General features: G+C 38.5%; 3 protein-coding genes and 1 pseudogene across 5 annotated transcripts; 1 reads left to right on the top strand and 3 right to left on the bottom strand.

Moving 5' to 3' along the window:
* The first annotated feature begins 33,233 nt into the window (after positions 1 to 33,233).
* Positions 33,234 to 73,296, top strand: LOC149832075 (protein PTST, chloroplastic-like). 3 transcript variants are annotated; one of them, XM_090014311.1, is made up of 9 exons: positions 33,234 to 33,345; positions 34,980 to 35,022; positions 35,152 to 35,497; positions 36,966 to 37,055; positions 58,540 to 58,608; positions 72,072 to 72,177; positions 72,301 to 72,389; positions 72,802 to 72,914; positions 72,985 to 73,296. In XM_090014311.1, exons 2-9 carry the CDS (start codon positions 35,006 to 35,008, stop codon positions 73,085 to 73,087), a joined length of 933 nt encoding a protein of 310 aa, XP_089870437.1. In that variant the 5' UTR covers positions 33,234 to 33,345; positions 34,980 to 35,005; the 3' UTR covers positions 73,088 to 73,296. The 3 variants fall into 3 exon arrangements, with proteins under 3 accessions (XP_089870437.1, XP_089870438.1, XP_089870436.1); XM_090014312.1 differs by having other exon boundaries at positions 33,242 to 33,350; XM_090014310.1 differs by having other exon boundaries at positions 33,243 to 33,345; positions 34,977 to 35,022.
* Positions 73,297 to 78,530: 5,234 nt separating this feature from the next.
* Positions 78,531 to 79,293, bottom strand: LOC149832074 (uncharacterized; annotated as a pseudogene).
* A 13,137-nt stretch (positions 79,294 to 92,430) lies between these two features.
* LOC149832073 (protein SHOU4-like) lies at positions 92,431 to 99,396 on the bottom strand. Its single transcript, XM_090014309.1, has 5 exons — positions 99,201 to 99,396; positions 97,775 to 98,734; positions 97,209 to 97,364; positions 94,561 to 94,772; positions 92,431 to 92,889 (listed from the first exon to the last, which is right to left on the bottom strand). The coding sequence occupies exons 2-5, from the start codon at positions 98,609 to 98,611 to the stop codon at positions 92,697 to 92,699; spliced, it is 1,398 nt and encodes a 465-aa protein (XP_089870435.1). The 5' UTR covers positions 98,612 to 98,734; positions 99,201 to 99,396; the 3' UTR covers positions 92,431 to 92,696.
* A 23,216-nt stretch (positions 99,397 to 122,612) lies between these two features.
* On the bottom strand, positions 122,613 to 129,767 carry LOC149832072 (phosphoethanolamine N-methyltransferase 1-like). The gene is made up of 12 exons (XM_090014308.1): positions 129,480 to 129,767; positions 129,174 to 129,286; positions 128,084 to 128,221; positions 127,855 to 127,992; positions 126,777 to 126,920; positions 126,279 to 126,389; positions 126,037 to 126,178; positions 124,055 to 124,335; positions 123,288 to 123,449; positions 123,142 to 123,195; positions 122,965 to 123,039; positions 122,613 to 122,880 (listed from the first exon to the last, which is right to left on the bottom strand). The coding sequence occupies exons 1-12, from the start codon at positions 129,493 to 129,495 to the stop codon at positions 122,785 to 122,787; spliced, it is 1,470 nt and encodes a 489-aa protein (XP_089870434.1). The 5' UTR covers positions 129,496 to 129,767; the 3' UTR covers positions 122,613 to 122,784.
* Positions 129,768 to 144,179: the final 14,412 nt, after the last annotated feature.

The raw sequence follows: 144,179 nt of genomic DNA, 5'->3' as shown, positions 1-144,179 counted from the left end.
TTTCTTAAAAAAATGATAGAAAATTTATAGAAAAAATCTTTGGAGAAGGAAATTCAAAACTTAGGAAATTGAATTCCTGAGAATCTTATCTTTTGAAATGTCTGAAAGTCAACTTGGATTCTTGAGAAAGATGAAAAATTCCTTTTGAAAGTGTCTTAAGAAAATAATATTTTCAGGGAAAATCACGGGAAAACTTTATCTTGAGAAATCCAACTTCGAAAATCTTCATAGTTTCTTGAGAAATCGATTCCATGAAGTGAAAATCTCTTAAGAAAATCATGAGAAAAACAGATGATGCAGATGATTTGAATGAATGAATGCACTTTGAAAAGATTTCTGAAAATTTTGTTGGAAAAATGTGGATTAAGCCAAAGTAAATCCTTCACATATTCTGACTGTGGCCATGAATATGTTCAGAATTTACTTGAGTTAATTCACAATATTTTGAAAATTTAGAAATATGATGTGCATTTTTAAGATAGCCTAAGAGTGTAGGCTCAAGGTGACTGGTAGAAAGATGATGGGTCTGGGCCTCGTCCATATTCCGACTAGGGCCGTAAATATGGATTCCACCGAGTTCATCAACTCTCTAAGAGTTGGTGCACATGCCATTCGTGTTCATCCACGGTGAATTTTTAAAATTGAGATATATGTATTATAGAATCAGGATATTACTGAAATCAAACTATATGAGATGCAACCTAATCTAAACAGTAAAAGTAAATATTATTCCAAACTTGAATTGTTACATCTCTGACATAAAGTAAAAAAAAATGAAACTGAGCCAAGGAATCATCATCTTCTAGATTTTCTTTTTAATATCAAGTTCATCATTAAATAATAAGATAATGTCCACTCCTGTGCGATCCTGCATAAATCAAAAAGAACACGAGATAGGAATAGAACTCATATTAAACTAGCTAAATGCTAAAAGCACTAAAAGATATCATCAAAAGAATCTAATGACAATTAAAATTATACTAACTAACGACTAATGATAATACTAATCTTTAACAAATTGATAACTAGCAACTAAGTAACTTCACTTAACCACTAACATCTGGTTAACACAGGAAATGACTTGCTTAAAAGAAACAGGAATAGAAATGAATGAGTGTACAGGAAATCAACAACTAAAAAGAAAACAAGAAACCAACTAAATGAAGAAACATGAAGAGTAACTGAATGACGAAAACAGGAAATTAAATCAGAAACAGTAATTCAAAAAATGAACTAAAACAACAAAGAAAAAATGTAAGAAAATCAAGAAAACTGAATGTAAAAGAAAAAAAACAGGAAATTGAATGTATTGAAAAACAGAGTCAGCATGTAAAAGAATATGGATAGTAAACAAAGGAAATTAACAAACTCAGATCTAATGAAAAACAGTTTCAGTATGTAAAAAAAAAAAGTTAGGAAATTAAGGATTTGAAAAACAGAGAAATAGGAAATGACTGACTGAGAACACTAGAAAATAGAGAAGTGATTTGAAAGGAAACAAGAAATTATTTGCACATTACTGGAATTACAAAAACATGCAAGAAATCAAGAATCAGGAAACAAGCATTTAATGTGATGAATGGAAACGTGATGCAAAAGAACTACTGAATGAATGTAAATGAAATGAGGTGCAGGAACAAAAAGGTGTGCTGTGTTAAAATTTTGAACATGGTGAGAAATATAACATCCTGATGGGTAGAAAATTAATAAGATACAGGATCAATCAAGAAGAAATGAGGTTCGAACATTTTGAAAACAGAGATATTATCTCATTATCATGGATACCTTTACCTAAAGAGATGAGATTTCTGCAATGAATAAGATATATCAGAGTATCGAGTAGCAAAAAAATGAAAAAAAAAAACAGAAAGTAGGGATATTGTAATCTTCAAAATATACCTTATAAATCTCTGGCTCCAAACGACCTGTAAGCTGCAGGAGAAGGGCGATTGCTGGGCTGAAGGAAAGGCGAGTAGCAGTAAGATGGGTAGTATCCTGCTGGATTCCCTCACGTTGTGGAGCTCTTCAATCTGGATGCTCACGACGGAATTTCCTAATGGGGTCCCCTCCACGGCAGAGAAGCACTTGGTGGTTGGCAGGAAGAAATCGTTTTTCTTCCTTTTTTTTTTGTTGGGGTTGAAGAAGGATGGGCAGCGGCAGGCCTTCTGCTGGATCTGCTATATCCTCTGCGGCTGGGCTTAGCTGGGTAGAAGGTGAATAGGCAATGCTCGTGAATAGGGGAGAGCTGGAATCGCCCTTGGGGTCAGCCCACTGCTAATCGAGAGGGAAAGAGATGAAGAAAAGGAGTGAAGAGATAGCTTTCTCAAAAAAAAATGAAGACCCCCTTTCTTTGTTGGCCCTTCCCCCTTCTTAATAGCCAGCTCCCTCTCTTTCCTCCAAATCCGCCCCTTTTCCATCGGCTTTTGAAAACTAATTTTTGAAATCTGTTTTTTTTTTTTGAAAATTTTTAAAAGAACTCGCCGTTTTGAGGGGGGGACGGCTCCCTTTTTCTCCAGCAAATTTTTTTTTGAAAAGTTAGGTAAAGATAAAAAAAAAATTTGGGTTTGAAAAGTAATAGTAATAAATGAAAAACAAAACAAAATGATAAAACGAATGTTGTTGTTTTAAGGTGGTGCCACCTAAGCTAGATTTGAAAACTTTTTGAAAAATTGTTTTTCTTGGCAAAGAGATTTAGTGGGGTGCTACCTACGTGGGCCCACTAACTATTTTATTAAAATTGAGGTAAAAAAAAAGGTTTTATAAATCGGTGCCACTTCCGCATGGGCACTATTTTGAAAATAAGGGAAATTTTTTAGAATTTGAGTGTGACACCACTTCGAGGTGGGTCCCACGTCACTTATTTGAGATACGAGCCAAATGAGATATTTTGGAATTTTCACAATAATAGGCTAGTTTAGAAAACACGAAGTGAATTTTTGGTTTGATTTCAAAACTTGGAAAAAATGGTTTTTCAGGGCAAAATTTAGAAAGATGCGGAGAAATTCGGAGCCTTTTTGTAAAAGTTTGAAATAAGGTCTTATGAATTTTGAAATTGTGTCCCCCTCTTTTCAACTGACGAAATTTTAAAAATCAATGTCAAAGACTATTCGTTTTCTTGAGAAAACTTTTGTAACTCGGGGTCCTGGGGGTAAAATGGGAAGAATTGGTAATTTTGAAGGCCCAGGGTTTTGAAAATCAATTTTGAAAAGTTTAAAAATCAAATCTGGATTGACAATTTTGAAAATCAGGAGTTCTGGATCTCAAAATGACATGTTGTGCAGTGAAATGATGCAATGTTATGCAAAGACATGTTCTATGAAATATCACTCTGAGCTCGGACTTGGAAATTCTAGCTTTTTGTCGAGAAAAGGATTTTGAAGATTTGCAGTTTGAAGATGTCTCTGAACCTAAATATAAAAATTTTGAGGCTAAGTCTGAACCTGCCTGACCCAGTTGACTTAGACCAAACCTAATTTGGTTCAAACCCTTTGGGTTTAGCAGCTTGACCTACTCTACCTCTTTCTCAACTTGGTCGACCTCATCTGATTTACTTCAGCATTAGGTTCGAATCGAGTTCAAAGTAGTCGAAGCGTTCTGTAGCCGTTCTTCACCAATTGGAGGGTAAGTTTGCTTCAGTGATCCATTTTTCTCAAGTATTTGCTTATTTTATGTTGTAATATATATCGTATACTTTCTAAAGTAGTATCTGACCCTAGTCTTTGGTTTATGCCCTCTAAAATACTTCAGTGTTCACATGCATACCTTGTGACTATCATCAAATATATATGTTGAATACACAGTATATGTGTTCTTAAAAATAGTATCTAGCCCTAGTCTTTGGTTTATGCCCCCTAGGATACTTCGATGTTCACGTGCATGCCTTGCGACTATCGTTAAATATTGGTTATCATATATATATGTATTTGAGATTATCATAGTGTAAAACGATGCCAAGGCTCCTACTTTCTGTAATTTAAATTATGCATTTAAGATTATCGTCGCATCGAACGAAACCAAGGCTCCTGCTTTCTCTAATTTAAATTATGTATTTAATATTGTTGTCACGTCGAACGATGCCAAGACTCTTGCTTTCTATATATATATATATATTTAGTTCGGTTTCTTCTACCAAATAATAAATATGCACTCATTTATGTCGCTGCATTATAAAGCACAAACTTATTCTTATATTATATATAATGCACATAAATGAGTATTCAAATGAAGATCAAACTACAAATCACCAATGCAATTCCATTGTCACTCCTTGATCAAGATTCTGCTTGATAAATGAAGCCCTTATTGGAAAGGCTTCTCCTTTGCGCAAAACTATTTTTTTCGTAAAAACCTAAGTCACTTGCGCATGGTTTGGATATGACCCAATGTTTTAATAAACCTCGATGGATGCAAAGTACACATAACAGTGTGCATCCATTCCCAAATTAAGCGTAATAATTTCTCCATCAAAAAAAGGGAAATGCTACCGAATTTATGAAAAGATGCTCACCGAGCTTAAATGAAATGCACGCTTTCTTTATTAAAGAGAGAAAGTGTTGTAAAAATTTCTGAAGAAGCTCAACAAAGCTGAGAAAGAACATAGCATGTTACTCCGTCATACAGAGGATGTGCTACCCAAGTTCTGTCAAGTACTTTCTACAATGTAGAAATGGTTGTCACACTTCTGTCGTCAAAGCAGGGGAAGTGCCATCAAAATGGTTGGAAAAAGAATTATCTGAACCGGTTGAATGACACAACGATGCCCTGTTGTCGGAACGCTGTCAGAATGACTCATTCCCATGTTCGCTTGTAAGGGCACTTTACTCATAAGGTTCAAAGAGCCAGAGTAGTTGTTACGCCTTGACTAGGCCAGGTGCTCGTTGCGATGATATATGTCGAGCAGTCGATCCATGAGATCGTGTTATATGCATGCTCATTGAGAAACTATTATACAACTAGACTCTTAAGGGCTGAATAGTTGAAGTACGTTGTCAACTCAAAAGAGGTGAGGTGCTCATGATGGCCGTAGTTGCCAAGAGCAAAGTCAAGCATGCATATGAACAAGACTTAAGGTCTCAAAACCCCATGGTTGATGACCATGTTAGGGGAATACTGAATGGGGTTGGGTGCATATGTCCTTAGTGCGGGATGTCGTTGCATGCTCGAGTGACATACGAATATCTGACAAGTAATCGTAAGACTGACAGATCCCTTCAGAACTATTTGCTTATCATGAAAGATGATGATGATACAACCGCAAGTGACATATATTTAATTATGAACCTGATAGAGTTTAAGGAACCTCTCGTTACTCAGAAGGTATAGTGATTGTGGTTATCCTTAAATATCTAAGGATTGAACCTGACTACTACAGTAGATGATGCATCCAAACTGACCTGTTAGGGTTATCTTGGTATGAGTTCTACCACCCTAACATGGATGAGGTCAACAACCCTCTGAGGTATCTAAAATACATGAAATAATCAACCCCCAGAACGTCGTGTTGATGCCCAAACAAAACTTCTTTTGTGTACCAATGGGTAAATCGCTAATATCAAAACAATGCATTAGCTCTAGGTTCAGTGATGTATGAATGTATGAGTGAATGGACATTGTTATGTCAAGTCCTGCATAACCTTGAGAAAAGTGTCATAATCGGTATACTACTAGACCGATAGGGCAAAGACCCATATTGTATTCGAACGACAAGCTAAGCTCGAGGAGCTCATGCTTGGATTCGTGGGATACGGATGTGCCAAGTCATGTCGACTTAAGTTTGACATCCCAAATGAGGCCTTGAAGAGGTCTAAGCTAAGTCGTGGAGACTTGAGTGAGATATTCAAATATCAGGCCTGAAGAGGCTCATGCTAAGTCATGAAGACCTGAGCGAAGTGTTTAACTTGTAGCCCTTTAGAGGCTCTCGCGATATACACTAAGTCATGGAGACTTGAGTGTCGTTATTGCGAACTGTGACCCTGAGTGGTATTTGCATGAGTTGATGCTTGACTGAATATAGGGATGAATGCTTGCTTACTAGACCGGTAGTGGTTTTGACCCCGTTTAATGGGATTTCAGGTGTTGAACCTATGTTGCGATATGCGGAGCAAAGCGACATCAAGTTTCAGGGTTTCTCTAGACATTATTGTACTGCTTCCTTTATTAAAATTAAATATTGCTTTTTTGAGTAGTGATGTTTGTAATAAACAAGTTGTTTTGATAAATGAAGCACTTTGGTGGTCAATGAGAGCTTGGCCACGTACCTGTGACTTGCTCGAAGTTTTCTAAAACCGATGACTCGTTATTATTATTTTCTACTGCTAAAACTTTTTCTAAGTTTCGTTGAAAAGAAAAAAAAAGAAATTCATGCAATTTTTAACTTAACTTTATTTTGAAAATCAATGGCGTTACACAAACATTAAGCACTAACTACTCAGTGTTTATTTGTAATGTAAGATCACATGTTTTCGGATTTTAGTCAATTCATGAAAATTTCGAAATTTGGCTTAAGTTTGGTAAGAAAATCGTTTGAGACTCGAGTCTTACACCGATGTCTTAGAGCTTGGGTTTGACCCAGGTTTCATCGACAAGGTCGAGGCGAGCCAATCAGAACGTGGTAAAGAGTTATAATTTTGACTTTTAAATTCAAGCAAAATTCAGGTTATTTTCAGGAAAAAATCAGAATTTGATATTCATCTAATATATCATTGGATGCGCCTCGAAATTTTGAGCGCAATGGTATTTTACTTTTCTAAATTCGAGTTTCGGTTGGCCTGAAAATCACGTTTTTCTAAAATTTTAGCAGTTTGTTGAAACAGATCCGAAATTGGATCGGATTGCATCCAAGGCCTAGGATCCACATTTTTATGGATTTGGGTCCTAGCTAGGTCCTATAAAATCTGGACTTGATCCAAGTCTTAATCCAATTTTTTGTATGAGTATGGGTTTGGATCTTGGATCTGAATCTGGATCCAAATCCAAATCCAAGCCCAACATTTTTTTGACTTTCAATTCAGCTAGCAGCTTTAAATTGAGATTAACATCATATAAAAAGTCTCTATGGTCAACATGACCAATTTTGGAAGCCTTTGAATGTTTAAGAATAAGTAAATTCAAAAAAATAAATTTATTAGTTTATTAATTTCGGGATTGGGTTAAGAGGGTTTAGGGTTAACCCTCTTCCCTAATTAATAGGGGTCTAGAGAGTTTTCAGCTATTAAAAAGAGAAGGGAGGGGGGGGGGAGGGGGGCAGCCCTTCTCCCTCATTTTTACCTTAGAGAAAAAAAAAAGAAACAGGAAAGGAGAGAAAAAGAAAGGAAGAGAGAAAGGGGAGAAAGAAAGGGAGTGTGATGGAGGTAGAAGAAGAAGAGTGGAGGCATCGTTGCTCAGCCCAAGCGCCTTCCACAACCTCTATTCATATTTTCCTCTAAAGGTACGGGTACCCCTTCTTAAAACGAATGAGAAATCGGGTGGAGATTGGATTTCCATGCATCTTTTGAAGGAAATCCATGGAGGAGCAGTGGATCAACGATTTCTACTGATACCCATTTGTATATTTTGTATTTTCCTTGTTTTTCAACAAAAAAAAAAGGTATATACTAATATGTATCACAAAGAGATTGCGTTGACACTATTGTTGTCGTTTCTGACAGCATACACAGGCCCAAACTGGGCCTGTGTATATGCTGTTGGACCCAGCCGAGAGGGTGTTTTCCTTTCAAAATAAAAATAAAAATGGGTATATCGCATAATGAGTAAATAGTTTTTTTTTCCTTATTGTTGTTGTTCCCTGACAGCATACACAGGCCCAAGCTGGGTCTGTGTATATGCTGTTGGACCCAACCGACAGGGTCGGCTGGGCTGGGCTTGTTCTTTTCAATATATATATATATATATATATATATTAACAAACAGTTTTTTTTTCTTCTGGGTTACTGTTGGCTGGCTGGCACCCAGTCGAGTAGCACTCGACTGACTGCCAGCATGCTGGCAGGGTGCGCCAGGCCCAACACCCAGTTGGCTGGGTGCTAGGCGAGCCTATGACAGGGTCTAGGCTGGCCCAACTGATCCAATCGGCTGGGTACTGACATGTGTTGTAGGTGATGCATTACAAAAAAAAAAGAGTGAGAAGAAGACACAATACTAAAGCCACTATGGTTCCTCTTTATGCTGTAGGCTTCCGGACAGCATACACAATCCAAGATTGGGCCTGTGTATATACTGTCAGACCCAGCCGACAGGGTCGGCTGGGCTGGGCTGTAAAATAGAAAAAAAAAGAGGGGGGGGTTATTTCTAGGTTCAATACCCTGATTTCTTATTTAGTATTGATAAACACAGTGATAGCACACCCACCCTTGTATTAGTCTAATTAAAAGAATTTTCTCATATTGGGATCGTATCATGTTAGTAACATAATGTTGTTAGCATATGAAAACAGGGTCAGGTTGTGTGATTAGTGAAGTCTGGAATTTTAATCTCTCGATGCATTATAAATTTAGAGAATGAGTTATGTACCTGCATTTTGATTTCTCTATATGTTAGGATTTAAAGTTGTTTATATGTTTGTTGGAACATGCTTAAACATTATTCCATGATAAAGTTTGTTTCGAGTGCTTACACATTGATGGACTTGACGTGTGTTGTTGCATACACATAAATACATGAATGCTCTTCTGTCCAGCCCAATACGATTCATGGTTAGGAGCATGTTTGGCAATGGTTGCATAAAGATGCATGCATGTGCATACCAAGCATATGCACAATAAAAGAGGTATAACATGGGCAATTCAATTTGCATATGGGAATGTCATATTTTATGTTCATTGTTAATGAATTAATTTGGTACATATATGACTGTACTTTGGAGGCATATTGATACCACTGCATACATTACATGTGGTTATGATTCTTGCATTTAGTGCTTCGGTGATCAAAAATGAATCATTGAGGGTTTGGTAAGCCCGAGCTGTGGGATTGTTTTTCCTTATTCATTTCAATGCATCGCAAAAATCATGTTTTATTAATATTTCATTTTATTGCACTGTTCTATATGTTTCCACGGGCTGGAGTCCTGTGATGGCTCTCGCGAGATAGATGCGAGCTTTTATCTTTATTTTTGCATATGGTGTTGCAAAACTTAAGAAATTGATTTTTAATAAAAGGTAATAATAAAGCACAGTGTAATATACCTTCTGGGATCACCCATCTGGAGAATGGGGATCTTAGAGATTCGGTCTTGGGGAGACTGTGAGGATACAAAAACTCTGTGGGCTTTATCTTTGTCTTCTAAACTCAATATTGAGGTTCCTTCTCCTGGCCACGGTTTTAGGGAGAGTCTGCCACTTTACTTGGGGGTGGTGTGTTTTGACACAACTGTTGTTTTGGTACCAAGGAAGTGACACTTATGGGCGTGGGGTGTCCCTTGTATCCCTGACATTAGATATGGAGGTCTAATGTTTCGAAGGTGATTCGGTCGAGGGCTAAGTTTGGAACCTAGTAATAAAATATAAATTATGTGCTAAGCTACCCTGGGAACCAAACTTGACCTCGGAGATTATACCTGTTTGGTGTGTCCGCGGGCAACGATAATTAAAAAAGAGAAACTTAAAGTTGTGTGCATTTAATAAGGCATGCATATGAAAACAAAAGACTTCAATGAAAGGCAATAAAAGGATTCATGCATTGCACAAAAATCATGCATTTTCTTGTTATGCATTAGATCATGCATATTTTAATGGTTCCCTCAACCAATACATGATGGTGAGTGTGGAATGTTTATTTCTTATTGTATGCTGAAGTTTTATTACCTGCTACTGCTTTACTGTTTGCGCATGCTTAGCATTTATAGCTGTTACATGAGAAATTTTCTAAATGCTATTAATGGTCTTGTATGTATTTCCCTCAAATGTTCCATGATATCTTATCTTAATCTTTTTGTCTCACCTGTTTCATTTAGAAGTAGTCGTGCTCAGGATTTCGATTCTAACACCCTACTTTATTGGTTTTTCGCAGGAACAGGTGATCAGTGAAATCGACAGCTACTCGAAGGGCGCGAGAGTCATACTGAGTTTTTGACAGCTTCATTGGTGGATAGAGTGGCTCTTTCTTTTTGGTCTTTCAGTCTAGGGTTCTTTTCATTTACTTATTTTCGTCAGTGGTTACGTTATTTTCTGTTGAGTAGAACATTGTCTTTGAGATTAATTCTTAACTCTTGAATAAAGAAATTTGGTTTGGTTTTTATGAATGATGATTACAAGTTCGTTTGTGGTGTTTGGCTATCCAGCTGGAGTTGGAACTGTGAGGACCCCGGGTCTCTGGGAAGTTTTTTGCACTGTTTTAAAAAAAAATCGCTTTTTCAAAAGAGGATGAGTTTGGATCGTTGCTAGTTTGGTATCAGAGCCACCACAAAGACTTGCAATTTTTTCATCTTTGAGTGTTTAAATTTTTTTTATTGGTATGTGAGCCCTGTCCTAAAGCGTTAACAAGTTGTGACTCGTCCTCCAGAGCAGTCTTTTTCACTGGTAAGGCTATTTAATATTGTTGTTTTAAGCATATGAACTCTACATGATTGATTACATGCATAGTTCAATTTTTATTAGTGTGAAAATAAAAGTCTTAGTAGGATTGTATGAACGATTAGTGGTTGTGACCAACCCCAAAGGGATAAGATTGGTAAGGGTCTAATTTGTGAAAAATATGTGTGTTGTAGATGTCGTACTCACACAGAGGTGCTTCATCTTCCACTGTTGCTCCCACGAACTGGCAGGAGCAAAGAGATTTTATGATAGAAGCCATCCACACACTGACCGAGACCCTGACAGCGCAAGCAACACAAACGGCTCAGGCTCTGCAAGCGGCACAGACCATGCAAGCGGCACAGGCTGCTCAAGCAGCGCAGGCAGCGTAGGTGGCTCAGGCAGCCGCGCGTGACCCTCTGGTCGACGTTGGTCCAAATGTGGGTTGTGTTTCCTTCGAAAGGTTTATGAAGTTGGACCCACCTTCCTTTTCAGGAAAGGCAAACCCAGAGGCTGTCGAGAGCTGGGTCGAGGAGATTGAGCAAACGTTCGACGTCTTACCTATCCCTGAGAAGAGAAAGACACCTTTTGGCACGTACCGTTTGAAGGGCGATGCCAAGAAGTGGTGGGACACCCTGCGAAGGGTGAAGTTCACCGATTGGGATGAGATTCTTTGGAAGACGTTCAGAGAGGAGTTTCTAGACGATATTTTCCCTCTTACGCTAAGGAGCAGATGCAACAAAAGTTCCTCGATTTGACTCAGAGGACCATGAGTCTGGTGGACTATACTACCAAGTTCTGGAGTCTTGAGAAGTACTGCCTGAACCTCTTCAAGAATGAGAAGGCAAGGGCGGCCAAATTCGTGCGTGGACTGAAGGATGGGTTACGGACTCGTGTGCTCGGGGGTCGTCCTTCTACCTTGGTTGTGGCGATAGAGTCAGCCACAGTTCTGACCGAGGACTGGGAGCGATCCAAAGGTGGCTCTCAGAAGGGAGGCGGTTCTTCGTTCGGGACCAGGAAGAACCCACCAGCAAGAGGGGGGGTGCAGAACGGGAAGAAGAAGCGGACCCGTGACGGGCAACAACAGGGCGTGCAACAGGGTCGATCTCAGTCGCAGAAACAACAAGGGAAGGCCCAGCCGGCATGTCGTAGGTGCGACAAGAATCATCCACTAGGTTTTTGTCCATCTTTCAAGGGGGGTTGTTACCAGTGCCAGCAGTCAGGGCACAATTGCCCCCTTTTGCCTGAACAAGCCTGCGGTTCCGGGTGGACAACAGCAACAGAGGCCTCAACAGCAGCAGGGTCAGCGCAAGACCAATGGGCGGGTCTACGCAGCGACAACAGCCTCCTAGGACGATCATGCTGATTTGATCGAAGGTATCTTCTTAGTTGTTGAACACTTTGCACGTGTGATGTTTGATTCAGGTGCAACACAGCTTTATTTCTTCTTCGTTCATAAAGTTACTTGATTTGGTTCCATCTAGCCTCGAGAAGGCTCTTAATGTGATGTCACCTATGGCCGCATCCTCTTCCTGCAGAAAATATTTTCCAGCAGTATGCGTGGTGATAGAAGGCCATGAGTTGTCCGCCGATTTGGTCATTTTGGATATGACATTTTATGATGTCATTTTGGGTATGGACTGGTTGTCCAAGCATAATGTGACCCTCCAGTGTCGGGGCAAGAATGTAATCTTGGAGCATCTCAAATTGTTTGCATTGTTATGTCATTCGAGGAGACCGACCGATGGAGTGAGGATCGTGTCAGCTTTAAAGGTCTCCAAATACCATAAGAAGGGTTGCATGGTATTCTTAGCCAGTGTTTCTGCTCAAGACAGTTAGGCGGCACCCTTGGACCAGTTAGATGTTGTCCGCAAATTCCTGGATGTTTTTCCTAAGGATTTGTCGGGTTTGTCGCCGCATCGCGAAATTGAGTTCTCGATCGAGCTAGTGCCTGGTACGACACCAGTCTCTCGCGCTCCGTATCTCATGGCACCTGCAGAGTTAGGGGAATTGATGAAGCAGTTGCAGGAGCTTTTTGACAAAGGATTTATTAGACCTGCAGAGTTAGGCGAAATTGAGTTCTCGATCGAGGTGTTCTCGAAAATCGATCTTCCATCAATATATCATCAGTTGAGGATTAAAACTGAGGATATTCCTAAGACAACGTTCAGGTCCAGATATGGGCATTATGAATTTCTAGTGATGTCATTTGGACTTACAAATGCCTCTGCGGCATTTATGGATCTGATGAATCGGGTTTTCAAGTTGTGGCTGGATTCTTTTGTCATCGTGTTCATAGATGACAGCTTGATATACTCAGAGAGTGTGGAAGATCACCAAGAGCATCTACGAGTTGTGCTGCCGACACTGAGAGAACATCAACTTTACGCTAAGTTCTTAAAGTGCGAGTTTTGGATTGATAGAGTGATGTTTCTCGATCACGTAATATCCGAGAGAGGAGTTGAGGTTGATCCTACCAAGGTGGAGGCTGTTTTGTCATGGGAGCAACCAAAGACGGTGACAGACATTAGAAGTTTCTTGGGATTGGCAGGTTACTACCGTTGATTCATTCAAGATTTCTCACGTATAGCTGCCCCGATGACTCGGTTGTTGCAGAAAGGAATGAAGTTCGAGTGGTCCTCTCACTGCAAAAATAGTTTTCAAGAGTTAAAGAAGAGGTTGACCATGGCGCCGGTTTTGACATTGCCTTTCGGTACGGGTGATTTTGTGGTATACAGTGATGCGTCCGGGACTAGACTGGGTTGTGTTCTTATGCAGCATGGAAAGGTCATAGCATACGCTTCTCGACAGCTAAAGGTGCATGAGAAGAATTACCCCACATATGACTTGGAGTTGGCGGCAGTGGTTTTCGCGTTGAAGATTTGGCGCCACTACCTTTATGGGGAAACGTTTGAGGTCATGTCCGACCACAAGAGCCTCAAATATATCTTCACCCAGAGGGACTTGAATTTGAGGCAACGTAGGTGGTTGGAGTTCCTGAAGGATTACGACTTCTCCATCGCTTACCATTCGGGTAAGGTGAATGTGGTGGCGGATACACTTAGTAGAAAGGCGTCAGTCACAGCAGCTAGCTTGATTGGACGCAGTTGGAATCTGGTCGAGGAGTTCGTACGATGGCAGCCTTTTGCTGATGACTCCGAACGCATCCTTTGTGCTGGGATGCAGACACGACCAGAGATCATAGATCGAATTGAGGAAATCCAATCAGAAGATCCGAACTTTGAAAAGTTGTGTGAAAGTGCTCAGAAGCCAGAAGCGCAGTTTCGTCAAGAGAAGGACGAAACCATCATGTTCGGAGACTGTAAACACCTTAAATTTTCACTCACCTCCCCGACATTTCCACCAAACATCACAACTCCTCCCCGGAGATCGCCAGAAGGCAAAATGGTCATTTTTTGAGCCTCGAACCCGCAAAAGTCCAAATTTCATCTGCAACTCTCAAAATTTATCTATTTTAGCTCAGATGTTCAAAATTCTACTCCTAACAGGAGACGGGAATCTCCAAATCCTGGTTCATGATTGCATTTCATAAAATATGTCATTGCATAACATCACATGAACATTTCATATCACTGCACTGCACAGCATGTCATTTCGAGGTCCAGAACTCTTGATTTCAAAATTTTCAATCCAGATTTGAATTTCAACTCTTTTCAAAATTGATTTCAAAACCCCGGGTCTTCAAAAGTGTCAACTCTTCCCATTTTACCCCCAGGACTCTGAATTTCAAAATATTTTCTCAAGAAAACAATCTAGATAGCTTTCAATATGGATTTCAGCCACTTTATCTCAGATCTTCCCCCTTTATCAGCAATTTTCAATATCATTCTTTTGCAAAATCACCCCACAGGGGCCAAATCTTTTCAAAATTTCTGTTTTACCAATTAGTCCAGGTTTTTATGAAAATTCCAAAAAAAGAGGTTTTGTTGTCTTGTCTTTATTTCAATAAAGAAGCAATGTGGGACCCACACTAAGGTGGTGTCACATAGGCTTTTCTTTTGAAAATCCTGAGTTTTGAAAAACCCAAAAATATAGGAGCCTTGTCCCTGAATTGGCGCCACTGGACCATTTTCTCTCTCTTCCCATTTTACTGCCATGTGTCAGCGTGGGGTTCACCTAGAGGTGGCGCCACATGTCATTTTCTCTCTCCTTTCATCCTCCAACACGTGTCAGTGTGGGGGCACCTTAAGATGCCGCCATATGTCATTAGACACTCTCTTCATTTTATGCCATGTGTCAATGTCCACCATCTTCAACCTGTGCCATGTGTCACTCCCATGCCACCCTGAGACGCCAAGTGTCATGTGTTGTCATGTTCAGAAAAAGTAAAGTTTGTCTCCCCTGAGGTGGCGCCATCTGAAGTATGTCTTCTGCAAGAGACACATGTCAATCTCTCCCTTCTTCAGAAAAAAGCAGACTGACACATGTCTCTCCCTACTTTTCTCAGAAAAGTAGGTGACACATGTCACTCTTAGCCTCTTCTCAGAAAAAGCAAATGGCACATGTCATTCTCTGCTTTTCTTAGAAAAAGCAAATGACACATGTCATTCTCTGCTCTTCTCAGAAAAAGCAAATGACACATGTCATTCTCTGTTCTTCTTAGAAAAAACAAATGCCACATGTCATTTCCTGCTCTTTTCAGAAAAATCTAGAATTCAAACATTTAAATCCTTCCAGAGGTGGCGCAAATCCTGAGCTTTACCTTTTCTAGCTGGTCTGAGATGGCGCCACGTGTACTTGTCCCTCCTTCTCTTCCCTCTGCCATGTGTCAGCCTCTGCTCCCTCTAGAAAAAGCAGAAATTTGAATATTTGAACTCCTCAGAGGTGGCGCCACATGGCCTGCTCCTACTGCTTCTAGATTCAAACCTCAGACTCCCTTTTGAGGTGGCGCCATTCCAGAGCTCCCACTTGGCTTCATTTTTTGTTTTATTTTATTCAAAATAAAAGTATCCCACCATGAGGTGGCGCTACATGAGGGCTCTCTGCAAAAAGCAAACTTTGAATTTCAAATCCTAGGTAGCACCCTTTGAGGTGGCGCCATTTGGGAGACTCCTGCAGAGAAAATCAAGCTACATTTTGAAAATTTCCAAAAATCCTCTGCTGAGGTGTCTTACTCACAAAATTCTCATTTTTTATTCTCAAAAAATCCAAGTGGCAAGCCCTGAGATGGCACCATATGGAGGGCTCAGATTAAGCCTGTTTGAAATTCAAAAATCTCTAGAATTGCTACAAATACAAGGGGCCACGCCCAGCTGAAGGGAGCTCCTTTTGGATTTGGCATTTCAACTTAGACTTCCTCTACTACACGATTTTGAGGTTCTGAATTCACGCCCCCCTTGGGCTCAGTGGAGAGGGTGCATTGAAGCACCAACCTTGCTCGCCTCAATCCCCATTCGATCTAGGCGTGGATCGATTTTCGTGAACCCTCGGAAGCTCGGATCGAAGGACGAAAGAAGACGTTTGTAGCCGCTCATTTCGGGAGTTCCAAAGCTGCAAGAAAACACAAGGTACACTTCCATCTCTATTGATTTAATTATAGTAAAGCCCTTACTCGATTCGTATTGTCGTTTTGAAGAAAGAGCTTATCCAAGGGATGGATCAAGCTATTCTCATAAAATGACACATATCAAAAGATGTTTTTCGTGCTTTATTGATTAGATTTTTGCATTCCATCATGTTTATGCATTAAAATAGGTTAGATTTACGTTTTGTTTCATTTAAATAGCATGTTCCATGAATTTATTTAATATTTCATGCATTCAGCTTCATTTAGGTAAAACTCTGTTTTTGTCAGTCAGTCCACACGTTATTTCATGCATTTATTTTTTGTTAAAAATTATGATAAAATCATAGTATGCGCTTTTAGGTGTCCCTAACAAGCTGCCAAAAATTTGGAATAATTTGAATTTGTTTACTTTGGTAAAAGTTCAAAATGGTAGGTCGGGTTTTGTTACCCAGGATACGTTTTGAAAATTTACTTCCGACTTGTAAAATCGAGATCTCTTTCATATAAGATTCAATTTTCAATCAAAAAAATGTCCTAAACTCGCCATGATGTCTAGTATTTAATCTTAGTTTCTCAGATTTTTATGAATTCTTTTGATGTCTGACAAAAATCTGAGAGTTTGGGACATGTGTCAGAGTCTAATTTGGGTCTTTGAGATTTTGGATCGACTTAAGTCGATGGGTTCTCTTTGGGTATTGCTCCAAATCCGAATTTGTAAAAAGTGAATGTCATGTTAGGGATGTTCTCTATTTGCATCCGAAATTTTATGATTTTTAAAACAGTCTTACTATCAGTTTCGGATTTTTTTGTCAGTCTCATGTTTTGTAATATTTGTCTGCTCTGTTGATTTAGGCATGAAAAGTAGTATTTTTATCTCTGTTCCTGTTGACCAAATGCCAAAATCATAAAAATGAAAGTTGTTTCCGTGTGCGTCATTAGTTTCACAGTTAAATATCAGAAATTTCTATGGTAGTATGCTAGTTTTTATAAAATTTTACATCGGATCAGGTTAATTTTGCCTCCGTCAGAACCAAATTCTTGTTACCGAACTCACCGTAGTTCAAATCCCGAGGTTGTAAAAGACAAAATTGCTTATTTTCAAGTCCTTTAGCAGTCTGCAAAATTTCAGATATTTATATGGTGTAATCTTGGTATTATTGCATTAAGTGTTGCATTTGGTTCGGGTCCGTAGGTGAAATTCGCCCTTTTTAGGATTTTCTTTACATTTTAGTATCTAAACCATGTCATTTCGTGAGTTTTAGCATTCTGGGATATTTATCAGAATAGGTAGATGCTTTATACCGAATTTGATAGCATTTGGAATTCGTTTGATGCTCGGTTTAGCCGTATCATCAAAACAGGGCCCCGCGGGACCCGGATCTAAGCGAAAAACAAGCGAAATTCGTTATTTTTGATGAATGATAGCATGTCAAAATTCGAAATTTATAGTTTTAATGTGTTTAGCAGCATGTCATCATGCCTCATACTGCATTTCATCATCATTTGATTCAATTCGAATTTCAAAATCTCAATTTTACCAAAATTTCCTTCAAAAACCCCTGATTTTAAAGGTGTAACTTCAATATTAGGGGTATTTTGGTCATTTTGACCATAATTTCGAATTTCAAACTATTTTTTACTGAATTTTTTGCATTTACATCATTTCAAATATCAAGAAAGCATGGAAATAGGGTTTATATCCAATTAAGTCCAATAATTTCAGAATATTATTGGAAAATGTTGGAAAAACCCACATATTTGAACTAACTCCATTTCAAGCTTGGCAGAGACATTCAAAGGAAGGAGTTAAAGTCTGCAATTTCCTTTTATTTCATTTAATTAGTGATGTAATAATATAAATTTTGGAGTAAAAATTTTTATTTTCTGCTTAGATTAGGATGCATATCATATAATTTGAATTCATGCAATATCATGTTTAAGTGATTCATGCATTTTATTCCAAAAAGCACTATGGATGTACACAAATGACACGTGCACCAACTCTTACGGAGTTGATGAACTCGGTGGAGTCCATATTTACGGTCCTAGTAGAAATATGGACGAGACCCAGATCCATCATCTTTCTACCAGTCACACTGAGCCTACACTCTTAGGCTACCTTCCAAATTGCACATCATATTTCCAATTTTGCAAAACATTGTGAATTAAATCAAATAAACGCTGAACATATTCATGGCCACAGTCAGAAAATGTGAAGGATTTATTTTGACCTAATACACATTTTTCCAACCAATTCCTCAGAAAATCTTTTCAAAGTGCATTCATTCATTCAAATCATCTACATCATGGCACCATCTACGTTTCTCAGGATTTTCTCAAGAAAACTTCATTCTCGAGAAAATTGATTTCTCAAGAAACTCTGAGGATTTTTCAAAATTGGTCTTCCCAAGTCAAGTTTTTCCACAGTTTTCCATGGAAAAGGTTATTTTCTCAAGATTTTCAAAAGGAGTCTCTCATTTTTCTCAAAGATCAAAATCAATTTCCAAGTGTTTCAAGGCTAGGATTCTCAGAATTTCAGTTTCCCGAGTTTTATTTTTCCTTCCCCACACGGGTTTTTCAATGAATTTCAATCATTTTCCAAAGAAAGCTTTCAAAACTTGAAGCTTTTCCTGATAAGCACTTTCGGTTCAAATGTTTACCCTTTTCTCAAGAATTCTCTCCATTTTCCCAGGATTTCCTCCATCCACGATTTTCCTACACCTTTATGAACTTTCTTGTGATTTCAAAATCCTTTCATCTGAGTTTCCTGAGAGATGGACTTTCATCCTTGAGAAATATTTTCCAACTCCAAAGCATTTTATGAGCATACATCATGTTTTCCAACCTACATTTTACAAAAAGATTTCATAGCACATGCTTGAATTCTCTGTGCATTTTGGATAGAACACGATTTTGATGATTTAACTAAGTCAAACACAATTTTGGTGCTTGGTTCGATTACCTCTGTTAAAGGCGGCAGGAACAGTCGAACCTCGTACCGACAGGTCGAGCCCCATCCCATGGATTTTCCCGCAATTTTCAAAATGGAGGCGAGTATTTCAAAACAATTTCCAAAATTTGGTCAAGTTTGAATTGCGGAAGCATTTTCCTCTCTCTTCCGCAAGGAAGGGAAGACGAGAAAAATTTTGGGACGATAACAGAGACCGATGGTGGGTTCCAAAAGCGTTACGGGAAGAGTTGATGAGTGAAGCTCACAGGTTGAGATATTTCATTCACTCTGGTTCCACCAAGATGTTCAAAGATCTTCAGAGGACTTACTGGTGGAATGGGATAAAGCGGGACATCGCGGAGTTCGTGTCTCAGTATCTTATCTGCCAACAAGTGAAGATTGAACACTAGAGACCTGGTGGACTTTTGCAGCCTCTTGAGATTCCAGAATGGAAGTGGGATGATATCTCAATGGACTTCATCGTAGGGTTGCCTAAGACCCGACGACAGCGAGATGCCATATGGGTGATTGTGGATCGTTTGACAAAGAGTGCTCATTTTCTTCTGATCAGGATTAGTCAAAGTTTGGAAAGCTTGGCAGATCTCTACGCAGAGGAGATTGTTAGGCTTCACGGAGTGCCTCGTTCGATAGTGTCAGATCGGGATCTGAGGTTCACATCTCGATTTTGGCGCCGGCTTCAAAAAGCCCTTGGCACTACCTTGAAGTTTAGTACTGCTTTCCATCCATAGACAGATGGGCAGTCAGAATGAACGATTCAAACGCTCGAGGATATGTTGAGAGCGTGCGCTTTGGATCACTACAAGAAAACATGTTGTTAGCGACAGACGGTAGCGACAGAATATTTCCGTCGCTAGTTAGCGACAGATTAACGAGCGAAAAACATCAGTCGCTATAATCCATGAAGCATACGAAACCAACGCCGGAATATAGTCTGTCGCCCAGTCCGTCGCTATTTTGCGACATACTATTTTGTTATTACGTCCGCACGATTTACCGACGACTCTTGCGACAAACTTTAGTCCGTCGCTAAGTAGCGACAGACTTGGCGATGGCGTATCGTCCGTCGCTGGTTTCGTAAATTTGATTTACTTGGGCTTAGCGACGAATTAAATCCGTCGTTAAGTTTCGAATAACCCTAATCCCATACAGCTTTTCCTTTTCTTCTTTTGCTGCTCCCGCCGTTCGCCGGTCCCACTCCCGCCGTTCGTCGGCCCCGCCACCCGGAGAAAGGTAAAGGACCCCCCCCCCCCCCCCCCCCGTGTTTTCCGGCCGGTGGTCAACCCCCTGCCGGAAACGCAGAGGGTTAACCCTCTGCCCGAAAACGCGGGGGTTAACCCCCTGCTAGAAACGACAGGGGGGTGACCCTCTGCGTTTTCCGGCAGGGGGTTGACCCAGGCAGGGGGTCGACCCCAGCAGGGGGTTAACCCCCTGCCTTTCCGACAGGGGGTTTAACCACATGCCGTAACAGGCAGGGGGTCAAGCCTTTCCTGCTCAGGCAGGGGGGCGACCCCTTGCTATTCCGGCAGGGGGTCGACTCACTGGCGGAAAGGCTGGGGGTCGACCCCCTGCCCGAACAGGGGGTCAGTTAACTCCCTACGTTTCGTAAGGGGGTTAACCCCCTATGTTCCGTAAGGGGGTCGACCCCCTGCCGGAACAGCAGGGGAGTCGACCCCTTGCCAGAACAGTTTTTTTTTTTTGTGTGGTGACTTCATTTTAAAACAGTGTTTTTTTGTGCAGATTTTTCAACGAAACCAGCTCGTGCTTAGCCATCTGTAGTAAGTAAGTGTCAAAAATAATGCAAATCGGCTAAATACCCGTGGTGAGTAAGTGTCACATGTTATTTAATTTATTAGATGTAACACTTTATTGTTCACACACTCACTTAGTTGTTGATATTTAAGGTTGCTTCGTTGGAGTTCGGAGATCATACTGAGCATGATTTTAATGTATGAATATTGAAGTGTTCTTATTTTTGGAGTACGGAGTCCATGCTAGGCATGGTAGTAGTTAGTGAGATATTGAAGTGTGTTTGTTGCAGATACATGTTTGCCATTTGTTTGATATGAATGATTACAATGTATTGCAATGTATGATGTAATTGTATCCATGCTTGCATGTAACTTTCAATTTGATTATGACTTCTATGTGAAATTGTATAATGAAAGCATATTTCAAATGATTGTATCGTGTCATTAATAGTTTGCACGTGAAAATATTAAGTTATCAATGCATGCATCAAAATTCTTGTTATTGTATGACATCATATATTGCATGATAAATTTGATATGTTCTTTATCGTAGCATTCTGATTGTTCTCTTTTAATTCGTTAGGCTATTATTCGTAACATCATAAAAAAAATAACTGCAAACCGTGAATGGATGTACCGTAGGATAGTGGACAATGAGTTATCGCATGAATATATGGATGGTGTTGACAGTTTTATTGAATTTGCAATGGCAAGTGTCAGTACAGTGGATCCCACAGGTCAGATCAGGTGTCTCTGCAAGATTTGTAAGAATAATCAATTTGTAGAACCTCATAGCGTTAGACATCACCTATACAGGAAGGGTTTTGTGAGTGATTATCAGAACTGGACGTTTCATGGAGAAGAATTTAGAAACGATTTTGATGCACGGGTGAATGTGGTGCACGATAATCCATATACGGATTTGATATTTGATGCCGCAGGAACAGAACTGGGTTCTGCTATGAGTTCTAGTGATGTAAGAACTGCCGTAGATGAAGAATCACCAAACGATGCAGCTAGTAGATTTTATGATTTACTTAAAGATGTTGATGAGCCACTTTGGAACGGTTGTGAGAGTCACACTATCTTGTCTCCAGTTCTTCAACTAATATATTTAAAGTCCGAGTATAATTTGAGTCAATCATGTTTTGATCGTTTGTGCATGATTGTGAAGAGTATGTTGCCCAAAGATGAGAAATTGCCACAAAATTTGTATCGTGCGAAAGTTATGGTCAACGCTTTAGGTATAGGTTACAAAAAGATTGATGCTTGTCCAAATCACTGCATGTTGTATTTCAAGGAGCAGGAAAACAACATATCATGCCCGTCATGTGGGCATCCTCGGTTCAAGCCAAAGACAAGAGGCAATGGTAGCACGAGATCAAAGGAAGTTTCATAGAAGTCGATCTGCTACTTTCCTATCACTCCTAGATTGCAGCGATTGTATATGTTTTCAAGGACAACTAAACACATGAGATGGCATGCAAATAAAGTTCGACACGATGAAAACAAGATCACGCATCTTGTTGACACTGAAGCTTGGAAGCACTTTGATCGTACTCATCAGAATTTCGCAATGGAAGTGCGAAATGTTAGACTCAGTCTATGTACAGATGGATTTAATCCATTTGGGGGTAGATCAACTCCATACTCATGCTGGCCAGTATTTGTAACTCCATACAACCTTCCCCCAAGCTTGTGTATGAAACGTCCAAATCTTTTCTTGTCTCTGTTGATCCCTTGTCTAACCTCACCTGGCCAAAATCTTGATGTATATCTAAGGCCATTGATTGATGAACTAAAAGTACTGTGGGATGACGGTGTTACCACGTATGATGCCCACAAAAAACAAAATTTCAACATGAAGGACGTTGTTTTATGGACAATCAGTGACTTCCCTGCATATGGTATGCTATCTGGTTGGAGCACACATGGGAGGTTGGTTTGTCCGTACTGCATGGAGGATTCCAAAGCTTTTAGATTGAGGCATGGAAGAAAGGCTTGCTGGTTTGAGTGCCATCGTCAATTTCTACCCAGCGACCATCCATTCCGACGACAAAAGAATGTGTTTAAAGCGAGTACAACTGAAACGGAAGGTCCATCCTCAAGATTGTCTGGCATAGAGATTCTAAGAAGATTGCAATATTTTCCAGATGTATTAACAGATGCCCGATGTCGTACACCCTTCCGTGGATTTGGGAAGGATCACAATTGGATGAATAAATCTATTTTTTGGGAACTACTGCATTGGTCGACCCTATTGATACGACATAATTTGGATGTGATGCATGTGGAGAAAAATGTGTTTGATAATGTGTTCAATACAGTAATGAATGTTAAAGGAAAAACGAAGGATAATCCGAAGGCACATATTTATTTAAAATTAATATATAAAAGATCAGAATTGGAACTCAAAGAGTATAATGGCAAAGTACTGAAACCAAAGGCAAAGTACGTGCTCGGACCTGATGAAATAAAACATGTATGTCAATGGTTGAGACAACTGAGATTTTCAGATGGATATGTCTCTAACATTGCTCGGGCTGTGAAGATTGACAATGGATAGTTATATGGGTTGAAGAGCCATGATTGTCATATCTTTATGCAACGATTAATACCCCTAGCATTTCATGATATGTTAGACAAACCTATATGGGGGGTATTGTCTGAGTTGAGCGGATTTTTCAGAACATTGTGCGCATCGGAGGTCGTAGTATCAGATGTAAAGAATCTCGAGGACTCTGTCATCACCATTGTCTGTCTGCTAGAAAAGTTATTTCCGCCAGCATTTTTCGATGTTATAGAACATTTGATCATACATCTGCCATATGAAATAAGGGTTGGTGGCCCTATGAAATATCAATGGATGTACCCATTTGAAAGGTATATGTTTTTTTATATTTGTCTCTTTAATGACAAATATTTAAAATTTGAAATATATATTCTTGTCAGATGCATGTTCGACCTAAAAAAAAGGTTCGTAATAAAGCAGGAGTAGAAGGCTCTATTTGTGAGGCGTACACTTTAGAAGAGATTTCAAATTTCTCATCTATGTACTTCGAACCTTATATTCCAACACGTTACACATGTCCGCCCCGTAACGATGATGGAGAACAAGTAACTGTAGCTGACAAGCTGTCGATATTTCAACCACTTGGGCATGCATTTGGTAGTTGTCGATCAAGGCTATTGACAGATCGAGAGCAAGACGCAACACACATCTATATTCTTTTTAATTGCTCAGTGATCGACCCATACATCGAGTAAGTATATGTAGATGCAACACAATTATAAATCCTTTTATGTTCTATATGTGGATACATGGCTCGGTAATATAAGTATTTGTGGTTTGCAGACGATTTCATCTGGAGTTGCAAAGAGAAGTTTCACATCTCACTGATGCAGAAGTACAAAAAGCACGTGAAACTAAGTTTGTGGAGTGGTTGAAACAGTTGGTAAAGAAGCTAACATAAATTTTGTACTTATAAACAACACTAAGTTACTTAATTGATCGTGATCACAATCATTGTTTATGTCTGTGCGTAGGTCCGCCATGGTGATGTTAAAGATAAAGGAATATGTGATTTAGAAAATGGTCCGACCAAAGTTGTGCAATGCTACAACGGGTACATCGTAAATGGTTATCGATTCCATACAAAAGATTACGGTATAAACAAATCAACGATAAATAGTGGCGTGTGTGTCAAGGGTAGCAGCTACGGTGAAAATGAACATGATTACTACGGTGTTATAGATGAAATAATGGAGTTGACTTACTTAGGCATAAATAACAGGGTAACTTTATTCAAGTGTCATTGGTTTGATCCAACTGCAACAAGACTCGACAAAGCTTCAGGCATTGTGGAGGTGAATCATAAATTCAGGTTTGGAACATATGAACCATTCATATTAGCCTCGCAAGCTCAACAAGTTTATTATACTTCATATCCAAGTATAAAAAAGTCAGATAGAAATTAATGGTGGGCAGTTTGCAAGGTGGTCAAGCATATGAGCAACAAATGGTAGAGCGATATGGCGATAACGCTACTTAGCATCCATCATTTGATCCTGCAGCATGGGTGACTGCAGCAGGTGAACCCAAAAAAGATCGCGTGTTCGGTTTTGGGAGTAATCTGAACACTTCATCAGTTATTGCTTCTTCCAGTTACGACTCACAGGCTACTTTCGCCGACATAAGTTCCAAACAGCAGCCTATTCTTTCTGGTGATGATGTACGCCAGATCATTAAGAACACAATGAATGACTACTTCCATGACACCGTCGCCACCTTTCTCCGAGATGAAATCACCAGTATTGTGCTGAATAGAGGATCTTCGATTGCAGGTCCCTCTTAGGTATAATCACATATTCAGTTTTTTGACTGCCTTAGCACACATATGAGCATGATAGAATCACATATATAACTTTTTGCCTGCCTTAGAGCACATATGAGCATGATAAAATCACATATAGAGTTTTTTTATTGCCTTAGAGCACATATGAGCATGCTATAATCACATATAGAGTTTTTTATTGCCTTAGAGCACATATGAGCATGCTATAATCACATATAAAGTTTTTTTCCTACCTTAGAGCACATATGAGCATGCTATAATCACATATTCATTTTTTTGACTGCCTAAGAACACATATGAGCATGATAGAATCACATATAAAGTTTTTTTGACTGCCTTAGAACACATATGAGCATGCTATAATCACATATTCAGTTTTTTGACTGCCTAAGAACACATATGAACATGTTATAATCACATATTCAATTTTTTGACTACCTTAAAACACATATGAGCATGCCAAAATCACATATAGAGTTTTTTTACTGCCTTAGAACATATATCATTTATGATAGAATCACATATAATTTTTTTGCTTTGCCTGCCTTAGAGCACATATGAGCATGCTATAATCACATATTCAATTTTTTGACTGCCTTAGCACACATACGAGCATGATCGAATCACATATATAGCTTTTTGCCTGCCTTAAAGAACATCTGAGCATGGTAGAATCACATATAGAGTTTTTCTAGTTGCCTTAGAACACATATGAACATGCTATAATCACATATTTAATTTTTTTACTGCCTTAGCACACATATGAGCATGATAGAATCACATATAGAGTTTTTTATTGCCTTATAACACACATGAGCACATGATAGAATCACATATATTATGTAATTTATTTCATTATATTTTGTTTATCAATACTGACTGTTCTTTTCTTGTGTAGGCTGCTAGCGATAATCAGCGTAGCGGAGCTGAAGGGACATATAAAGGCAATGAACAAGAAGACACACAAAATCTTGGGGATGATTAGAGAACTATGTTGAAGAAGTTCTATTTTTTTATGTTTCCTAATTGTAATTGTTGAATTGTAAATAATTAAACTTGTTAATTTTAAGGTTGAACGATTAATTGTTGTAGATTCCTTTTATATGGAATTTTTTAGTGTAGTTTGCTTTTTATTTACAGGAAATATAAATTGTACAGAAAATATAAATTGTACCGTTCTCGGTATTTAATTTTTAAATATTTTTTTTTTTGCGACGGAAACATTCGTCGGTATGTATATAAATATAGCGACGGACATAAATCCGTCGCCAAGCCGAGGTCGCCGTTTAGTACCGGCGGATTGGCGACGGAATAAAGCGCTCGTTAGTCCGTCGCAATTAGCGACGGATCTGGCGACGGATTTATTCTGTCGCCAGTTAGTGTCAAAAAATTCGCAACGTAAGCATATTGTCGCCTTGTCGACGCTAATCCGTCGCTACGCCTGTTAGCGACGGAATATGGTCGTCGCTAATCTACTGCTTTGTTGTGGTGGATTGGGCAGGTGATTGGGACAAACATGTGAAGCTTGCAGAGTTTTCTTATAACAATAGCTTTCATGCTAGTATTGGTATGACTCCGTATGAAGCACTGTATGGTCGACCATGTAGGTCTCCGGTTTGTTGGGATGAGGTTGTAGTAAGAGCAGTGGAGTCTCCAGAAATCATCCAGCACTATGCAGATCAGGTGCGTTTAATCCGGCAAAGGTTGATTGCGGCCCAAAGTAGGCAGAAGAGTTATGTCGATCAGCGACATAGAGAGCTCAATTTTGAGGTAGGCGATCACGTGTTTGTTTGGATCTCGCCTACGAAAATATCTTCCGATTTGGAAAAAAAGGAAAGCTGAGTCCTATGTATATTGAACCCTTTGAAGTCCTTGGACGTGTCAGAGAGACTGCATATCGGGTAGCACTTCCTCCTTAGTTTTCGCAGATTCACGATGTTTTTCATGTCTCGATGTTGAGAAAGTACGTACCTGACCCTTCACACGTGATTCACTATGAGGCGATCGAGGTACAACCTGACTTAACTATGAACGAGAAGCCGATAGAGATTGTGGAACACTAGGAAAGGTGCTACGCAGTAGGATGATTCCGTTCGTGAAGGTGCGTTGGCAGCATCATGGGCTAGATGAATGCACTTGGGAGTCTGAGGCAGATATGCGTCAACACTACCCTCTTTTATTTGGTACGTTCTAATTTCGAGGACGAAATTCTTTTAGGGGGGTAGGGATATAAGATCACATGTTTTCGGATCTTAGTCAATTCATGAAAATTTCGAAATTTGGCTAAGTCTGGTAAGAAAATCGTTTGAGGCTCGAGTCTTAGACCGATGTTTTAGAGTTTGGGTTTGACCCAGGTTTCATCGACAAGGTCGAGGTGAGCCAATCAGAACGTGGTAAAGAGTTTTAATTTTGACTTTTAAATTAAAGCGAAATTCAAGTGAAATTCAGGTTATTTTCGGGCGAAATTCAGAATTTTATATTCATGTAATATATCATTGGATGCGCCTCAAAATTCTGAGCGCAATGGTATTTTACTTTTTTAAATTCGAGTTCCGGTTGGCCCAAAAATCATGTTTTTCTAAAATTTTAGCAGTTTGTTGAAACAAATCCGAAATTGGATCGGATTGCATCCAAGGCCTAGGATCCAAATTTTTATGGATTTGGGTCCTAGTTAGGTCCTATAAAATTTGGACTTGATCCAAGTCTTAATCCAAATTTTTGTATGAGTATGGGTTTGGATCTTGGATCTTGGATCCAAATCCGAATCCAAGCCCAACATTTTTATGACTTTAAATTCAGCTAGGAGCTTTAAATTGAGATTAACATCATATAAAAAGTCTCCATGATCAACATGACCAATTTTGGAAGACTTTGAATGTTTAAGAATAAGTAAATTCAAAAAAATAAATTTATTAGTTTATTAATTTTTATTAATTTCGGGATTGGGTTAAGAGGGTTTAGGGTTAACCCTCTTCCCTAATTAATAGGGGTCTAGAGAGTTTCCAGCTATTAAAAAGAGAAGGGAGGGGGGGGGGGGGGGCAACCCTTCTCTCAAATTTTTACCTTAGAGAAAAAAAAAGAAACAGGAAAGGAGAGAAGTAGAAAGGAAGAGAGAAAGGGGAGAAAGAAAGGGAGAGTGAACGAGGTAAAAGAAGAAGAGTGGAGGCATTGTAGCTCAGCCCAAGCGCCTTCTATAACCTCTATTCATATTTTCCTCTAAAGGTACGGGTACCCCTTCTTGAAACGAATGAGAAATCGGGTGGAGATTGGATTTCCATGCATCTTTTGATGGAAATCCATAGAGGAGCAGTGGATCCACGATTTCCACCAATACCCATTTGTATATTTTGTATTTTCCTTGTTTTTCAACAAAAAAAAGGTATATACTAATATGTATCACAAAGTGATTGCGTTGACACTGGTGTTGTCATTTCTGACAGCATACACAGGCCCAAACTGGGCCTGTGTATATGCTGTTGGACCCAGCCGACAGGGTCGGCTGGGCTCGGTGTTTTCCTTTCAAAAAAAATAAAAAATGGGTATATCGCGTAATGAGTAAATAGTTTTTTTTTCCTTATTGTTGTTGTTCCCTGACACCATACACAGACTCAAACTGGGTTTGTGTATATGCTGTTGGACCCAGCCGACAGGGTCGGCTGGGCTGGGCTTGTTCTTTTCAATATATATATATATATATATATATATATATATATATATATATATTAACAAACAAATTTTTTTCTTCTGGGTTACTGTTGGCTGGCTCGCACCCAGTCGAGTAGCACTCGGCTGACTGCCAGCATGCTGGCAGGGTGTGCCAGGCCCAGTACCCAGTTGGCTGGGTGCTAGGCGAGCCTATGACAGGGTCGAGGCAGGCCCAACTGATCCAATCGACTGGGTACTGGCATGTGTTGTAGGTGATGCATTACAAAAAAAAAAGAGTGAGAGGAACACACAATACTAAAGTCACTATGGTTCCTCTTTATGCTGTAGGCTTCCAGACAACATACATAGTCCCAGATTGGGCCTGTGTATATACTGTCAGACCCAGTCGACAGGGTCGGCTGGGCTGGGCTGTTAAATAGAAAAAAAAAGAGGGGGGGGGGGGGTTATTTCTAGGTTCAATACCATGATCTCTTATTTAGTATTGATAAACACAGTGATAGCACACCCACCCTTGTATTAGTTCAATTAAAAGAATTTTCTCATATTGGGATCGTATCATGTTAGTAACATAATGTTGTTAGCTTATGAAAACAGGGTCTGGTTGTGTGATTAGTGAATCTGGAATTCTAATCTCTCGATGCATGATAAATTTCGATAATGAGTTATGTACCTGCATTTTGATTTCCCTATATGTTAGGATTTGAAGTTGTTTATATGTTTGTTGGAACATGCTTAAACATTATTCCATGATAAAGTTTGTTTCGAGTGCTTACACATTGATGGACTTGACGTGTGTTGTTGCATACACATAAATACATGAATGCTCTTCTGTCCAGCCCAATATGATTCATGGTTAGGAGCATGTTTGGCAATGGTTGCATAAAGATGCATAAATATGCATACCAAGCATATGCACAGGAAAAGGGGTATAACATGGGCAGTTCAATTTGCATATGGGAATGTCATATTTTATGTTCATTGTTAATGGATTAATTTGGTACATATATGACTGTACTTTGGAGGCATGTTGATACCACTGATACATTACATGTGGTTATGATTCTTGCATTTAGATGCGAGCTTTTATCTTTATTTTTGCATATGGTATTACAAAACTTAAGAAATTGATTTTTAATAAAAGGTAATAATAAAACACAATGTAATATGCCTTTTGGGATCACCCATCTGGAGAATGGGGATCTTAGAGATCCGGTCTTGGGGAAACTGTGAGGATACAAAAACTTCGTGGGCTTTACCTTTGTCTCCTGAACCCGATATTGAGGTTTCTTCTCCTGGTCATGGTTTTAGGAAGAGTCTGCCACTTTACCTGGGGGTGGTGTGTTTTGATACAACTGTTGTTTTGGTACCAAGGAAGTGACACTTGTGGGTGTGGGGTGTCCCTTGTGTCCCTGACATTAGATGTGGAGGTCTAATGTTTTGAAGGTGATTCGGTCGATGGCTAAGTTTGGAACCCAGTAATAAAATATAAATTGTGTGCTAAGCTACCCTAAGAACCTAACTTGACCTCGGAGATTATACCCGTTTGGTGTATCCACATGCAACGACAATTAAAAAAGAGAAACTTAAAGTTATGTGCATTTAATAGGGCATTCATATGGAAACAAAAGACTTAAATGAAAGATAATAAAAGGATTCATGCATTGCACAAAAATCATGCATTTTCCTGTTATGCATTAGATCATGCATATTTTAATGGTTCCCTCAACCAATACATGATGGTGAGTGTGAAATATTTATTTTTTATTATATGCTGAAGTTTTATTACCTGCTACTGCTTTACAGTTTACGCATGCTTAGCATTTATAACTGTTACATGGGAAATTTTCTAAATGCTATTAATGGTCCTGTATGTATTTTCCTTAAATGTTGCATGATATCTTATTTTAACATTTTTGTCTCACCTGTTTCATTTAGAAGTAGCCGTGCTCAGGATTTCGATTCTAACACCCTACTTTATTGGTTTTTCTTAGGAACAGATGATCCGTGAAGTCGACAGCTACTGGAAGGGCGCGAGAGTCACATTAAGTTTTTGACAGCTTCATTGGTGGATAAAGTGACTCTTTCTTTTTGGTCTTTCAGTTTAGAGTTTTTTTCATTTATTTATTTCCGTCAGTGGTTACATTACTTTCTGTTGAGTAGAACACTGTTTTTGAGATTAATTCTTAACTCTTGAATAAAGAAATTTGGTTTGGTTTTTATGGATGATGATTGCAAGTTCGTTTGTGGTGTTTGGTTATCCAGCTGAAGTTGGAACTGTTAGGACCCCGGGTCTCCGGAAAGTTTTCTGCACTGTTTAAAAAAAAAAGATCACATTTTCAAAAGGGGATGAGTTGAGGTCGTTACATGTAATTCGTAGATACTTCCAAATAAGAAAAAAATTGCCTTAATTCTTATTATTTTTTTTATAGGTGGCAAACCCCCCTAGTTATACAAAGTGCCATTGGGATTTGAAATTGCAACATTCGAACACAAGGTAGCTCCTACCAAACAATCGAGCCCCCATTGGTTAGTGATGCTTAATTATACTAAGCCAGCACATGGTTCACTTGTGAGTATAAAGCAAAGTTATAATTTATGTTTCAGCAATCGTTAGGCCCACCAATGTGTGTAGGGGGGGGGGGGCTCCACTTGTCTGGTAGGAGCAGCTAATGCACGTCACCTTCTCTTGGGAAGTTGCAAGTTCAAATCCCAATGGTATCGTTGTATAATTGGTAAGGGTTTGCTTAACCCCAGCTTGCCTTTAAAAAAATAAAAAAATTGGTAGTCCTGAGTCTGATTTGAAAGTTTAGAAATTAAAGGTACGTTTGCTTTGTCGCCACAATAAGAAGGTAAGGGAAGGGGGGCCTTGTGATTTGGACACTAGCATTAAATAAGAACATGTACCATTTAAGTTTGTTTATGTATGAGAAGAGAAAGTGTCAAACAAATGTGCCCCTGAGTATAAATTTTTAAGGGTAATATTTGCTACCCTCATGGGTAAGGAACAATTTAGTGACAAAATGTAATATTTTTATTTTTTTTCAACATCTAATCCTTCATATGTGATTTACATATTTAGTAGAAACTGACAGTGTTTTTCTGATGTGTATGTCAGATTTTACATGGGTTGAAAAATCAATGCCCGATAATGTACCGAATTGTTAAACCTAAAAAAAAAAATCTATATATATTTACATAAAAAAACTATGATATTATTATTTTGATTATAAAAAACCAGGATGAAAGTTTGATTGGATGATTGCCTCATATACACGGCAGACAACATACGCTAAAGGAATGCAGTGAGATTTTGAAGAAAGCAAACAAAAAGTTATCTATAAGCAAGGGTAAACCGGCCATCATATTTGGTCAAAACAACCTACCTTTTCCAATTAGGGGGTTTGTTAATGTGTTTGGATCTTTTATGGGTCAGCTATACATCGCACGAGGTTCGTGTCCTACTCAGATAGGACCGGTTTGCATCCTACCATGGACTCATCTGCTAGATCGTTGCCGTCAATGCTGTTATTATGGGTGTAAGCTGGATCAGGTTCTTTTTGCATCTTGTTCCAATCTAATGTGGACTTGACCGAATTTCGGATCCTATCAGGGAAGGCCTGCTCCGGGGCTATCAGTGATATGAATCCTATACCAGACCCGAAACCCAATAATAACTGGACCTGATTCTTTTTTGCATATTTGAACATCCACAATAAGGCGATCGCTCACGGTTCAAGTTGAATGAGATACAAACAACTCAGGTGACCCACACACTTTTTTTTACGAAACCCGGATGGGGCCCCACGACCACCATGCCTGACGTGGCCTAACTCTGATGCACTTGTGCGTCAGTAAAGTTTGATCAGGAGTCTTCAACTCAACACCTTCACAACCACCCCGCTGGCCATGTGGGCGACGGTAGGTGACCCACACATTTGATTTCGCTCGTTTGCTTAGAGATCTCCTTAATCATTGAGAAATTCAGCTAGGTCCATGATTTTTTTTTTTTTTTGCTGAGCCAAAAAGTAAGCCCTCCATCACTGATAGCACATTGTTGTCAGGCCTTGGCGTTTGGCGTAGGCAAACCTTTGAAGCGTTCCTTGCTCATCAGAAAGTACACCTAGTTTATGCCTTCTTGTGGGTTTCGAACTCATGATGTCTCTTCAACTTAGTGACACTCACAATTTACCCCTACCAGATAAGCAGACTGTGGAGACTTTGTGGGGAGGTCCATAAATTCTTAGTGCAGAGTTGGCCAACTCGACTATCTGTGAGCCTTTCCAAGGAGGCCGGATACTGATAACGTCTCGCACCAAGTCTAAGGCGATCCAGTCTTAGTTCTAGCTGGGTCTAATCAAGCTGACTCAGTAAAAGAGCCAGAAGGGCAATTTTGTAACTTCCTCCAAACCCCAACTGATTCAGTATCACCCATTTCTTTATTCACAACATATCCCTTCTGCTGCTGCTGCTGCATTTGCCAATCTTCTGTATAGAGATGGTAATGGAGTGCTAATGTGGGGGCATTGTTCGGTGCTGAACCAATTGACAGAATTGCATATATTTCGTATCTGTAAGGTTTTTTTCTCAAATATCTGTTACCCATTTGCCATTTCTTCTCAGTTGTTGATTCACGCATCTTTCTTCAATTCATTTGCTGCTTTAATGCAAGTTTTCTGACTACAATGTGGAGTGAAGCACAGAGAGTGAGAATAGCATCTTCTCTTGTGTTGAGGAAGAGAGGAAAAGGAAAGAGAAAGTGAATTGCGAACGTGGGGATGCTTCACATCTCATATTTTTCACTTCCTCTTTCTCTGTGTGAAATTTGGGGAGTATTTCTTTGTGAATGAAGGTGGGTGGTGGATTTTGGTTCTGTGTTTCATGGTCTCATCATCATGATCTTTTCTTTTTTTTGGGATGAAAAAGAAATCATTTCAATTCAGATAAGAAGAATTAAGCACATGAGAACCAGTTTGTAGGGCGATGAGTGATCACTCGCCCCACAAAACAGGTAAAACATCAAGGTAAAGGGCCGTTATTTGAATCATTCATTGCAGATATTGTCCATTTGGTTGAAACAGAGGAAATTTGTAGCTTGGAGATATTTGGCATAAGATAAACTTTTTGAGATGTTTTCTTTGTGATTGAAGGTGTGCATTAAGGTTCTTCTTTCTTTTTCTTTCCTTGTGAAACAGAGGGCGATTCTAGAGTGTGAATGGTAGTGTAGGAAGGTACTTTTAAGAGGCTTTCCTGTTTAATGCATGAATGTCATGATCATGTCAAATTCCTTGTTCTCTTGTTGGTAACCATCACCATGACTTCTCAAAAGAATTCGCTTGAACTCGTTAATGTACGTTATTGGTGTAAAAGAACTAGCCTAATTCAAAGTGGACGTTTTTATTTGTAGAATTACAGCAGTATATTCATTTATTGAGGAATTAAAATAAGATATAGTCCTCTTGGCTTTATGTTCTTTTGGGAGAAAATGTAGCTTTGTGATTGTAGACCCTGAAATGGTTCTAGCTGCTTCAGTCATGTTGATTTTAGATGATGTGTGGATTTGGCACCATCACTGATATTGTTGACTGAAGCATTGATCTCCTGACAAACAATTCCATCTATGATGCACTGTTTGGAAGAATTATGAATCGGAGTTGCTTCAGGGGCAGTACATGTATTGTTAACTGAAACATGGATTTCCTGATAAACAAGTTTATAGATTAAATATAAAAGATGCACTGCTCGTAGGAATTGTGAATGAGATGGTCTCGTGGGGCAATATATGGATGGGAAGGAATTTGTTAAATACGAGTCTGAAAAGCTTGTAATATCTAAAATGGTTGCCAGAAATATTGAGTAGAATTGCCATCCTTGTTTTTTCTGATAATTCTACCATTCAATTTTCATGAAACAGAGCTGTAAATATCCCTTTTTTATGCACTTTCTGAATAATACCTTACATCTTCCTTTTGCACACATCCATTTTCTAATACAAAAGTTTTTTTTTCCACTTCAAAGAAAAAAGCAGCATCTTTTTTCTGTTTTTTTCTTTGTTTCTCCGTGGATTAACTTATGGAGAACAGTTTTTTTCCCTAGTTTTTCTCCTTGGTTCTTTGTGGAGATAGAATAGTTATCTCTGAGTGTCCGTGAGAAGCCTTTTAGTAATGCTTATGTTACTTATTTGTGATTTCTGTTTCGCTCTAGCAGAAGGAACCCGCGAAAGAGATTCCCAAATGACAGACTGTGCAAGGTTTACATTTATTTATGTAGCAAACTGTACTTGTGTTTGTGATTATATCATGTACTTCTCCATATTTGCTGTTTACCATAATTGAACTTCATTTCACTTCTAGAAACTAATTAAGTGGCAATTCTCTAGATGTTGTTCAAAGATAATTGGTTCATGGGGCTCATGGAAATCAAAGGAGCGAGTGCCACACCAGCTCCACAAATGTTGTAGTTGTTCATCCTCTACATGCATAAGGATGAAACCTAGAAAGGATTCATTGTTGGCTTGTTCAGTCACTTCACAATTCAAGCACCAGGCTGGAGTGAAATTTCCATTATACACTTCCGTTCACACTTCAGAACATTGGAGAATCTTTGCTACACCTGTCAGTCTCGAAGAGGAATGGGGATCACAAGGAGGCTCCTCAAATGATGATGATTTTGTTTCTGAAGACCCATCTGAAGAATCTGATTCTAAGATCTTAGACAGTGATCAGGTAAGTATATGTGAATCTCATGTTCTTGATGGACGAGTGGCTTTACAAAATTGATAGGACATTAGTGTATTTTTTATAATGAATTAATCTTGTTTACTACTGGTACGATAATGAGAAAATATTGCACATTTACGTGAAATTTTGATCAATATCTGCTGCATAAACCGAAGAGCTAACATGTAATTTGAGACATTTTGCTTCAGTTTGGAGAGGACATTAGTAAACCATATGAGACATGTTAGAAATGAAATGGGCTAGTTTCATCTGATACTTTTAATTGGTTTCTACTAATTACGGTTTTGGCCATGCTTTCCACTATCACAAACCAAGCTTTTTTCTTTTGATTGCCAAATAAATTAGTGGCCCTTATGAGTATGCATGTGTAAGCGGCATGGCAATGAGGTAAGATATTTGCTCAGGTTTATGCCTCAATGCTTTGAGTCTCAAGAGATATTCCTTTTGACATTTATTTGATAGAGGGCAATGCTTTTTTTTGCATCATATTGAGGCTCACTCGAGGTCTATGCTTCGTACCTTGAATTGGCTTTACTATGAGCTTAACCCTTGCAGCACCAACTGTTTTCCCCTTACCATTTTATCTTTTAGAAGTCTTCTGAAAATAATTTTATTTAGTTAGTCATGTTTGAACCAACTTGGTTATCTTAATATATGTCATGTCATGAGTTAGATATTAAATATGCCCACTGTACATGGTGATGGCCTGAGAGGGAGTATGTCACAATCAAGTGGCATGCCAGTAGCCAGTTAGGAGAGTTTGATTCTAAAGAGACTGGAAATGGGATGCTTCTATTAGTCAGGTCAAGTTTCAGAGAAAATCAGTTTTATCAAATGCAGACTGGTATTTCTTAAGGGCCTTGATTCAGAACATTTATCCTATGGTACCATGACAATATGTCGTGGCGGATAGGCTGAATCAGCACACTAGATGAATGTTTTTGCAATTTTTCTGGGTTATCTTTAGTTAGAGCAAAATATAAAAAATCATAACGGACTTTAAGGCAGCATTTATTCAATATTAAAATACATTTAAATTAAGTGGACCGATTTGCATGAAAACATTGTAAATGAACAACCAATATGCACCGTGTAAGACAGTGGCAGGATACCTGATGGGCTTTCATTAACTTGTGGATGAATCATCTCAACAGTTTCAAGGATATGCCTTGTCATGATGGTGGGAGTAGAATCGTTTGCCAGATTCTAGTAACCTAGGATTATGGAACACTAAAATCTATTGGCGAGGTTCTCCACTATTCATATGGTAAAAGAGAACATATGTACAAACAGGCTCGTATAAAAAATATGAAGAAGCAATATTTTATTGTCCTCAGTTCTCTACCAGTTTAAAGTTATGGGTTTATGAAATTGGGTAATGTTTGAGTTTTTATTCAATATTTCATGCCTGTATGAATAGTTATTTGACAAATTCATGCTGATATCTTGACAGTTGGAAAAATTATTGGCTGATTCAGTAAGGGGAAAACTTATGAGGAAATTAAGCGAAGCAAATCAACACAACCGGTATCTCAAACGGCAGGTTTATAAACAAAGCTATTTTCTTTTTCTTTGCAAAGTAATCCAGTCTTCTCATCAAACAATTTTCTCTTCAATTTCTACTGTAGGAAACTGAACTTCGTATATGTGACATGGATTTTCTGTTAAATATGTGGGTTATGATTTGATTTAATCAATATTTATATGTCAACTTGGTGATCTTAGTTGTAGATATTTGAAGTGAAATTTGTTGGTTGTCTAAACAAAGGATCTTATCACTTTTTGCTTTACAAGCATACTGGAACTTATAAATTTCCTTATGAATATATTCTAGCACATCAATCTGTTTAGAAGATTTTGAGATAGTAATCAGAATGTTGCACAACGTGTAAATTGAGCAGCTCCCAAATCCATAAAAAAGTAAAAGGCAGGATTTTGATGTTTTTGTGGAAAAAAATAATCTATATGATATATTGTTAATAGACATGAAAAAAGCCCTTTACATTGAGTTTCTGGTTAGTGACTATTGTACAAGGATCCTCTAGAAAATTACCTAATCTCCAAACTGGATTAATGTTGCTAGCTAGCAGAAATGCATTGTATGTGATCAATTTGGAGAGATTTACTATGTCTGCAGTTTGGTCTTCAAGCCCTATTTCTATGGTTTTTGCTAGGCAGAAGTATACTCACTGTTAGGAATAGTCTTGTATTTAAGTTTGTGTGTACATGTATGTCTAACCATGTTCTCAAAGAGGATGGGTCTTTAGGTGAAATGCAGAGACAACTAAAGTGTAATACTGGATCATAAGTTCATAACTCTAGACATGTAAATGTGAGATAGTCAGCTATAAAAAAAATGACACAAATATGATAACGATTGGTATAATTTTGCATATTTGCTTCATTAGAAGACCATTGACATGAGAAAAAAAATGCATGAAACAATACCATCTTCCAAATCTTTTCAAACAGATATTTCGGGATGAAAAGGGGTTTAGGTTTGTAACATGGGTTAGCAAAAGGTGAAGTGGATCCAATCTTCACTTGGCTTTACCTTTTAAACATTCTGGAAATTCAAACAATATCCTCCAGAAATGATTTCAATTGAAGATTGTGAAAGATAATAAGGGATTATGTGCTCATTCTGAGCTAGAGATGGAAATCCAAAACAGATTTTCCAACTACTTAAATATTAGTAAAGCTGATATCTGTTCTGTGTTGATAATGGGCACTAGAAATACCACGACATTTCATGGACATGGAGAATCTTGTGTGAGACATGGTCAATACTATTAAAATAAATAATTTAAATGTATATATATATACCTTTGTAATTAGTCATAACCTATAAAGGTATTTTGGTCTTTTTATTGAATCTGTAAATAGAATAGTCCACTAGGGACTATATTGTAATTGTCTTTTTAATTTTTTCTTTTCTTTTCTTTTTGGTTTGACCAAGGCCTTTTTGGGTAACTCATAGAGCCCTTGGGAGCCACCCCAACTGTCATAAATATGACCATTGGGGGGCTCCCAACAGCTCTATGGGAACCCCCCTTGGTCTCCTTTTTGTGTATAAATAGAGGGGATTGGAGTCATGGACCCTCTTTATATTGTTGTTTTTTCTCAATCTATCTCAATAAAGGCTATTGTTTTTAATGTTTGTCTTCTTGTGTTTGGCTTAGCCTTATTAGCACTTTTGTGCTTATCTTCTTATGTATAAAGCTATTTTCTTTATGTGTTTGGCTTAGCCTTATTAACACTTTTGTACTTTTATCTTTTTGTATTTGGCTCTTTGTAAGCCTTAATAACCCTTTTGTGCTTGTCTTCTTGTGCATTACCTCTTGGCTCTTGTATAGTCCCTTAGTGAACTGTTTTGTGCTTGTGCACTTATGTTTCATTACATGGTATCAAAGCACATTGGGTTCATTTGATCTTGGTGCCCTTGTTCTTGGTGATTGAAGATCGGGTACTCATGATTAAAGTGTATTGCTTGCTCTTCTTTTTTATTTAACTCTTTTTCGTCATGGAGCATGAATTTAGAATAAAGCTCTCCTACAAATTCAATGGAACCAACTATATGATGTGGGCTTCCAACATGGAGAATCATCTCAAAGGTAAGAAACTTTGGGGGTTCGTAATGGGTACTACTCTTGAACCCTCCATAAAACATATCAAAATCGAAGGTGTTGATAAGTCCCTTATAGGAGATGATCGAGATAAAGCTATCCATGAACACCAAATAAAGGTAGAAGATTGGGAAAACAATCATGCGATCATGCAAAATTTTTGTCATGGTTCATGAACAATGTTAACTTAAAGATATGTGCCAACATTGCTAAGTTTAAAAGAGCTAATGAAGCTTGGTTCTTTTTTAAGAGTATGTATACTAAAAAAGATCTTGCTATATAATATATTTGTCATGACAAGATTAAAACCACTAAACAAGTGGACATGTGTATTCGTGATTATTTTAGTGCTTTGTCTCCTATTTGAGACGAATTGGTATTACTTGAGCTAAAAGGTGGCTCCCGGCGATGTTGAGCTTAGAAGAGAGCAAATTGAAAAAAGAACACTTTTTTCAATTTCTTCATAGTCTAATTCCGGAATTTGAACAAGTGAAGTCCCTTCTTCTTCATAAGACCAAAGCTATACCTCTTGAAGATGCTCTTGTCGAGGTATGCTAAGAAAAAACTTGCCTTGGCATGACTAATAAGAGTGATGATGTTTTGGCCATTACAAGGCCGAGTACCAATGTAAGGGCTTATAAGCCCCCCACTTTGTAAAAAATAACTATAATAGTGCATCGAATAATAATAATAAATATGTGAAGGGTGTCATTTGTCACTATTGTAATGAATAATGACATATTAGACCAGTTTGACCAAAGCTTAAAGCCAAAATCGCTTTCGTTGGAAAAATTACACCCAAGAAAGAAGAATCTAGCAAGAATAGAGGAGATATCAAAGACACTCTTACTCAAATATCAGAGACACTTCAAAAACTTCTCAAATCACCTTCTATTTCAGGTGCCGCCATTGCATCTTCTTCCTCTCCTCCAGTTATGTAGATTCTTGACTTGAGTGCCTCCTTTCATATTATCCCTCATAAGAATACCCTTTCCGAAGTTTGCAGTAATTCTACTTCATCTTATGTTTTAACCGTGAATGAAAGTTCTTTAAAAATAAATAGTATTGAAACTCTTTATTCTAAAAATTATCAAAATTCTCAAAAATTTCTTGTTCCAAAAATAAGGGGTTTTCCAAAATTAAATTTAAATCTATTTTTCGTTTCTTAATTTTTTGACCATGGTTGCAAAATTTTTTGTTCATCTAAAGATTGCACTGTGCAGGATCTCCAGTCAGGAAAGCTGATTGGGCAAGTCCATAGGAGAGACAATCTTTACCTTATGGATTTTTTGACACTTCCACCCAAGTCATTTTGTAACTATGTACAAGACAAAGATATTGATACTTGGCATCTTAATTTTTCAAAGATGTATTTCTTTCTTTTTTTGAAAAATATTTGTAAAGAAAAAGATATATCTTGTAAAGATTGTATTTTTGGAAAAATGAAAGTTATTCCCTTTCCTCATAGATCTTTTGTTTATACTCGACCTTTTGAATTAGTGTATTCAGATGTATGGGGTCCTTCACCGGTCATATCAAAATGACGTTACTCTTATTATGTTATTTTTATGGATGATTTCACTCGATACACATAGGTGTATTTTCTAAATCTCAAATTCGATGTGTTTTATTTCTTTAAAGAGTTTCATATAATGATTAAAAATCAAATTTTTAGTAACATATCTATATTTGGGTTGGATTCGGGAGGGGAGTATATGTCAAATGACTTTTAAAATTACTTAATAAAATGAAATTTGTCATCAAAGATCTTGCTCTAGAACTCCTCAACAAAATGGGATAACGGAAAGAAAACATAGACATATAGTAGAAACCACTATAACCCTTCTCATTTCTAGGGATATTCCAGAAATTTTTTGGGCCGAAGCTATTTTAACTTCAACTTAATAAATAGAGCACCTTCATCTTCTTTAAAAAATGTCTCCCTATTTAAAAAACTTTTTAAAATGACTCAATTTTAAAAGGCTAAGAATTTTTGGTTGCAAGTGTTATATACTTATAAAAAGGATAAAATTTCTCTAAAAGTCATTGAATATGTTTTGTTGGGATATGGAAAAAAAAAGGGTGTCGTTGTTTTGACTAAATAAACAACAAAGTTTATGTTTCTAAAGATGTCACCTTCTTTGAAAATAAAAATGGATTTAATATACAATTTAATTCATACACATTGCAACAAAAAGCAACATAGCACAAGTGGTGGGGTTCGTTGCCCTATTGGTGGAAGACCCTGGTTCAAAACCCCCTGTGCACGAATTTTTCTTTTTGCATAGGAAAGTGACGATTTCTATATATATATATATAAAACTTTATTTCATAACCACCTCCCACCAAAAACGTGTGGGAGTGTTTTTAGCTTCTTTTCTCAAGAAACAAGGAACAATCCCATCAAATGGGGAAGGGTACCACTAAAAGAGAGAAAATTTGAAGTTTGAATAATTTTGCTAATAAGAGGGAGGGGTAGTATTGGAAATTCCAAACACCCACTAAAAAGGTGGGCTGAAGATTAGATTTTTTGAAAAAAATTAAAAATTTCCCTAAGTAGGGAAGTAAGTTAAATGGGGTGAAAGGAGAAAATGGCTGGAGTGACTCTCTCTTTCTCTCTTTCTTGGAGATCAACTTCCATAGCTGGACGTGGGAGTCTTCTTCCTTGTGGAGAGGTGTCGCTCCAACTTGACGAAAGAACCCACCATTTTTGTCGGTTGAAGCTTCGAACAAGGTAAGGGGTATTGTTTTTATATGCAAGGGTTTCATGCCCTGTTGGATGAATATGTTGTGTTTTCCCTGTGGTAACGCAAGGGGTCGAGGGTTGCTGCGTACAGCACACACGCGATCGGCTGCGTCGCTGTGGGGGAAACATTCAAATATGAGATTTTTGAGACTCTGGGTATACCTGAAAGACGGTATATGTTACCGGATTCTCCAGGCTCTGGGTACACCTGAAAGATGGTGTATGTTACTGGACCCATGGTCTACCGTAGAGAGGGTAGGTGGTACAAGCTTCGTGGACATTCTTGTTTTCGTGAGAGCTAGGCGTCTCACCAGGTCCCCAGTCCACGAAGTCAGGGGACCAGGATTACCAGTGCGTCCTAGGTGGTAGATCCAAGTCTTCTGCAGAAGTACAGGGTGCATCCTAAATCTTGTTCTAACCACTGGGGAATTCTCTCTCGGTCACAGACCGTCCCCTTTGGATATCCGTACGGCTAGTCATACGGGGTATTAATTAATAGACACCCGTATGGTCTCGGTCTGCTACGAGGTCTATGCCTGTGCGTACCCACAGGGTAAGAGTAAGATAAACATTAAATAAATTATGTTAAATGAAATACTCATTCTTGAAAAAAAAATCGTGAACTATTGATATGACTTTCGTAAAACTTGTAGAAATCTACAGCTTATACTAATGTGGATAAATGTATCTTTAGTTCAGTTATCTTTTGCACTGTATCATGAATTAGAAAGCATAATCTTTTTCTTAGAATGATATAAATTTTTATGCTAGATATATCTGCAGTTGTTGCACATATTTGTACACAGGACATTGAGCACCACATATAAATATAATGTTTTTTACGCAGACAGGGGAGTCTGACCCTTCTGCTTTAAATATTTTTCAGGAAGCAACTAAATCAGAGCATCGTGGGCGTCGCATATGGAAGTAGTCAAGAGATCTCAGTTTTTCAGTGTTTCCTGTTTGAACTCTGATTAGTAGATTTACATTTCTATTATGAGATGTAATTAATGACATTAATGCTTTAATTAATGAATGGTATGCTTTTAGTACTTCTCTGTTTTATCCTGTAATGCACCCAACTCTTGTTTTCACACTTCCGCTATTTCAAAAAAAAAATTTACTTCAAAATTTTTACTATAAAAGTTGGGGCGTTACAACTTTGGTATCAGAGCCGGACTGAATAATTTGAGATCTTGGCTCTTCCAGCGACCGCGATGACTCTGTAAGTGTATAGGAATGTTGTTTTTATAATATAGAGATAAAAACCATATAAGTATTTACGATCCTTTCATAAAATTTTAGCTAAGGTTATAATGGATTCTAATTGCTTAAATAGATGACTTGGGCAAACCGCTGTAATGATATCATGAAAACGTTACATAACCTGACCGAAGTAGTAGGCCATCAAGCTACGACGATGCAACAGATGGACAACAATTTACACCAGGTGGCCCACGAGAAGAGTACAAACGATGAGACTATGTCCTACAAGAAATTCATGTACATGGATCCTCCTGCTTTCTCCGGAAAGACGGATCCAGAAGATGCTGAGAGTTGGATCCGGGAGATTGAATGTATCTTCTGTGTACTGGAGGTGCCCGAGGAGCGTCGGCTGGACTTTGGGACATATCGTCTTAAGGACCATGCCGAAAAGTGGTGGGAAACTACCAGGGCAGTAAAATTCCAGATGGTCCCGTATCTTGGACGAAGTTCGTAGAGGTCTTCAACGCCGCTTACTTTCCAAAGCATGAGAGGGCGAAGAAGATGCAAGAATTCTTGGACCTGCAACAAGGCGAGATGCCCCTCACCGATTACATCACTAAGTTTCACAGTTTGGAACGATATTGTCCGAATGTGTACACATCAGACGAGGATCGAGCAATGAAATTTGCTCGAGGCTTGAAGGCGGGTTTGAGGAACCGTCTGTACACTAGAGGGCCCAAGAACCTCGATGAGGCTATCCAGGTAAAAAATCATTTCTTTTCATGCTACAAGTTACATAAAAGTTTATAAGGTACTGTTAACCATTAAATGGTAATGGATTGTTCCTGTCTGTCCCGGACACAGGTGTCAACTCTCCTTGATGATGACTAGAAGGAGGGACAAAGGTCACAGAAGAACAAAATCGGAGTTCAAAAACCCGAGTTCAAGAAGAAGTTTGGTGGAAGGCGATTCCACCCTCAGAACAAGAAGCCACGACAAGAGAATGGCACCAAACCTAAGTAATAAGAAATTGACTATTCCTTTTTATTTGATCTATTGCTAAGGCATGATGAGTCTAACTCGATTGATGTGATCGACTCTTGTTTGGTTGATAACTCTAGTATTGAACATCCGGTTGTGGATGAAGTTAGCCATCAAAATGAAAGTTTAAATGAAAATGCATCTAATGATACACATGAATATACTCGGCATGAATATACTCGGCGTAGTCAATGTGACCATCAATGTGCTTTTGACAAGTTCTCTCAAAACATACCCCTAGTGGAATCCGAACTTAGGGGATCTAATCAAATCTCTAATGCTCATAGTAGATTTGTATCGACTTTTTTTTTTCAAATTTTAGAGCATGTTTAATAACTCTCCACTCTTTCTTATTATGAACCATTTAATTATCATGAAGCCAAAAAATATCCTCATTGAATTGAGGCAATAGAATTAGAACTTAATGCTCTTAGGAAAGCAAATACATGGGAAATAGTTGATCTTCCTCTAGGCATTACAAGCCTAGGGCTCTTAAAAGAATCGATAATGAGGAGACTTTCTTTGTAATAAATGTGACAGTAATATTTCTTTAAGAGTTATGCATGAAATTCATAGCCTTAATTCTAACATTATTATGAATGATCCATCCTTTCAATATGAAATATGTCCGTTGATAACTGATAAGAACCATAAAAATATATATCTATTTACCAAAATGATTCCAGAAACCAATACAGTTGAAGGTCTGACACAATGTTTTCTATAGAAGTAATATGCAGTAGACACTATATCACATATTGGCTTGTAAAAAATCCAAACAATCAGTTTACTAGCCTGAATTATGCCGGCTGCTAAAAACGAGATATATTGATGTAGGTCTGATGCATGGGTTCTCTGTAGCACACATAATGCATGGCAGACATAATCATTCGATATTGGGCTCCAAAAAATATAAGAATGTGATATTAGGCACTCAAAAATGGGAGAATGTGATATTGATGGTAACCAACAATACGCTACTTTTTAAGTTGTACATGTGTGTATATATATATATATTGTCATACATATATATTTGTTTCATATTATATATATATACATATATATTCATATATATATATATATGTATATGATGATAATGTTAAATTGTATCAAATCGTGTGTGTGTGTATATATATATATATATATAGCCCCAGGGGCATTTCTGTCATTTCCCATTTTATGCATATTCACACTTGTGAATGTGCATGTAACTTTTCTTCTTTTCTCTTTTCGTTTTTCTTTTTCTCTTTTCTTTTCTTTTTTCTTTTTACTTTTTTGACTAAAAGTCAAAGGAAGGGGAGACGTTGGACCCCCCTCCAACGTCTAGTAGGAGCCCCTTCTTTTGGTCTCCTCTTGTATTATAAATAGGGGTGTATCCCCACTATTGAAACTCATTCTTTTGGGAGCCTTTGTGCTCACCCATGCTCAATAGATTCAATCTTTTGCATTTCAAGTGTTCTCTTTGTACCTTTGTGTATATTCAAGTGTTCTTGGTGTGTCTTTGTACACATATCCTTTTGTGGAGTTTGTGCTTGTAGTGCACATCTTTGAAGATATTTTTACATGGTATCAGAGCCAGATTGGGAGAAAAGAAGATCGTGTGTTTTGTTCTCTCTATTGGGTACCTCGAAAAGCGTGCCATCAAGTTTTGGTGACCGGGGTAAAGACTAGTTTCTTCATTTAATATTTTGAAAGCATCTTACATCGAGTAGGACCTTATATCTCCTTGTGGTACACATCTCTTCTCTCTAATGGGCGAAAAGGATTCTCACTTCTCTCTTGGCTTCAAATTAAATGGATCTAATTATCATATATGGGCCGAGAATATGGAGGCCCATATCAGAGGTAAGGGTCTTTGGGGATATGTTCAAGGAACTATTCCCGAACCCGAACCTAAAATCGCTATCTTTGAGAAAGGGGAGATTAAGGTTCTTGACGGAGAAGAAAGAGAAAAAGCTTTTGAGGAATACAATAAAAGGTATGAAGAGTGGGAGATGAAAAACTACAAAATTCTTTCGTGGTTTTTCTCTTCGGTAGAAACAAAGATTAATGCCAATATATTGAAATTTAAAAAAGCATATCAATTATGGGAGTATCTTGAACAAATGTATACGTCAAGAGACTTGTCCCATAAATATTACCTTCAAAAAAAGGCTTTGACTCTTCATCAAGGAGAGATGTCGGTTAGAGAATATTTTGCTGAATTATCGGCTATTTGGGATGAATTTGCTCTCCTTGAACCTAAACGGAGTGGAGAGGCAATTGAATTGAGGCAAAAACAACTTGAAGATGATCATTTTTTTAATTTCTTAAATGGGTAAACCCGAGTTCGAACAGTCTAGATCCTCTCTTTTATCTTCTTTTCTTCTCCACCTTTGGAAGATGTTCTTACCAAATTAAGTGGAGAAGAAACTAGATTGGGAATGAATAAAATCAATCAAAATATGTTGGTCGTCCCCTCTAAAAACGAGGATGAGGGAGCTTACACTGTATCTAGACCAGGGAGAAATGTCAAAACTTATAAACTTCCCCACTTCAACAAGAATCAAGGAGCAAGAGTAAATAACGGACATTATGGAAGAAGAGACTACAATAAAATCATGTGTCATTTTTGTAAAGAACCTGGGCACATAAAACCCGTGTCCCAAATGGAAAAAGATAATGGCCATGTCGACAACCTTCCAAGAGGAGACGCCGTCTACCTCCAACAATGCCAATCTATCTCTAAATCAAATTATTGAAGCTCTTCAACCACTTCTCAAGGGATCAATCTCTGGAGCCGCTACGTCCTCCTCCCCTCCATGTAAAATTCTTTGGCTATTAGACTCGGGTGCATCCTTTTATATGATTCCAAATGCTTTTACACTGACCAATTATTCTAAAAACCTCTCGCCATCCTTTGTTTCTATCGTGAATGGGGCTTCTCTTGAAATTAAAGGAATTGGAGACTTTGAAAAACAAGATTTTTTTGTTCCTAAAGTTAGATTTATTCCAAAATTAAATTTGAACTTGCTTTCCGTTTCTCAACTTTCAAATCATGGATGTGATATAAAATTCTCATCACATAAATGTTGGATACAGGATCGTCGGTTCGAGAAGTTGATTGGGGAAGGCTCTAGAAAGGGTGACCTCCATTTCATGGAGTTTCTTCAAATTCCAAAAACCTCCTTTTGTAACATTGCCCAACATAAAGATATAAATGTTTGGCATAAACGCCTTGGGCATCCAAATATTGACAAGCTTTCTCATATTCATTTTGCTAAAACATTATGTAAAGAAAATTTTAGTTGTAATGATTGTATTCTGGGAAAAATGAGAAGCGTACCTTTTGGTTCAAGATCTATGTTTTCAACTAAGCCTTTTGAAATTGTGCATTCGGATGTATGGGGACCTGCACCTGTAGTATCTAAGGGAGGTTTTTCATATTATGTTATTTATGTTGATGACTATTCGAGATACAGTTGGATATACTTTCTAAAACATAAGCATGAAGTCTTTTCCACTAAGAATTTTCATGTAATGATAGAAACCCAATTCAATAGGAAGTTACAAATCTTTAGAACAGATTCAGGGGTGAATTTCTCTCAAATGATTTTAAAAGCTATATAGAGAGAAATTGTATCATTCATCAAAGGTCTTGTCTCAAAACTCCTCAACAAAATGACTTAGCTGAACGAAAACACATACATATTATTGAAACTACAAGGATTCTACTTATGTCTCAAAAGATTCCAAAAAGATTTTGGGCCGAAGCTGCCCTGGCCTCTATCTATCTAATAAATCGTCTTCCATCTAAAAATTTAAGCCAAATATCTCCTTTTGAAGTTTTATATAAAAAAAACTCGATTATAATAGATTAAGAATTTTTGGCTGTAAATGTTTTGTTCTCACTTGATAAAAATGATAAGTTATCCTCTAAAGCCATTCTCTGTGCTTTCCTTGGTTATTCAGAAACACAAAAAAGGTTTTAGGTGTTATGACCTTCAAAATGATAAACTGTACGTCTCAAAAAATGTCACCTTTTTGGAAAATGAAAGTTGATTTGAGGACACAACCCTCTCCGATAATGCTGATTATTTTTTTTATTTGAATTACTAAATAGGAATGAAGCTTTCTTTAGTGATGATGAAACAAATAATAAGAACATTGATAATGAAGCTTCCTTGTCTGTTCAACCGATAGAAGAAACAGTAAATGAACCAATTGCATATTCACATAGAGATAAAAATATGTTTAGAAGTGCGATGAAAAGATATAGTGATTTTAGTGAGCCATCTCAAGATAGCAACTTACGAAGAACTGAAAGACCTAGGAGAAACTCTTCCAGATTTATATCCTATGAATCTTTTTCTCTAAAACATAGAGCCTGCCTTAGTGCTATTCACTCGTATGAAGAACACAAAAACTTCGAAGAAGCTAAAGAAAGATTAGAACAGAGAGATACAATGGATAATGAACTTAGTGCCCTTAATAGAGCCAAAACTTAGGAATTTTAAAGTCTTCCAGAAGGGAAAAAGACAATAGGATGTAGATGTGTCTTTAAGGTTAAGATCAAGAGTGATGGGACTCTTGAGAGATATAATGCCCGACTTGTAGCAAAAGGTTATAGCCAAGAATATGGTATTGATTACGAAGAAACCTTTGCTTCTGTGGCAAGAATGGTCACTGTGAGATGTTTAATCACTAGTGCATCAATTAAAAAATGAAACATATATCAAATGGATGTTAAAAATGCCTTTCTAAATGGGAGCCTAAACGAAGAAGTCTACATGGATCCCCCCTGGCATGAATATACCAAAGGGTAAAGTTCTTCGGCTTAGAAAAGCCTTGTATGGTTTAAAACAAGCCCCAAAGGCTTGGTACGATCGATTTAATGAAGTAATGGTTGAAACTGAATTCAATTCTTGTTATACTGACACTGCTCTCTTTGTCAAAAAGTCTGATGCAAGGATTATAATTTTGTTGTTATATGTTGATGATATGCTAATAACAGGCAATGATACTAAGGGAATAAAAAATATCAAATCCACTCTAAAAGAAAGGTTTGAAAATGTCCAACTTAGGGTATCTGACATATTTTTTGGGTATTGAGGTTGCTTACTTTCGTAGAGGTTATTTTTTGTCTCAAACTAAACTGACTTGTGAGATTCTTGACAGGTCTGACATTACAAATGAAAAAATTTGTGAGACCCTTGAAGTTGTGGGCTAAAAAATGAAGGGTGATGATAGGATTTCTTTGGAAAATCCTACTCCCTATCGACAACTTGTGGGATCACTTATGTACCTTAGTATTACATGGCTAGATATATCTCATGCCGTACATACTGTAAGTCAATTTCAACATGCCCCCACTTCAGCTCATATGAGTGTTGTACTTCGTATTGTCAGATACATAAATGGCACAATAAACAAGGGAGTATTTCTTTCCTCGTCTTCTAATTTAGAATATACTGACTTTGATTGGGGAGGTGACCCAAATAATCGTCACTCCACCACTGGTTTTTGTATTTTTCTAGGTGAATCACTGATCTCATGGAGATGCAAGAAACAACAGAAGGTGTCTCTTTCCTCAACAGAAGCAGAATATCGAGTCATGACCTCCACAACTATGGAGATTGTGTGGATTCATCAATTCTTGCAGGATATAGGAGTACTGATCCAAAGACCTACACGATTGTGTTATGATAATAAAAGTGCAATCTATATTTCTAAAAATTACACTTTTCATGAGCGTACCAAGCACATTGAGATGGATTGCCACTATGTCAGAGAAGCCTACTTACAGAAAATCATAGACCTTCCTTATATGAATTCAGAATACCAGTTGACAGACGTTTTTCACAAAGGCGCTATGTTCCCCCAGATCTAATTTTCTTCTTGGCAAACTTTTGGTCATCATGCCGTAAGTTTGAAGGGGGGTGTTAAGTTGTATCAAATCATGTATATATATATTTCTTTATGTAGCCCCAGGGGCATTTATGTCATTTCCCATTTTACGCATATTCACACTTGTGAATATGCATGTAACTTTTCTTCTTTTTTCCTTTTCTTCTTTTCTCTTTTCTTTTCTTTCTTCCTTTTTCTTTTTCTTTTTTCTTTTTACTTTTTGAGTAAAAGTCAAAGGAGGGGGAGACGTTGAACCCCCCTCCAACGGTTAGATTTCTAACTGTTGGAGGGGCTCCAACATCTAGTAGGAGCCCCTCCTTTTGGTCTCCTCTTGTATTATAAATAGGGGTGCATCCCCACTATTGTAACTCATTCTTTTGGGAGCCTTTGTGCTCACCCTTGTTCAATAGATTTAATCTTTTGCATTTCAAGTGTTATCTTTGTACCTTTGTGTACTTTATTCAAGTGTTCTTGGTGTGTCTTTGTACATGTATTCCTTTGTGGAGCTTGTGCTTGTAGTGCACTGTAAGGAAACAACTTTGAATATATTAGGTTCAATAATAAACCAATGCACATGCACATGAAGTGCGAATATACCCACTAAAGGGGAAAACACAAGCAGATAATGTGCTAACACATAAACCCACAAAGGGGAAAAAATGCCTATAAGGCATAAGTTGATATTATTGAAAAGAGGAAGGGTGTAACACCCATTACATGGAGCAAAAGCTCCTCCAAAGGAGTGAATAAATTACAAGGGGGAGACCTCTATTTATAACAAGAGAGGAGCCACATAGGGGGCTCCCAAAGGAGTCGTTGGGAGCCTGGGGGCTCCCCAACGACTCTTTGGGGAGCCTCCCTAGGTGGCGCAAACCACAAAAATGAAAAAATAAAAAATAAAAAATAAAAAAAAATAAAAAAAAATTACAAACATATTCCAAATGATATATGCGTAAAAAGGGGAAATGACTAAACTACCCCTATGCCTAATAATAGAGAAATATATATTTTATATATATAATTAGGAAGATACATATGCATATATACCATATATGTATATGTATCATCCTTTATATATATAAAATATATATAAGATTACAAAGATTGAATGATACATTTTAACATGCACATCTTTGAAGATATTTTTAGATATATAATAGGTAAATACCCTCTAAGGGTATTTTTGTCATTTTACTCATGTAACAATACTGTTTATTAGGAACAATTTTTCTCTTATTTATTATTTATTTTTTATTTAAATTCTTTTTTGTAAAGAGCATGGGCTCTATGGTCAAAAGACCATAGAGTCATTGGGGGCTCCCCAACGGTCACATTTATGACCGTTGGGAGCTTCCCAATAGAGCCCCATGCTCTCCCTTTGTTTATAAATAAGGGTTGCTCTCTTGTAACCAATGCTTCTCTTAAGCATTTATGCTCAATAAAGATGAATATTTTTTATATTTTGTATTTTTTTATTTAGTTCCTTAATGTATTACATGCACTTAGTGCTTGTGTTGTTGCCCCTTGTTGGCTATTGTTTTGTCCTATAGTGAACTTGTTCTTGTGCACATTGTGATTGTGATCTTGTAAGCCCTTAGTAGCATTGGTTTGTGCATGCACTTTGTGATCGTGATCTTGTAAAGCCTTTAGTGGCATTGGTTTGTGCTTATGCACTTTTGTGATTATGATCTTGTAAAGCCCTTAGTGACATTGTTTTTGTATTTTTCGCTATTTCATTACACTACTGACAATTGAAACATGTTATATACAAAACACTGAAAAATGAAACCATACCAAATTGAAAGCATTGAAGTTTCTAGCTTAAGATTAGGCAAAAACCCAGAAAGCAATATCAGCAGTTCAAAAGACTAGTACTTTAGACTGCATGGACCAAACGTATAAGATATAGATGGGTGTTTAAAGTCAAAACTAAAAGTGACGGATCATTAGAATGGTATCAAGCAAGATTAGTTGCTAAAGGATATGCCCAATAATATGGAATAGATTATGATGAAACCTTTGCCTCCATCACAAGAATGACTAGTGTTCGTAGCCATTGCCTCTATCAAAAAATAACCTATCTATCAATTAGATGTTACAAATGCATTTTTAAATGGAGAAATTGGTGAAGTATACATGGACCCTCCTCTGGGGGTTAATATAAATGAAAACATTTTAAAACTAAAAAATGCCTTGTATGATCTTAAACAAGCCCCAAGGCTTGGTATGATAAATTTAATGATGTTTTAATTAATTTGGGATTTACCTTTTATTATACTGACACTACTCTTTTTGTCAAGAAAACATGTACCAAAATTGTGATTATTCTTCTATATGTTGATGATATGATCATCACAGGAAATCACAAAGGAGTTATTGAAATTAAATCTGTTTTAAAGAAAAATTTTGATATGTCTGACTTGGGGTTTTTGAGCTATTTTTTAAGAATTGAGTTGCTTATTCACCCAGAGGGTATATTCTCTCTCAGATGAAATTGACTGCTGACATATCTGCTAGGTCAGGAGTTTCTGATGAAAAGAAAGTGGAGACCTCGAAAGTCATTGATGCCAAATTAAGACTTGAAGATAGTGTGTTGCTCGAAGATCCTACTCCATATCCCTAATTGATTGAATCTCTCACCTACCTCTTTATCACCCAACCTGATATCGCCTATATAATCCACACAACAAGTCAGTTTCAACATGCTCCTACCTCAGTGCACATGTCAGCAATTATGAGGATTGTTCGTTATATTAAAAACACAATCTTGAAAGAGCTTTTCTTATCCTCTTCTTCATCCTTAGATTTAACTACTTATACTGATGCAAATTGGGGTGATAACTCAAATAATAGAATCTCAACTACTGGTTTTTGTGTTTTCTTAGTATATTCATTAATTTCTTGGAGGTGCAAGAAACAACAAGTCTCATTATTTTCAACTGAGACAAAATATCGAGCAATGGCTACAACTACAATGGAGCTGATATGGCTAAGGACTCTGCTTCAAGACATGGGAATTTCCATCTCCGAACCTTCGAAGATGTGTTGTGACAACAAAAGTGTCATTTGTATTGCAAAGAATCACACCTTCTATGAAAGAACAAAGCATATTGAGATGGACTGCCACTATGTATGTGATGAGTATCTCAAAGGAATTATTGAGTTGTCGCATGTCACCATGGAGTACCAACTTGCAAACTTTTTTACTAAAGCTCTTCCGGTACCTTGGTTTCTCTTTCTCTTAAACAAACTTTCAGTTATCTCTTTGTAAGTTTGAAGGAGGATATTAAAATAAATAATTAAAATGTATATATATATATATACATCTATGTATATATATTGTATACATATATACAAACAAACAACAACTATGCCTTCATCCCAAAACAATTGGGGTCGGCGATATGAACCAAAAAAGAAAATCGTTCTAGGTCTTCCACATGAATCCTTCTCCTCCAATCATTTCTATCCAATGCCATGTCCTCGGTGTGGTTCAAAGCATTCATATCCTTTCCTATCATCTCCATCCAAGTCTTCTTAGGCCTACCCCGACCTCTTTTAACATATGTCACATGGGTGCGGGTGCGACATAGGTGCGGCGCAATTCCAAAAAATTTGGATATGGGGACTCGGCTATATATATATTAAAAAAATATATTTTAAATATATATAATTATATATATAACAATAAATTAACACATAAAGATTGTAAATTTTAAAGCAAAAATAAAAAAAGCAATTCTTAACAACACAAACTTACCAAAATATAACACATAAAGAAGCTTGTGAGTGTGATAAACAATAAAACTTATCATAAATCTGCCTCATCGTCTGAATTAGAGGAAGAACAGGATCGAGGTAGTCCATGTTGAGAGTATGTAAATTATGTTCTCCCTCCAAGTCAAAATCTTCTGGATTTACGTCCCAATTCTTGGATGGTCCACAACTGCATCAAAAAATAACTATATTAGTATCTAACTTAAAACTTTGAATACAAATATTTAAATACAAACTTTAAATACAAAGAAAAAAAAGTACCTATACTCTTCTTTGGTGCGGCGAGAAATTAATCGTAGATTTGAGTGAAAATAAACCAAATCCTTTGCTCTTTTACTAGTGAGTTTGTTTCTTTTAATGTTGTGAATTTGAGCATATGTACTCCAATTTCTTTCACAACAAGATGATGTAGCAGGTTGGGATAACAACTTCATTGCAAGACGTTGCAGATTTGGTGTCTCTGATCCATATGTTGCCCACCAATTAAGGGGATCTTCCTCGTCCCTTGCCACAAGTGCTGCTAAAGAATCAAATCTCCCAATAGAAAACTTGCCAAACTCACTATTTACAACCTTAAACATGTGAGGATCATTAAAAAGTCTTCCCAAATATATCATTTTATTTCTTGATATCTCAAGATCTTCATTTGGAGAAACACGACCAACACCTGCTGTCAACCATTTTTTTGCATAGTATTTTGGATTGAGAGAGTGTGCCATGCAATGCAAAGGTGTATTGCTTTTATCTCATCTTCTCACTAAAACTGAATGTACATGATTGTAAAATTCTGAATCATCAAGTACAATATCTTTCTTCTCATGTTTAAAAATGCTACTTTGAACTTTTTCAATCATATTATCCCACATTTCATAAATTCTATGAAGCATGGGTACATCTCTGTCAACTTCTCTCAACATTTCCCAAATAGGCTCTCTATATTCAACAAAATATGTAATTTTATCCCACCAAAAAGCATCACAGTTGCATTTTTTGATAGCTTGAGCCTTGACATCATCTTCAGTACGATAAAAATCCCAATCTTGATCAACCACCATCATCATCAATGCATTCTTGAGTTGTTTAATTTTTTTTATCATAACAATGAGAGAAGCAAAACTAGTTTTAGCAACTTTCAGTAACTTGAGATCAGAATGCCTATTAAATATAGAAAGGGCATGATGATGGTTTACAACAAAATTTCTAATATTTCGAACATCATGCTCTATTTCCTCAATCCATAAGCACATTTCATGTGTATGTGCATCATCTTTTGATGGATTACATATACTCTTAAGTGTCAAATTTAAACTGTGTGCTGCACAAGGAGTCCAAAAAATATGTGAATATGTATCTTTACTTGCCAAATTCATTTCTGCACGACTGCAAACTGGAGCATTGTCAGTAATGATTTGCACCACACTTTCTTCACCCACTTCTTTTATCACTTCGACAAATAATCTCTTTAAATATTCAACATCTTTATACTCTCCAGATGTATCAACAGTCTTCAAAAAGATTGGCCCATTAAGTGAGTAAACAATGAAGTTTATCAGTGGTCGCCTTTGTATATCAGTCCACCCATCAGAAACAATCGACACTCCATGTCGTTTCCATGCAAATTTTTGGGTCTCTAACAAGTCTTCAATTCTATTTTTTTCTCTGCAAGAATGATTGTTCTTAGTTTTTCTGAACTAGGAGTCACATAACCACTCAAATTACAATTAGCCAAAGATGTAATCATATCTTTCCAGTATGGACTTCTAGCTACATTAAAAGGAATTGAGCTTGAGTAAAAGAATCGACCAATCTTTTTATCAATTTCTGCTTTTGCCATGTTTTTGAATGACACTTGTATTGTTTTATTGCTTTCCATCTTTCTTTTCTTTACAAGTTCTTGTATATCACTAGCAATAGGAAAAGACAAATTAATCGATTCGCTTCTCATCTCTGCAATTTTCTTCTTTTCAGCTTCCTCTTGTTCTTTTTTTAATTGCTTTAACATATCTTTGTCAACCCCAGAACATGCCCTAATTCCTTGACCACGAATATGCAAAATATGTGCTTTCACACGCGTATAAGAACCTGTGAAAACAATCTTACATAGATTACAATGAAACTGCACATTCCCACCACCACCACTACTAGCTTTTACCCCTTTTGTCACAAGCCTCCAAAGTGGTTGAAAAACTTTTAATTCAGGGTTAGAACTGGAACCAAATGTATTGACACTATCACTAGAACTCACCATTATATCTGAAAAGTGAAAACTGAAAAGAAAATAAGTAAATAAAATAAAGTTAATAAACACTTTAAAATAATAGTAATAGGAGCTCCAGGTTCGTTCCCTCTGTGCAAATCAGGTTCAAACCAGGCCCTCCTCTGCAAACAGGTTCGAGATAGGGGGCCTACCCCCTATCTAACGCAAAAAGGAGGGGGCAGGGCAAGCCCTTGCTGAACCTTATCTGTGCCAGGGGCTTCGTCCTTGCCTAAAAGCCAAAGGCAGCAGGGGAAACGAGAAGGGGCTCGGCCCCTCCTCGTTTCCTCTGCTGTTAGGCGGGGCAAGGATCGGCCTGTCAGTCGAGCCCCCTCCTTCCCCCCCTCCTACTTCTTACCCCTGCGATAAAAGGGAAACGAGGAGGGGCTGAGCCCCTCCTCTATGAATCAGAGGCATAGGGAGGGGCCGAGCCCCTCTTCTACGAGCAGAGGGTGCAGGGAGGGGGGGCGAGCCCCTCTTCTGCAAGCAAAGGGTGCGGGGGGCGGGGGCGGGGGGAGGATCCTGCCTGAAATAAGCGAAACGAGGAGGGGCCAAGCCCCTCCTTTGTGAATAGGAGACACAGAGAGGGACCGAGCCCCTCTTCTGCGAGCAGAGGGTGCAAGGAGGGAGGCTGCGAGCAGAGGGTGCAGGAGGGTCGACATACCTGTTGAGTGTTGACGGAGGGGGAGACGGTGGCTGCCTGTGCGTGCCGTCGCCGGAGTTTGGATCACCGGCATGGGTGTAGGAGAAAGCTGCAGGGGCTGAGGGGGAGAGGCAAAATCGAGAGGGTAAGCCCCTCCCCCTGTCGATAAACCGCTTTTAGGGTTCGGCTGCAAAAGAAATTTGGATATGGGTCGGGTCCGGACCCGACCCGACCCGGATCCAAAACATAATTTTAAAAATGAAATGGACATTTTTGGACTCGGTCAAAGTTGACCGAGTCCAAAATGTGGACGGACTCGGCCTCGACTCGTTGACCGAGTTCGACTCGGCGTTGACCGAGTCTGGCCCGAGTCCGAAGCCGCACCCGAGTCTGCACCCATGTCGGGGCGTGTCGAATCGGGTGCGGCACCTCCTTAGCCGAGTCCGTGTGACTTAACTTTTAACTAATATATTTTCCCATTTCTCCATCCTTCTAACTGGAGCATCATTAGGCCTTCGCCGAATATGTCCAAACCACCGTAAACGATTCTCTCTCATCTTATTTTCAATGGATGCAACGCCTACCTTCTTACGTATCTCCTCGTTTTGAATCTTATCTTTTATTGTATTTCCACACATCCATCTAAGTATACGCATCTCAGCTACACTCATTTTTTGAATATGATGTCTCTTGGCAGCCCAACATTCCGTACCATATAATAAAGCGGGCCTAATTATATATATTGTATACATATATATATATATATAGTAAAATATATATATGTAATTAGTCATAACCCATTATTGAATCTGTAAATAGAATAGTCTACTAGAGACTATATTGTAATTGTCTTTTTAATTTTATTTTTATTTTCTTTTTGGTTTGACCAAGGCTTTTTTGGGCAACTCATAGAGCCCTTGGGAGCCATCCTAATGGTCACAAATATGACCGTTGAGGGGCTCCCAACAGCTCTATAGGAGCCCCCCTTGGTCTCCCTTTTGTGTATAAATAGAGAGGATTGGACCCTGTTTATATTATTGCATTTTCTCAAGCTATCTCAATAAAGGCTATTGTTTTTTATGTTTGTTCTTGTGTTTGGCTTGGCCTTGTTATCCCTTTTGTGCTTATCTTTTTATGTATAAAGGCTATTGTCTTTATGTGTTTGTCTTCTTGTGTTTGGCTTAACCTTATTAGCACTTTTGTGCTTATTTTCTTGTATTTGGCTCTTTATAAGCCTTAATAGCACCTTTGTGCTTGTCTTCTTGTGCATTGCCTCTTGGCTCTTGTATAGTCCCTTAGTGGACTGTTTCGTGCTTGTGCTTCATTTCAAATACTGTGCTTATGACCATCAATATTTGTTTTTATGATCTTGAACATTTGTCATCATTTCTTTCTATAATATGCCATGCTTGACCATATTCTTGTTTCTTCATATTTGATCAAATTTGAGCTTCTTGTTGTTATCCTAGCTTGTTGCTATCTCAATGCCATCTTTATATGTCAATACTTGAAAAAAGTTGCCTTTTAAACTTTTCTAATGAGATTTCTTTTGAGACATTTCAAGGAAAGCAAAGTTTGTTAAATTATCTCAAGATATTCCATTGCTGATAAATTGTCAGGAGCTAAATTTTCTAGATTAGTCATTAGTCTCAACATTGTCATAGTTGTCATTTTCAAATTTCATCATAAACTATTCATTGTTATGTGATTTGGTAGAAATATTATTATATAATGCTCTATGTTAAGATGCAGTTAATAATTCAAAGTAGGATATTATTTTCTCTCTTTAAGTTCTTTATGATTTAAATCTTACAATAGAGTTTCCCTGCTAAATATTGGAATCTACAGTTGCAAGTCAAAGAGGATGCTTTGGTCAAATGTACAAATGAACTTGCGGTTATGGAACTTGAACTGCAGGTTAGATGCTTAATGATGCTATGCTAATACTTTTTTGTTTGCTGTCTGAAAATTCGGTACTTTCTGTTGAAGTTTAATTTGAAATTGTTTTTTCCTTATTTGTGATTTTGGAATCTTTAGTGTTCCTCTGTAGTCCTCTGAGCATTCTTTTCTGTGTTAATGGTTTTGATGATCCAATTATAGCAAAAGTTGCAGAGATGTGCTCTTGATCTTTCTATAGGAAGGGGTTAATAGAATTTTAATATGGAAGAAGTTGTCGCAATCTAAGTTGTATTTCACATTCAGTGTAGCTTGCTATTTGTGGGTGTGCATGCTTCACATATTGCTATCCCTCCATCTTCGGTTGTGCATTGGGAGCTTTGTAGGGGAAAGTAAAGTCAAAGCGCCATATGGCAATGGCAGGGTCACATAGATCTGGCCTTTTTTCCTTTTTTTCTTCTTGATATTGGCGGCCGGGTATTGCATCGGGCTTGGGGGCGCATGCATCTTGACAGCGAAAAAGCAAAAAAGCAACCGGCTACGGCTGCCTAGAATCTAAACCTAGCTGCCCGTTTTTGTTGCCACTCTGGACAACAATGAAGAATCAGGGGACCCAACCGACACTTGCCCGTGGCCGACGACAGTTCGATTCATCGACCGTTTTCTCACTCTTCTGAAGCCGTATGGGGCCTTTGAGAACTATGGGGGCCGACCCCGGACCCAACCAAGAGACTCAGACTTGGATCTGAATCGGAGAATCTTCTTGATCCCGAGACACTAACAGATTTGTTTAGTGTCCAAGAAGGCTTGATTGCTTACTTCACTAGAAAAAGTATTACCGATTGCTATTAGACAAAAGAGGGGTTGAACCAGACCTGCTAAGAGCTAGATTCGATATTCCAGACAAAAAGACCGGGAAAAGGAACTTTAAGCGATGGGCTGAACCAACCCTTATTTGTTCCAGGGGGAGGGGACTCCACTAACACTCGATAGACTCGATGACGACCGCTACTCACTGATATAGTAGGTAGATAGCTCGAAGGAAAGGACGATCTAGAGAATCCTCATGGGAAGGAAAACACGGTCCAGGCACCATAGTGTGACAGATAAGGTCCTGAAGGAGGGTCAGGGATGGTTGCTTGTTGAAAGGCTTGATTAAACAACTCACGGTGTACAGGGGATGTTCAGAAGAGCTCGAGAATGGGTGCCTCAAGTGCTCTGTAATGCAATAACTTGGGTTGACTGCTTGTGGTTACGGAAGGGGATTCCCCGTAGAGCATTCATCCCTCATTCCCAATCGACCGAGCTTCAATCACTCATCGTTGGTCCTTCCTCGCGGTTAGGCAACTATTTCCTTGTCGACAATCCCAATCACTTGCTTTTACAAGCTCTCCTATTTCTGCACAACTTTCGATTGATGGCTATGTTGCTTCATCCTGCTCCTTTGACTCATCTTCCAAGCGATCATTTCGGCCTGCCCTACAAAAGTTAGAGGTCAGCTATAGGCTCTCAACTTACAATAGCTCTTCCAGATCCAGAAAGAAATGTGCATCTCGATATGTGCTTCTGGCGATTTGGCGAGACCACACAGGTCGTGAGCTGACCCTTCCGATCGAACAAAGAACTCACACACAACTCTCGTTCCATCGAAGGACCAAATATTTGCCCAGGATGTGAGCCCATCCCCAGGTGTACCTGCGACACCACTCTCTACACGCTAGTTTAGCTACCAAAATGATTGTATGCCGAAACCTTAAAAAGAAAAAATCTAGAAAATGATGGATTTCGTACTGGTTAACAACTATCATATGTGATATGCTTAACTCATTTGAGAGAAATTCCAAATTGATTGCCCGGTAATAAGACTTGAATAAGTCTCAATCCGCCTATATGCTTTTGTTTGGGTTTGTTTCTTTTCTTCCCTAGGACGCCTTTCTCTGTGGTCACGTTGCCCTGACTCGACTCTAGTTGATAGAAAAGAGCGAGATATCCTTCTCAATAATGCCAACCGTAGGAGCAAGCTATTCCCCGGATCCTGATCCAGATCCTCCACCATCTTCTGGTCTTGAGCCTGATCATCTGCCTTATACTAATTCTAAGCCTAATCTTGCTTTTGAGCCTGAACCAGCCCTTAAGCCTAACCCAGGGCCCGATCTTACAATCCCGACTCCTGATTAGATTTTTGGTATGTTGGTTATTTTGTTCAACTACTTCTCTATACTTTATCTTAGGAAGCACGCGAGAAAGCTCCCTTAGGGTCTTCTTATCGCACGCCCCTTGGAGATTCGGTCAACTATCATAGCAACCTAGCCTAGCTCAGACCCTAATAGGCTTTTGCCCCAATCCAATATTGACTGGAAATAACTCATTCATGGACAACCAACATTTCGCTCAACTAACTCTATTGCGGCAATTGTAGCACTGCGAGAAAGGTGGTTCACCCAACGCTTGTTTAAGCTATCACCCCTCCATTGGTTTGATCTATCTTCACTTCTCGATCAATGAGGTTTTCTCCACACAATCAAGACCTAATTCACTTGAAAGAACCTGTAGTTTCTCGCCTAAAATGACAATAAGGAGTAGAAGGCTGCTTCTGCCTTAATAAAGCTGAGGGAACGACAACCCTCAGGAGACATGGCCGTGAAACCCCGTTGCACTGTGGGGCCCTTCTCTGATAATGATGGAAACAAAACCAATCATTCCAAAATGATACGCCAATCAGACTCAACATGGTATTGAGGGTTGACAGAAAGAACATTTACTGCTACTTGAATTGCAACAGGAGGAACTATTCTTACCTAAACAGCTTGAACGGAAACTGCACCTTGCTTGCAGAAGCGGTCTCGCTACCATGAGCTTTAAAACTGCTTGCTTTGCTTGCTCTCGGCGGAACGACTTTCTTGAAAACCCAAGAGACATAATAACAGGAAAGCAGTTCGTTCATGATGTTCAACCTTGTATTTAATTGGGCAAGCTTTCACATATTATGATTTGGACTCTCTATTTGACCATTCCCACTTAAAAGATGAGGAGTGTAGCCTTTCCGTAGATGGTTCACTGCTTGAGACAGGAATAAAGAAATCCATGGCATTCTTTGCTAATAGACTTGCTTACCGTAACCGCAAAGAAAGAAAAAATCCTTCTTCTCTTGGTCTAGAAAGACTCGGAAATCTCCGACACGAGTGAGCAGGGAAGAGCTTTGATTGCTAATCCAATTTGCGCACGAAAACACTGTTTAAGTGCTTAACTCCTAATTGACTTACCGCCTGTACCAACTGACCGACCAAAGCACTCTTTTGCTGCTCCTGTGCTTACTACCAGAAGAAAAAAAAAGCCAACAATACCTTCCTTGCTTTACTTTACTAGTAAAGTCGAAATGAAAGTCTCTATTTCAGTCCTACGACATCTTATATTTGATGTGCCAGATCGAAGGATCAGTCCCAAAGGGCACTACTGCCCCAGGGGAGATGACCCCATGACCAGGTTGGGTAACACCTAGAGCATACACAAAAAAATCTGCACCAGTTAGCCCACCAAGCAAGGATACCCAATGTAGGTACTTGATCTTGACCGCAATATAGGTAATTGAAAATCAAGACCCTTTAATGCTACCAAATCAATTATACGCCATAGAAGGCCGAGCCTCACCAAATGAAGATCGGTCTTATCAACTTTCCATTTCGTGTTTACAATCAGAACATCAAAGAACTGCTCGATAGATACCTCAGGTGACATTGCTGTATCGTAGTACCAACAACCGTATTGTAACCAGTAAGGAACCCAACATCCTAAGGACCTGGTCCTCACGAATAAGAGACAACTATTTTGGCCACATCTCCTTTCGAAGAAGGTCAATTATGACCCCTCTAAAGTATCTGCCCAACAGTTTGGGCCAAATCCTGAATCAAGCTATAAAGCACTATTTGATGAGCCTGCTTAGTATTAGGTAGTTGGTTAGGTAAAGGCTGACCAAGCCAATGATGCTTAGCTGGTCTTTTCAGATGATCAGCCACAGTGGGACTGAGACACGACCCAGACTCCCATAGGCCATATCTCATCCTTATCGCTCCTCCTATACTTGAGTCATTTTGAAATCTCCATATCAGAATAGTCCCTCTTCCGCAAGCAGTGGAATTCAGAGACGGGGTCAGAGACTGGAGCGCGAGGGAGTGACGGGACGAAAAAACTTTGGAGGGGGGAGCCTGTCCTTTGGAGCCTTCGTAACTTGACATAATTGGATCTGAGACTCTCGTTCCTTCGGTTTAGAACGAGAATCCGGTCTTGCTGTAGGTGCTTTCAGAGGATGCTTTGCTCCCTGAATCAACATCTGAGTCAGTGTCATACTATTCATGATCAATTATTTTAACAAGAGGCATAAGATTTTTACCCTTTTTCGGGATGTACTTTTTCTCTATGGCTATCCACACTAGCATATGATGTGCTAGCGTGAATAGAGGCCAATCAGAGTACAAGCCTAATGGCTGTCTAATTACGACAAGTTTGCTGCTATCCTGTTTTATGCGAAGTAGGAGAAAAAAACTGGTTCAAAGCCAATTCAAAGCATACCCACACGACAACAAACAAAGGCCCGAACGGCGTATACGGTCTCCAAGGGAGCAAAGTGACCGATAAACAGATATTTCAGTTAGGGCGCCTAATCCAATAGAGGAGGGGACATCACCACTCATCTATTGCTAACAAAGCTATACCTAAAAAAGGGAAGAACACAAAGCTAGTCACACATTCCCTTTTTTAGGTATAGCCAACCAAACCTTAGTAAAAAGGAAGCAACAAAAGCAAGCATCGGAGCGAGCAAATCAAGCAAGCAAGGTATTCCTGTTTTATTGTCTTATTCTTTCCTGGACTAAAAGAGGGAGCAAAGCGACCAAAAAAGAAAGTTACAATTGAGGGAGCAAAGCGACTGATAGAGTGAGCGAGCAAAGCGAACGAGTGGTACATATTAAACTCAATAGGAAGCTGCCATTTCCGCACCAAAGTGAGATAGTATGGGTGACGTCCCTTACTATCTCACCAATACAGTACCTTTTAAAAAGGGTAAGCAATTCAATACCCGTTTTAAAAGAAAGCAAACCTTTGAAAAAGGGAACAAAGCCATACCTTTTTAAAGGGAAGCAATTCAATATCCCTTTAAAAAAGAGGTAGCTAATACCCCTTTTTCAATGGGTAATCCAACTTATAGAGCACTATAAGTTGACCTGTAGGAGAAATAAAAGAGATATCCAATAGAAATGGTGTTTTCTTTCTTTGCTCTAAACAACTAGTAGCTCACTAACCGCAAGGTCAAGGAACACTAACTCAATCAACATTTCTAGCTTAGACCGAGTTGTAGGACGAGGGGCTTGGGATCATTCCAAGTGATACTTTGAAACTAGCACATTAGTAGTCATTGAAGGTTGGACTGTAAAATGGTTAAATCAAAGTTGCCAGTCGAGGAAGCGGGAGCGGGAAGCGGAAGCGGTAAGTGGTAAGCGAGGCACTTCTAAAATTTTAGGAAGCGGGAAGCGCGAGACGACTTAGGAGCGAACCAGGAAGCGTCTCGGAAGCGACCTAGGAAGCATCTCAGAAGCAACCTAGGGAGCGAACCGGAAGCGACCTAAGAAGCGAAGAAGGAAGCGACATAGGATTCGAGTGAGAAGCGAATAAGAATCGAAAGGGAAGCGAAAATGTAATTATATATTTTTATTTTATCAAAAACTAAGATTTATGTCATCATCCACAAAATAAAACACATATATAGACAATAAATAATATAAGTTGTAATTATCTAACAAATGCATCATATTGCAACTCTCAAGCATTTAAAAAATTATACATCAAGAGAAAATCATAATTCACATTCTTGTTGCAACCATTTAACAAATGCATGCAAACACTAAATAATGCATTAAAAAAACAAATAAATTTGATTAAAAAGCATACCTTTTTCAACGAAAGAATCAAATGACTTGTTATTTGATGTTGTAAATCTTGTCATCTCTGCAACATAGAAAATGAGAAATCAATAAACTCAAAGATTACATAAAGATATGGTTAAATTTTTAAGCTATAAATTTCTAAATTATAAGCTACAAAGTTCTAAACTCTAAACTTAAAATTAACATAATCCACTACTTCACTTCATTATGCAAGATTCAAAATAAAAGTATACCAAAAAAAGATTACAAGATCATGACAAAAAAGTAACATAAAAGTTTTTAAGTTGGACTACTCCAACTACATCATAAAAAAAAATTAATAATTCAAGAGTTCATTGATCTGTCATCTTTCTCTTCCCCTTCAAGTCAGCAATAGATCGCGAACTTTCTACATCATCACGTGCTTTTTGTCCTCCACGACCATGTCTTCTGCTCCTTCCATCATTTCCTATAATGAATACGTTAAAAAATTAAAATGTTTAAAAACCATAATTTAAAATATAAAAAACACAATATCAACATACCTTGCCTAGGTCTCCAGCTAAAGAAACGATCAATCCGACCATGAGGAACTGATGGTCGCTCTTGTATATCTGCAGTTCTACTATCTCTGTTGGATTCATTTGTATCCTCTTCAACTTCATTTGTACGTATGATTATTGGAGGTAATGGAGCTCTTGGTTGTGCATCTTTATGTTTGGATTTGGAAATAATGTTTGATTGTTGTGCACTATCATCCAAATCTCTCCATCGCATATCCTCTAATCTCAACGTATTTTCTTCTATAATAGGAAGTTCTGGATTGATATCCCATTTTCGATTAGGCCCTTCTTTGTAGCGATTGTTGCACATTTTATAACAAGAATATAAAATATGAATGCTAATAAACAATCAATGATAGAAAAAGAGAAAAAAAAATACCAAAACAAAAGTACAACACAGTTTAATTATACTTGTCAATCAATCGAAGATTGGAATGAATATACACTAAGGTATCAGCATGATCTTCATTGAGCCTATTTCTTTTAACATTGTGAATGTAACTATAGGTGCTCCACACTCTTTCTGCAGAAAATGTGCTAATAGGTTGAGATAAAACCTTAATGGCTAATGCTCTCAACTCAAGTGTATCACCACCATAAAAACGCCACCAATTAAGCACTGACATTGTAGGATTCAGTACATCTATTCTTGCTACATTTCAGCTAAATATTCCACTTCTTGATGCAAAAGCCACAAGTTGTGACCTATAAAGTGTAGATAACTCTTCATTTCTAGAAGATATGACTTCAAACGCGAGCATTGCACCGTCTAAGATATCATTATCCTTTTCTGCAAAAAAAAAATGTTTAGTAACTATAACAAGAAAATGCAAATGAAATAATAAAATAATTAAATCATTAAACTTTAAACTTTATTAAATAGATAAAATAAAATTTTTACCAGGAGAAACTCGTTTGACCCCTCCTGCTGCTGGGATTTTGAGATACTCCGACTCGTAATATTTTGGAGTAAGCATGTGGGCTAGACTATGGAGAGGCACATTCATTCTATGCCATCTATTTGAGACAATCTTATGAATCTTTTCATATAAATCTGGTTGTCCTTTTAGATTGTCTTTGATTTCCTCTAACATGTTGTCCATGCCTTCATACACTTCACCAATTATAGGGCCTTCCTGATCACAAAATTTAATCATTTTATAGATGGGTTTTGTAATCAATAATGCTAAACGTACAGAATCCCAATATTCTTCATCAAGAACAGTTGTTTCTGTTGTAACAACCCTTTTTTTCATAGTTTCATCCGTGCATGATTGCTTCCAATCACTCCATCTATCTGAAATTACTGTGAGCCTTAAGCTCTCCCTCACATCAAGCAAGCGTTTCAAAGTAGTATAATGTGAAGCAAACCTTGTTTTTGCAATCTTTATTAATTCTAATTTTTCATTGCTTCTAAAGATTGCTAGTGCTTTTGAATGATTTGTGATATACTTCACAATTTCTTTACTCTGCAAATATGTTTCTCCCAACCAATGAAACTCATGTGCCAAATCCTTGAAGATCAAATTAAGTGTGTACACAACACAATGTGACAAAAAAATATACTTGTACGTTTGCTTTAATTCTTCACCTGCTAACTTGCAATTTGCTCTATTGTCTGTAATCACTTGCACTACATTAGAAGGCCCCATAAGTTTAAATCCCGTCTTCAAAAACTCGGCAATGTTTGCAGTTGACTGTTGCACATTAGAAAAATCGCTTGCATATAAGAACATCGAGCCAAAACAGTTTGAGGCAAGTATATTTATCAAGTGTTTGTTCTTGATATTTTGTCCAACCGTCTGAGACAATGGAAACTCCAAACTCCTCAAACTTTTCTCGAAATTCATTTAACTCCCTGTGAACACACTCTTTCTCACTGTCAAGCAACGTTGTTCGCGCTTTTTCATATGATGGGGGTTTATATCCGGGCACTATACTAAATGCAGATATCATCTCTTCCCAATATAGTGATCGAAGCACATTGAAAGATATGTCATTTGCACACAAAAATCTGATAATTTTGTGATCTACATCATCTCTTTCTATCTTTTTAAAGGTATCACGAATATCAACTGTTTTTCGGCTTCCACTAGATGATATAGTCATACTAATAGGCTTCTTCGGAGTATCAATTCTTGATCTCCTCAACTCAAATGCACTTGATGAAACCTCCACTCGACGAACTTGCCTCTTAATTTTTTTGCCAATTCTGCATTTTTTTCAACTACAGGGCAAAAGACAATCTCAACACTTTGTCCCTTTGGAGATCCCATGAGATATGCAAAAACTCGAGTATATGACCCATGATAAATATTTTTGCAGTGCCTGCACATAAAAACTTGGGTTCCACCTTGCTTTCCTTGCCCACTCTTCTTTTGTTTCAATATATGACGCCATAGCACTGTTGTTTTATGCATGCTAGGTGGTTCATCATCTTGGTCATCTTCAGAATAGTAGTCATCCAGGTCATATTCTTCTTCATCTTCCTCATCAAAACAATTTTCGTTTCTGTCCTCAAACTGATATGGACAAGCAAAAGACCTCTTCTTGCCATTCCCAACACCACTAGATGATTCATGCTCCAAATTGTACAAAGAATCGTCATCGTCATCAGAATTATCGTGATCATAGCTTGGGATGCTCATTAATGAAGCAAAGAACATGCAAATATATCTGCATCATAAAAGTATAAGAATCAGCCTAAAACACTTTAAAAAAGCTATTATTAACAGTAAATGATGGAGAGTGAAGAACACAAATCATTACTCATAATTTACCAATTACTAAAACAAATAAATAAACATCATTTAAGGAGGTGAAAGATCTATGATTCTATAATATACTATGATAAAGCAGACAAAAATTAAAAAAAAAGGAAGTTCTTTCAAAAGTTTGCATTTATGAAAAAATGCTAAAGAAAGATAACATAACAACGAAGAAAAACAAAATTCATATTGGCCGACTGTTACTAGCAATAATGATATTTATTTAAAATTTTAAACAACTAGCTGCAACATACTAGTTGCCCCACTCTTCTGATAGAGTAAATGAGCCGAGCCTGGGTGTGCCCACGCTCGGTATATCAAAGAATTCATACTTAATAGGGATGATAAGCTCAATCATGCTTGGTATACATTTTGTATAATATGTTTTTATAATATGAATTCAAGAATTTTCCTATAATATATTTTTTATATATTATAGGATACTTATAAGTATCTCTTTTGTTTTGTTTCTTTTATCATGCTTGGTTCACTTGATCAACATGTAAGTTCAGAATTCACATAAAGCAAAGTCACTTCAAGAGATCAAGGAGAGAATAGACGTCTGCAAGATCAAACACCATAATGAAACCATAAGACAACTTGTGGAGGCAGAACATGTTTTTCATTGACTTTGAAATTGAAAACAATAAATCAATAATCCATATATATCCAATAGTAAAAGAATAATAAAAGTGATCTAGTCAATCTGATCAGGAATCAGGATTCAAGCAATCGTCAAAATGACTTAAAAGTTAAAACCTACAAGAATGATAAAAAAATACTGCATTAACCCTTATTCCTAAAAAGGACGACCAAATAAACTCAGTTAAACCACAAAATGTGAAATGTTTCTCAACCAATATACTGTTCATTCATGGGACTCAAATAAGAATATAAATGATCATCATGTTGATAACACAAAAGATAAAGACCATCATGTTATTGCAACAGGAAAATGAAACAAATAGTCTCTAACAATCCCCCGTTCCCTAAATGTACTTTCTAGAGAGAATGAAGGAATCAAACCTCTACTCACGAGCTGAACCTCACACCACACATGTCAGACACCAGCCCTATATCACTCGAAAACACTTCATCAAAGCAAAATATGGGCCTCCCAGTCCAGTTAAAAAAAATAAAAAAATTTAAAAGCTTAGTCCTAGCCCAGCTTCGATTCCATATGAAATAGATTTTTATCCATTTTTGTAGCCCAACCCTGACTGCAGCAAATAGTTTGATTTGTCCATATGAAATAGATTTTTATTAATAATTGTAGCCATTTTTTATTTTATCTCAAAAAAAAAAACGGGGACGCTTCCCCCGAACCCCTATCACACCAATTTTTTTTTCTTGCTACACCCCTATTTGCCCCCCCCCCCCTCTCACATGAATCCTAGCTACGCCACTGCCGGTGGTGCTCCCTGTTGGAGCCTCCTCCCCCAACCTTCTTCCTCTTTGTGTGTCTTTGTCGAGCCACTTGCCATGCACAGGTGGTCAGACAGAGGTCCTCCTCTCCCTAGGGCTCGCAGCTGGCGAGCCCTTTGCATCTTTGTGGTCGGAGGTCACCCTACGCCCAGTGTGCCCTTGCTTCGTGTTGGGACTGGTCGAGCCCTCCAACCCAAGTTACAAACCCTTGCTTCTTGCCGTCCCCTTTTCACCAAGGACCCAACAGATCCAGATTCGAGATAGAGAGAGTGACAGAGCGTGAGAGAGAGGGGGTAAGAGAAGATAGCGTACTTGAAGGTCCTGAACATCTTCATCGTCGGAAGTCGGTGGAGGCCACCAGAATTTTTTGAGGTCGCCGGAACTCGGAGCTCGCCGAAAACTCGAGAGAGAGAGAGAGAGAGAGAGAGAGAGAGAGAGAGAGAGAGAGAGAGAGAGAGAGAGAGAGAGAGAGGAGTCGGAAGATACGCGTGAAAAAACAAAACCCTAAGCCCCTTTCGATTTTATTTTTTCACGGGTTTTGTAAAATACCCATTTTATCCTCAGTAAAAAATATATTCATGTGTAAATTTTTTTTAAGGGCAAATTTGACCTTTCCACAATAGCGTCCCCCTTTAAAGGGGTACGCGTACCCCTTTAAAGAGGTACACATCTCCCATTAAAGAGGTACGCGTCTCCCTTTATCGGGGTACGCGTCCCCCTTTAAAGGGGTACGCGTACCCCTTTAAAGAGGTACGCGCTTCCCTTTAAAGGGGGACGTGCTTCCTCAATTGAACCTACGCTTCCCCTCGTGTTTCGGAAGCGCTGCGTTTCGCGCTTCCGAAGCGCGTCTCGGGGAAGCGCGCTTCCCCTATTCTATAGGCGTTTCCGGTAACTCTGGGTTAAATCATTGTTAGCCACATATTCTAACCAGCATTCCCCCATTATCTTCTCTTGTTTAGCATTCCTAAAGAGGTGAAAAAGAGTAAGAAATTCTCTAACAAAAGTGGGTTCACATGTGGAAGGGCTGGATGGGATTGCAGAATTTCTAAGAATTAGAATCAAGCTGGGCGATTAAGGAAACTGAATTCTTGGCAATTCCTTGGTTTAGCATGGTTGCTCTAGCATTCAAATGATGAATTGGGTGCTTTAGAAGACTATCATTCAGAATAGGGACTGTAGAATATTACATTAAGATGACACTGAATTATGGAAATCAGAGCAAGAGGATTCCATGAACTGAAAAAATTGCAACCTTACAGAGGGGGAACATATAACCTAGATAATGGCAGATACCAAAGAATTTGGTTAGGCCATGTTTTGAGTTACTCTTGGAGCCCTGTTTTATCCCTTTTCCTAAAGAGGTGAAATAACTTGAACCAACATAATTAATTTGTCATCAATGATATCAATGAGAATTGACTAGGTGTTAAACAACATCACATGGGCACTTCACTTAGCATGCATGTCTTGTGCTGACATGTCATGGCACCAGACACACAATGACAACTCATGAACACAATAAAACTTGTGTCAGTTCTTTCTTTTTTTGTGATCCTGATTTTTTATTTCATATTTCTTGTTTTTTCTGTCATTTAGTATGTTGCTTCCAAATTTCAGCTTGAGCTTATTGTTTATTGTTTATAATCATAAGGATTTGGAGTGGTTCAAAAATTTACACCTGTTCGCAAGCCTTGGGTTTCTCTTGTAGGAAAAAATCTAACCCTTAATTAATCAGAAAATGCCAAACCCAAGAGAGAAAATCCGAGGAAGAAAAAAGAAGAAATTTACTAATAATTCACTTGTTTACACCAAAGTCTCACACATGTATGTAGGCATTGGGACCCTTTCTACACACTTCTAACATAATTTCAATGACTTTTGGCCTTCTTTTCCTAGGCCCTAATACAAGTTACTAACATCCATTTTAATCACTCACTATTTACTAATTAATGCATAAGACTCATCACATACCAACTTTTCACATTCCTATGCACCTCCACATGGACTCTTCACATACTAACCTTTCACATGCCCCATGGCATTCATTACTCATTAAATAAACTTGCATGCCCATGCTACCCACACATAATTATGTAAATACCAACTTTACCCCTAGAATCTCTACACAAGACAAATTGACCAAAATGCCCCAAACACATAACAAGAAGACAAAATTGACCTTTGACTAAGACCCAAGCACACACTACTATTCAACATCTCTGTGTAACTAAATGAAAAAAAAAGATGGTATTCATGCTTTGTTGCTTTAGACCTTGAATTTTGAAAAAACACACACACACACTTCAATTTTGCTAAGGTGTTGGTGGGCAACAGACTTTATTGTTTATTTTTGTTTCTCCTATAGAAATTTTGAAAAGAAACTTTTATAAGGATACTTGCCATCATCATTTTGGAGATTGAGAATTGAGGTCAATACTGATTTTTGGCAAAAACATTGAACTTATAAAAGATATCAAACACTTCATGTTTTCTGTTCATGAAATATATCCATGTGAAACAAAAGTAATCATCAATAAATAAATATAATGTCTTCTATCAAAACACAAAACACATCATAAGAACAATATCAAATACTTTATTATTCAATGTTGAAAAGGTAAAGCTTAAGTTTGATAGATTTGACGACTTGAGCATGGCTCTTTATTGGCATAGTGAGCAACCCATTTACACATCTTATATATTATTTACCATTTTTTACCACTGTTTTTGCGTGGTATCTTGGTCTGTGCTTTTGCATATTAGTCACTTTTAATCTCAAATATATACTTACTAATGTTTATCTTCTTATTCAGGCTTTAATTGGACTGGTTGAAGAGATAGCTAACTCTGGGATCATCCCTGGTTCAAGGATGATCAATGGGAGGTATATTCAATCCCATCTTCTCTCCAGGCTTGAAGGTATTATTCCACCTGATCAGTTTAGTTTGTCAATATTTTCTCTGCCAATATTTTGTCATGAAACTGTTGTAGGGATTGAAATTTTTGTATGCTTGCCCTAATAGCTGTTTTCTTTTTTCTAAGAGTTCCATGAAAAATTGAAGGAGCAAATAAAGGATGTAGAGAATGTAAAATTCAAGGATGTTTTGTTGTCCTGGTATGGCATGGCTGAGGTAAGAAAACTTATTGTCTATGTTTTGACTATTTCGGATTATGATTCTCTTGTGCAGATCAAAGTCACCAGTATCAATATCAATAAATTCTTGTTGAGACAACTTTGGAAAATTTTCACAAAATTCAGCAGAAATATGTTAAATGGGGAAAGAAAAGACTTGACTTTTGTATTAACATTAAGACTAAGATCTTTCAAGCCTAGAGAAGATGGTGATTTTATGTGAAAAGATGTTACCATTGCGGATGGATTGGTGTTGTATTTGCATTTCTTGATTATTTATTTTCTAGCTACTTTCCTTCATGTTCTGGTGATTTCTGTTCTAAGATGATCGGTCATATAAGTCCAAGATGGTTGGCCAGATGGATGTGCCATCTGAAATTGCTTTGCCTTACACTTTGCTGGTGGAACAGAGTGTGCAAGTTATGGGTTCCTTTGATGGATGGAGCCAAGGAGAAGAGATGTCACCAGAATATACCGGTGGTTTGAACAAATTTTCTGCGGACTTAAAGCTTAGGCCTGGAAGGTCTCTCTCCCTCTCTCTCTCTCTCTCCTTGTTTGATGCACCGCCTACTCTTGTTTTTTGTTGAATGCAGGTATGAGATCAAATTTATGGTGGATGGAGAGTGGCAGCTATCACCAGAATTGCCAACTATAGGTGAAGGTCTGATGGAAAACAATCTTCTGATTGTGGAATAGCCGACTTGAATTGAGCAGCTCCTGGGTACTTTTGAAGGATTGTTCTGATCTGCTTGTCAATCAGCAGGAGCTTTACATGCAATGGCCTCTTTTTATTTCTACTATCCGTAAACTTGGTTCCTGTTTTTCTCTTATTTTTAACAGGAAAGTATGTATTCATATAGATATTCAACCAAAGGCCTTACTATATAAAGATGCACGTTTAACTTAGCATGTGCGTAGTTCAGCTGAACTCATCTAGACCTAGTCTTGATACCATGTTACTTGTGAAAGTTAAGACACATTGATACCGAGAGAGAGAGAGAGAGAGAGAGAGAGAGAGAGAGAGAGAGAGAGAGAGAGAGAGTTATGCTGACACCAACCATGAAAAGAGAGCTGGTACAACTGATACTGTAAAAACGAATATAATATAGTTGCCTGTCTCCAACATTCTCATTTCACTGTTCTGCCTCCACAGGGGGCACCCACGTGGTTAAGGGGCGGGTGCGAGAGGCAGAGACATCCATACATGTGTTTAAAAGCCCACTGTGCGTGCCTCTTGTGTGTAAAGTTAAAGAAGTAGGTTCCCCAGGGGCAGGGTTCCTCAGCAGCCATCCATCACGGCAGGTCTCTAGACCCAGCGGCTGCCCGTCATAAAAAAAAGGAAAAAATCATTGTTCTATTATCCTTCAAAATTCTTTGCTTTTTGTGATGGAATTGGTATGGGTGGAATTTGTGATGGAATTGGAAAAAAAGGAAAACTCTTTGCTTTTTTGTGGTGGTCAATGTATTCAGCTGTCACCATAAGAATTGTTATGCAAACCACAATCAAAATGAAGCAAACCACATCATAAAGAGAAGAAAACAACAAAGACATGAGATTTATGTTGTTCGACACTCAGGCCTGCGTTCATGGCCAAAGGAGGAGCAAAAATTCACTAGCAAGTTGCGAGGAAATACAATGACTAGATACAAAGCTCTCAATCCCAATTAGGGATGAACATGAGCTGGGTTTGACCCGAGCTTGGGCCGGCTTGGCTCAGCTCGAGAGGAAGAAGTGACTGTTCAAGCTCGGCTCAAACTCGAGCTTGAACAGCCTATGTTTGGGCTTGGCTTGAGTCGAGCTTGAGCATGGCTCTGCTCTGCTCAAGCTGAACACATTTATAATTTTTTTTTTGAAAGTTTGTGTCAAAAGCTCTTTTTTAAAAACCATATGTGGTGGGATTTGAACCCAAGTTACTTTCCAAAGAGGGAACAGACACACCTACTACATTAACAACTTTTTTTGTATAAAAAAAAATACATATATGAACTCTATTTTTTTTATATAGCTATGTGAACCTAGTTTAATCGAGTTTAGCGAGCCTAACCGAGCTGGACTACCTGTTCAAGCTTGGCTTGTTTACGTGTACCGAGGATAAACTTTTGTTCAAGCTCGGCTCATTTAGTTTTTGAATGAGCTTGAGCCAAGCTTAAACAGGTTGAGCCTGAGCCAAGCCCAAGCTAGCTCGGCTCGTTGTGCATCCCTAATCCCAATACGCTTGAAACTCTCATACCAACTCTCAAAGGAGACAACTATATATATATATATATATATATATATATATATATATATATATATATATATATATATATATATATATATATCATGAATAGCGATGCACAACAAACCCCAGCTAGGGCTCGGTTTCAAGCTCGGCTCGGAAGGTAACTGAGCCGAGCTTGTACACTAAAGTGAGCTCGGACAAGTAAACGAGCCAAGCCTGATCAGCCGACCGAGCTCGATAAGGCTCGGCTAAGTCTGCTCCCGTAAACGGATCAGACTCGACCCGACTCGCCCCGCCCTGCCCCTTTAGCCTAAACAGCAAACCCGACTTGGGGCTTTCTCTTCTTTTTTCCTCTCCTCCCTCACCCCTCTGACGCGGCGATGCCCCTCGTCGCCCCTCCGTCAGCCCTCACCCCTCCGTCGGCCATCGCCCTACCCGCCGTTGTGTCTCTCCCTGTTCTGCCGACACCGATCTCTCCTTCGACGCCCCCTCTATCGCCAGATTCTTCCCTGTCTGCTGTCTCTCTCTGACACCCTGCTGCCGATCGCTTTGGTTCCTCCTGATTTCTTCCTTCTGCGGAAGGTTTGAGGATGGCCGCCGGAAAGGTCGATCTTCCGAGCGATCTCCTTGCTGTGAAAGTCCCTGACGACGCGTGGATTACGAAATGTGATTTAGGGTTTCTTGGAGCCGACTTTTTCGAGCGTGCTTTAAATTTTTGTTTTTTGGATTCGTTTCAGGTGATTTAGGGCGAGATTGAGCATGGTGGGGATGCTCAGGATGAGCTCAACGAACTGAGCTGATCCCGGGCTAGCTCAGTCCGTCGCTCTGGATGTGCTTAATGAACCGAGGCGAGCCCGAGCCATCTTGGTCCATTGCGCTCTGGAAGAGCTTAACGAACCAAGCCGGGCTTGCCACGAGCCGAGCCTGAACACCAGTGTTTCAGGCTATACACCAGGTTACCTGGCCGATGCCAAGCTCGGCTCGAGCTCACTCGTGTGCATCCCTAATCATGAAGGACATACCTTAGCTGGTACAAAAAAAAAAATTTTTACAAAACTAGATAGGTTCATAACGGCTTTGGAGAAGCTTGTGGTGGTCTCTGGTCTCAGGCATATCACCAAAATATTTTGGGATAGGATCATGGATAGAAACAACTCCAGAATTAAAAATGCTCACACAACAAGAATTGAGATGATGGTAGTACTGTGTGTGGAGGTAACATCTTATGGCATTCACTTGGAACGAACATATCATTCCTTGTTGGGGGCACAAGCACCATGTTTCTTGAGACTACATGTTGTCTACTTCGTCCTATCTCGATTTTGATTCTACCATTATATCCTAAGCCACACTACCAGGAGGAAGCTTGCATGAACTACATGCAGTCCTCTCCTGAAAAATCTACAAGGCCTGTTTGGGTGACCAGGTTGATGCAATTCATAGTTATCTGTTGAGCTGCAGAGATTATTGAAGAAGCATCAAGGAGGGTGAGCATCGGCCAGCCCAGGCCCATTGGGTTTTAAGTGCAGCCCGGCCCATTTATTAATAGGACTGAATTTTGACCCGGTTCTTAACAGATTCGGATTTGAAGATCAGCTCATGACCCGGCCCAATGGGTCAACGTTCAGCGGGTTGGTCCAACATGACCTAAACCCATTTGTACCTTATTTTTTTAATGAAGTTTATAGATTAATTCCTATAATACCAAAAGCAATGAATTGAATGAAAGATTAATTCACCTATCTATTTTCTATATAATCAATGCAACTAATTAGGTAAATAGTAATAATTACTAAGTTATTATGCAACCAGCTACTAAAAGTTAATTAGGTAGCTCAGGCCCATCCCGGGCCCACGGATCGGGTTTTGGCCCGATAGCTAATGGGTCATGGCCTAAAACCTTGATCCAAACCTGGCCCATGGTGGGCTGGGTTGGCTTGGCCCACCCTGGGGCCCGGCCCATTGCCCACCCTTACAATGAACTAAAGAGCTCAAGGACAACCATGAGTCTGCAACACCTGGATTTACTCTCTCAGAGAGAAAGATAAAATGAAGTGCAATCACATTCACAACAGCAGGACAACTGCTCGTATTCTATCTTTTCTGGTTGGTAGTGATGGTGATATAAAAATAAATGCCTGGAGTGGATTTCAAACATTTGTAAGGATGGTATTCATGTTATCATCCTAAGCAGAGGAAAGCTAGGTTCAACCGTTCAACGGTTCATTCTTGAGATCATGAACAGGTTATCTTTCATGGATGGCTACAAGACACGTCTGATTTAACGCTGGAATGAAGTTTCCATGATCTTCTCAGATTAGAAAAAAAAAAAAGCAAATTGGGATGTACTTATGAAAGAGCCATCGTAACAAATATCAGCAATATTTTAAATTTATTTCACCAAATGCATGAAACATGAAAATCACAATACATTCAATTTGTGTGAGTTGAATTATGACTTTTTTTTCTTCTTTTCTGAAACGCAAGCTGGGAAATAAACCGGCCCATGGAGTGCGAACTTGAGACCCCTCAGTTATGACAGTGTGACCCCACCATCCAGCTATCTCATTCGACCCATTTGAACATGATGTTATTCTGATAAATTTTAGCATTTTTTTCCATGAGATTTGCTGGGATTTTCCTGATATTTTCCTCTTAAGAAAATCTTGCAAGAATTTCCTTTTGAGAAAATCCTGAAAATGAAAATTATGACTGGACATCAAGAATAATTCCATACAGGCCTAGTTAACTAGGAAAAGGCATGCAACAACCTCACAGTTCAACTGTTCAGGGACAATTGATAGCGCAGTTAAACACAAAGTAACTGCAACTTGGCTCATGATTGTTTTGAAGTCAGCAGAGAACCAAGCAACCATGAAGCCAAAATTGACACAGAACAAGCATTTCAATAGAGGCTGCCTTCTGTAATCTTGGAGACGTGACCGGGTTGCCATAACTTGCAAGACCTTAGGGACTCCCTAGTCTTTTCTTTACCAACTCCAGGTCTGCTCCTATCGAGACTCAGCCTAACCCATGAGTTGAATGGGTGAGGAAATAATTCAACAAGCAATTCAAGTCACTCGAGTGCCTACTGAGCTCATGAATCTTAGACAAGAATGTCTTGGTTGCTTGAAAAGGACTCAACTGAAGAACTAGATATACCATTGACAAAAAAATAAAATAAAATCACACGACACTAGCTAGAAATCATTATGATCAAATGACACAGGACAGATCTCAAATGTGTAAAACCTAAAGCCCACAAGATCATCAGATTGGAAACAAAACATGCAAATAGGAGAACAGGATCACCCACAGGACCTCCAACTAAACAACAAAAATGCCAACTCAGAAAGACAAGCAAATTTCATAATTAACTTGTGTACAGGAACTGAGGTCAGTTGTTCTTCAGACAGACATGTAACTGCATACAATAAGAAATGATAACAAAGCTGATATATGCTTATCATATTCTGCTTGTAACAGTCACAGCTTATAAAAGTGAATAACAAAGGAAGCCAAGAGAAAGTCTTAGCATCTGATAGAAGTTCCACGGAAAAACCTTCAGCCATCACCACATTTACCTCATCTGTGCGAGTCTGACATAAAAATTCATCAAATCCTTGCACCACAATCAAGCATTTTATTCGAGGTAGAGGAGAAGTTATCTGGGAGTTGATACATCTGCATTTTTCATAATAATTTTACAACTATTATCACTGTATTGAAGAATCCATTTTTACTAACCAATTACAAACCCTTGAACATGGCAGACTTCTCCAGTAATGTTCAAAGGTGGTGAATGCATGAAATTCTGATACATCAGAATTTTGCATCCAAGAGGGCTCTTCAGATACAAAACCCTTGAGATAGCTTGGATTCAAAACAGCAGATAGTGAGGTCACCATCAAGCAAATTTAACGCTTGTTAAATTTTCTCCTTTTGGACTCAGCTTTCTGCCATTTCTTTCTTGGCACCAATCTACTCTTCGGCTTCAACTTTAACTCGGGAGAAAACTGGAAATTTGGGTCTCTCATCCGAGCCTGTATGTCCTTAAAGAAGTGTATGTTCAACTTCTTGGGACCTCCTTCCCTTAGTTCTGCATACTCTGGTGCTGACACAATGTTCTCAAAAGCAACAATAAGAATATCTGTCACTCATGACCTCCCATACATTGACGTAGCTTCCATCTGGTCCTTCAACTTCTTCAAGGCATTTTCAACAGCCATTTTTCTGGCTTGTTTTCCCGGAGAGAGCTCCTCTGGCTCTTGTTCTGCCTTTAACGTTTCTGAAAGCATTCTGTATTTTGGTTTTTCCTCAAACTCAAATAGTTTGTCTATATACTCATCACTGCGTTCAGTTGGATGGGCTTCTGTTGGAATGTCATCATCATCATCACACTCACTACCTGTCCACAATGTCTTCTCATCATCACTTCCAGACCACACGCTCCTCAGTCACTATCATCAGCATCAATAAGCTCTGCTTCTTTCTCTGCCTTTTTTTTTAACTTCTTGATCTCTTCATTCATACTGTCATAGCTTATATCTGTGTCGTTGTCATCATCATCATCACTTCTGTCCACAGGGAAGTCCTTTCATCTGTCCTTTTGTTTAGAGCTCTTTCATGTTCCTTATTTCCAAGTTTTCCTCTGCCAAAGAGGTCATAGGGAGTCTGCATGCGCCCACGAGCATAAAATCGTAATGCCGGGGCAATTAAGAAATCCTGAGTGCTTGGAGAAGAACACATATCAAAAGTTGAGAAGATGAAAGTTACAACATGCATATACTGAGAAACATTGGATGGGTCAGAATGACCATGGACAGCACTCTGAAGTCAACTGTGATATGCATGCAGGATGAGACATGCTGTCTATTGCCAGGAGTCATGGCCCCGATGATGGAAAATTTTGACTGGGTCAAAAAAACCATGTACAGCATACTGACATCAAGCTCTGCTATTCATGCAGAATGGTTGATATGTTGTCATTCCTACAAAAAGGTTGCCAGTAGTTTTCTAGATGGGTCATCTTTTCAGCAGGAGGATTGAGTCCGTAACAATGGGCACCCAAACAGTTGCATGCATGTGCACCATACTCTCCCATGGTAACACATGGCTGATTTTCTTTTTGTAAACCACTGAGCAATTTTAATTGTACAAAGTGATCATGTACAACATAGAAGATTAAAAGAAAAGAAAAGATATAAAAGATCTACTAGAAGACAACCAACCCAACTTCACAATTCATTGGTGTAAAAGGAAATTGTCTACAATATAAAGGTTTCTTTGCATTTGTTTGAGGGTGACTTGTGTTTTTGGTTTTGCGAGAAGATGTGAGGTTCTTCTAGAGGGTGATCTTTGGAAGACAGATGGTTATTTTGTTTTAATTCATAGCCATGATACCAAAATTGATGGACAACAAACAAAATAAAATTAGTCAACCAAAATACGAAGGAACAACCTTAATCTTCAAAAGATGAAACCCCAATCCATGCTAAGGTTAGGCATCCAATCCAAGATATTGTTTTAGGGAAAAACAACCCCTCAATTTCAATAAGAAGAACAATCTCATAATATTCCCACAAAACCAAACACCAAAAGCCTCCTTTTCCAAATTCATAGCCTCTTTATCTCATTGTAAAAGGAAATAAAAAACCCAAATGCAGAAATCTCTTTCTTTCGTATACTGTCCTGTTCTATGCAAACCTAGCTAGAACCCTAAACTTGTCTAACAGGAGATGCAAACAAATATCAGATGGTGAAAAATTAATTAAATGGCAACATGAATCTGATCTTATTGGATCTTACGAGTTTGGATTTGGATCCATGCTGCATAACGAATCAACTGTAAGGTTCAAAACTATTCAAATGAAATTCAGGAATAACTTATGTCTCATGATTACCACAGAGATATGGAACAACCATGTTCATCTTAGAAATACTTACATTACTTACAACAAAAACCAAAACCATATGATTCGAGCAATGATTATGCACTTTTTTTACTCATAAAGATTCAAAAAAAGGTATCTAAAACTCAACCAAATCCATGATAGCATCTCTTTGATCTTAATTAATAGTAAAGAAACAATTCTCAGAATTCCAACATACCCCCACCAGTACTTCCTCCATTCAACCCTCTCCCCAGTAGATTATTTAAAGAAGGCTGGGCTTCCAACCTAAAGTTGAATATTCATATAAATACATACTGTAAAATACATCCTATATGAGTATTCTCATTAGGACTAAACATTAAGAACAAGAGAAATGTATAGGAAAAGAGATGGAACTTCCAGCATAAACAGTTATAAGCTGACTCGCTGCTGAAAATTTGCAAGTTGCCACGTGATCTGGGAACGTGCACCAATCTTATTAAAAAGAACTGCCCATCTACAAGAAGAACGATAAGCCATCCTTTCTACTTCAACCTTTCACTTCTGGTGAGAAATTGCCCGTAAAATTATGCAACTGTCCTGATTTTTCAAGAAAATCACCAATATTTCCTTCATGCTGGACATTTTATCTTTCTTTCTCTGCATGATAATAATATTAAGAATCTGAAACAATTGGGATATAAAAGGTAAAGACTATGGAACCAAATAATCGTATAGCCACCACTAGATCAGGTTTTCACTACCTAACTTCATTACTCTTATGGAACTTCCACAAATGCATTTTTGTGGGTTTTTATAACCTCTAGTTCTCAGTTTTGAAAATGTGTCGTGTTTGGATATACCACAAAATCTTGAAAAGATATCCAAGTTTAAGTTGTGAGCATGTTAGTCATATAATATAATAAGACATTGAAGAGCATATATGCAAAAATGTACCTTCTAATTATGCTTGCAAATTCATATTGCAACCATATAAGAACCAATTAATAGAATTATAGGACTTTAGCAAATGTGAGTAAAGTCTTTGCCTATACAATCTATTGAATCTGCTTTATTTCAATTCTCAAAAAGTAGGCATTTCTCCCCATATTTTGAAAACTAAAACTGAAATTACATCCTACTTTATACATTCAGATACTCAACTCCAAAAAGCTTGTTCAGAATGAAGTTAATATTCATGGAAACCTAGGGTACGTTATTTGGAATCCAAATCACATCATTTAAACAATATCCAAAAACAACCAAACATTAAACTTTTTTTTGGCAAAGAATCTAAAAAACAAGCATCATAAAAATTAAGTTAGTACATAACTCCAAAAGTGAGATTTAAAAAGTGAATTTCATTTGTGTGATATTCACTTTTTCATGAGGTCTCATGAATTTTGAAATCTTATGAGATTTTGAAAGTAATTTTTTTTTAAACAGTATTTTCACTTTTCAAAAACACAATCAACTGGTCACCTTAAAAAGGTCAAAATGGATGGAAAACGAAATCAGGCCAATCCATGAGAGGCTATCACCTTCAGGCATTTCAACAAACAGTTAACATGCAACTTCCATTTCCTCAAGAGTCCCACACAGGAAAATTCGCAAAATTCAAATAAATGTCTCCCGTGTTGTCCATCTTACTCCATCTATCAAAATTCCATCAAGAGTGGAGGCAATGAATACAACATTTCGTCTAATCATTTTATCAATCTGTTTCTCTCCCAAATAAGCAAATGGATTTGATAGTTGCATTGTGACAACTCCAAGTACCATGGGTAGATCAGTCTACCAACTAAAATTAATCAATTTAGCCAAATTTTTACGAGCACCATTAGCAAAGCTCAATGAGAGAGAGAGAGAGAGAGAGAGAGAGAGAGAGCCGAAAGTAATTCAACATTACCACTCATGAAGATCAACAAAATGTTGAACCCATGAACTGAACAAGAACAAAAGCCAAAACAAATAAAGAAAGCACAAGAGAAAAGAACATTAGACAGATAAAATGGGCTCACGCCATAGCCGCGTGCCCAGATTGTGACAAAGGATAGGTAGCATCAGCAGGAGGGAGTGGAAGATCACTAAGATGCATACGCAAGATCGCATAAACATCTACCAAAATTTTATGCACCAGGTTTTGAATGTTAACTCGAATATGACGAAAATGAGCATCGTTACGCGCCATCCAAACAAACCACCAAGAGGTAAGCAACCACGTCCGCCAGATGAACCTCCACCTCTTGCTGCGCCTAATACAAACCGGCCCCAATATCAGATCTAGCGCAAATGACTCCTCCTTAACAAATACTTCCGGATGCCTCCAGGTTCTACTAAAGATTTCCATAAATATTGGGCAAGACCAGAACAAGTGAAACGTAGATTCTTCTGCAGCTTGACAAAGCACGCACCAACTCGGTAGTTGAATGCCCCACTTCTTTAAATTACTGTGGGTCTGGATTCTATCGTGCAAAATTAACCAAGCCAGGACTCGCGAAGGGGGGGAAGGACCCTTCGCCCAAAGCACATCCTCGGGCAACCAATCAGCCCCTGGCGGTAGCAACGATCTATAGACTTTCTTGGTGAGAAACTCTCCGCTTGGAGCCAACGCCCACTGCAACCACTGACCAAAATTTTCGGAGACCTCAAAATGGTCTCTAAAGCAGGCTAAAGCCCTCAACCACGATTTACGCAAGTGCGAGAGCGCCAAACCTCGGGTTCCCAGACGAACCGGAATAAGAGTTGGATCCCCATATTTAGCAAGAAGAAAACTAGCACAAGGGTTATCCGGTTGGTGAGCCAACCAACATTGCTTGGCGACAAGAACAATGCTTCGCAGTCTGGGCACCGGGATGCCTAAACCACCCATACGCCGAGGTAGAACCACCGAACGCCAACCAATCAAGTGACGCTTACCTGTGAGTTTACACCCAGACCAAAGAAAGTCTGCCAGCAAGCGCGTCAGCTGCTTCTCTACTCTCACAGGCATCACAAACAGAGACATGAAAAATTCTGGAATAGTTGAAAGAACATGTCTGACTAAGGTTAGACGTCCAGCGCTAGAGAGATAAGACGACTGCCACGAAAGCAATTTGCGCTTCACTTTTTGAAGCGTCGGAGCCCAAGCCGCAGAAGATAGAGGCTTCACTTGTAACGGCAAGCCAAGGTACATAATAGGCAAGTTAGAAGTAGTGCAATTAAAAATTCTCTTTCCAGCTGCAAGCATATTGGCATTAACATTGAACATGGTAATAGAGCATTTGGTCTCATTTAGAGAAAGCCCAGACATGGAGAGAAAGAACTGAATGATAAGCTTGAACCTGAGCATCTGTTGAACATTTGCACGACCAAAAATGATCATATCATCAGCATAAGTAAGAATATGACCCGGGAAGTCGGAAACCTGCAAAGGATCAATGAAACCCGATATAACAGCCCGCTTAAGCAAGACCACAAGACCCTCAGCAACTGCATTGAACAACAAAGGTGATAGGGGGCACCCTTGCCGCAAACCCCGCCCTAGCTTGAACCGGTCTCCTCTAATACCATTGATATTTAACATGGCCTGGGCATTTGAGACCAACTCTCTCACCCAACCAGAAAAACGACGACCAATACCGAAATTTGCTAACATTTGAAATAAGAATGGCCAATGCACAGAGTCAAAAGCTTTATGAAAGTCTAATTTAAGGACAAAGTAAGGTTGACCGCTATGCTGCAAGGAATGGACCACCTCGGACGCCATGATGAACGAGTGCTGGACCCTCTTATTACGGATAAAGGCGAACTGAGAGTCTGAAAAAATCTGGTTAGCCACCGATTTCAACCTATTCGCCAAAACTTTGGCAAACATCTGATAGAGAGCACTCATAACTGAGATAGGTCGGAATCGAGAAATATCATTGGCCTCATCATCTTTCGGAATGAGCGAAATAATAGCAACATGCAAATGATAAGGCAGTCTGGAGTTACGATGAAACTCATCGAACATACTCACCACGTCTGATTTAACACAGTCCCAAAAGATTCTAAAAAAGTCGACATGAAACCCGTCAATGTCAGGCGCTTTCCAACCCGACAGATCCTTAATGGCCGAAAAAATCTCATCTTCAGAGAACCTTCTTTGCATATATCTGGCTTGCTCAAGCTGAATTGAGCCAACTAGGAAATTACCAAAGACACCCTCCGCAGTTAACGAAGCAGAATATAAGTCCTTAAAGTATAGCGAGACTGCCGGATTAACGTGCTGATTGAGATAAGAAACACCCTCAATGGAGATAGAAGGAACAACCTTCCTCCTATGACGATGGGAAGCATATGAGTGAAAAAATTTAGTGTTGCCATCACCAGCCGCAAGCCATTTCACCCTAGACCTTTGCTTCCAACGAATTTCCTCTTTGATCCTCCAGTTTTTCAAGAGCATGGTTAATTCTAAGGACCTGGCCTGAAGATTGAGAAGTTGCAAATCAGAAAGAGAGTCAGGAGAAGACATAGACTGATACAACTGAGAAATCTCTTGATCCCATGCGGCTATTTGCTGAAATATCTCCACCTTACGACTATGAAGCCAAGCTTTGATATCCTTAGCTAGACGAGAAAGCTTATTTTGAACACGTAGCGCGGCCCAATGCACATCAACAGTTTTGTTCCAAGAATTAGTAATAACCGTGAGAAAATCTGGCTCCTGAAGCCACCATTCTTCAAACGCAAAGCTCCTAGTGGGTTGAAAGCCATCTCCCCAATGAGTGATGATCTGCCCATGATCCGAGATAGAGGGAGCAAACAACACACACTTAACGTCGGGAATGAGGTCCAAAAAATTAGGTGTGACAAAGACCCTATCAAGGACCCTACAGCACGGACGAGACCGCATATTCGACCAAGAGAAGCGCTCCCCGGTTAAAGGAATAGGGTAGAGAGAATGACAGTGAACAAAGTCTTGGAAACCTCGCATAGAGGGATTGGGAATTACGAGGTTATTAGAGTCATGGATAGATAACAAACAATTGAAATCCCCCATAAGAAGGTGACAATCCGCGCTGGAAACGACAACCCTATCCAAATCATCCCAAAAAGCGGGCCTCATGGCGGCGAGATTAGGACCATAAACAACAGAAACCACTACTCTAGATGGTGATTGTGTATTCACCATCCAATCCAACAGGGAGAGAAATAAAAGAGAAACATAAGAGCAAAACAGCCACAATCTAGATGGTGATTGTGCATAGTTCAGAGTACAAGCAGATCAACCCCTCCCTCCTACTATGTAATTTAAGAGCCAGATACACATCATACATGACCCGTTGGCGAAGCCTTCCGAAATTGAATTTGATGCCCCTGAAGAAGATGTCGTTTCTTTCCGTCCAGATCACCCACCATGTTGAAAGCAACCAAACCCGCCACAATAATCTCCATTTTTTTGTGTCGTACAATCATGAGACCAAGTAAGAGGTCCCGAATAATGGAACACGGACGAGTTTGAACAGGCGGTGTACCCCAAGTTTGAAAAAATAAGTCTAGAACGATCGAGCTAGGTGAGTCGTGTCCTCTACTGCCTTCTCGCAATGAATCCCCCATTTCCTGACATTAATTTGGGTTTGAACATGATCCAGAGCCACAAGCCACGCCAAAGCTTTTGCCCTTGGGGCGGGCCCCTTACCCCACATACAATCACTGAGAAACTAGTCCATCCCGAATGACAACAAGAAATGGTAAACTTGCTTAATGGAGAACCTATTTTTGCTCGCCATGGCCCAGTGAAGCCACGACTGACCATGGACAGGCCTAAGATCTCTGTCACTGAAGGACCAAAGTGTCTTCCGTCACTCCAGCCAGAGGGACGAATGACACACTGAACTGGGTGTCGAAAGAAGGGAGTCAGGTAGACTACCATATTTTTGCCTAACAAACGTAGCCCAAGGAGATTAAGATGTGGAAGCTTCCCAAGCCCACTTCAAGACTAAAACGATGCTCCGCTTTCTCAGAGCTGAAATCTCCAAGCCGCCTCGCTGCCTCGGAAGAACGATCTGTTGCCAAGAAACAAGCAGATACTTTTTGTGCGACACATTCCCAGACCAAAGGAAATGCGAAAGCAAACAGTTAATCGTCAATTCTACTGTCATTGATATAATGGACATGCTCATTCTAAACTCTGGTAATCGGGCCAAAACATGGCGAATGAGCATCAATCGTCCATCAAAAGATAAATATCGGGCCTTCTAAGCCTGCAATCTCCCTTGCATCCGCTCTATAGTAGACATCAAAGAAGAAGTTTCCGCTGGATGCAGAGAGTGCAATGATAGACCCAAGAAATTGACAGAAAGGTCAGATATTGGGCAGTTGAAGATCCTTGCAGCAGCCGATTGAAGACGAGGGTCAACATTGAGAATTACTAGAGCACACTTACTCTCGTTCAGGCGAACGCCTAAAATTGCAGCAAAGACTTTAATAATGAAGCACAACCTGAACATTTGATTAACATTCACATGTCTAAATATTAAAGTATCATCTGCATATTGAATTGTGTGACCAACAAAACCAGGAATGCCCAAGGATTCCAAGAAGCCTCTTTGTTCTGCCCTTTTCATGAGAATAGGTAAACCATTTGCCGCGATATTAAAAAAGATAGGTGCTAGGGGACAACCCTATCGTACACCTCTAGCCAATTTGAATTCTTTCCCTCCCATTTCGTTGATGCAAACTAACGATACAGATTTTGTGACCAACTCCTTAACCCATGCTATAAATCGGCTACCAAACCCTATGTTTGTTAGAGATTCAATCAAAAAAATCTCATGCGAGACTATCATAAGCCTTGTGAAAATCTAATTTTAGCATGAAGTGTGGTGATCCAGTCGACTGTAAAGAGTGAAAAAGCTCAGTTGCACAAATAAAAGACCCTTGCAAACTTCGACTTGAAATAAAAGCACCCTGGTTCGGAGAGACAAGTTGATCAATGACAATGTGCAACTGATTAGCCAACACCTTAGATATAATGCGATACAAAGCACCCATCACCGAAATCGGCCTGAAGTTGGATATGTCTGACGCCCCTTGCCTCTTAGGAATCAAAGAGATGACTGTCACATGATATGGTTTAGGCAGCCTCACATTACGATAGAATTCATCGAACAAGTGGGGTATGTCAGTTTTAACACTTGACCAAAATGCTTTGAAGAAGTCGACGTGAAAACCATCAAGGCCTGGGGCCTTCCATTCCAATAGTCTGCTAATAGCATTCGAAATCTCAACTTCGGTGAATCGAGCCTGCAGAGAAACAGATTGGTTTGTCACCAACTGCTTATAGCCCATATCGCTGATGACCCCCCCCCCCCCCGCCTAAGTCGGTCGAATATAGCTTGGAGAAATAAGAAGTAATAGCTGACAAGCAATTGTGCGGACTAAACTGGCATCCATCGATCTCGATCAAGAGTAACCAGTTCTTATTGTATTTATTTGATGCGTTCATGTGAAAAAATCGTGTATTATCATCGCCATTAGCCAACCATGCAACTCTGGCCCTCAACTTCCATCTAAGCTCATCTCGTGCTCTCCATTCTGTAACGAGGGCAGAGAGGACGATGATACGCTTCTGCAACTGAAGCACTTGACCCTTCGGTACACCAACAAGATCGACCTGACGTTGGGCCAAATAGGAGAGCTCAGCTTCCCACTGGCCAATGAACCTAAACTTGTTCAGGTTATTAAAGCTTAGCCATTCCTTAATACGTTGTCGAAGACAAAGAAGCTTTGCATGGATGCGAATGGCCACCCAAGATCCCGTAGCAGGTTGAGCCCACGATTGTCCGACCAACTGTTGAAAGTCTGGCACCCTAAGCCACTACTTATCAAAGAAGAACCTATGACACGCCTTGAAGCCTGCACCCCAAGAAACAGTCATTTGTCCATGATCGAACAGGGACCGTGACAGCAGTCAAGCAGTGACATCCGGAACTGCGTAAAATAGTTTCGGGGAGAGAAAAACGCGATCAAGTATCCGCAAGCAAGGGCGAGACCTCATATTTGACCACAAGAATTGCTCTCCCACATGAGGTACTGAGTAAAGTTGGTTTCACCGAACAAACTCCTGAAACCTCCTAATGGAGGGGTTGAGAAGAACCGGTAAACTAGAATCCTGCGTGGACAACAGACAATTAAAATCCTCTCCTAAACACCGAAGAACTCCAAATATAACCAAAACTCGGTCCAAATCAGCCCAGAACATTGGTCGCAAAGCAGCCACGACAGGGCCATACATAAAGGTGAAGACAACATCTTGTAGCGACGACAACAAGTTTGCAGAAAGAGAGATTGAATAAAAACCAATATCCACTATCGCCACTTTAAGAGAAGCTTTCCAAATAACCAAGATTCCCCCAGCAAACCCAACAGACGGCTTAAGAGCATATGCCGCACCTCTCCATAAGTAAGATACCATTGATAACGGAATATCCTTCATTTTGGTTTCACAAATTGCAACGACATCCGGACTTTCATACCTAATCCAATTAGCTAAAAATAATTGCTTACAGGGGCAATTCATGCCCCTAATATTCCAAATACACATCTTCATGATAAATACTCAGACAACACCCTAGTACGTCTTTGCCTGGCTGAGCGTCGAACTGAGCTGGAGCCATCTGCTTGAAGCTGGGCTTGTGAACGGGCCAATGATTTAGCTCTACGAAAACTATTTGTGACCTTAGCCACCGATCGTGCTCGAGGAATAATCTGTTGTTGGATCAAAGAAAGCTGCCCGAGTGAAATCTGCACTCCTAGTGCCTGCACGACCTCGACGAATGACATACCCCATATGCCAAACAAGTCATCGACACCCTACGACCCACCCCCCGAACCTAACAAATCTGGCAAGTTTGTGGATGCACTGGTTGCAAGCAGGAGGCCCTCTGAACAGATGCTCCGATAACCTCCACGGGACATCCCTCGTCTTGATCGGGCAGCCAGGCCGCCAAACACAGAAAGTGGGTTTGTTGCGGCATGCAAGGTGACAACGAGACCATGCAGGTAAAACCCAAAACACACATCGGGGCAGACCCCATGCACACCAGGACACCTTTGCACGATAGGAATATTGTAAAAATATGAATTGTAGAATCGGCAGAACAAAAGATCCCATGATGATAAAAAAATGAACGGCCCCAGGATCCATTATGGGCGACTGATGCAACATAACTCCCAGAAGCAAGATCGTAGCGGCGGCTCAATAGTCGAAGAAGCAAACCGAATGAACATATAGAGCCCGAAGAATTCTTAACGCAAGTGGACCCACACTCCATCTCGAGAGCAGTCGTACTCATTAACTCATCAGGGCGAATGAGACAGTTTGCCGGCTTGAAAGGACGCTTCCCGATGGATGCTCTAGGATACGAGCGGTAGAACTCTGACGAACGACCGACATCACAGGATGAACAAACGACACTGGATGCCTTTAACGGTACCCAGAGCAATCCTATCTTAACCGCCAAAAATGGAGAGGTACCTGCCTCCACGATACACACCTGCGCCACATAACAGAAAGATACAACAGGTCGACGAGGAGCATGGACCCGGTGCCTGGTCTGTGATGAAGGTTTCGACATACGAGACTCACCGGATAGGCAAATAATACGCTGAATTCTTGAATGATCCGAGCCACACCTGTGACAGAAAACTCTTGAACGAAAGTTGCAATTGAAACAGACAGTACACCACCAGTCTCCCAGCTTCGCCCGACACGTATCCGCCCGTTGCCTAATGTTGCAGAAAGAAGGTTTCCACGCCATCCTAACCAGATTCCACCCCTCTAATACATCCTTATTAGAGCACGACCGAAAGAAAGAAGCATTGAGCGACCCTTGAATCTCGTTTTCTTCCAGAGCTTCCCTGTGAAGAGACTTGACAAACCACCGGACGTCCCCTATATCAAGCGCTCGTCAACGCAAGCCGCAGACCAAGAACCCAGATAATGATGTGAAGAATCCCTGAGACAGCCTAAATGAGACTCTAACCGAAGCCCCCTACTTCTGGAGCGACACCGCGAAGGCCCAAGCATTAATACCCTCCGTCAATTCCAAGAGAGCTTGTTTGTTGTGAGAAATTGACCGACTACACGAGAGACTCCAAAATTGATCGGACCCTCGCGACTTGCCTCTCATCATCAACAGAGAGAGAGAAAGAGAGAGAGAGAGTTACCCTGCGTCTTCGACAATGATGCCTTCGTGATGAAGGCGTGGAAGGATCTGAAGGTGGGAGACGAGATACTGTTCCTCTTGAACAGGAACATGGAGTTCACCAGAGCTCTTGGGGTACCGAGGGTCGCAGCGACGAGCCGGTGGGGTTGGTGGTGCGGTCGAGGCTGAACGCTCTCCTGGCGGAGGACGGCGTGGTGGAGGAGGAGGCCAGGTTGAAAAGTGTCTGGATCCGGGTCCGGTCACGGGATATTTGGGTATGGTTCATCCATTGAGAGGTGGTCCTTAATTTAATCCCCAATTACTATTGGGTCTAATCATTTGGATCACATGCGGGTGGGTCTTCAGGATTGTAGCAAATTTAGGGATGTAAACTGTCTGGATTCGGATTGGATGTGGCCAATACCATATTCAACTAATTGGATGTTGGCTAAATGAATTTGAACTCGTGTTCATATTTGGATAGTGAAAATCTCATACCAGATCTGTTTTTTACATGTAAATGGATTCGGATATCTGTTATATAGAACCATACACTTCCGATTATAATCGGATATGGTTTTGGATTACCAGACACAACTAAATAGAATTGAATTCAGTCAGATATCGGATAAAATCCTATTCATTGACATCCAAATTAGATGAAAATATTGCCTCCAATGCTGAGCCAAAGCTTATGGCAATATGGTTGGTTGAACGCTATTAATGAAAATTGTAATCCTATAAGCTTAACATCAAAATTAGCGCTTCTTGATACATCATGCAATTGCTTTAGGTGCCCACTGCTCATCTAGTAGGGGTGATACGTGAATGTCACTAAAGTTGACAGGATGTCACAAATTTGAAACCTATGGGTGGTATTCTTACTGCAAGGCCAAAGCTGGGCGTACTTTCTGGTGGGTAGGAGGACCTCAAGGGTTTTATCAACCGGAGGCCAGCCAAGGTACGGACAGTGACGAAGGGTTTCCCCCTTGAATTATCCAAAAAATAAAAAATGCTATTGGTTTAGGTTTGCATACAATTACATTGATTTTAGCCAAAGGTCATGTAAATGCGTGCTGTTCATTTTCATGTTAGACAAAAAAATAAATTAGTGTGCTACTTTTAAAATTTCAGCTTGAGACACATTTTCTTTAAAACTTATTGAAAGATACCATTGACCGCGTTGGGTGGAATGAGATAGTTGGATGGCTAGGTCACACTATCATAATCAACTTAGTAACTCATTGAACTAATTTGATGAAATGCGTAAGAGATTCACTATGGTGGAACTCTTGTTTCCTATAACCGTGCAGGCAAATCTGAAATTGATGATCAGCGGGATAAATCATGCCATTCTTTATTACTTCTTTCCTGTTTGCATGATCAAGAGAGCTTAGTTATTGGGGACATATATACATGATTCTAGGAGAAATGCATGTCATATGTGCTTCTAATTCCCCTGAAGTAGAGATGAAGCTTTGGCATCTATCCCAACCTCATATGGTTCTTTTGTGACAAAGAAGATATTTGCTAGCCCATGTTTGGATGCACTAAATTATCCTGAAAAGTGAAATCAACTAGAGGGTTGCATTGAGCTCCTCAACGCAAGGAGTATCCAAACACTCTGTCCAAATTGCATGGCAAGCATTTGCAATGCTCCCCAACATCATATACACTCTCTAGTGGGAAAGAGCCCATCAATGCATCTCTCTCTCTCTCTCTCTCATGGATGTACACAATTTCAAAAAAGTTAACAGTGCAACTAATCAATGTTTCACACAAAAAGGAGCAAGACCTACAGATCTTATATTCAAAACTTGATTAAAATTTACACGATTAAGAATTGTAATCTTTTGCAAGAAACATCACACAAGCCTCTTTGAACATAATCAAGACAGATGAATACAAGGACAGTAGAACAGGGACATATTGGGAAGCTCGTTAAACAAACCAGCTAACTACCATCCCTCAGGTCAAGTGCCATCATAAAAGCATAATTTCTCCTGAATTCTGCTAAATAGTGGGAAGGGACCTATAGCTAGACAGGTATAACATCAGCTTTCGAGCTGTCTTCACATCTCAAGATAATTCCTTCAAGAGTAGCAGGTAGAAGGCACTTAGCCCACTGGCAACCTGTGGAGAAGGGATCAGGGGGAGGAACAATCATAAGAATATTGTCATTGCGCTGAACCATTCCCATCACACTCACAGTACTTCCTTCTTTGATATACCTGCAACAATCATGTTGAAACATTGAATATATTGGTCAGAAAATGTAAATTCATCGGTGGTTAAGATGAGATGCTCACCAGATGTCATCAAGGTAAAACTACTTAAATTTTCAAGTTTATGCAGTTATATCACCAAGATGGAAACTATAAATATTTTCATATTGATGCAGATGCCCTGATAAGAAAATATAACATGCATCCATCAGATTAAAGAAAATTAACAGAAGCACACTGCTATTCTCTTGCATCCACAAAAAGTCATGGCATTTATTAAATATTAAGAGGTTAGAGGCCATTTAGTTGGGCAGTCAAAAACGCCAAAAAAATTCCTTATTCTACTTCCAGTTCTGGTCATCTATGGTGCCATCAGAAGCATTTCAGCACGATGCAAGAGACCGGTCTCAATTTACAAGTTTTCTCTTTCTTAGCCACTTTCCAGATGGTCATTTGAAGCTTCTCTAATATTTTAGCTTACAGATTCACTATAGGATTCTGAGACATTCTTGGCTTTTCATGGCCCAACATACTTGCACTGAATTGAGAGACATGTGGAGAACTCACCAGAAACTTCATGTTGGATGGTGGAATCACCTGAAAGTTAGTTTCCAGTAGTTCACATTGGAACCCAAATTACACAGAATACAAAATTTTGACTCTTCCTGCAGCATCCCTACCCGAAAGAAATGAGGAAAAGACACTCTTTAGGAATTATTGACAAGTACCTTTCCCCTATTTTCATGGAATATGGTGCTGCCGGTTAAAACAAAATTCTCTATTCTATGAAAATAATTTTTAGTTCTACAAACTGAATATGGTAAAAAGCTGCATAAGGGCGAGTATTAACAGCGGCAACTACTGGAAAAGGTTGCATTAAATTTTGTGAACAGAAAGAAAAGAACTAAGAAATATATGCATCAATTGTTGATACCATCTTTGGTGAGATCAAAGTTGCATGTTTAAAAAATGCCTCAATTCATGAGTACTCGGCTAATGGATCTTAAAAATGCCATTTTTGGGCATAAGGTACTTTTTTTCTACAATACTGGGGTTGCGTTCAAAGTTGGTTATTCACTCCATTAAGAACCAGTCATGGTAGGCATACTAACACAATACATGTGAACTAGCCATATCAGATTCTGATACATGATACCTACTTTGTTGATATATCAGGGAGTTCGCTCAAAACGGGGCCTTTGATTCATGACATGAAAATGCACAAAAAATGCAGCAGATATCTACATTTTGACAAGCTCTTGAGGCATGTGAGATGCAGAAAAAACAAGAAATGCTGCAGATACACAGCATTATATTTTCATATACTTCATAAACTTAAGGGAAAGGGCGAGCATGGTCCCATCACATTTAGAAGAACGTGTGCTTTTGAATCAACAAAGCACTCACAGAAATGAAGGAAAAAAAAACAGAGAGAGGTTATACGCATGATATTTACAGAAGAATCAGCATAAGAAGAGTCAATCTCTCACCATTTCCCACATTTAGAAATTTATTTTTGTTATTGATAAAACTAATAGCAGTATGAAAATCGCATCATGTATAAGCTGGAAATCTAAGACGAGGCCTATTCCTATTGTAATAGTAATATCATTTCAACAAAGATATGCAGATTTTATAATTAAAGACATCCCATAAAAATTAAGAATTTTGTAGTACCCTTCTTTCAGACGCATTACACGATCATCACTTGAAAGGTTTCTCTCCCCCAACCATTTAACAAATTCAGGAGATAACGCCCTATTGTTCTTATCTATATCAACTACAACTGATTCTTCAACATATGGAGTCACCCTTGCACCATAACCAGTTTTGACCAAAGCTCTTAAACCAGACTGAAAGTCGGAGATGTAAAAGTCAACCACATGCCTCTGCCATATCAAGATAAAGAACAAATAAATAATATGATAAAACTCAATAAAAAATTATAAGAGATCTAATAAAATGGATAAATAAAACATGCAAAGTAACAAAAAGGTGGTGATAAGTAAAAGTTCAGAATTGCTTTCCTTGGCAATTTTTGTTTATCAGTTACAAAAGGTTCAAGAGAAACTAACTCAGAAAGGAAAGATAAGTGGTATTCTTATGTAAAACAGAAAAAACATTCTTAAATGGTTTTTTCCTGAACTAATCTGGCTTTTGCATGAGCTGGAGCAAGTATAAAACAGAATCTAGAAACATAATTATTTGGCACAGGAACATAACTATGAAAAGTTATTGGCTAAAAATATTGAAATTAAATTAGTCCACCTTATCTGTAGAATTAGAAATAATTGTGCACCTTGTTTAGTATCCCAACACATTAAAATGGAGATTGTAGTTTTGACAACAGGATGGTTTCCAATGGTAGCCTAGGAATAGTTCTAGCTTTGCACTTTTGACAATAGTCAACGATCATTTAACAAAATCATGCACTAGAAATTCACTTTGATAAATGAAACAATACGTGAAGCCAGAGAAGGATTATACTCGCAAAACACTATAGGGGTGCTGTATCACAAAGCTGAGAAGCTAACTGTATGATGATTTATGAAACTACAACTTAAAGGAGAATTTACATTTTGACATTCATGCACATCAAGAGAAAAAAAGTTTGACTTCTGGGTAGCAAGACCACTGTGGCGTTGTGAAGGACATACGATGCATTTCACTGAATTACCAATCAGAAACAATGTTTGAGTGTAACATTTTACTACTATTTGCAACTAGTACTGGTAAATAAGCCAGCTTGTTTAGGATGAGGCCCCGATTGAGCTCATGACGAGCCGAGTGGAGCCCGAGCCAAATGAGCCAAGCTTGAACTGGGTTGTTAAATAAAAAAAGTTTTTTTTCCTGTACATGTAAGAACAATGGGATTGGAACCTGAGGCCTGTAAAAAGACAACCCTGTTCTACACTAAGATACAGTATATACTGTACTTGAAATACATATCTAATTTTCTTGAAGAGCCTATACGAGTCTCTACCCCTTATTCATGCAGCATGCTTGGCTCAGTAACACTTCATGAGCATCTCATGGCTTGACTTGTCGAGCTTATTTTACAAGATCAAACAAGCTTTGGATGAGCCGATCCAAAGTGAGCCACGAACTGCTTGTCTTGTTCCCGAGAATTTTTTGCAACCACCTTATCCATTGCAGGAGAGAAGTTTTAATTTTAATTGTTTTACTCTTCATAGAAATCTATTCTATTCTTTTGTATCATATTGGGCAGTTTCACTCATCTACCCTCTTAAGCTGTATCTTACAGGGAAATTTCCAACACACACTAAATCAGGGACTTTGTTCATCTTCATCTCTCTTGCTTGTCTTGTTGAGATTGCACTCTTGGTATGCACATATGCACTCCCTAACTTTTTTTACTTTCAAGTACATCGTCTATTCAATCTGTGAACAAAACTAGAGCAACCACACACTAGCTCTTGCCTCTTAGATAACCAGCCTAAGCTTTTAATTTTTGGTATCAGCTATGGAGAATGCAATTTCTTCCATACACAAGAGCCCATAGTAAAACTGTATGACACTTTCTCAACCTTATTACATACTCCCTTAAAGCGCAAAAGTAGATCCTGTTTTCTAGTCACAGAAAAGCATACAGGAGAAAATTCCAACTTGTTATGAAGAACTCTTAAGCATGTTCTAATGAACTGAAATGACGTTTATGGTATTAAAAAACTTGTCTTATGAATATGTGAAATACTAAGCCGATATTCCACAAAATAGAGATAAGGGGATTCTTGTTTATTAGTAAGAGTTGCCATCACCTCATCCTTTGTGGAATGAGTGCTGCATGTGAAACCCCCATTTGCATTAAAACCTACTTTGAATGCACACGTGGATAGACTCTAAGTAGGTATGGATGTTACTAGTTCTCAGTTTTTCCAGCAGCATCACATTCCATCAATGATGAATGAACATCTCTTTGTTATTAATAAATAAATGTAAAAATATTATTTTGCAGTTATTTTCAAATGTACGTATATTCTTATTCATTTTTTTCTGCAACATGTTAGTCTTCATTGCTATCTGTTATTTTTACGTGTGAGGTGTGTTTGAAGTCTTTCCATATACAAGTAATGGCACCTAAGCCATCATTAAAGAGAAATGTCATGATCATATACTGAAAAGATCTTGTTATAACAATTTAGGTAGAGACACAATGAAAATCTTAAAAGGTAGAAACACAGAACTAGAAAAGGAAACATAAAACCACATCTTGTTCACACTAGGACTCTCTCAGTTGGCAAACGATGTTAAGGAAACCAAATTTAGAAGTTAAAAATGGTAGAAGACAGAAGATGCCCCCAAACCTCCAAAGATCTCAGTCCCCATGTAAAATGGCATTGCTTAGCACTTGCAGCCTTTAAGTTCCATCCCTTGTATTCATATAAGCTTGTAGACGTGTATATGCATCTAGAAATCTTGAGAAATGAAGACTCAAGTGGAACATTCCCACAGGTGACAACCTGAAAAGATGAATAATCAGCATCATTTCCTTTATCATTCACTGCATGGAAATAAGTTCTAAATTTTCAGGCACCTAAATAAGAACTTTGAAATATGGAATATATTCCAGAATATTGTAGAACATGTTGCATCATCAAGTTCATCGTTTAAAATGCAGTGAGATCCTTCGTTTATTTATTAATATGGTTCATTATTATGTTAGTAAGGGATCTAAACTCGAAGGGACGACTTTTCAATTATCAAAGAAACATTTAGTATTATTAAGAAGTGCATCACAAACACTTGTTTATTCAACTGAAAAATAAAAAATAAAAGATAGAGAAACAGAATGCAGCATATGTAGAGATTAGTGATACAGAAATCTGGATTTAACTCAAGCATCAGGGGGACATTTGACATTATTCCTTACCCCAGAAACCTTGACATATTGCCCATTTTTTGCAGTCCGCAGTTCTGCATTGGGATAACCTGCAAGGAAACCAGTAACAACCCTTTTTCCCCAACATGAGTTCCAAGTGAAAACTGAAGCGACAGCCGCAAAGAGGATAACCACCACAATGAGTAGGATCCCATTGCGCACTGCTCCAAGGATGAATCCACCAGCTATGAATCCCATCACAAACAAGAGTATCACAGACCACAGGATAGGCTTTGGGAAGTTCCTCTTGAAAGAATAATCTTCTTCATCTGTCAGCTTGGTAACAGCTTGATTATGTGCAATTGAGAAGCTAGGGAGTTTAGCAGGTGCTGAAGAATCTAAAGGACCTGACATCTTCCGAGGCATGCCAGATGAATTCAGGGGTCCTGAAGAGATCGGACCTGAAGTTATGAGCCCGGTTGCAGGAAGCACTGGGGCAAGCGGGCCAGAGTTCTGCCGAAGTGGACCAGAAGTCTTCTTCACATATTCTCCATGTTTATTAAGAGGGCCTGAATTGGACCTCTGTCTGTTCATGCTTGCAACAGTAGGCACCGAATTGGGGCCAGAACCACCAGAAGACAATGTACCTGAAGTCGAAAACGAGCCTCGACCAGCAGCATTACCAGACAATGGGCCTGATTTCTTCGACTTGGAGGCATCAAAGGGAACATCAAACATCTTCCCAAGCTCCCCGGATTTCTTAATGTCTCCACCAGTATAGGGCATGGCAGCGGAGGTCATGGTGGGCTGCCTCTCTTTTGGCTGTTCTGGGCGGCCCGACACATACAGCCCATTGCTCAACTGATGGGAAGGGAATCTCGAACCCATCTATCGGTTTTTTTCGATCGAAATTCAAAACAGGTGATTGTGTCTTCAAATCACAAAACTATCCTCAATCAACCGATTCCAATTCAATAAGAACTGATCCAACCAATGGCAAAACACACCCACCTGTTAAAAGATCACCAATGCACATCACTTGCAGCCAGAAAACAAGAGAAAGAGAGAGGGGTTTATGATTGACATTGTTGGCTGGATTGATTTTGACAATGCCACTTACAAAAGCCATCAAATTCAGAGAAAAAGAAAGGAAGGAAAAAACAAAGAAACATCAGGTTCTCAAACTACCACTAAAGTGCCAAAAACAAAAGTCTCTGAACTACATAACGTAGGGCATTGACATTGAACAGATCTATTCATCGAAAAAGCTGCAAACTTCTCTGAAATTCAACCATTCACGAATAACTTAAACAGAGGAATCGGATACCCCTCTTCAAGGATTCATGATAATCAACCGAAAATGACGACACCCACAAACCGGAAAGGTGAAATTTGCAGATCTACCACCAAAAACAAGCGAAATCTATTTTCTGCATCCATGCAGAAAGAAAGAACAGAAAGAGGAAAAAGCATGTACCTCAATAAGGAAAGGAGGCCTGATCCAGATCTCTGGCAAGATACTCCTGCTCTAAAATGGGGTTGAAGAAGGAAGCCTCAATGATGCAAGTGATGATGATGGTGCGTGTGTTTAAGGAAAGAAATAACAAGGAAAAATGAAATGCATCATCATTTGCTCCACTTAGTGTGCTTGCTATATTTCCAGCTTTTGCTCCAGCTTCTCCTGAGTGTTTTTTTTTTCATTTTTAAAATATTTTCTTCTATTTCCTTGTTTATTTGATTTTTCTACTGGTGGGGCCTACTTCTTCAGCAAGACCCAAAATTTCTTCTTTGTTTTTTTATTGTGGGTGATCAATAATAAACCATGATGATGACAATGATGTGATTGTGGGATTGCCAGTTTGCCACTCTTCTACCCTTTGGCCTGCCCAATTTCTTACTCTACACCGACAGTTGCGGAAGGGGAGGGGGAAAGTGTGAGGCATTAGAGTGTGGTGAAGATGATAATTGTGGTGGGGAGGATTCTAAATAATAAATAAAGGGATAGGAGGAGGTGATAGTGGGAATAGGAATGAAAATGAAAGGGGATGAGTAAGTAACGAGGGCCACCAATGGAGGGGTGCGTTGTTGGTAGAGAGAGAAAGAGCAACCTATGGAGAGGGTGTGTTGGTGGTATAGATAGAGAGATTGCCTTTTGTGTTGGGATGTCCCTCTCTCACAAGAGTGAAGGCATTGGTGGGATATTGATATTTTAATTGGGGTTGCCTATAAAATACATGATTGGGGTCTGCCTTTTTTTTTTTAATGTTTTGGCTTTGGGTGCACCTGCTCTCCAACTCGACAACTTGTCTGAGAAGGTGCATTGCTATAGAGAAAGAAAACAGAGAGATAGATTACGCATGTGCAGAGGTCAATTCATGTTTTGAGTGTGAGGCATGCACATGGGAGTGCGTTGCAACTGTGATGTGAGCGAATCAGATACTGGTGGGATCGAATGGGGGTAGATGGATGGTTAGGTCGCATTAAGGGATCTCTAGTTCGAATCCCCATGCGGTTATATCTCAGTTTGCCTATTAAAAGAGAGAGAGAGAGAATTGGATACAGCGTGATTAATGTGAATATGAAGGCAAAATTTTCAAAAATTGTAGATGGAAGCAGGATGAAGCAGATTTAAACTGGACCATGTAGTAATACTGAATCTGTTAAAAAAGGCTGAAAACAACTCGTATACACAAAAAAGAAAAGTCAATGGGATCAGATCCGGATCAACCATACATTTAATACAAAATGTCAATCTAAACCATAGTTACAAATCTCGTTATTGGGATTTTCTCGGCAAAGGAAAAGCTTGTTATAAATTAGTATTTTTAAAAAAAAAATCTCAGAAATTTGTTGCAATATAAAAAAAATGTAAGAAAAACATAAAAACATATAAAATATAAATACCATTTTAACAACGTGATATTATTGTGATAAAAATGCAATAAGAGGTGATATTTTGAAATTAAATTTTTTTTGAGGATTGCATCAGTTTTTTAAAATCTCGTGATAAATTCATGAGATTTTCAGGCTGGCGATAGCTGTGACTATGATCTTAACCCGAATTCAAATATGGAAAAAATATAATTAATTAGATAAGACCAAATTCAATCTTAATGCATATTTTTTCTTATATTTACACGGAGAAACTACCCCAAAATCAAAGACCTAGCTATGCTCCTGACAGCAGGAAACTCCGTAGGCTTACTCCTTACCCTCATAGAGTCACCGTGTTTCCACTTGCGCAAAGAGTGATGCCCATGAAATTTGAATCTAGATCAGCAGCCTATATAGCAGCCTAGGTCCTAGGTTCCAGGTCCCATCTTGTTGGGTGTAAGAAGAGGAGGTGAGAGAGAATTCAAATAAAAAAAGATTAGGCTCTTTTCTTTTTTGAAAAAGGTTGGACTTGATGACGTGGAATAGTCCCATATTGAAGAGGTTTGAGTTTGTTGTGAGCTTTATAACCTACATGTAAACTCTTATACTTGTTCCTAAGAACAAGATGATGGGATGACTACCACACACGCGTGCATGTGCCTGCCCGCTGTGCCATGCTAAGTTTGGGTAATCAAGACTAAAATACCTTTTTGCCCAAAGTTTTTTGTGATTATTTGGATTCATTAATGGGTTATGAGAAATGATAACAGGTCTTGTCTCTTTGGATTCCGTAACGGATCTCAACTCTTCGGATTCTCGGCTCCTCAGATTCCGTAACAGATCTTGACTCTTCGAATGCTTGCTCCCTGTTCCTGTTTCGATCTACTGTTAATCATGATTCTTATACTGTTGTATTTCCTGATTTATATCATGATGTTGATTATGAAACTGTGTGATCTGAAATATGATCCAACAGTCTTAGAAAAGATTCTAAGTATGTCAACTTCTTCTGCTTTTGTATCAAAAGTGGACATGTTCGGTATGTCGGAGAAATTTGCCGGTCAGAATTTCAAGCGTTGACAGTAACACATAAAAATCTGGTTCACTACGATAGAGTTGTTGTCTGTTCTGGAACTCGACTGCCTTTCAATTTTTGAAACTGACCCTGATCCTGCTGCGGTTAGTGCTGCGATACAGTGGAAAGAGAAGACAATATATGTCATGGTTGCATACTGTTGGCTCTGTCCAACACATTGTTCGACGTATAATTTTCCTCGTCTATCACTGCTAAAGCCCTTTGGGATCAACTCTACAAAAAATACAATACTGAAGACCAAGGTCTTGAGAAGTATTCGATTGCTAAGTTTATGAAATACCAGATGGTAGAGGGCAAGTCGGTCACTGAGCAGGCACACGAGTTTCTACTGTTGCACTACAGTTTGGCTGGGGCTGATATGAAATTTCCTAAGAAGTTTCAAGTAATGACCATCGTGGAGAAATTTTCTAAGTCTTAGGTAGACTTTGGTATGCCTCTCAAGCACCGTAGAGGGAAAATCTCTCTGGATGATCTTATGGTAGCCATTGCCATTGAAGAAGAGCATAAGAGCAAAAAATAGGTTGTGATGCCAACTGAACAACCTAAGGTGAACATGATGACCGAATCTTTTAAGGGCAAGGGACAAAAACCAAAATTTGCAATAAAAAACTAGTTTAAACTTAAGGACAAAATCCAGAAAAAGGCAAAGAATAAATTGTGCTGGAACTATGAGCATGTTGGGCATTGGGCTAAGGAATGTCCTTCCAAGAAGGCCAAAGCTCATGAGACCACAGATGAAACGCCTCAAGTCAATATGGTGACTGAGGTGGTTGGAACCAATACTGGGTATGTTTCTGTTAACCTACAAATCTATCACGTTTATGAGCCAACTGAGTGGTTGGTTGATACTGGGGCTAATGTGCACGTTTGTACTGATAAGTCTATTTTTGTCTCATACTAGGCTGCTGCAGGCAGATCCGTGACTATGGGCAATTCAACGACTGCAAAGGTGTTAGGGATTGAACGTGCGAATCTGAAGTTTCCTTCAGAACGAGTTCTATCTTTACACAGAGTGCACCATGTGCTTGTAGTTAGAAGGAACATTTTAAGTGGTTCATGTCTTGTTAGAGAGGATTATGAATTTAACTTTAAATGTAATAAAGTTGTTGTTTTACATTCTAGAACCTTTATTGGCAAGGGGTATTTAGATGATGGTTTGTTTAAACTTCGTGTTGAACATGTTTGCAGTGATAAATTAGATAATGTTGTGTCTTTTGATTCATTGTCTAATGTTGCATATAACATAAAATCATCTGATTTGTGACATAATAGATTATGTCATGTGAACTTCAATTCTGTGAAACACATGATGAACTTGAAGATGATTCCTGAGCATTCCATAGATAAAACTAAAAAATGTTAAATTTGTGTGCAAGCAAAACAGTGTAGGAAATCATTTCATACGATTGTTAGAGATTTTAAAATATTGGATCTGGTGCACACAAATATTTGTGAGTTTAATGGAGTGTTAACCAGAAATCATAAAAAGTATTTTATCACTTTTATAGATGACAGTACTAAATATTGTTATATGTATATGCTAAAATCAAAAGATGAAGCTTTTGATAAGTTTCTTATTTTTAAGAATGAAGTAGAAACACAAACTAGTAGAAAACTTAAAAGATTGAGGTCTAATAGAGGGAGAGAATATACCTCTAATAAATTCGATGAATATTGCAAATCTATTGACATAATTCATGAGTTTACAACTCCATATTCTCCTCAATCTAATGAGATTGCAGAAAAGAAGAATAGAACCCTAATTGACATGATAAATGCTCTACTTGGGAGTTCTGGATTACCTACCTATATGTGGGAGGATGCTCTGAATACAACTTGACATATTCTGAATAGAGTTTCTCAGAAGCATAAGGATGGTAGCCATTTTGAACTCTAGAGAAATAGGAAATCAAGCTTGAAATACCTTAAAGTATGGGGGTGCCTTGCAAAGGTACTTGTCTCAGAGCACAACAGGAAGGGCTAGGTTCTAAAATCGTAGATGTTGTCTTTTTGGGTTTTGTAGAGAACAACTATGCCTACAAGTTCTTAGTAATTAAGTCTGAGATAATTGACATAGATGTAAACTCTATTATTGAGCTTCGAGAAGTTACATTCTTTGAGAATGTATTTCCCATGAAAGTTGGTGTACCTCAGAATCTATCTTCTTTAGATATACCTTTAACTTCTGGTTCTATTTCCGAACATGTGGAAATGATGACAGATGTGGGGGTAGAACCATCGTGTTCCCATTCTATACCCTTTGAGTCTGAGGAAGTGACTGAACCTAGAAGGAGCAAGAGACCACAGATTACCAAGGATTTGGAAAGTGAATTTATCACTTACCTTATCGAGGATGATCATCCCACTTTTCGAGATGCAATGGCTTCACCTGAAGCAAGGCATTGGAAAGAAGCCATAAAGAGTGAAATGGACTTCATTGGCACTTGAAAATTGGTTGACCTCCCCCATGGTAGTTCCACTATTGGGTGTAAATGGATCTTTAAGAAGAAGTTGAAACCAGATGGATCCATTGACAAATACAAGGCAAGACTGGTTGCCAAGGGGTTCAAACAAAAGGAGAGAATAGATTATTTTGACACCTGTTCTCTGGTTACCCGGATGACCACTATTAGGGTGCTTATTGCACTGACTTCCATTTATGATCTTTCGGTCCATCAAATGGATGTGAAAATTGTCTTTTTGCATGACGATCTTAAAGAAGAGATTTATATGGATCAACCTGAGGGTTATGTGGCTCTTGAAAATAAAAATAAAATTTGTAGACTTGTTAAGTCATTGTATGGACTAAAACAAGCCCCTAAACAATGGCATGAGAAGTTTGATAATATTATTTTATCATTTGACTTTGTTGTCAATGAATCTGATAAATGTGTTTATTGCAAAGTTAAATGTGATGGTTGTATCATTTTATGCCTGTATGTAGATGATATTTTATTGTTTGGTTCCAATATGAGAATTGTTAATGAAACAAAGTCATTTCTTAGTAGTAAATTTGATATGAAGGATATGGGTGTTGCAGATGTGATCTTAGGCTTAAAGCTGACTCGTTCATCTGAGGAGATATTCATTTCTCAATCTCACTTTGTTGAGAAAGTACTTGAGAAATTTGGTTATAACCAAGGGAGATCTGTAGCAATTCCATATGACCCTTCTATTCCTCTTCATAAGAATACGACTGATGTTCCCTGTGTCTCAATTAAGGTATTCTCAGATTATTGAAAGTTTGATGTATCTTGCAAATTGCACGAAACTGAATATTTCGTTCTCCATGACAAAATTAAATAGATACACAAGTTGTCCAAATCGCACTCATTGAAAGGCATTGGACAATGTACTTAGGTACCTGAAAGGAACGATTTCCTTGAGTTTGCATTACAAGAGATTCTCTGTCGTTCTTGATGGATATAGTGATGCAAGCTGGATAGCTATGAGCTCTGAGAGTTATGGCATGACAGAGTGTGTTTTTACCTTGGGTGGCGGCGCAGTCGCTTGGAGATCAGTAAAACAGACCATCTTGTCACAATCTACTTTTGAGGTTGAGATCTGTGCTTTAGATATCATAGGATTGAAAGGTGAATGGTTAAATGGACTTCTTGAAAAACTTTCTTTAATGAGCAAACCAATTCCTGCTATATCTGTGCATTGTGACAATATGACTATAATTGCAAAAATCAAAAGTACAAAATATAATCAAAAGCAGAGAAGATACATCCAAGTCAGAATAAAATCTGTAAGGGAACTAGTGTCTCAGTTGGTGGTTGTTATGGACTGTGTTTGATCCAAAGAGAATACAACTGATCCATTAACTAAAGGACTAGATAAGTCATTAGTCCTAAAATTCAGAGAGGGGATGAGACTGAAACCCATCAGTAGTTCATCTACAGTAGCAACACAACCTATCTGAGTGAATATCCCACAAAGTAAGTTCAATGTGGTAATAACAAGCTGTAGGGTGAACTTGATAATATCTTATTTATGAGATACTATGTATCTGTGTCTGTTCCTCTGATTATTCTGGAAAGGTGCTATAGCTGCTAATTAAGGAAGAGTTAAAACTCTGATTGGGTTCAAAGCCTTATAGGCGAGATGTTAACAGTACATATCTGGATAAACCCACCTATGTGAGTGTCACTGTGTGGCCGCAGTTTAAGGAATTGGGTTATTCTTGAAGTCACTCATGAAACAAAATTCGGGCGCATGACCTTTAACGCGATGTCCCTAAAGATTATAACCAGAACCTTTATCATGTTGTTGCTAATGGATACTCCTAAACCAAAGGTTCAAGTTCAAGACTTCAGTTCACTTCGTTCCTGTGGGGGTAAAGTTAGTCAACTAAGGTAGTGGTTCAAACCAGAAGGTATCATTACTGAAAGCATGATATGTCCTGCTGCAGATTATCCCATCTTGCATCTTGGTTTTCTCCCATTTTTATTCTTTGAATTTGTGGGGGAATGTTGGGTGTAAGAAGAGGAGGTGAGAGAGAATTCAAATAAAGAAAACGTAGGCTCTTTTCCTTTTTGGAAAAGGTTGGACTTGATGATGTGGAATAGTCCCATATTGAAGAGGTTTGAGTTTGTTGTGGGCTTTATAACCTACATGTAAACTCTTACACTTGTTCCTAAGAACAAGAGGATGGGAGGACTACCACACACATGCGCGTGCGCCTGCCCGCCCACCGTGTCATGCTGAGCCGGGCTCGAGTTCAGGTTCGGGTAATTGGCCCTTTAGGGCCATATCCAATCAAGACCAAAGTACCTTTTTGCCCAAAGTTTCTGTGATTATTTGGATTTATTAATGGGTTATGAGAAATGATAACATGTCTTGTCTCTTTGGATTCTGTAACAGATCTCGACTCTTCGGATTCTCGGCTCCTCGGCTCCTCGGATTCCGTAATGGGTTCTTTTCACATTTTGTAACCGTTCGTGGGCTATAAAATGTGGTTAGGGATGGGGTTACGAATGTGTTGTACACATAATTCTGAGGAAGGCACTGCGTTTACTCTCTCTCTCTCTGTTGCTCTCTCTCTCTCCTGAGTTATCCCAAAAATGGTTTTCTGCAACATCGGTTCATGGAGGTTGTCTTCGAAGGACGATCCGTCGGAGTGCACCAGTTCTGATTGTCGAGGTTATTGTATCTTGGGGGAAGGACGCCGGACCCTGTTTGCATTGTATGTGGGGGTAAATCTTCTCTAAGGGGAGTACTTTCGTACGCCTTAGCCATTTAAATAAAATTAATATGCTTTGGTTGATTGTATTGTGTTCTATGTGCAACTGTTTGTCTGTTTGCCTTTGTCTGAATTTTGGTGTAATGCGGAATCCGACATGCTTGCTCCTTGTTCCTGTTTCGATGTACTGTTATTCATGATTCTTATACTGGTGCATTTCCTGATTTATATGATCCAACACATCTCGCTACCCTAAACCCCTTTGGGGCATCTTAATGCATATTTGAATCTTACTTTTAAGATCCATCACATGAATAAGATGTTGGAATTGGATTGGATGTATATATATATATATATATATATATATATATATATATATATATATATATAGAGAGAGAGAGAGAGAGAGAGAGAGAGAGAGAGGGAGAGAGAGAGAGAGAGAGAGAGAGAGGTGTACACTCGTGTCTGTGTTTGCATTCAACACACAAGAAAGCATGAGCACTATCTTCAGTTGGATGACATAACACGTGAATGTGTCTTTATGAGATAGGCCTAGAGTGTGTGCATGTATAGATGCATGTTTGCATATTAAGCTTATGTCCTTACATATATGTGAGAGGCACACGAGAGAAAGGGCATGCTTGATTTTATATGTCTCTACAACGTAGTTGGTAGGAGCTGTCAGTGCACGTCTCCTTGTGGAAGGACGTTGCAGGTTCAAACCCTAGTGGCACGTTCAATAATAACTGGTGGGGTCTGCCAAACCCAGCTTGCCTTTAAAAAAAAAAGGAAGGAAAGGCTTGGTTTGGTCTCATATGTGATTGCATGCATGTGTGCCTAAAAGGCATGCACACATGCATGTTCTGCAGACACATGACAGAAAGTGCATGCCTGGTTTCATATGTCTCTGCAGGTGTGATTCATTTAGCTTTGTGAGATGGTGATATATATATATATATATATCCACCTAGAAATGTGACTGTTCGGAGTCATGATGGGATCCACATTTCATATAGAAAAGTAACCTCCTAATGAAGTATTGAGATCTAGATCCTCATATTCTTAAGGTGAACAATCCCAGATCAAAAGCTAGGGTGCAAACTGGTAGGATTTAGGCTGGATCCTGTCAGATTTTACACCTGAATATGAATCTGAAATGCAAACAGTAGATCTGAATCTGAATCCAAATCAGATACAAGGAGGTTAGATTGAATCTGTATCCAAAATACATGTGATAATACTGGATCTGAAAAAAATGGAACAAAACAAGCTATTTACATGTAAAAAATACATTGGGTTTGGATTTTGATTCGGATCAACTCCAGATCTGACTTAAAATGCAGATCCGAATCTGATACAAATCCGAAAACAATCTGATTGAACTGATCCAAATCTATATTTGGATTTTACATAAAGGATCCATATCCCAAAAAATATGTCTGACTGTATCTGGATATTCAATCATATCTGATCCGTTTGCAGCCCTATCAAAAGCTCATGCAGTTAGCACTTAGCAAGGTGTCAAGAACGAGTAAGATCCAGGAGGGTCCAGATGTCAAAAGGTCCTGCTCCTGGTTCTGGCTGGACCTATCCGACCCATGTCTTAGTCCCAGCCCCAGTCACATAGCTTGGGACACTGGGTTGTACGTAGCAGCGACGTGACAAATATCCGCGATATTTTCCAAATACCATGGAAAAACATGATATTTTAGGACATGATCTTAAACATCAAAATATTGTGATATTTTTAAAATATCACAATATTTTTTGTTAAAATGTAAATATCGTGATTTGATCATGATATTTACATTTTTATGGTCTTTTGCTTTAAAAAAATTGTGAACTTATTTTTAATATAGCTGTCTTTTTATTTATCTTTACAAAAATGTTTTTTCTATTTTAAAACTTTTTTGCCAACAAAGATGCTGAATATATATAAAAAAATTCAATTTCTCACGAGAAATTGGCTGCCCTTATCTTGTCGTTTTAAACATTTATCACTCTACATTACAATAAATTCCAATATAAAGAATTTTTCATTATACAACTTTATTCTTATGAGGGATACATGCTCAAATTCCCCCTAGGCTGGACACATAGTACAAAATGGGTCGGTTCTGGGTCCGGTCTGATCATCGAAAAGATTGCTTGCAGGACAAATGAAAGGACAAACGAAAATGCTGCACATGATCATAACTTGAAAAACAGAGTAGGATAAATGATTTTGATTGGCAATAGTAAAAAAAAAATATGTTCTTGGGCATTTGTCATTGTAGTTGAGTATATTCACTATTGGTGTCAATGGATCGGACTTTGTAGAAATAGGTTGGTCAGGACCCTGATCCGACTAAGAGGTGTGCTGGTACAAGATCAAGACCCAGGATCAACCTGATCCTCCATAGGTAAAACTATACCCAGATCTGATAAGAATTATACAAACCAGGCAAGTCCATACCTTATATATATATATATTTTCTACAATGAAAAATTGTAGATTTTCTACTATCATGTACATTTTAACCTGTTTTAAGGCATAGCCACATTCATTGGTCTAGGCATGTCTCAGCAAGTAAAAATTTGGGGTGATAGATTTTCAGTATGACATTTAAAAAATAAAAATATAAAGAGTAAGAAAAGAGGTTTTTGCGTTTCGCAATAACATAAGGAAAAGGATGGAAATTTAAAAAAATAAAAAGATACAAAATACAAATTTTTATTTGATAAAATAAACAATTTTAAAATATATTCCAACAATTCTTTGATAATATAAGGATATTGTTAAATTGTCGAAATTTTGAATATATTGTGAATATATAATTTTTTTAACCAACTTTTCTATTATATCGTGATAATATCACAATATTTTCATAATATCACTTGTATCTCACCTGTTTGTCTATCTTGAACGCAATGATAAGCAATGTTGTTAACAAAAAAACCTTTTTGATAGAAAAAGGTGAAAAAGAGATGTTCTTTTTTTACTTGCAAATATGATCTATGGGCATAAAATATTATATTTTCATGACAAATTGATGAGTTCATGTGGGTTTTGAAGTTTGGGCTGCTAATAAGGATGGATTTTGAGACATGCTACATTCAGTGCCATTCCTAGCTGCTAAACATGAGAGGTATAGTATCTGACTAGTGTCTCCTCCCACACAAGGATAAATATTCATGGATTAACTGTGATAAAAAAAAAGTAAATGTAGCATCTCTAGAAATGTATATGAAGTGCTTCAATATATACCGTAGAAGGAAAGTTTCCTCAATTTGCACTGCTACCTTGGGAAAAGGGTTAATAAATTAGAAGGATGTGTTTGTGTGGAAAGGCATCTTAAGTTGGGGAATGGAAGGTCAGTTGTCAATCTCAAGGTTTGGTACCAAATTACATCTTAGATTAGCATGTGACGGAACCATTAAGCGATTCACATGCTATTTTCATTTAGGGTAATTTCTGCATCAATTTTTCTTTATAATTTTACATAGTTTCTTGATTTTTTTTAAAATGGTAAATTCCTGTGATTTTTCTTAAAAAATTAATTTGCTGGTTCCAAATCTCAGCCCTTGCTTTTGTTGTTGTTGCTCCAATTAGTTTTCTTTTTCCTCCATAAGGATCCGAGAAACTGCATCAATTTTTCTTTATAATTTTACATAGTTTTTTGATTTTTTTTAAAATGGTAAATTCCTGTGATTTTTCTTAAAAAATTAATTTGCTGGTTCCAAATCTCAGCCCTTGCTTTTGTTGTTGTTGCTCCAATTAGTTTTCTTTTTCCTCCATAAGGATCCGAGAAACTGCAACCGAAATCAGAGGCCTAGTCACACCGGTCTTAGCCTACTGTACCTCCGGTCACTGTCCAAGTGTCATAAAACGATGGCACCCCAGGGCAATGCCCTCCTCTCTCTCTCTCTCTCTCTCTCTCTCTCTCTATATATATATATATATATATATATAAGGCAAGCTAGGGTTAGGCAGAACCAAATATCTCTTAAGCCCAATATGGCAGAGGGATTCGAACCTGGGCCTTCAAGTTGGCACAGGACCCCGCTTACCACATGGGATACCACCTCAGTGGTCAATGGCCTCCTACTTTTGCCTTGTGGAAAGGGGTGCGACATGGGGATTTGAACTTAGCATAGAAGGATATCATCCTATCCACGAGCTAGAGACAATGTAAACAAGCCCTTGGGGCTTAGGTCTTACCTTCTTTTAACAACGTGGAATTATACACGATTTGGACCACACCCTATAGGGTCCGGGTATGGTCAAATAAGAAGACCCGATTAAGACCTGGGTCCAGAATTGTATGTCCGATTAATACATGGACCCGAGTATAGTTTGTGAAATTTTATACCAGACCCGGGCCCGACCCGAGAGTTTAGATTAAAACCCACACATTTTCAATGTAAAAATGATAAAAAATATTATTTTATCGAGTATGGTCCGGGTCTGGTTCATGTAGTTCTTATCGGGTCTGGTTCATGTAAAAATGATAAAAAATATGGTTATATCGGGTATGGTTCGGGTCTAGTTCATGTAGTTTTTATCGAGTCCGGGTACGGTTTTTCTTATAGTGGACCCGATTAGACTCGAGTCCAAACCTGATAACATACCAGAAAATCAGGTCCAAGTCTGATACCACATGGATCTGATCCAAACCCAATAACATACCCAAAAACCAGGTCCAATTCTGATACCACATGGATCCAAACCAAACCCGACCCGTTGACACCTCTACATGGGGCCAGGTGATCCCATACTGTGGGCGATGAAAGCCGTGCATATGAACCCATGTGCTTGTGCAGATTGGCCATGAATTTAAACACAAAATAGATAAGAAAATCATTTGTTCAGCCAATGTTGTCAGTATCGGAATCAGACCTGTATCATTTGGCCAACTGTATCGGCCGATATTGAATACTCAAGTGTATCGTTTTTGAAATTGGCCAAAGAATAATTAAAAAACATAATATGTCAATAAAAAAGTGACACATGTTAAAACCATTAAAATATTATTAACATATTAATTTAAGCTATTTTTATATTTATTAAAAAAAAAACGATTCAGGTCAGTATCATATCGAATTTTTCTGGTGATATAGCACCTATACTGACAACATTGGTTCAGACCGTAAAAGTTGCTTTCAAGGTTAGCAATATTTAGTTCTAGCAAAGTCAGACCACAGTATATGGATAAGGAAAAAAATGATTTGGAGTCTCTTTACTGCACTTGCAAAGATGGAATTGAATGGTAGACAAGGTTAAGTGAGAGAAAATCACAATGAGGGCTTAGCTCATCTAGTAGGGGCAACTTGTGAATGTCATCAAATCAAAGGAACGTCTTGAGTTCGAAAACAAGGTTGATCTGGGGCTTTTATATATACCAATGAGGTTGCAAGTGAGTCAGGTGATTTTTTTCAGCTGTTTGAAAAACAAAAAAAGAAAGCTTAATCGAAAGGCAAGAAGCAAATACCTGAACCAGCAAAGAACTCAATGCTCACGTTCGCATCACATGGGGGGGGGGAGGGGCAGACAACATTCAAAATAACCTATTGTCCACCAAGCACATAAAGTATGTCCTTGAAGAGTAAGTATCAAACCTTTGTTCCATGGGAGTAGTGGGATGGGGCCTAGGCCACTAGGCGCAGGCGGTGTAGCTCCAAATCCCATGAGTGTCACCCCTTGCGCAAGCTGAAGCATAGCGACTCTCTAGCTAGGGGCAAGGGTAAGCCAGCGCATGCAGAACCAGCACGACTAGGTCTCTGATCTTGGGGGGCGGTTTCTCCGTCTAAATATAAAAAAAAAAAAACTCATCATTTGGTGACATGGAATACTATTAGCACTTTCACCTCTCTCTCTCTCTCTCACACACACACACATATTGCTGTGGTCACTTGATCTTGGAAAATCAGTTGGATGCAGCAAGGAGTTTTGGATCCAAATTCATTGAAAATAGAACCTTGTAATGATTTACATCCTTTAACAAGAAATTGGATTGAACAAGGATGGGATGGTTGGGGCTCAGATTTGGATGCGAATGCCTAAATCCAAGTCTATTATGCCTAGCTTCAGATTCAAATAGTTCTAGAACTGATTAAGTCACAACTCATTACACCTATATCCTTACTGAATATGATCGATCTATACAAACTCTTATCAGGACCCATGTGAAAAATATCTCGTCTTAAAAAAAATTATCATGAAATTATCGCATGCAAGGCTTGTCCAAATCTAGTGTTCGATCGTATGCGAGATTGATGACCATAAAAAATGAACAAGAAAAAGATGTGAACCAACTGCCTGGTTACACATCACAATCAACTGCAGACAAGAACACTTTAGAGACTCCAAACTGAATCTGATCTACTGAGTACCAATTTTGGCAAAAATTTCATGACTAGATAGGCCACATTCATTTCGAATCTGTGTGCTAAATTAGGCTAAATTGATCCCTGTGCGTTCACCTGATTAGACCCTGCTGAGTGTCCCTGATCTGTCACAGGGACACACCATTTTGGCTGAGTGTACCTGGTGCCAAGAGCAGACACCCTGATTTGGACACAGATTCATAAGGCCATAATTTTAATATTTTTAATCATTTTTATTATTTTAAAAATATTTTAATGAAAAAGCATTTTCAATATTAAAACATCGAAAAATAGTTTTTATTGATTAAAACATTAAAAATTCCATGTCCTCATTTCCCACTTTTGAATAAAATTTCAAACTTGCGAGTAAAACAAGCATCCCATGTCATTGTCATCATGTCCAAGTATCTTTGAGACAGCTGCTGATGGCACAAGCCAAGCCAGCCATTGATGATTACCCCAGGAATAACACAAGCGATATAAACTTGAAATCAAGCAAACTTTGAAGAGCAATGTCCAAACTACTGGAGGCCAAACATGTTAAATTGTGATTGTTTTCTTTGAAGAAAATTGTAAACATGTTAAATTGTGATCGAGCCAAGCACCTAAAACAACAATTAAAATGCATGGTCACTGCCTATAACCTGCATCTTCCATGTACTCCAAACATGAATTTGCAAATCATTGACGATAAAGGTTGAATTTATCACTAGAGTCGGCAGGAAATCATCGATCAATATCTGTATCATCCAATAGCCATCACCTAAATACTTTTGTATCTCATCATCCTTGCCAAAATACTCTGTACCAACCATCTTTCTCGGTATCAACTCCCTGTGTAATCTTGAAGATGACTTGGCTTTCTGCCGTAACTTGGATGTGAATTTTGTGCTCCTGATTGATGTTATCACTGTACAAGTCTAAGTTGTTGTTATCGTGCAAAATTTTACTTTTGCAATTCAACTGACATTTTGAAAAGTTTAAGAAAACTCATCTCGGTTTTGAAAAATATGAGAAAATAAGTTTGAACTGAAGCTGGACCACTTGAACTTCAGATGAGCTCAAGTTAAACACAAAGGAATATGATCTACTGAGATTGACTAAATCTGAGACAATTGGATAAAATTTGAGCTAGAAATGAGCTTATTTCTCATGAAATGAACCAAATTTAACTGAAATGAACAGGGTCTACTCATCGTAGGCTCAAGATAGCTAGAAATGATTAATGTTTTAACTCTTCTAAGCTTAAAATGAGTTTTATTGGACCTAGCTGACAAGGATCTAGGGTTACCTAGGAGCAAAATAATAATTTTTTTAGTAAAATAGGGTGAAATGACACTTAAATTGTAATGGACCTAGAGGTTAGACTCCTACACTATACAAAAGGGGTTGACATCTGTAAAAGAGGTGTCCAGAAGTAAACTTGGAAAATTTAGGGTGTTTACAGATGCCCCTCTTTGCTACTAAGCCGGTTGAAAGTCGAGTTTAGTGACAAAGAAAAATACACCAAATTTGAAAGATAAAAAAAAAATGCCCCAGTTAAAAAATCTGAACTGAGTATGAAAGATTGATTTTGAAAAGCTCCTTATGAAATGAGGCTCAGGTTTAATACCTTATCCTGAATGATTTTGAAAAAACGAAATCCTCAAAAACAAAGGGGTTGATAAAAAAGGGTGAGAAAATCATGATGAGACTTTCGAATTTTGCACTAAATTCGAAAGAGTTACAAAATGCAAGAAAACAAGGTCCCTAAAAGCTTTGAAAAGAAAAGTTAAAAAGGGGGGGGTCTCATGACTGAGACATAGAAGAAGCTTTTAAAAAGAAATAGTCTTTTGCGAAGATTTCAGGTTTAACCCTTAACCTAAACGGAAACTGTTTATGGTGGGACAATGGAGAAAAACAGGGAATGTGCTAAAGATTTGAGAGCCCGAGCACTCAAATCAAAAGAAGAAAAATACTTTGAAAACCCTGATTTTTGAATCCGAGAGATAACAAAAAAATCTCCTCTGACAACGCAAAGGAAAAAGGCACAATGATACATCAAAAAGAACATCAAGCTCTCGCTTCATGACAAGATCACCAAAAAAATTGCCAATAAGACAGAAATTATAGTTGATCAAAATGGTTGGAAATGTGCATGTATGTGCGAAAGATATTCCTTTTTCTACCTGAAGTATTACCTTTAATTAGGCTAACTTCATAAAATCAAGAATCAAATTCAAGTTGTTGCCATCGGGTTCCTCCAAGGAAGCTATCCATTTCCTTGATATGAAAAGAGATAAATTGTTCTTAGTTTCATAAAAGCGAGTGAATGAAAAGATATTAACAAGAAATTTCACATAAGTAAAGACGATTCCTTACAATTTGACAGTTTGATACTTGGGGTTCTCTATCATATCTCTTTACATTCTTTTGACACATAAACTTGAGGTATAAGCCCTTTTGGGGTTTGGCAAGAAGTTCGGCCTATCAGCCTTCAACTTGGAGATATTTCAGATCTTTCCTAGAAGAGCACGTCACATTCTTCTTCAACTGGGAGATGATCAGAGCCTTCCTTGTCCTCGAGGATTAGACTCTCATGTCATCTTTCAACTTAATGACAATCTATTTTTTTTTTTGAAGTGACACATCACATCTTCCTTCAACTTGAAGATAATCTGAGTCTTCTTTGTCTTTAGAGATCTAAAGTCTCATATAATCCTTCAACTTAGAGATAGTTGAGAGATCCCTTTTGCATATAATTCATTATGCTTGAATGTTTGGAGAAATGGAGTGGGTTCTATACCACACGGGGTACTTCCACTGTTTTATTACTAGAAGAACTCTTTTAAAAATATTTCATTGCTATAATCAATATCAATTCATTTCTAGCTTCTCAACATCATTGAATTTTTTTCTCTGTCGGCCATACCGAGGATTTTTCTTTCACCGCTTTTAGTTGACCAACAAGAAAAACTTGAATTTTCCCTTTATCTCACAGAAGTTTCACCCTTTTAGAAAGAGTACATGAGGTAGTTCGAGGTGAACCTTGTGCAATGAATAAAATTTTAAAATCAACAAATGTTCCTAATAACATATTGGCAACAAATCCTGTATGAAAAAATTGTGTGACATCAGATTGATGAACTCCTTGACTAAAACAAAGGTTTGAACCTATCTTTCCCCAAAGAGAGGCTCAAGTTTACCCCTTACCTGAACGGGTGAAAAAGACTTCTCTTTTCCTTAGAGAGGAGGTGCTTACAAAATGGGACTTTTAAAGATAAATTAAGTTTTCGTCAAAACTCCATAATCTTAGGCTTCTTTTTTTTAAAGTGGCCAATAATAAAAGTTGAAAGGATCACAAAGGAACGAGTTCCATCATACATACTCTTTCCTGAAAAAAGGGATCCTCTATGGAGGGGAGAGGCCGAAATAAGTTAACAAAGAAGCCATAAAGAAACGAGTTTTCGTCAAAACTCTTCCTGAAAAAAAGGTTCTTTGTGCAAAACAAAGGTTGTTGTTTTGCAAACGGTTTCACGAAGAAATGAGTCCCTTCAAACTCTCCCTAGAAAAAGGGTTCTTGCGAAAGAAAATAATAGAAGCAAAAGGAGCGAGTTCCCTCAAACTCTTCCTGGAAAAAGGATCCTTTGCAAAAGATGAAAAATGATTGAAGTATTGGGCCAGTTCGAAAACTGGTTCAACCCGAAGGTTGGATCTGGAGTCAACCCGAGGGTTGATTTTTAAAAGACCAGTGAAATACTAGTTTTTTATAAAAAGAGTCAACTTGAGGGTTGATTTTGAAAAGACCAGTGAAAAAATAGTTTTTGTAAAAAGAGTCAACCCGAGGGTTGGATTTGAAAAGAGACTGGTGAAAACTAGTTTTTGATAAAAAGAAAGATCAACCCGAAGGCTAAATCTGAAAAAAGACTGGTAAGAACTAGTTTTTGACAAAAAGAATCAACCCGAGGGCTGATTTTGGAAAATACCGGTCCTTTGAAAGCTCTTGGTGATCATGATGAGGATTTTGCAAAAATTTTCAATTTCACCCCCTTGACCTAAAAAGGTTCACAATTTTAGACAAATTTCTATAGGTAGCCCTATCGCTCCTATGGATGGTCTCAGGATTATCCCTTATCCTGAATAGGCAAGAAAAAAAATTGATTAAGACATGATGATGCCTCGAGAGTTGATGATAAAAGAATCTTTTGATCTTGCCACGTACACAAGATGATCTAGGCAAAAACAAAGTTTTATAATAAAAGATGCCTCAGTGTAGCAAAAGAAAGGGATGTTGAATAAAAGAAAAAAGAATATACGATCATTGCCATTGAAGGAAGCTTTTTGAAGAATATAAAAGACAATGCCAAAGTCTTCTAAGAGATAACAAAAGGGATAGTTAGACAGATGAAAGTTTTGTAAAGATTTTCAAAGGAAAGACAATGAATAAGTAAGATAATGGAAGGACAAGCAACAAGAGTCAGATTGACAATTAGAAAGGATATCCCATTATCAGGGACTGTGTCGTTACTGAAATTATAACAATTACATTGTTACCCTTGTGAAGGAAGTAAACAACTAAAAGATGCCTTGTTACCCAGGCAAGGTCGTTAACCACAAAATGAAGTGAAGATGTCACATGAATAGAATAAAGACATTATATAGAGAAGCAATTGACAATAATCAGACTGACAATTAAGCAAGATTGTTCTATTACCAAGAACTGGGTCATCACTAAAATTATGACAATTGCGTTGTTATTCCTTGAAAAGAAACAACTGAAGGATACCTTGTTACTTAGGCGAGGTTGTCAACCATGATGAAAATGCCATTGTGAAACAAAATATCTTTTGACAAAAAGATTCATATAAAGAATTTTATTGAGAGGGTGATTCAAAAATGAAATCATGAACAAAAAGGTGGGCGAACAATTTCCCGCCACTCTAGATAATCAGAAGTTACATTGGGTCCAGAAAAGATAGAAAGAGTAACGAAAGGGCTCCAACTATATTTAGCAGCATGGTATGCCCCAGACCATTGAGCAGACTTCAGATCGAACTCTGGAACGATGTCTGATAGAAGACGAGTGTCAATGTGCCTCTGTCTCTCTGTCTGGCACATCTCTCTGGTTGATAAATAACATAAGTGAATGACTCAAGCAACCTATAATGCTTGTCGTGCCCATAGGTGTAGCGAAGAGGTGACTCCTGCCAGTTGAAGTAGTCCCAAACGATTTTATCTGTATGCAGACTCTCGATCAGGGCTCGATACTGGGGAGTAGGCTGGGGTGCTTTGCCATTGTATCTGAAGGAACTGACTCTTGTTGGCACGTGCTGGAGAAACCAAGATTGCAGGGCATAGGTACACCCTTCCACCAAAACTGTATCACCGAGGGTGAAGCGGATCAAGCCGCGATAAAGAAAGGCCATGACGATCATGGCAATAGAGAGGCGGTTGGTCTGCTTATTTCTTCATCTTCGCAAAAGCTGCACGGTTCTGATATCCACATATCTTTGTCCATCTTGAAAGAAAACTAATCTTACGGTGCATAGGATCATAGCATGTTGAATCCGTTCTCTGGCTGTCCTAGACAAAGTAGAGACATCCTCATATGTCTGGTACTGGTGATAGAGCTCAAACAGATCGACATATTGGTTTCCAGCTTCTTCAATAAGTGGCCAAGACCTATGTCCTATCATTCGGGCTAGAGCATCTTGGGGATCAAGCCCTCCCATATTGATTAAGAATTTTTGTTCTATAGGATCGTTTGATTGACCAGCTGATTTGAGTAATCCCATGATGTCAGTGAACTCATCCAGGAGCAGGGTCATCTCTTGTCACAAAAACCAAAAGGTGTAGGAACATGAGTTTAATCTCTCTGCTAGGGCTTGAATAAGGTTGTCATTGATGATCTGTTTGTCCACTGCTGATACTAGCTCTAATCCATAGTCATTCAGATGGTCCAAAAATATATGAGAGAAGTTGGTGAACCAAGAGTAGTACCACCGAAAAAGAAAATGATCGGTGTCTAGAATCTTATGCTCTGAAAGACCTTGCCTTATCTCATATGAGATGTGGCTTTCAGGAAAGACAATATCATTTTGGCTGGATGTCATTGGGATACACTAGAAATGAAGAATGCTGAAAGTTAGATGACAGGATCTGAACAAGATTTATTGAAGATGTGGCAGAATCAAATCTGGTTGAGGAATCAAGATCCAGGACAACAAGGAGGGAAAATATACATGTCTGTGTTTTGATTTTAACCCTTGCCCCTTCTCAAAATTTTGCCCTTCATTCTTGCATGAGTTTTGATTTTAACCACCATTCCCATTTCATGTTCTCCATCCCCAGTCCAAACAAGGCAAGGCAGGATAAAATGTTGTTTCTCCTCGGTCCACTGCCATCCCTAAATAAGGAGATGAAGGTTTACTAACATGGATCGGGGATGGGACAGGATGTGAGAAATCGTAAGTCCATTTCCGTCTTCATGTCTATACGAGTTTTGATTTTAACCTCCATCCCCGCCTCTATCTTTGTTTTATGTCCTCTATCCTGATCCAAATGGGGGCAAGGCGGGACAAGGCCACGTTTCTCTCCAGTTCACTGCCATCCCTAATCACAACATTCCATGGGCCAATGCAGATCCCCAATGGAGATCCTTGCTTTGCATTGATGCTTATATCTTGAAGCAGGAAGTCAGGAACCATTTCCAATTGTAGTTTATTTGGTTAGGTCACTATACAAATGACAGATAGAAGAAAATTGGAATCCTAGGATCTGTTCAGTGACACACTTATATGCCATGGTCTAAAGGAAGATAAGGCCAGGAATGCAAATGGGTTGGATCCAGTGTTGTGAAAAGCGTTGAGGCGTAGCGAGGCTCTCCACCAAAAACTGAGGCGCATAAGCCTCAATTTTTTTTTGAAAACTTTTAAAAAAAATTATAAGAAATATCTAAAAATACAAATAAATAAAGAAATGCAACAATCACTACGAAATAAAAAATCTCAAATAAGTACTGAAAAATATGAGATTAACATATAAAAGTTAAAATATATGAGATTACATAACTGGAATCTTCTTCTTCTTTTTGTTTTGTTTTTTGTGTTTCTTTCTTTTTTGTTTTTTGCGCCTCACGCTTCAAGTTGGCGTCTTGAAGCACAGAGGGCCTCGCCTCAAAGCGAGACATGCCTATTGTGCCTCAAGGTGCATTTTTTATAACACTGGTTGGATCCCAAATAGGGGTTATGCAATCACTGGATGCCACACATCCATTCATTGGGATCCCCTTACAAATCCATTCATGGGGAGGGGTTCCTAATGATACTCAGCTGAGTACTGAATTTGGTTTCCATCCTTAGGGATAGATTTTTACATCTTTTGGAAAATCAAGATCTTTTATCTAAGGACATTATTGCAAGGGAAAATGTAGAAGCTCCAAGGGGTTAGTGAAATGGGATGTGGCCTAGGCCAGAAGACGAGTGGTTTAGGTTCAAATATCACTGGCGTCAACCCCTGCGCAAGCCAAAGCAAGGGGATTCCCTGGGAGGGGTATGCCACGGTTTTACACCGCCAAAAAAGCAAACTTAGGTTAGGGGTGACCAGGTCTCTTACTCTGGGTAGTTTCTCCATTCTTATGAAAAAAAAAGAGATTCAGTATGAATCAGCTTCTGGATCACTGGAATCCGACCTGTATACAGGTTTTTCCGGTGATAAAAAAATCAACAATTATAAATGCATCAACTTTCTTGACTTATAAAAACATATTTTTTAGTCTAAAAAATTATGATCCAAGAGTTGATTCCTACTAAATTGAGCATGATGTATATATCTATGAGGTTAGATTTAGTCAAAAAAAACTCGCATGATGAGATTCCAACTCAATTATATGTACAATCGATTGCAACAAATATAATTCTATATATATTGCATTCATTCTTCTCTTTTTATATATATTTTAAACATTATTCTTTCTGTATATATACTCGGTTATGATAGTGCAGCTAAGCGTTTGCTACACTCCCACCTAAGGGAAGCTTCTTTGCTTTGAAAATGACACTGTGGAGGGAAAGTGCTTCCCCATGGAGGTACGAGCCCATTTTGACTGGCAAGTTGCTCTTTTGCATTTTTTTTTGAAAGGCAAGTTGGGTTAGGCAGACACCTACTATTTATACCACTGGCGGAGCCAGGGTTGGGCATGGGTGGGTGGTCGCCCACCCCAGAATTAGAAACCAGATTTTTTTTTCTTCTGACGATGTTAAAGAAAAAATATGCGTCCATGTGTGTTTTCTTCTGACGATGGTAGTGCTAATATTTTTCCTTAATTTTTTTCACCTTATTGAATTGTGTAAAAACAGCAGAAGAGACAGGTTATTAGTTCGTGAGAGTTGGAGTTCTCTCTTGTGAATATTCAACGAAGATCTGTGTTTTTTCCCCAGCTTCTTTTATCATTTGTTCTTTGTGAAACCGTGTAACCTACGTTTATGGGGAACCCGACTCCACTCATCCCTATATCATCCTCTGTGGTCATAACTCCCTCTGAGATCTCATTGGTACTAAGTTGTTTTGATCAATCTGGCCCTATCGATGGGTTCAACACGGTTGATTTAATAGAAATCAATCTTTTGATAGTGTTCTTTAACAAAAAAAAAACATGATTTTCAATTTCTTTTGACAGTGTTCTTTAACAAAAAAAAACATGTTTTTTATTAATGATTATTGATTTTTGAATCAGCAAAAAGTCCTCCACATGACAAGAATGGCGATACGGATAATTGAAACCTAAATGTGGTTATGGGTGCCATGCAAAACACTATGCTTGCTTCACTAAATGGAGGAAAAGAGGGATTGAAAGTGTGTTGTTATAGCCTAGCCACGGGCAGGCCAACGTCATGAAAGCCCTGAGAATGATGAAACCAGATGGTACCATCAACTTGATGGCCATCACCTTCTCCGGCCAGGGAGGCCGCTTCTAGAAGAGCATGTCAGATCTACCACGCACAACCAAATTTTCTTATGACAATGGGTGGGCAAAATTTTTTTGGCTCCGCCACTAGTCCGAATAAATGGATCATCCTTCAAGACCATAGCATTGTCCCCGAGACTCGAAGTTTGCTCACCCAACGAAAAACTTCTGGCTCCACCACTGATTTATACAACTCTACCATTGGGTTTTGAACCTGCAACATCCTAACACAAGGTGACGTGCACTAGCTGCTCTTTTGCATTTATGATGTGGTCCCGCCACATTTTTAATGGAGATGTTTGTTTCATCCCTTCCAAGAAAGGGACCTTATTTCATATGAAAGTGAGTCTCTTTCATAGGAAAGGGCGACGACGTTTTAAGTATCCAACCATCACGTTTGCTGGAACATCAACTAAGCACAGTGTAAACGCACCTCTGCTTGTGAAACAGAGTCGAACTAAGTAGATTGCAGAACTCAATGTTCAACGGACTAAGCACAACATAAAGGGCACAGACAACTACCCTTTGAGAGAATTATTTAATATTATAGGGAAGGTTCTGAGGTGATAAGAAACTCAAACAACTCAGATTCTGATTCATTTTGCTGCGATGAAAAGGCCCCACCTCTGCTCACCGGCAAAGCACCTCACCAGCTTCTTCTTCCATCCATCAACTATATTGTGGTAGTCTTCCTGCACATTTGGCATCCATAAAGTACATGAGAAGAGGTACACCCTGATTGATTTCACACAAACCAAACAGCAAGTTCAACTCACCTCTGAAAAGTCATGAATGAAGGCATCTTTGTCTTTCTCAACAGCATCCAACTCCTTCTGCAACACCTTAATAAACTACCTCACGGAAAAACCAAACTCTTTCAGCATGTAAATCCCCACCAAAGTGTTGTGATCAGAAATAAATAAATAAATGAAACCAAAATATTCCACACAAACCTGATCAGTCCTATCTTCTGCTATAACATCAATAAATCCAGCATCCTTTAGCATCTGTTATAGTCAAAAGACAATTGAGTTGCATGCAATCGTATCAAGAAGAGAAAAAAAAAACTCAGAGAAAGTTGATTGCTAATGCAAATAACCTGGCCATAAGCCTCCACATCATGCAGATCATACCCACGTTGTTTAATATACTCCAAAAATTCAGGTGATGGCTCTTTAGGGCTCTTACAGTAATCGCTTATTAGAACCTTTCCACCTGGTTTCAACCACTCGAAGAAGCTTCGAAACAGTGCGGGCTTATCCTGGATAAGACATCCATTCCATTCAAATCAGATGACCAGCCATTGAAACAAAAGTAGCAGGCTAATTAAATATGGAAATCCCTTCATCCTAAGCAACATATAATGTCTCGATTGCTGGTGAAGGTATGGTCAGTCAAACTAATTTATGAGTGCATGTTCCATGTTAATGACACCTTGTATTATTAGCACCTAAATTCATGAAGGTAAAGGTATAATAGCTGGATAAGACAGCCGTGGTCAAGCTCAAAACAAATTGAGCACTTTATCAAAACACCTTACACTCCAACAAGCATACAAATTGATCAGGCTATGTAAGGGCATGCTAGTCAAAATTTCCAGCATATTAGCAACATTGGCTAGGATGATAGCAGAGATTTCAAAGGTATGCACAAAACTGGTCCAGTAATGGAGGTCAGTTACGAAAATCAAATAAAAAGAAGCATGCAAATAATGCAGTTGCAGATAAGAATTCATGGAATCTGTGAGAAGTGCTAAACAAGATTCTGAAAAAAGAATGTAGGAAGGGAACATGAAACAACTTAAAAAGGCTCTTATTTGGCCAAGAAAAAATGAAAACATAAATCTTAATCAGTTGAGAGGCATGCCTGTATGTGAAGAATTGTATCACGGCTGTATATCACATCAAATGTGCCATCGGGATATGACTTCTTTGTGCAGTCAGCCACCTCAAATTCCACAGTGCACTTCAGGCCTATTGCACGTTCAAGTGCAAAAGATACCATGTTCACGGAAAGATCAATGCCCACCACTTCAACGTCAAAGTTCTCTGCCATATAAAAGTCGCCTCCACCTATACCACAACCCACATCAAGAACCTTCTGCCCAGGCTTGAGGTCTAGTTTTGAGACAAATTCCTTTGTGGTCTCTACCAGTAAAAGAAACAAACAGTTCTCAGAAACGCCAGTAAAAAGATTATTTAAGAAGCAAATGCATAAACATAAAATAAGCAACTCCATTACTAAATATTAATACCATGTTTCTTGCATAATGAAACAGGTACAAGTACTAAATTGCCTTAAGAAACTTTAGTTGCTATATGCCTTCAGAAAATAGCAAACTGGGAATAGGTGCATGTATCAGACAGTTTTCAGGTATAATAGACATCAAAAGCAGCCTTCTGCTGCAGAATCCTGTCATAAGTAGCAATGGCTACAGAGTGATACTAAGAAACTAACCAAACAGAAAGCATTCAGCATCTGACAAAATAACTTCTTAATATTAAAATTTTTAAAAAAATCATTAAAAGTCTAAACTGTACGAAAAAATTCAGAAACCCAATCAACATACCAAACATGGTGGATGCAGAAAGAAATAATGACAGAAGGAATCGAGTCAAGGTTTATGAAATATTAAATGAAGTGGGAGGCATCAGGGGCAATGAATGGAAAGTTTAGCTACTGGTTACTTGAGGTATAGAAGCATACTATGAGCATTCAAAACATCAAAATGGAGGAAGCATAGTTACTATCTAGAAAATCAAACACAGTACAAGATCTTGGGAGGTAGGGATTGTTCAATGGTCGAGAAAAAACTATCTAGAAAAAAAATGTCTGGTGCTTGACTGCACCAGATTTACTTTTGGGAGAAATCAGAGATCACTTGCAAGAATATGCAACCCTTGTATTTGGATATCTCGTGTGTTTTCTTAGTCAATTTAGTGCTGCATCAACAGATTTTCATATTAAAGCCACATTTCTATATAGGCATCCAAGTTTAGGAAGCATTAAGGATTGTCGTATGAAAGCCGTCTCTTCTATGTAGGTGTCCAAGTTTAAGAAGCATTAAGGGAGACCAAGACAATTTGTGGCCTCTATTGCTTATATATTCCTCATCTTCCAGTAGCTTCCAGAGAGAGCCAGCCAGCTATACAATATATTTCCAGAAAGTATCTTTTCGTTTTATTGTTATATTTCATCTTTTTGATAGTTGCTTTAGCTGTGTCTAACATTGTATTAGAGCGATCCTTTATTTTAGAACAAATTTTTGGCTTAAGTTTCTTGTTTTTCTTGTGATTTGTTGTTGCATTATTTTTTTCTTTCAAGATGCACTCTTTTTCTGCTGTCTATGCTATACTATTAGGGTGTGTTACCGTAAGTTGAGACTTTTTTATCTTTCTGCGGGAACATGGCTGCCAAATTCTGTTACGGTCAACCTATGTCAATTTATTTTTGTATGAAATCATGTTCCCCTCCATAAAAAAGAAAGAATTGTCAGAATTAGACGACCATTTTTCTGGAGTTTGTTAGGACTAAAGTCACAAATATCACCAACTTTTTTAATTATTCAATTACCCCCTCTATAATTTTCAAATAGCCAAAAACTCATTAAGGATTTAAAGATTCTCTTCTGGTCCTCAAGAGGAGGAATCAGGTTAGCAGTAATTTGGTTATGATTCGAAAGCAATAAAGATGAGTATAATAGTCTATAAGAAGTAATTCAAAAATGCTATTACTATTGTTGAAACATTATAAAATCTCGGATGCATACATTTCAAGATTACATTGTTAGTAGTTATAATTTCCACTTTCTCAAATGCAGACAAAATAACATGGGCAGGTCTACTTACCTAGGCCTCCTGTGCTCACAAAACCTTCCCCAAATACACGTTCATATCGCAATATGCCATTACTGTTATATTGCACATTATCTAAAAACCGCTGAAAGTCCTTATCTTCTGTTGATCTAACCTTCTGCCAGACCCAGCAAATCTGCAAGTATATATTTCCATTGATAAGAAACACTTTAGAATCTGAATCGGTGGTTCAAGGGCCATGCAAGACCACTCTAAGTACCAAAGAGACTTGTAACCTGATTCTGATTCTTCTTGTTCCGTACATATGCACCGATGCATTTGCAGGTGAGGAGCAAGAGCTCAAAAGGACTTCCAGCGTCATCATGCGAGTGACATTCTTTGAAAACCTGCTTAATCATTGGCAATTACAAGTTTTTACCACATACTATCAGATAAAATAACATCAAATTCTAGTTAACAACAGAACATAGGCCACAAAAATCATGTAATTTTAGCTCTGTGTGAATCTCAGAAACATAAGCAGAATCTTGCACTACTCATTCATTATCCTGAACAATAAAAAAATAAAACCATAAAGAAATGAAAAGCACCACAAACAGAAAGCCTAACTTCATTACATCATTTAAATTTTTAAACTTTCAAAGAATGCCAAACATTCATTTCTAATCAATGAAAAACAATTTCAATAGCAGATTTTACTTGAATTTCTGATTCAACACAGAAATTCAGCATCTTTATGCAACTGGATAAAGTATGAAATGTAAGCAACAGACCTTTGTGTAAAATCGTGGCTCTCTGTAATGTGTTGGGTTGTTTTTTCGTTTAGAATCTCCTGATTGATGAAAGCATGATTCTCTGAAGAAGATAAACCCACCAACTCTTACCCATTGAATCATTCTTTTTGCCAAATTCTCAACCTGCATCCAGAAAAGTAAAATCGACGGGGCTGATGTTTTACAAATAATATAGAAGGTACATATGCAGCCAGGATGAGTAAAATGAACCAGGTTGTGATTTGCCAGTGAAACAGATGTAGATATGCACACATACTTGGATGTTTTATGTTAAAATTAAAAAGATACTGACCACAAACTTCCAGATTAATCGATTTTGTTTACTAAATTTACAAGTCCAATCTATAAAACCTTGATTTACAGAACTACCAATATTTCACAAGGGTGGACCAGATGATGCTGAAGCTCACCAAGTTTACAAAGTTCAAATTTTCACAGATGCTAATTTCTTGTGTAGAAGTAAGAAAAACATACTCCTTTGTGGATATTTGTTCAACTTTCTTACATCATCAAGTTAAATGAAAGGCAACTATAGAGCTATCCTACCTTCAACATGAAAAATATAGGTAAAAAGTAATCAAACTGTAGCAAACTTAATGCTTATCTTGAAAAGAGCACCATGTTACACTTTTAAAAAATTGAATAAGAATGTTCCAAGAAGACAGCTTCATTAACATTTCACAAAGCAAAATCAAGGAGAAAAACCTGAAGACAATATGTTCTTAGTAACTTGAAAAGCAGCTGGATTAAGTTTCTAACAGTTATTAGGATAAACTTTTCAAACTGTACAGTAGCATATTGAGAACACATTCACAGGACAAAAATATTATGTTGAATACAAGAGCTAATATACCATACTGCAAGAATTTTCATACCTATATTCTGTTTGCTATTTAACACAATACTTCCTGTAGCTGAAGCAATCAGCCTGTTCCTAATAACCTAAAATTAGTTCAATAAGTTTTGTGCATTTAAAAGAGAATCTTCTGGCCAAAAGAAGTTCAGATGCAAAATGCACATGAATGACTTCAGCATAAATGGAAGAAATTATGGTTACCTCATAATCTGATAGATACATAAGCAGCCAGTTTGAAAAAATTAAATCAAATGATTCAGGTGCAAACTGGAGATCTGGAGATGTTACATCAGCACACATAAACTTTACGTTCTTAAAATGCCCATTGACACTTTCATTCTGCAAATTGCATCAAATAATGAGGTCAGAGAGATTGAGGGAAAGGGGATGGGGAGGTGAATAAAATGATATGTTATTAATAAGGATTTACCTTCTTAATCACACTCTCAATAAAGTCTAATGATGTAACAGATCTAGCATCCTTGGCTATTTCTCCTGTAAAGCGACCGATGCCTGCCCCCATCTCAAGAACATCTTTTTGCTTAAAATTTGGAAGAAGGGATAGCACCTGTGGTACGCACAAGAATTTAAGCATCAATAAAACAAATAAAAATAATAAATCAAATACCGAAAGCATAAAGGAAACAGAAAGAAGGTGCCACAGTTTTAAACAATTCTGTAATGGTTTTTTCATATTCCTAAGCAAGTTTTGATATATGCATCCGCCTTGCTCAATATGAGATACCAATGGGTTGCAGCAGAAAAGTAACTTGATTGATCATTGTCCTACAATATGAAAAGCATACACATACCATCAACAATGCATACTTCAAAATTCAAATAGAGTACCCCATGCTCAAATGTTCATATAAAACATCAAAAACAACTCTTTAACAGGGTTCCCACTTTCTCAAGTTGCTTAATAACAACAAAAACAGATGGCAAATCGATGACGCATTAACAGGTATGATAAGGGAAAGGCACACAAGCAAATGGAGGAAAAATGAAAGATCTTGTGGAACTGTTAATCCCTCAAATAAGTACCAACCCTCCAGTGTCAGTCCAAAGGACATACTTGTGGTGAAGCTTATCACGATGAAAGAACTAAAAGTTCTGAGGTACGATTTCGTCATTTCTAACAAAAATGGACAGAGGAATTCAAATCTTACACTGACAAAGACATCCGCATCTCTGGCTACAATATCTCAAATATGGGGACCTTAAACCAGTACACATTTAACCTCTCACAAAATAATGAAGAAAAACAAAAATCATAAATCTTTAAATTCTTAAAAGAATTCGCTAGTAATCCACAACCTAAATCGAAAACAAACTGAGATAGCATTCAAAAAATCTATTTTCTTCTAAAAGTACAGATCTAGAACTCACCATCTGAACTTCAAAAAAATAAAAAAACTACCAGATTCGTCAAACTCAAATCGAAAAAAGATTAAGAAAAGTATCAAACACATTAACAAAGAAAATCCAGCAAAGACAAGAAAAAGAAGGGGAAGGAAGACCTCAGGCCGCTCTTCTTTGTCAAGATCGGCAGCCTTGGAGTCCAGCATCATCGCTTCGACCGTCAGATCCACAGAGTGTTCGATCCAGTAAGTCTTTTGGATCTCTCTCTCACCTATACACAAAACAAAAAGGAAAATCCAAACAATAAAACAAACAAACACATGCTATCCATCACACTGGGAGCACTATAAACGGATCAACAAAGACGAAACGGCTGTGCAGAACACTAGAACGTGAGAACAAAGAGCAACAAACGAGTGAATGCAAAAAAACAGGACGGGAGCAGATATACGATCAAAAACTACCTGTTTCGGAGGCCATTCTGGAGCGGACGGCGTGAAGGATCGGTGAGTTTTTTCGAATACCCTAGCGTGGAGCTCGGGCGTCTCTGGAGGCAAGGAGTACGAAAGGAAGAGGAGGAAAATTGCCCTCTTTTCCTCTCTTTCTTCTTCTTTCTTGTTTCTTCCTCTTTGGCTGTCAGGGTTTGGGGCTAGCACCCTTCGACGGCGAGGCGGGATCTAGAGAAGGTTCTTGATCTACGGTTGAACGCCCTCCCTCTCTGATGCATCCCCCTCCTCTCTCTATCTCACACAGAGAGGAGAGAGCGCTTAAATAGAGCGAAACGTTGAGCCGTTTCGTTGAAACGGAACGGAAGGAGAGAACGGCATGAACAGTCCGCTAGTAGTGTGTTAACACGTGTCTCAAGTATCAGGAGCCACGTCATTGTCGTCGTCTTTTTTCCGATGGGAGGGACCCGCGGGATCTTGGGGCGGATTCTGCGGTGGGTCCCTCCCTGCATCTTCTGTCCTTTTTACAGTGAGGAGCTAGGGGTGTCAATGGGTCGGGTTTACACGGCCCAACTCGTACCAAACCATATAGGGTCCGGGTATGGTGATAAATAAGAAGACTCAATTAAGACCCGGGTTTGGATTCAAAGGTAAGATTAATATATGGATCCAGATATAGTTTGTGAAATTATAGTTTTGATTAAGATCAGCAATTTTTAATGTAAAAATGATAAAAAATATATTATTTTATCGGGTATGGCTGGAGACTGGCTCGTGTAGTTTTTATTGAGTCCCGGTATGATTTTTCTTACGGTAGGTCTGATTAGACTTGGGTCTGAACCCAATACCATACCCAAAAATTGAGGCTAAGTTTGGTTTCAACTGGGTCCGAACCAAACCCAAAGCAAGGAAAATTTGGGCTGGGCCCCCAGCCTTCGGTTACCCACCTCTGAAAGCTGCAGACACACCCGTGCTCTAGTTGCTGGCTTGCAATGTAAGATCTTATGTAGATCTTGGATGTTCTTGTAAACGGCCCCAAGAGGATTCAAAAGAATCTGATTCAGGGCCCGTTTGCATGTCACGGAAAGCGGGCCATTTGTACGGAAATACATCGACATGCGTGCATTTGTCGCAGGGCTCACAGTGACAAAACAAACATGGCAAACCTTTTTTCCATGGAAAATGTGGCTGTTTTCAATTCTGGATCCCCCTCTTTGGCGAAAAGTGTTCCTGTGAGAGGGGGGTCCGATTCTGTTTCCGCATAATAAGGTGCCGCGGCTAACGGCTTCCTCTTCCGTGACATGCAAACATACCCTCAAGGTCTATTCAATTCATTTTTTCATATTTTTAAAGGGATTTTTTTATTTTTTATTTATATTGACATGTGTCATGCGATGATAAAAAGGGCTCATTCAAGATTGATTCAATTTAATTCGATTTTTTTTTTAAGAATTTCCTATAAAAAAAAATCTGAGTTTCTAAAAAAATTTCTTTTCAAATTTTTTCTCTAGTTGAATGAAAAAGTTAGAATTTTCTTTACCACTTTTACTTTTCTTACTATTTTCTGCTTCTAATCGTGTCCCTAGTGAACGGATTTTAACAACATTGAACAGCATATTTTAGCTCATTGCCATCTCACCACGAGTAGAAGGCCTCTTAATTACCTGTAAAGTTTCTAAAAGGATTTAGATTAGCATAAGGTTTACTCTGGACATGGTGAACTATCTAAGACTTTGTCAAATTCAAATCCATTTGGATCTGGATTTGGATCAGTTGCGTTCAGTCTGTTCAGTTTTCTTTTGTTATTGGATAGTTCAAGAGAAAAAAAACCCATTACCGATCATGCATTTACTGACCTTCCTTTGGTAAAACCCTTGTGGTCTTCTTTGCCCATCAAAGAGTAGACCCAGCTTGAACCCTGCCCAAAGGAATGCCACCTATGAGTCTCGAACTTGTGACGTGCCGTCAAAACACGGTGCATTCACAAGTGGTACTTACCAGATGAGACAGACCTTTACGGGTCAGCCTGCTCAGTGTTTGCCAATGTTTTCAGTATCAGTGTATCGGCCTGTATCATATCGGCAGAAAATCGATACAGTTCACCCTTGAATCAGTTATTTTTAATAAATGTACAAAAATAATTAAAATTATTTTAAATATTATGTTAATATTATTTTAAATATTATGTTAATATTATTTTAATGACTTTAACATGTGTCACATTTTTTATTGACACATCATATTTTTTAATTAATTTTTGGTTGATTCAGAAACTATATATTCACTTGTGTATCATTATCGGCTGATTCACCTTGAATCATTGTCCAAACGATACAAGGCTGATACCGATACTGACAACATTGGTGTGGGTGGCCAAAACTAATTAAAATTATGATACAAAGACCAAAAATTCATGGTTTCTTTTTTCCTTTCTAGTTATCATTAGGTGTGTCAACGGGTCCGGTTTATCCGGACCTGATACAAACCAAACTCTATAAGATCTGGATATGGTGATAAATAAGAAGACCCGATTAATACTGAGGTCCTGTCTCGAAGGTCTGATTAAAACATGGACTTTGGGTATAGTTTGTGAAATTTTATATATACCTGATTAAGACCCAGGTCCGGACCTGACCCGAGTTCTGATTAAGACCCATAATTTTTTAATGTAAAATGATAAAAAAATATGGTTTTACCAGGTATGATCCGGGTCTGGTTCACGTAGTTCTTATCAGGTCTGGGTATGATTTTTCTTACATAAACCCAATTAGACCCGAGTATGGATCTGATATACTATATCAAAAAATTAAGTCCAAATCTGATTCAACCTAGATTCGAACCAAACACCACCCGTTGACACCCCTAGTTATCATGCCATCTTAGTTCCATAAGATGTATCGGTAATAAGATGGGGATTTATGAACCAAACCAAGAGGCAGAGGACAGCACTAATGCACCCTATCTTTGAGCAAACGGTGTCCATCCACAACGTCTAAATGAATGGGTCCAAGTTGGCTGAGGAGTAGTGGTTATAAAAAGGTGATCACGTGACAGTTGGCACCACTTGGGGTAGCCGTCCACGTGAGGGACTTGACAATTGAACGTGCATGTGCCTCCAATACATGAAAAAAACTGATGAATGAAGAAGCTTTTGTTTTTCTTGACATGGGAATTTGAGCATTGTCCTCATGCGATAATAAACTATTGATTGTCACACCCATGAGTACGTTTTTTCACACACACACACATATATATAGGTGCCATAGTGACAAACGTTAAAAACGGCAAAATCTCACAAGAATTTGAATTTTTTTCATAAATCTCATGTTTTTTGGCAAAATTTTGGCAATAAAAATAAATAAATAATGTAAAAAATAATGTTATAATAAAATATTAATAAAAATTATTTAAAAATAAAAATACATGGTTTTTCATGATAAATAGCTATTTAAAACGTAAAGATTGTGTTTAAATCATGGAATTTATGGGTTTTTCATAAATCTCGCGATATTTTGAAATTTTTGCTAGAAATTGCAGTTTTAAAGTCAGGCAATTTTTTGCGATATTATCATGAAATTTTCATAAATCTCGTGATATTTGTCACTATGATAGGTGCTTGAGATACTCGCCTACTAAAAATGATAATGCATCTTCTCAACTAGACCTTATAGATGTATTGAACAGTGTATTTGATATGAATCAGTTTTGGACCAACGGGAGCAGTTAGTGCACTTCACCTTGTGTTTGGATGCTGCAAGTTCGAATCCCAATGGTATGGTTGTATAACTGGTGGGGGTCTGCCTAACTCCAGCTTTCTCTGTCAAAAAAATAATAAACATGTTTTTTTGGATATAAAAATATGATTTTTTAAGTTATAACATTTTGGTCATTAATTGTGAGCTACTCATTTTTTAAAGTCATTAAAAACCTGCTTATTGCATGCCATGATCACATGATCTAAAAACTTATTTTGAACAAAAAAATTGTATATAAATTATATATGTAAGGCCTGATAAACAGAAAAACAGTAAAAGATATTTGAAAATTTAAAGCTTCTGTTAGGTGAGAGCAGGTGCTCCAAAACACCCTATCATTACTACACATGATATATAGTGAAGAAAGTATGTAGCTATTGAGATGAAAATCATAGATGCAAGCCATATTGGTTCAATCCAACTATAGGGATGTATTTAATATTGTGTTTTCTTCACTTGATTTCATTTTTTAGACATAAGCGCATCATTTTTTTGAATCACAAATTTTTTTTTACATTGTGAATCACTGAATTAAGTTTTAAAAATGTGCTTGTATGTCAAAATAACATGATTAAAAACCCATTTCCTGACGAACAAATATATCATCGATGGTTCCCGGAAGATATTGCATTATTCAAGAAATATGGATGAATACCATCTAAAGTTTTCCCGTCAGGCTACACTGACATAATATGCACTCCTATGTAAGGTCAGAGCCACAGCACGTTCTGATGCCCTTCATCCATGTGATGAGCTGCATCCCAAATACCTTCTGGTGATCTTCCTTAATTACAGCCGTTCATTTTGCAAATCTCAGATGCCGCTGATCTAAGACATTAATGGCTTAAAAAAAAAGGTGGGACCATCTAGAAAACACAGATCTCATCCATCACATGGCTGAACAGCATCAGAGACTACTGTATGTAGGGTCTGGTTTGTACCCAGACCTGACCCAAACCAAACCCTATAGGAGTCCGAACCCAAAAATATAGTTTGTAAAATTTTATACCTGACCCGAGTTCTGATTAAGACCAGCAATTTTTCAATGTAAAAATGATAAAAAAAATATGGTTTTATCGGGTGTTTAGTTCATGCAGTTCTTATCGGGTCCGGGTATGTTTTTTCTCGATTAGAACCGAGTCCTGACCCAATACTATACCCGAAAATCTGGTCTAAGTTTGGTTCTACTTGAGAACCAACCAAACCCGACCCGTTGACACCCCTAGAGTAATACATCTATAAGTTTGGTGTAGATACGAGGCCTTGGGATATGTATTCAAAACCATTGGCCATAATTCATATCTTTCAAAAGAACAAAAGATTGATAATTGATATGGTATTAAAAAAGACGATCATAATTCGTATTTTTCAGTGACATTCATTTTGGTGATAGATACGAGGACTTGGGATATGGTCCTGAATTATTTTATGGCAGATTCTGTAAAGACAATAATGGACTGGGGAACTTTGTATACTTAAAATGTACGTCCTTAAGTGGATTTATCGTTTATGGTATTGAAATAAATTTTTTAAGTGGCCAGTGGGGCTGGTTGTGAAGGTGCTGAGATGAAGCCACCCGATCAAATCTCACTGGCGCAAGAGTCTGCCCGTACCTTCGGGAGGTGGGTCACGTAAGACAGGGTGGTCGTGGTGCCCACCCAGGGTTTTCTTCGCTTCGATGAGAGTTTCTCATCATAAAAAAATATATTTTTTTAAAGCAAAATAAACCGAGTGGAGCCACCACCACTTTGTTACATGTCTCATCTTTGAACCCTATGATACGTGAGGTTTTATCTAGTGACTTCATTTCAGCACCCTAACAACCACGTTTGGCGCGGGGGGCAGGTTATATGCTCCCCCACAACACACTGTAGTTACAGTGGGTGTTGGGGGTCCCGACTAAGCGCCACATGGTGATCAATCGGGTGTACGAAAATGCCGTACATTCAGTCGGGACTCGAACATGCACTGTAGCTGCAGTGCGTGTTTGGGAGAGAATACACACCACCCTCCCCACAATGGCGGGATCATATATACAAATGACATTAGAAATGTTATCCACCAACCACTAACCCTCAAGTGGCGGGACACAAGGGGTGGGTGTTAGTGGGTGACATTGCTAATATCACCTACCGTTTTTATAAAATCCGCTTATGGTATCATCCTACTTTAATGTCATGTCTCGTGATTAATACTTACTGCGAATTATCAAACCTATATCAGATGAGCTGAGCTCAACACCCATGGTTCTTGCCAAGCCGGTCCAATATTGACAGCCCTAGACTCAAATCAATGTTGGATCATAGATTTTGTTGGTCGTTTGCTTCACTCCAATTTGACTGAACCTGACGCAGTGGATGCATGAAACTGTATCTACAATGCATGATCAAGTTTTGAATTATTTGTTGAAATCATTGTGGAAATGTTTTTTCTCCAAATCGAATCTGGATCGACAAAAACTAATCCCCTTGAGCTTGAAGATATATATATATATATATATATATATATATATATATATATATATATATATATATATATATATATATATATAAATCTAGCTTATTCTTGCTATCCAATCAGGGACTGTCATATTCTATATGCTTTAATCGAACAACTGAATGTGCATTTTGGAATGTCGATGACTGCCCTATTTCTTCAAGAGAGTGGTCTTCAGATTAGGATCCAGAACCCGAAGAAAAGCCTTGGGGAATTGACAATGCCAATTCCTTAGGAGGTGTTTGACGTGCAGAACGCATGCATCCGCAGGACGCTCATGCGTGGGCCCAATGCATGCCAACACGGAATGCACAAATGCTATTTTGGAGCATCCCGCAGTTCCCTTCCCCCCGGCAGGAACAGCGGAGGATGGACACTGCTGACCAGTACAAGACAGGACAGTGTGTCCATGTGTACGTGCATCCGCGTATCAAAGACACCCTTAGATTTCTTATGAGTGTTCCACACGTACAAATAATATAGTGTAACAATATTGTAACAATATTTGCATTGAATAGCTGGATCTATTTGTCTTTTGGATCTCATGAAACAACAAAAGTTTTCAACTGAATCTCCTTGATGAAGGTTCAATCCTACAACATTTGCTTAAGATTGAAAATGTATTGAGAATCACTACAAGAAAAATGTCAAATAGCGACGGACTTTTGCGACAGATTTTTTTCGTCACAAATTTACGACGGATTAACGAGAGAAAACCATCCATCGCTAAGTTCATAAATATTTGTGAAATTAACGACGGAAATTTTGCCGTCGCCAACTTCGTCGCTACTTAGCGATAGATTAGCGACTAAAATTTTATGTCACAAAACCCGTCGTGCTTAGCGACGGAGATAGCGACGGAATACCTCCATCGCTAGTTTGCGACGAAACTATTTTGTCGCTAAATGCTGCTGTAAAATCTCATTGATTAGCGCTGGACTAGCGACAAAAAAAATTCGTCACTAGTTTGTCGCTAACTGTCGATGTAAAAAGCCCTGGGGCACGAAATCAATTTTTTTTTACTCACCTGCACCGCTCTCTCCCACTCTCTCACCCGTGCCGCTTTCCATCCTCTCTCTGGCTGCCACCCCTCCCTCTCTCTGGCTACCGGCGATCTCCCCCCTCACGCTCTCCGGCTACTGCTCCCTCCCTCTCTCCGGCTACTGGCGATCGCCCCCCTCACGCTCTTCGGCTACTACCCCCTCCCTCTCTCCGGCGACCGCACCGACCACCTGCCGCTCTCCGGCTATCGCCCCCCTTTCGGTCGTGCCCCGCAACCGCTGTCGTCGGCGACCAACCGCCGCTGGTCATCACCCCTTCCCCCTTCTTTTCTCTGTTGCGAGGGCGCCAACAAGTCACACCACCGTCATCCGTTCCGGCGACCTCGGTCGACATCCCTGATGCCGTCATTCCTCTACGTTTTTTGGTGTTGTTGCCGCTAGGTAAACCTCTCTTCTTCTTCTCTATGAGGGGTCGACTGATACGGGCGCAGAGCCCCCTATTGTCGCCACTAGTCGGCAGGGGGTTACCCCTGCCTTTCTTTTGGGGTTGACTGACGGGGAGGGGGGGGGGGGGGGGGGGGCGCCTCCTGTCGTCGCCTCTCGTCGAAAGGGGGTTACCCTCTGCCTTTCTCTTGAGATCGACCGACAGGTGGGTTGAGCCCCCTGTCATCGCCTCTCATCGACAGAGTGTTAGCCCCCCTGCTTTCCTTTTAGAGTCGATCGACGGGGGTTGAGCCCCCTGTCGTCGTCTCTCGTTGGTAGGGGGCTCAACCCCCTGTCGCTTACCTTGTCGTCTAGCAGGGGGATCTACTCCCCTTGTCCGTCTTGCTTTGTCGACAGGGGGCTCCACCCCCCTGCCATTTGCTTTGTCGACAAGGGGCTCTGCTCCCCTTGTCCCTCTTGTTTTGCCGGTAGGAGACTCTGCCTCCCCCTGCCTTGATCTTGTTGTCGGTAGGGGGCAGAGCCCCTGCCTTTCTCGTTTCCAGCAGAGGGCGAGGCTCCCCCCTCCTTTTGTTATTTCGGGTAGGGGGCTTCGCCCCCCTAACTTGTGTTTTCTGGCAGGGGGCGAAGCCCCCCCTGCTCTCTTGTGTTTTATCGGCAGGTGGCGAAGCTCCCCTTGCCTTCTTACTGTTTTCGAGCAGAGGGTGAAGCCCCCTGCATCTCGTTTATTCTCTGACAGGGGGCTTCGCCCCCTACCTTGACCTTATTGCCGGCAGGGGCAAAGACCCTGCCTTTCTTATTTTCAGCGGGCGGATGCGCCCCTGTCATGACTCGTGTTTCGACTGGGGGGTCATCGTTTTAGTTATACATTGTATATTGGAGTTTGATGCAATTTTCTGGATGTTCTTGGATGTGGTCATTTTAGTTATTTTTCTGTTCATCGTCTTATGAGTGAAATACGCCACATTTCTTTTTTACTGACTCTGTTTGATGAAATTATTTTCTGTTTGATTATTGAAAATCTGGTGAATGTTGATTTGATTAAGCTATATTTTCTGTTTGAATGAATCTGAATATTAAATGAATTTCATTATGATTTACTGAATTTCAATATTTGAATGAAATTGAATTTCATTGCCATGCTTTTACTGTTTGTTATTGATTTTATTTATGTTTTTTATTGTTTTCTGCCGAATAGTAACTAAAGTTTCATTACATTTTTTTTACTGTGTTAACTAAGTTTCATTGCACATTTTTACTATTTGTTTTACTGATTTTTACTTGTGTTTTACTGATTTTTTATGTTTGGATTAAATACTAGTGTTAGTGTTAGTTTATTACTTCGTTAGTTGTTTAGTTAAATAGATTAGTTAGTTGTTAATATAACAATTAGTTAATTGTTAAGTGAAGTAATTAACATTGTTGTAGAAAAAAAATATGATTTGTATATATATTCGCCTCCCTGTTAATTTTTTCGCCACATCCTCCCTGTATTATTTTGTATATATATTCTTTGCAGGTATGTTGCTGAGCAAATTGCACGATGTTTATTGCTAAGCATCGCATGCTGTAAAATCTTCAATGCAAAAAGAAAAAAAAAATTGAAAGGCAAAAGCAATTCAAATCGGGTAAATACCCGTGGTGAGTAAGTGATGCAAGTGCATCACATGTTATTTAATTTTTTCGATGCAACACTTTTTTGTTCACACACTCACTTAGTTGTTGATATCTAGGACTGTTTTGATGGAGTTTGAAGATCATGCTGAGCATGATTTTAATGTATGTGAATAAAAGTGTTCTTATTTTTGGAGTACGGATTCCATGCTAGGCATGGTAGTAGTTAGCGGGATATTGAAGTGAGTTTGTTGCATATACATGTTTGGCTTTTTTTTATATGAATGATTTGGATGTATTGCAATGTTTGATGTGATTGTATCTATGCTTGCATGTAGTTACTTGAAATTTGATTATGACTTCCATATGAAATTGTATAATGAAAGCATGCTTAATTGGTTAGCATTCTGATGATTCTCTTATAATTGGTTAGGATACTATTCGTAACATCATACAATAAAATGACTGCAAACCGTGAATGGATGTATCGTAGGATAATTGACAATGAGGTATCGCATAAATATATGGATGATGTTGAAAGTTTTATTGAATTTGCAACGGTAAGTGTCAGTACAGTGGATCCCACAGGTCGAATTAGGTATCCCTACAAGATTTGTAAGAACAATCAATTTGTAAAACTTCATGGCGTTAGACATCACCTATACAGGAAGAGTTTTGTGAGTGATTATCGAAAGTAAACCTTTCATGGTGAAGAATTTAGGAACAATTTTGATGCACGGGTGGATGTGATACACGATAATCCATATATGGATTTGATATTTGATGTCGCAGGAATATAACTGGGTTCTGCTATGGGTCCTAGTGATGTAACAATTGGAATAAAGGAAGAAACACCAAACGATGCAGCTAGTAGATTTTATGATTTACTTAGAGATGCTGATTGAGTCATTTTGGAATGGTTGTGAGAGTCACACTATCTTGTTTGCAGTTCTTCAACTACTAAATTTGAAGTCCGAGTATAATTTGAGTCAATCATGTTTTGACCATTTGTATATGATAGTGAATAGTATGTTGCCCAAAGATGAGAAATTGCCACAAAATTTCTATAGTGCGAAGGTTATGGTCAACGCTCTAGGTATGGGGTATCAAAAGATAGATGCTTGTCCAAATCACTGCATGTATTTCAAGGATCTGAAAAATAGCATATCATGCCCGTCATGTGGCACTACAAGAAATTTGTGGATTAGCGACGACCTAAATCCGTCGCTAAGCTGTTTAGCATCGGATTAGTGACAGATAACTTCTATCACAAATTTTTTTATGCTAATTCGCGACGGAATATATCTGTCGCCCATTCCGTCGCTAAATAGCGACGGAATATATTTGTTGCCAGTTCCGTCGCTAAGTTGCTACGAAATAATGAATGCTAACATTCGTCACAAGGCCGTCATTACTATATGGCAATTTTGGTGTTGCGACAAATTTATAGTCGTCGTTAATCCGTCGCTACATTCAACGCTAATAGTAATTAGCGATCGATCGCAAACAAGGAAAAAAATTTAAAAAAATATTTGAAAATTAAATATCGAGAAAAAAATTCTCATGATACAACTTATATTTCCTGTACAATTTATATTTCTTGTGAATAAAAAACAAAGTACACAACAAAATACATATAAAATAAAACTAAAACAATTAATCGATCCACTGTAAAATTCGCAAGTTCTAATTATTTATAATTCAACATTTACATTTTTGAAACAAAAAGAAGGTAGAACAAATTCAACACATGAATCTAATCATCACCAAGATTTTATGCGTCCTCTTGTTCATTGTCTTGATCTGTGCCAAAGACAAGAGGCAATGGTAGCACAAGATCAAAAGAAGTTTCATACAAGTCGCTCTGCTACTTTCCTATCACCTCTAGATTGCAACGATTGTATATATCTTCAAGGACAGCTAAACACATGAGATGACATGCAAATAAAGTTTGACATGATGAAGAAAGGATCATGCATCATGTTGACGCGAAAGCTTGGAAGCACTTTGATCGTACTCATCAAAACTTCACAATAGAAGTGAGAAATGTTAGACTCGGTCTATGTACAGATGAATTTAATCCATTTGGGGGTAGATCAAATCCATACTCATGTGGGCTAGTATTTGTAACTCCATACAACCTTCTACCAAGCTTGTGTATGAAGCGTCTAAATCAAAATCTTGATGTATATTTAAGGCCATTGATTGATGAACTAAAAGTACTGTGGGATGACAGTGTTATCATGTACGATGCCTACAAAAAACAAAATTTCAATATGAAGGCCACTATTCTATGGACAATCTGTGACTTTCCTGCATATGGTATGTTATCTGGTTGGAGCACACATGGAAGGTTGGCATGTCCGTACTGCATGGAGGACACAAAATTATTTAGATTGATGCATGGAAGGAAGTCGTGCTGGTTTGAGTGTCATCGTCAATTTCTATCTAGCGACCATCCATTTCGAAGACAAAAGAATGTGTTTCGAGCATGCACAACTGAAATGAAAGGTCCACCGAAAAGATTGTCTGGCATGGAGATTTTATGAAGATTGTGATACTTTCTAGATGTATTAACAGATGCCCGTAGTCCGACGCCCTTCCTTAGATTTGGGAAGGATCACAATTGGACAAAAAAATCTATATTTTGGGAACTACCATATTGGCCGACCTTATTGATACGACATAATTTGGATGTGATGCATGTGGAGAAAAATGTGTTTGATAATATATTCAATATAGTAATGAATGTTAAAGGAAAAATGAAGGATAATCTGAAGGCCCGTATGAATTTAAAAGTAATATGTAAAAGAGTCGAATTGGAACTCAAAGAGTATAATGGCAAAGTACTGAAACCAAAGGCAAGATACGCGCTTCGACCTGATCAAATAAAGCAGGTATGTCAATGGTTGAAACAACTGAGATTTTCAGATGGATACGTCTCTAACATTGCTCGGGCTGTGAAGATCGCTGATGAACAGTTATATGGGTTGAAGAGCCATGATTGTCATATTTTTATGCAATGATTGATGCCCCTAGCATTCCATGATATGTTAAACAAACCTATATGGGGGGTGTTATCTGAGTTGAGTAGATTTTTTAGAACATTGTGCGCATCGAAAGTCGTAGTATCTGAGGTAAAGAATCTCAAGGATTCTATCGTCACTACTATTTGTCAGCTAGAGAAGATTTTTCTGCCAACATTTTTCGATGTTATGGAATATTTGATCATACATTTGTCATATGAACTAAGAGTTGGTGGTCATGTGCAATATCGGCGGATGTACCCATTTGAAAGGCATATTTTTTCTTATATTTTTCTTTTCAATGACAGATATTTCAAATTTGAGATGTATATTTTTTACAGATGCATGTTTGACCTAAAAAAAGGTTCAAAATAAAGCAAGAGTAGAAGACTCTATTTGTGAGGCATACACTTTAGAAGAGATTTCAAATTTCTCATCTATGTACTTTGAACCTCACATTCCAACACGTTACACATGCCCACCTTGTAACAATGATGAAGAACATACCGTGACTGACAAATTATCAATATTTCAACCTCTTGGGCATGCATTTGGTAGTTGCTGATCAAGACTCTTGCCAGATCGAGAGAAAGATGCAGCACAAATCTATATTCTTTTTAATTGCTCAGCGATCGACCCATACATCGAGTAAGTACATGTAGACGCAACACAAATCTAAATCTTTTTATGTTCTAGACATGCATATATGGTTCTGTAATATAAGTATTTGTTAAGTGCAGACGATTTGATCTGGAATTGCGAAGAGAAGTTTCACATCTCACTGATGCAGAAGTGCAAAAAGAACGTGAAACTAAGTTTGTGGAGTGGTTGAAAGAGTTGGTAAGGACGATGACATAAATTGTCTACGTGTAAACAACACTAAGTTACTTAATTGGTCGTGATCACAATCATTGTTTATGTTTGTAAGTTCACCGTAGTGATGTTAAAGATCACAAAATATGTGATTTACAAAACGGCCTCACCAAAGTTGTGCAATGTTACAATGGGTACATCGTAAATGGTTACCGATTCTATACAAAAGACTACGGTATAAACAAATCAACGCTGAATAGTGGCGTGTGTGTCAAGGGTAGCAACTACAGTGAAAATGAACATGATTACCATGATGTTATAGAGGAAATAATGGAGTTGACTTACTTAGGCATAAATAATAGGGTAACTTTATTCAAGTGTCATTGTTTTGATCCAATTGCAACAAGAGTTGACAAAGTCTCAGACATTGTAGAGGTGAATCATAAATCAAGGTTTGGAACATATGAACCATTCATATTAGCCTTGCAAGCTCAACAAGTTTACTATACTTCATATCCGAGAACAAAGAAATCAGATAAAAATGAATGGTGGGCAGTTTGCAAGGTAAAGTCCAAACTATACCCTGAGTATGATCAGTTACAAGAAGACAAGTTAACTGAAGAGAGTGATTACTATCAATCAGATGATATTTATGACTTCTCTTATGGTCACGATGTCACACATGATATGCATGTCATATCTCCATTGGTCGATACTCCATGCATGGAAGAATGTGATCTAAATGATATACCAAGTGGATGGGCAAACAATGAAGAAGAAGAATAAGATGAAGAAGAGGAGGAAGAAGAAGAAGAAGAATATGAAAGTCAAACAAGTGATGAGGAAGAATTTTTGAGCTAGTGAGCAAAATCTTGTAATACAAACCTCTATTGAATGTATTTCAATGTTTGAATGTTATACCAAATTAATTTTATAAGTATTGCTGCAAACCTGTTAAATAATTCTTTTATCATTTAACTTCGTAGGAAGTAGAAAAAGGAGGCATTGTGTCATACATGAATGTGTTTGTTGAAACACATAAACATAAAACCACAGGAGAGTTTGTATCAAAGAAGGCAAGAATGACAACGGTGTGTATTTATTGTATTAATAATCATTGTAATATACAAGTTATCATAAACATTATAATTCTTAATTATTATGTCATGCTGTAATCATTACTTTGTAGGAGTCGTATGAACAACATATGGTAGAGCGATATGACGATAACTCTACTCAGCATCCACCTTTTGATCCTGCAGCATGGGTGACTGCAACATGTGAACCCAAAAATGGTCGTGTGTTTGGGTTTGGGAGTAATGTGAACACCTCACCAGTCGTTGCTTCCTCCAGTCATGGCTCACAGAGTTCTCCTGTTAGCATCAGTTTCAAGCATTCGATTGACCCACCTAATTCTTGGGATGGTTTACGCCAGCTCGTTAAGGACACAATGCGTGACTACTTACATGAAACAATTTTTGACGTTGTCCGTAATGAGTTGAGCAGTTTTTTTCAGAACAGGAGAACTTCGTCTGCAGGTGAATCTCAGGTATGAAAGTTTCATGTTATGTA

The sequence above is a fragment of the Nuphar pumila genome, chromosome 7 (assembly GCF_984573655.1).
Source record: "Nuphar pumila chromosome 7, dmNupPumi1.hap1.1, whole genome shotgun sequence".
In the NCBI taxonomy this organism is placed as follows: Eukaryota; Viridiplantae; Streptophyta; class Magnoliopsida; order Nymphaeales; family Nymphaeaceae; genus Nuphar; species Nuphar pumila.
The sequence above is the reverse complement of the archived record's forward strand: the minus strand, read 5'-3'. Positions and strand labels throughout refer to the sequence as shown.

Bases quoted from the DNA above. Each gene is read 5' to 3' on its own strand.
- LOC149832073 (XM_090014309.1), bottom strand. From the start codon at position 98,611: ATGGGTTCGAGATTCCCTTCCCATCAGTTGAGCAATGGGCTGTATGTG. The intron at 97,365-97,774 runs GTAAGGAATAAT...TCATCTTTTCAG, and splicing joins AATATGTCAAGGTTTCTGGG to GTTGTCACCTGTGGGAATGT. The intron at 92,890-94,560 runs GTACTACAAAAT...TGATTGTTGCAG, and splicing joins GTAATGCGTCTGAAAGAAGG to GTATATCAAAGAAGGAAGTA.
- LOC149832075 (XM_090014310.1), top strand. From the start codon at position 33,288: ATGTGGGGGCATTGTTCGGTGCTGAACCAATTGACAGAATTGCATATA. The intron at 35,023-35,151 runs GTTTACATTTAT...GCAATTCTCTAG, and splicing joins CAAATGACAGACTGTGCAAG to ATGTTGTTCAAAGATAATTG. The intron at 35,498-36,965 runs GTAAGTATATGT...ATATCTTGACAG, and splicing joins AGATCTTAGACAGTGATCAG to TTGGAAAAATTATTGGCTGA.
- LOC149832072 (XM_090014308.1), bottom strand. The intron at 123,450-124,054 runs GCATGCCTCTCA...TGTCTTATCCAG, and splicing joins ATACAATTCTTCACATACAG to GATAAGCCCGCACTGTTTCG. The intron at 123,040-123,141 runs GTTTGTGTGGAA...TCCGTGAGGTAG, and splicing joins CAGAAGATAGGACTGATCAG to TTTATTAAGGTGTTGCAGAA.